Genomic DNA, 144179 nt, shown 5'->3' with positions numbered 1-144179 from the left:
TCGTAAAAATGTTAGTTTCGATAATCAGTCCTCAATTATGGATAGCACCTTATATAATGATAACATCAAATGATTGGTAATTCCTACACGAAGTAATGAATATCTGACATGTGTGCATTAAATTGGAGTATTTTGAGGATTTTAAGTGAAGAATGACATAAAATTTCGCATAGCTATAGCTCCCATATACATTTTCTTTCCATGTTATGTAAATGGTGCAAAAAAATCCCTTGGTTTCAGAGGCAATTTGTAATACTGTTTGTTTTTATACCCTTCACAACTATGTTGTCAGGGTATTATAGCTTGGTGCAGCCCCAAAAGTTGGTAACGCCGCGAAATATTGGTCCTAGACCCACCTTTAAGTATACCGATCATCATATCTCGACTGGCTGAGTCGATCTAGAAATGTGTGTCCGTCCGTCTGTCCATTATAATTTGAAAACACGCCACAGTTATGGACCCATCGTCGCGAAATTTTTCATGTAGCATGGGTTCTGGCCAAAGACGACCCATATTGTTTTTAGTAATGATCCGTTAATATTTAGGTGATGAAATGGACCAAAAACTTTATTTTTGACTGTTTTTCTGGTCGCTCTAGAGGTCACAATTATTACCCGAACATCACGAAATGCATGGAGAAGAGGATTAGACCAAAGAATAAGCATGGTTGTTTTGATAAAGATTTGTCAATATTTAGCGGGTCAAATGGGAACTGACTTTTGTGGTAAAATGACAAAAATTGCATTCTATGGCGTATACATATATTCTCCTAGTGGGCATAGACCGGAGAAGTTGTATTATTTAGTAACCCATTACCACACTACATGGCGGAAATATAGCATTTATTTGTCCATGAAGTTCCAGTTATGGTCAAGGCCGACGCCTATAACTTTCGTTGATAGTCAAATAATAAGTTTGGGATGAAATGGACCGAAAACTTAATTTTTGCGTGTTTTTTTAAGTCGCTCGATAGGTCACAATTATAAGCCGTATATCACAGAGGGAAAGGAATCTGCCCAACTAATTAGGATGGCTTTCAACCAACATATATCCCTGTAAAATTTAAAAAAATGCATTTTATGGTCTAAATGTTCACCCATGAAAACGGGATTTGCAAAGAGCTGTTGACCTCTAATCTGACAGGAGGGTGCAAATATCTCTAATTATTGCCTAGGATTGGAATAAAAATCCGTGGAAAGTTAGAGTTGTGTATCATATGGTCGGCCCCGTCTGACTATACTGCTTCGCTCACTGTTTTGTTTTTATGCATTTGGACAAGGAGTTTTACTGCAGCATATTGCTAGGTACACGCCAATTTTTGCTTCAAATGGATCCAGATTCTCAGGAGCATCTGTTGTGTATACAAAACGTGGTGAAGGGTATCATATAGTCGGCCACGTTCGACTTTTGAACCTTCCTTACTGGGTTGTGTATTACAACATATACTTAAAAAATGTTGAAAATCGATTTTATTTATGACTCTGCTATACGTCTTTATGACTATACTATAACTTTAAAGGTCCTCTTATCAATATTTCAACAACTTTCCTGAACTACTATATCTGGGACTATTGCCAGTTAACCAATACTGTACTGTCACTGATGCGTATGGTTGTTGACATAAATCATACGTTCTTATTCTAGATCCAATACTTCTTTATAATATTTATTTACAATTTCCCAACTGTAATAGTACACAATCTTGAACTGCAAAATGTTGTTACTAAACTTGAGTCGAATTTCTCATTTGAACTTATACTACATTTCATATTAAATATCTACCAAATTAGTCGTAATATTGGTCCCAATGTTCATTTCATATATATCACCTGTATCAGATATTTTGTTGCTAACAATATTTTCATATTTTCTTTCGATGGACATTGCTGCGTATGATTGTTGACAGAAATCATACGCCACTGTGATCCCTTGACCCTTGATGGGGGGTATATTAATTTTTTTTTCGTTTGTAACTCATCGAAATAATCATTTCCGAACCTATAAAGTATGTATATTCTTGATCAGCGTAAAATCCTATGACGATATAGCTCCCATATAAGGGTACCCCCAAATTTTCGGTATTTTGAGGTTCTTGAGCGCGATTTTCAACTGAATTCGCTGAAATTTGGTACATTGAGTTCTTATTAAGTAGCAAATCTCTCTACTAAAAATTATAAATATGAGTCCATATTTTCGGATAGTACCCCCAATTTTGCGGTATTTTAGGGGGTTTGGTCGCATTTTTCGACCGAATTCGCTGAAATTCGGTACTTTGAGTTTTTATTGGGTAGCAAATCTCTATACTAAAAATTATAAATATAGATCAATTTTTTCGGTTAGCCCCCATATAAGGGTACCTCCAATTTTCGGTATTTTAGGGTTCCTGAGCGCGGGTTTCAACCGAATTCGCTGAAATTTGGTACATTGAGTTTTTATTGGGTACCATATTTCTTAACTAAAAATTATAAATATAGGTCCACTTTTTCTGGTAGCCCAATATAAGGGTACCTTCCAATTTCCAGTTTTTGGTGGGTTTTGATCTGATTTTTTCACCGAATTGGCTGTAATTTAGTAATTTGAGTTCCTATTGGGTAGCTAATATCTCCACAAAAAATTATGAATATAGGTAAATTCTTTCGGGTACCCCCAATTTTCGATATTTTCAGGTTCTTGAGCGAGTTTTCAACCGAATTCGCTGAAATTTGGTATTTTGTAGTCGTTTATAGTAACAAATCTCCCCACCAAGGATTACTAATATTCACCCCTTTTTAGGGGTAGTCCTCATATAACCCCCTTTATTATATTAAAATAGTTATCCGTGTGTTGCGGTTGGGTAGTCGTTACGGGGAACAGTCAATTTTTAGCCTACAAAGACTATTTAGCCATCTGTTGTAAGCATTCCGCCTTCTAAAGATATTGTGATAAAAAACTCAAACATGACGACAATGAATTATATCGGCAGATATTAAGGCATCTCCTCAATATAGTGATACCTCCTGAAGGAAAGTATTGAGATAAACAATTAAAATATTGGGTTCAAAATTGGCATATACCGGTCATTAATTAGGCATAGTCCTCATATAATGATATCCCCAAATATTCACTATTTCCTACACTATATAATCAATATTGGTCCCCCTGTAGGTATAGCCTCATATAACTTTGTAATCTAAATTACAGTAGTTTGAGGATTTTATACTCTACCATGCGTTATCAGTATCAGTCCACTTTTTGGATCTTACAGATTTTAGGAAAAAACCCCATTGAAAATTGCTGAAGTTTGTTTTTGGTGTACATAATGGTTTACATAAATCGGTTTGTAGAATTATCGGTATATGCCCACTTTTTGGTATGTTCCCTATATTCTCTATATAACTATGGTGGAGGGTATCCCAAGTTCGGCCCGGCCGAACTTAACGATTTTTCAATTGTTGCGTATGAGTGTTGATATATGTCATACGTCCATGTGTTACCCCGTTTTGATCATTATTAGACAATATGATTTTGAAATTTGAACTATTTTCAAAGGGAACATATTAATTGGCAAATAATATAGATTTTCTACAACAATGGCACAAATCACACCTTTGCTAGGTGTTTTGAGGCTCGTACAATTATCTTGGTATTACTTGATTTATCTATTAGTTCCCTAACATCGTGTTTAATAATTGAATGGGGTCTTTTATAGTGCGAATTATAATCCATTTGACCCCTATTCCGCATTTTCTATATAAATATTAATATTCTTATTATAATTAATTATAATTTCTCATATAGCAGAATTAATTGAAGTGGAAATTAAACTAGTTACAAAACAAAGTACCTGCTGGATAATACAAAACTAAAAAGAAACCCAATTCTCTAATACTAAAACATTTTAAAATTATTCACAAGTGATTTCTTCAAATGAATTGAAAAAAAGTGTTCCCAAGAATAACAGAAAATAAAAACAAATAACAAAAAATACAATTTAACACACACACACACTCTACAAAAGCTCAATCCCCATCATATAAACCACAAATTGCAATTAAGTGCAAGTGTTGCTAACTTATTAATTAACCAAAAAAAAGAGAAAAAATAAAAAGAAACAAACTATCTTCATACTAACTCACACACACCCCAAACATTGTTAAGTTCAACAAGTTCGAACGAAAAAAAGAACGAAACAAGACAAAGACAATAAAACAAAAAAAAAAATTGGAAATATAAAAATTAAACTTTTTAATTCGAACTCACAAAGAAACCCCCAACATCTTTATTGTACCACTGGGAAGAAGATATTTTCATTCATCTGTTTCAAATTTAATGAAATTATTTAACACACCAACCAACAGCAGCAACAACAAATAATTTCCATATTTAATTTTCCTGCAATTCAAAGCACGAGTCCTTCAACTTAAACTACGTTGTTGACTATTGATGGCACACATACAATATTAATGGGTGTGTATGTGTGTTCCTGTGTACGTGTGTGAGTTTTGAATGTACACATGAGGACAATCTCTTAGAATTGTATTTACTGGACAATAAGCATAGAAACAACAACAATAGCAGCAACTACAACACCAGTAGCAACAAGAACTAAATGCGACAACGACGACGGCGATGATGACAACAAAAGCCACAATAGTATGCATATGGTAAGTACACGTGTTATTAAATATACATACATATACAACACACATTCACACTCAAAATGGATGTGTGCGTTTATGTACCCTGTCGTCAAATGAGTAGCTAACTACAAAAAAAACCAATTTAAAGTTAGCTGGTATAGACTGGCTACAAAGCCACTACTACACAATGCAAAAAAAATGTATGAAAATATCGGCGATCGGCCACCAACGCCGTTCAATTTAAACGGCGTAAATTTTAATGTACGCCTTGGAAGTGTAATTTTGTAAACAACAAATCCCGCGTTTAATTTGTCGATTGAAAGTCGTTTGTTTGTTTGTGAATAAAGTTTTGTGATTTTATCTAAAGTTTTACAGTGAGTTTTTAATTAAATGTAATAAATAATGTGGTTAAATGTAATGTGGTTTGAACACACAATTTTTTAATACAGAAGAAAAAAAAGAAACATGAGAAGTGCGAGTAAACGACATTTGAGGCGGAAAATAATCGTAACGACTATGTAAGTTTCCTAATAACATTTCTGATTTTGTTTATGTATCCATTAAATGATTTCTTTTTACTCCACAGATAAATACAATGAAAACAATATTGAGGGGACGTTTGCCCTCAATATAATAATTAATTTAATATTTTTAACAATTTTTTATTTAAAATACAAATGTGCAAACTAATTTTTTCCATTCCTAAGATTTTTAAAACCAAAAACTAATATTAATTTTATTTTTATTATTAAACCGCAAATGTTTAAATAATTTATAAAAATCTTTGTGATAAATGATGTGATCCTTGTTATGTTTTTTTATATTAATAAATTGTTGTTTTATAATAATGTAAATTTTTAAACCTCCTTTTATTTCAGCAAGATACAAATAGTGGCTTTTCACCTAACGTGCAAAAAACTAACTTTTCTCTGACTACAATTTGACTTACAAATAGTTAGTTTAAAACAAAATTAACTGAAAGCGTATTTAAACAAGTAGATATATAGCTAACTGCAAAAAGTTAACTATAAGTTAACTGCTGGATAACTGACTATAAAGTTAACTGAAAGTAGTGCAAATTCGGACAATTGACTACTTCGTAGGACATCACAATGTTAAAATAGTCAGTTGGTTACAGGTAAAAAAGTCGATTTATCAACCACTACTAATTGAAAAAAAGTTAGTTTTCAATTAGTTTAAAGTTAGTTGAATGTACGACAGGGTATTTTCTAATACATACACACACACACTCACTTTTTGTTCACAATAAGACATAATAACAATACACCATGTTTCGTAAAATCCTACAGTATCTGATTAAGTAATTAGGATGGATTCATTAATCAGGAAATGGTTTAAAAAGAAAATAAACCAGTAAGGAAAGCAGTAAAGTCGGACTGGGCCGACTATATGATACCCTTCACCAAGGTACATCCGCAAGTCTTTCTACAACCTATGATAAATTTAATTTCATTCGGGCAGATTTAAAGTCGACTTCGTACCACGGGACAAATTTATGAAAAACGACTAATAGCAAAATTAATACAAGCTATTCGGTCGCCGCACTGTTAAAATTTTGACACTAGAAAGACGGGCATTTTGTATATACCAATATTGCCTAAAATCGGTCAAAATGACCCCATTCTGAAAAAAATTGTATTGTGTAAAGAAATTTTTTTAACTATTTTTTACATTATTTACAATCATACAAAATGTTGTTATTTGTTTTCGGTGGTATGGCTCTCGAGTTTCCCCTTTTGAAAAATAAGAGCGCGGACAAAATGTTCCAAAAAGAGGAAGTCTTCACTCTAAGAGTGAAATCGACTGGAAACATAACATTTATTTTTCCCGATTTGTATGTTCGTTTGTGTTTCTAGAGTAGTAAACGGGTTTCGATGTTGTTGTACTGATCTGGTCATATAAGAAATTTACCTTATACAATAATAAAAGTAGTTTAATTATTTGATATTTCACAATAGGTGAAAATTACCGCTTTTAGGCAATATAGGTATAGCACATGTGAATACGGGGAATGAAAGAGGGGAGAAAGCAGCTACTATGATTAATAAACGTAGTTCTATGTGGTACAAAAAGTCACCAAATTTTAAAAAGCTGGGTCATAATATACACAATTGTTTTTGTACTTGAAATTGAAAAAACGGTCAAAATGACTGCCTTCGGCAATCTAGTGTTTATTTCATTCAGGCATCCATTCGAAATACATATGGAAGCTATGACAGAATCTACATCAATTAGACTTAATTCAGTACTCTATGCCAAATTTCGTGCAAATCGAATGATATATAGGGACTTTGGTTCCCCATTTACCTTAAATCGGACGAAAATATATATGGGAGCTATATCTAAATCTGAACCGATTTTTCCCAATTTCAATAGGGTTCGTTCTTGGGCCGAATAAGAGACTTGTGCCAAATTGCATCGAAATCGGATCATAAATGCGACCTGTACTTTGTTTACAATTTAACATCTACAGACGGATGGACGGACGGACATGCATAAATCGACTCAGAAAATGATTCTATGCGTTTCATTTTGACTGTTACAAACATATGCACAAAGACATAATACCCTGTACCACAGTGTGGCGAAGGGTATAAAAAGGCTACGGAATTTCAATAGGTAATTTCGGATATGGTTTAAAAATTTACAAATTAAACATCAGATATTTTTTGTAGATATCAGGGCGTATGACATATGACCACTATCATTCGCAACCATGGACATTTACAATAAATGATAAGGAACCATATAATGGCGTAGATGTTTTTCAATTATATATCAATGAGTCATCCATATGCGTGGTTTTGTAAAATAACACCATAGGCGAGGATTTTCTAAAAGAATATTTTTCCAAGGTGCATTCCTCCATAGATGTGGATTTTTTAAAGAATAAATTTTTCAATGAACCATCCCTCCATTGGCGTGGATTTTTTCAAAGAAAATATTTTTCAAGAAGCTATAGGCATGGATTTTTAAAAAGAAAAATTTTCAAGGAGCCATTCTTACATAGGCGTGAATTTTTTTCAAAGAAAATATTTGTCAAGGAGTCATCTATCCATAGGCGTGGATTTTTAAAAAGAAAAATTTTCAAGGAGCCATCATTCCATAGGCCTGGATTTTTTAAAAAAAAAATATTTGTCAAGGGCCATCTATCCACAGGCGTAAATTTTTTTTAAAGAAAATATTTGTCAAGGAGCCATCTATCCATAGGCGTGAATTTAAAAAAAAAAATGTTCAAGGAGCCATTCTTCCAAAGGGTGATTTTTTTAAAAACATTTAAAGTTTTTTTGCTTTTAGCCTCATTTTTATACTGATGGGGCAGGTATTTGGGATACCATATTTCGAAATAGGTAAATTGTAACTGTAACCCCTCAAGTTGCCGCCACATTTTAAAGGCTTTAGACGGGTTCTTGGAAGTTCAAAACATGTTTGCAGAACTTTTTAGGACCTATATAAAGTTCACGCCTCACTTTTAGTATTCTAAGATCGCAATTGACTGTCGGAAAAATGGTTGCAGGAAAATATTTATGTTGGTCCATAGATTTTTTGAGATAAATCGAATCGACTGTAATTTGGCATTCTTGGTTATTGGAGAGTAAACAACATTCAATAGTTGGAAATTTTCGATGTAGGCTCATTATCTGATGTAATTTCTATAGGCCCCGTCCCATTTTCGCTATTTTGAAGGATTGATCAGGCGAAGGGACTGAAATGTGATATTCCGGGCTCATGTAGGTCCAAGCTTTGTTATAGTCCTCATATATGGAGGTTTAACCACTGAAGTGGCTCGAATTTGTCTTTCCGGATTCACCCAGAAAGATCCCAACCAGATTTTTCAATCTACAGCACATGATGAAGTGTATAACAATTTCAGTCCGGCTTTTTTTACATAATATTTTTTTTCAGACCTCCTGCATTTCTTTACAATGTCTTGATCGAAAGCTTATAAGAAGACCTTCAGGATATCTGATATACTTAAAAGTCCTTCAGAAGGTCTACCGTATTTGGAACATATTTAAAATGACCTTCAGAAAGTATTGACATACATAGAAGCTCAGTAAAATAAATTGCAGGTCTTCCATATTAGGCCGACAGAATTTCATAAATAGTTAGATTACTTTCGAAGGGAGACCTTCAGGTGATCTACAGAAGGAAGAAGATCGTCGGTAGGTATTCTATGAGTTGAAAAATGTCAAGAGGTCTTCTAGGTATTATGTGGCGTTCGTATCGCGTTCGGTGGCTTTAAGAGAATTTTAATGCACACCACATGGTGGAGGTTACTCATAGTCCGGTTCTGTTTTTTATGAACTTCTATAGATAGATGATCTTCAAGAGGTCTTCTCAAGGATATCTTGAATATAAATTCTTCAGAGGGCAACATAATCCATTTAGGAGGTCTGTCATACATTGGAGCTCATCAGTATGTTTTATATTGGTAGCATAGATTTAAAGGGTATACCTTCAGGGGGTATTGTATACATAGAAGTTCATCGGAACACATTTAAAAGGAAGACATTCGGAAGAAATTTTGCAGAAAGAAGAACTTATATAGGTCTTCCACAGAGAGAATACCCTCAGGGGTTTCATCTACATATTAACCTGAAGTTATTCTATAATTGGAAGACTTTCAGGGGTTCTTGTACTAAAAGTAGAATTTAAAAAGACCGCTAGTCGAATTTTTTTTAGAGTTCATCAGTACATAGAAGACCCTCAGAAGGTCTTGTATGATCTAGGAGCCTTCAATAGATGGAACCCCATGGGAGGCCAGGTAGTCTGCAGTTTTAAGACATTTAGGATTTTTACAGAAACATAACTTAAGCTGTTCTTCTTCAAATACCATACCAAGGGAGTTCTATACATTGGAGACTATAGTCGCATGTAGATAGAATATATATATATATATATATATATATATATATAGAAGGATGAGGTCTCCTATAGAAAAAATGACTAAAGCATGTCTTCTACGAATGGAAAACGCTCAAGCTACTTTTATACCCTCCACCATAAGGATGGGTGTAAACCCCAATATTAGGTATTATGGGGATTTCGGACACGTTCAGATGTATTCTTGTTTATACATAGAATTCCTTTGAAAATATTGTATGCTTATGAGATAATCCGGATGTCTTCTATACATGGGATACCTTATAGGGATTTTTCTGGACATAGAATATTTAACAGAGTGTTTTCATTGAAGCATGACCTCAAGTAGAATGATTAAGGTGATCTCCTATACATAGAATAACAGCAAAAGGTCTTCTGTAGCTAGAAGGCAATCAAAAGTAAGGATATTTTCTTTAGAAAAAAATAGTTTATGCTGGGTTCCAAAGATAGGAGTTCTTTAAAAAGTCTTCAAAGAATATAATAGTTTAAAGAGTATTTCCATACCCCGGACATGTCCTTTAAACATATGAGACAATTTGGGGGTCCTCTATACATAGGAAACCCTAAAGAGAGCTTATAAAAATAGAATATTTAGAAAAAGTCTCCCATTGATGGATGAATTCCTGTAGAAAGACGAAGATATCTGAAATATGTGGAAGACCCTGTGGGTGTCTTCAGTAGGTCGAAGATTTTTACGGCCTTCTCTAAATAGAAGATGTTCTGGCCTTCTCTAAATAGAAGATTTGTAAGAAATTTCCAATACCTTCAAGTGGAAGACCAATGAAGGACATCTATATATGGAAAATCTTCTCATGGTCCTTCTATGGGCTTTCTTCATATGAATGACTTTCTAGAGGTATTTGATAATTGAAAGAAATATACTCCTACTTAAAACCCTGTAGGTAGTAGAAGGCCGATCACACACACTTATATATTTTAAAATTTATGAAAACTTCGTTTAGAGAAGACCTTCAATAGATGGATCCTTGAAGAGATCCTTCATGAATAGAAACTTACATTCTTTTATAGATTGAAGAATTTATTGGTTCTGCTACAGATAATAGGTTCTTTTAGGTCCAGGATACCTTCAAGAGGTATGGGATAGGTGAAATAAATTATTCTGTAGAGGGGAGGCCTTCAAGTGACCTTCTACTATGAATGACTTTCTAAAGGTCTTCCACATATATGAGGCATTGAAGGTTTTCTGTAGACAGGAGATTTGCTCGATCTCTTGCTCTTTGTCTATAATAAGACCTATAGATAGGCATTCATCTGCAAAAGATACCGTGAAGGCCTCCTTTCTAAAAAAGAGCTACCTCCTGGAGGTAGCTTGGACCAAAAATAGCCTTTACCTGCTTGTCCCCAAAGTAAATTTCAAGCCACATTTTGTTGTGCCCCCAGCATCTGCCTGATGGCTAATTATCCTATATCTACTACGAACATTGACAATAGTTGTCATTCAATGCCTGCTATTTAAGATCAAACACGTATTGTATTATTATCCTTTTGATTATTTGTAGTCATGAGACCACCTACCGAATTTAACTTGCTCCCCCTGCCTCCACTCCACTCCTCTCCCCTGCCCCTTCTCCTCGTCTGCCTCATTTCTTTTTCATTTCATTCTTTTACTTGTACACTTGACTCCGCCTGACTCATTTGTATCCTTTCATTGGATGCTGTTTGCAATGTTCGTTCGGTTTGGTGTCGACAGTGTCTGTCTGGCTGTGTAAACACAACACTGCGAGGTTGTGTGTGTGCGTATGTTTCTATTTGTATGTGTGTCAGTCGGTCTGTTGATTATTTACACAAAGACTGAAGTGTAGCAATGACATACAACTACTCTATTATACCATATATATGTATATAGTATATGTGTGTGTATGAGAGAGTAAATATACAAAGCGGGGGTCAAAGAGTAGTATATCAGTAAAAAAATATGTGTGTTTTCCCATTTTGTATGTATGTCAACTGGTATTCGTTGTTTTTTTGTTGGAATAAAGAAAGTAATGCAGCCTTTTAGTGCTATTAGGTCATTTCATTTTGGCTGCCTGCAAAAAAATAAAAAAGAAGGTGTTCGTTAGAAAAATTTGTTGAATTTCCTGTTGAATATCTACTCTAATTACGTTTCATGGAAATGTAATTAGGCGGAAAAACGAAGAGCAAGTGAAAAGGAGAGCTGAAGGGGTGAGGGCCACAAAGCGAAACTTAAAGATCTAGGTGGTGGTGTAATAAAGTTGTGTTTAATAGTGACGATGATGACGACCATGATGATGACGTCCATGATGATGAAAAGGATAATAATGTTGTTGGGAACTTTCAACTTTTATATGATGGGCTACATATGTGTGAGTATGTGTGTGGGAGATGGAGTTTAATGATTCTACTTCTAGTTGAGTTATAACCCAAAAAAAAAAAAAAACAAAGAATATGTATCATTTTTATTTTTGGGGCCATAAAGTGAACTGTGTTTAACTTATGTTGTACTGCAGGTTTATGGGTTAATATATTTCCCCCATTGGTACCTGTTTGTATTATTTGTGGCCTAATGTTGAACGAACTTCTTAATAACGAGGGCAATGAAAAAAGTTATAGTTCTTAGTGGTAATAATTACCGCCATGCCATATATGGTATATGGGATAATAAAATCTTTGCCAAAATGAGGCCAACAGGTCAGGGAAGTTATTTCAGTATCTAGTATTTCAGTATTATGGCTTTAAAAAATTTTGCAGGAGAAATTCACTGAAGATAGTTTTACAGAGAGTTATGGAAGGGACATAAAACACTTAAAAAGGGGAGGGAGAAGAAAATCTGCCAGTAAAAGATGCTACTAAGGAAGTAAACTATTTATACGACACTTTATAGGGAATACATACTTTATACTTTATACAAGGGAATACATTAAAGGGGACTCTGGTATTAACTATCATTAATAATTTCGCAAATTGAAGGACTTTCAGTTTTTTTTAATCTTATTTTCCCGACTTAAGGGAACCCCCCATTCTCTATTTTAATTTTTCAAGATTTTCAATGGGCTGGTAAATCAATACCAATGCTTGTTAAGGTTTGTAACTTTGCACATATATATTTGAAGATTTAAAAGAGAAGAAAAATAATTTACAAACAATTTTTTTATTGTTTTGTTGTCTGGCTCTCGTATGAGCTAGGATTATTGGCTTCACAAATTCACAAAATGGCGGACCTTTGAAAAAATATTTTTGGAAAATCGCCGATTTTTGACCAAAAACCAAGTTAAAAAATAAGGAAGATCTTCACCGATTGACTTTATCCTAGTTCATACGATAGCTATACACTCACAGAGTTAATCGACTGGGTTATTAGTTTTTGAGTTATCGTTCCCGCCATTCGTAAAAGAGAAAAACGCGTTTAAAGTTTAAGAAGTCCTTCAGCCGTCACTTGATGCTGACTCAATAAATCGGCTATATCTTCAAGAGATCTTGAGATTTTCACTTGAAATTTTGTAGGGACATTCTTGAATTAGTGTAGACTCTAATTAAATAAAAAACAATTTTGACCCCGAGAAAGGGGGGTCCCCTTAAATTAAAATAAAAACTATTTATTTTGAAATAAATTGTCTGGTAGTAGGTGGTTTATGCTCTGAGAAAATAAACTTCATAATTTGGATACTCAGGTTGGAAAATTGGCCTTGGAACCTAAAGTATTTTATTCTCCAGGAATCCGAAATGACAACCTCTTCGATAGGAAAATGTGGATAAAGCATTCAAAATACCGAACATCAAGCGAGACTTTTATATGCTTGCATATTCTCGATCAGGGTAAAATTCTAGGACGATCTAGTCATGTCGTTCCGTCCGTCCGTCTGTTGTAATCACGCTATCTTCTGAAGGAATTGAGATAGGGTGCTGAAATTTTGCATAGGATTGTCTTTTGCCTACGCAGGAAAATTGGGCAGACATAGCTCCCATATAAGGGTACCCTCCAATTTTCGGTATTTTGGGGTTCTTGAGCGCGTTTTTCAACCGAATTCGCTGAAATTTGGTACATTGGGTTCTTATTGGATACTAAATGTCTCCACAAAAAATTATAAATATGGGTCCAATTTTTCTGGTAGCCCCCATATAACGGTACCTCTTAATTTTCAGTATTTAGGGGTTTTTATCGCATTTTTACACCGAATTGTAATATAGTATTTTGAGTTCTTAATAGGTTCCAAATCTCTCCACAAAAATTATGAACATAGGTTAATTTTTTCGGGTAGCCCCCATATAAGGGTACCCCCTATTTTCGGTACTTTGGGGTTCTTGAGCGCGTAAAATTCTATGACGATATAACTATGTCCGTCTGTCTGTTGTACTCACTCTAGCCTCTAAACAAATTAAGATAGATCACCAAAATTTAGCATAGAGTCTTTTGTCTGCAGGTAGGCCAAGTTCGAAGATGGGCTTTCTGGGTCCTCGTTAAGGCATAGCTCCCATATTAGGATACCCCCAATTTTCGGTATTCTGCGCTTCTTGAGCGCATTTTTCAATCGAATTCTCTGAAATTTGTTACATTGGGTTCTTATTGGGTATCAAATATCTCTTCTACAATTATAAATATCGGTCCACTTTTTCTTGTAGCCCCGGTTCGTGATCGCGTTTTTTAACCGAATTCGCTGTAATTTGGTATTTTATAGTCGAGGTTCGATAATGAACTATAGCCCAACTTTAGGCCTAGCCCCTGTGTTGTACATACCAAAGGGAGTGGACTGATATTCCCCATCTTCGAACTTGAACTAAGTTTGGAAGAAATAGTAAGATAGGCAATGTTTTGATGAAATCAAAATTTTCTGGAACGGATTTGGTCCAAAGAAACATGGGTCTAGAACCAATATTTCGATGAGGCACATTTTCACTGTATCAAAGTGTATACACCCTCATTAGCCATAAGGCTGAGGGTATAAATATCCATTAAAATTTGCTGAAATTTGTATTTGGTGGTTTACATAATCAGTTTGTAAAAAGGTCACTTTTCCCTATATTTACATTTCAAGTACCTCTCAGTATATCTATGCTGGACGTTATACAAAGGGACTTAATTTTTTTCACTTGTTTAAAAATATTTTTTGGAGGTAGGTTTTGAAGGTCTATCCAGAGGCGTGGATTTTTTAAAAATATTTTTTTGGAGGTAGGTTTTGAAAATCTATCATGGGCGTGGATTTTTTAAAAATATTTTTTGGAGATAGGTTTTTAAGATCTATCCATAGGCGTGGATTTTTTAAAAATATTTTTTGGAGGTAGGTTTTGAAAATCTATCATGGGCGTGGATTTTTTAAAAATATTTTTTTGGAGGTAGGTTTTGAAAATCTATCATGGGCGTGGATTTTTTAAAAATATTTTTTGGAGATAGGTTTTTAAGATCTATCCATAGGCGTGGATTTTTTAAAAATATTTTTTGGAGGTAGGTTTTGAAGGCGTTGATTTTTTAAAAATTTTTTGGAGGTAGGTTTCGAAGATCTATCCACATGCGTGGAAGAACTAGAAGTTATTAAAAGATTAAAATAAAATCGTAAATCTGGGAAAAGTTTCGCTATAGGAGATTTAATAACAATGCGTACGTATATTAGAACATTTAGACTGAATAGCAATGCATATTTTTTACATATACACCATAATAAGCTAATGGTTTCACCAAGTATCATAAAAATTGCAATACTTCCTTGTTGGCCAGAACCTCTTCTCAGGGTAAAATTCTGCTCCCTAAATAAACGATCATTTTCAAAATTGTTATCGTGCGGATGTACCGGAAAATTTTGTGGTGCATAAAACGACTTTTTTTGGAAAATTATTAAAAGAAACCGTATGCAGGGCAAAGCCCCATGAAATCATAAAAAACATTAATTCCTGCCCTGATTCCATTTTGACCTAATGACCTCATTCCCTCTCTCTGTCTCTTTGTGACAATGCAAAATTTTCCATTGCTTTAAATTTTCTTAAATAAATAATTAATTTCAAGAAAAGCAACCTAAAGGGCACAACTAACGAACACTATCGATGATTATTTGATAACCAGAATTCCCTTGCCCTGATTACCGTTTTGACCTAATGAACTTGTTTTCTAAAGCCACAGTGCCATTGTTAAATTTGCAATGGGCTATATTTCCTTCACTAAATAATTAATTTAAAGAAATGCGGCATTAAAATCTACAATATTTGGCATTGTGTGCAACCAAAGGGCAAACCAACCAACACCATTACAGCTGCATTTGCAGTTGCTGCGGAAACTTAGTTGTAAATGCATAAACTAATTTGCATACAACATTTTGTGGCAATAATTTGTGAAGTTTTTTTGTCACTGTTATTTTCCTAGTATCCGGTATATGGCTAATTGTAGTTGTTGTGTTCTTCGTTTTTATTAAGGGCCACATTATTCGCACCTGTGAAATATTTAAGAATGTTCGCAGAATTATATTAACATACACATAAAATATTTTTTCCGAAATTTTGTTATAGAAGGCCTGCATAATATCCGCGAGTTATAAAAGACCCTTATAAGGTCTTCCTGCTATGTTTCAGGGTTGAAAGGGCACCCTCCAGGATGTCTGCAATTGTCGTTAGAAACTTATCCCCAACCAGCAGGACTACATAATCGGCATAGGCCTAAGATGATTGAATTTCAGAAGTATCTCATTCATCGCCAGAAGTCACAGAAGGGGAGATAGTAATCCTCCTTGTGGTGTGCCTGTGTTGACAGATTTCCTCACGGAACTCTCTCCTAAGAATGAATTGATAATTCTGCTTTCCAGCATTCTATCAATCCATTCCGTTAGGAGCGAGGGGATACCTGTGCTTACGATAGCAGAATGGATGGCTTCCAGCTCCACATTGTTGAAAGCTCCCTTAATGTCGAGGAATGCTGCCAAAGTGTAGCCAGAGGACTCCAAATTCTTCTCGATGCATCCAACCACCTCATGTAAGGCTGTATCCACTGATCTGCCTTTGATGTATGCAACATGGAAGTTGCTAAGTTTACTTTGTTCAATAGTGTTCCTAATTTCTGAGTCTAGTAACCTTTCTAAAGTCTTGAGTAGGAAGGAAGAGAGACTAATCGGTTTATAGTCTTTTGGTAGTAGTAGGACTCCAAATTCGTCTCGATCTGCCTTTGATGTATGCAACATGGGAGTTGCTATGTTTACTTTGGTCAATAGTGTTCCTAATTTCTGAGTCTAGTAACCTTTCTAAAGTCTTGAGTAGAAAGGAAGAGTGACTAATCGGTCTATAGTCTTTTGGTAGTATATGACTCGGCTTCCCGGCTTTCGGGATGAAGGTCACTGTTGCCTCTTTCCATAGACTAGGTATATACGACAGAAGTAAACAAGTCCTAAAAATGTCCTGCAGAGATGCTAATACTCGTTCATCTGTGTGTTGCAGCATGGCCGGTATTATACCATCTGGACCAGGAGACTTATAGGGTTGAAAACTATTTATCGCCCATACCAGTTTTGGGTAGCTTATAGTATTTTCTATCAACTTCTCCTCCTGCTTCGTTCGAACTATAGGCTGATGCGCACACAGCGTACTCTCCCTATAGCCCTTACAACCTGGAAAGTGGGTTGACGATAGAAGATCAAGAGTCTCACAGCCTGAGTTTTTCCACATTTCGTCACTTCGCTTAATACTACCTATAGATTTTGGATCTTCAGATAGTAATCTTCCTACGAACAATTATTTATGTTGGTACAAGGTTAGATATAGCTTCCCTTTAAAGTTCTCAAAAACAATTTTTAACCCCATTTTTAGTTTCTTCTTTTCATAAAAGTCGTTCTATAGAATTCCCATATTCAGAAGCTCTTTTATGGATCTTCTCAAATAAGACGAATTTTCTAACTACCTGTCTGTCTGCAATTCGAGAGGCCACTGTCGTCATCCTCCTCATCAAAAAAAAAAAAAAATGTTGTTGTTTTGTCTGCACATGTAGTGGTTGGTGTGTTGATTTATGGGATTTTTTTCTTATGCTTAAACTAAAAGAAAAACTTTTTTTTGGGGGGAAGGGGGAAATTTGGTCGTGATTTTTTTTTCTGCGTTTCCTTCTTTTTTGTTTTTATTTAGCATTACATCACTGCTCTGGGTATTCCGCACATGTAAACGTGTTTGCATTTATCTCGAGTCCCAAAGTATACATGTGTGTATACATACATACATTTCCATGTGTGTGTGGTGTACCCCTGCAAGCCTCGTTCTTGACAATGACGATGACTGCCTTTGTGCTGTTAGCTTCCTTGTAACAGAGGGGGCAGAAATACGATTTTGTAGAGGTTGGTTTTGAAAGTTTACAAGAAAACTATTTTATTTGATACTTTGAGATGAGAGGGATTTTTGTTGCACTTTCTTCTTTGTGTGTGTTACCCTTACAAAGAAAAAAATGAAAAAGTGAAAGGAATTGAGAGTTTTTTTCCTAAAGTGTCATATTAAGGTTATGAAGTGTGTCTTTTGTAAGTAACACAATATTTCCCCTTATACATATTTTAATAATTTAACGACATTTGTGTATTGGCGGGGGATGGTAACAATTAGGAAGTGTTAAAAAATATATTTTCCAAATTTCCAAATGATATCCGTTTTTATTGAAATATTTTGTGTGTTTTGAATAATAAACCAAAAAAAATCCTCTGTTGTTGAATTTAACGAATTGAAAACCCAAAAGAGAACGTAAATGGTTGGTCTCTCTTGGCTTTACAATTCGTAAAATCCATTCGCATTACTTTGTTATGTTCGGATGGTGGCGGAGGTGGGGGGTTGTGGCGCTGCTGCTGGTTATGGTGGAAATAAACGTTTATTGTCTGAAATTATGCACATTTCAATGACCTTGACATTCATGCAGAGCTGGATAACCGTGAAATAAATGCATCATAAATGTGTGTGCGCAAATGTATATATATACATACCCATTTATGTATATAAATATTTATTCACATGTTTTGTTGAATGCATTCATATTTATATGCTTATAAATATTTGACTTTGGAGTACAGTCGACTCTTAATAATTGCAATTATTTTAAGTGGAAATTTAATTCTTATTTTGAAAATATGAAAAATTATTTTGCAAGTAATTTAAATTCTGACTAATTTTCATTTAGAGAAAAAAATATAGATTTACAATTATGAGATTGGGCGGTCCCAAGAATTTGTAACGCCACGATTTCCATATCTCAGCTTGGTGAATCGGTTATAAAATATAATTTGTAATTAAATTACTGGACACAGGTATGGATCAATTGGCCCGGAATTTGGTTCGATTCTGCTCAAAGATGGAATTTCATCCTATTAATATTAATAGGATGAAATGGTCCCTCTATAGGCCACAATTACAATTCAAACATCATGAGGGGATTTGGTCATCGAATAAGCATGACTGATTTGATGATGATCGGATATTATTGGACCAAGACTTTTGTATAAAAAATTAATACATTTTTATACCCTTCACCACACTGTGGTACAGGGTATTATGTCTTTGTGCATATGTTTGTAACAGGCAAAATGAATGGAGATAGACCCATAGTTACTTTTGAGAATATGCATAGAATCACTTTCTGAGTCGATTTACGCCTGTCCGTCTGTCCGTCCGTCCATGTATTTTTGGGAACAAAGTACAGGTCGCATTTATGATCCGATTTGGATGAAATTTGGCACAGTTCACTTATTTAGCCCAGGGACGAACCCTATTGAAATTGAGAAAAATCGGTTCAGATTTAGATATAGCTCCCATATATATTTTCGTACGATTTAAGGTAAATTGTGCACCAAAGTCCCTATATGTCTTTCGATTTGCACGAAATTTGGCACAGCGTAATGAATTAAGCCTAGAATAATGTCTGCCAATTTTCGTAAAAATCGGTCCAGATTTAGATATAGCTCCCATATATAGTTTCGTCCGATTTTATGTAAATGGTGCACCAAAGTCCCTATATATCTTTCGATTGGCACGAAACATGGCACAGCGTAATGAATTAAGCCTAGAATGATGTCTGCCAAGTTTCCTGAAAATCGGTCCAGATTTAGATATAGCTCCCATATATATTTTCGTCCGATTTTATGTAAATGTAAATGGTTCGATTTGCACGAAATTTGGCATAACGTACTTAATAGAGCCTAGAGTGCTTTATGCCAAGTTTCCTGGAATGATGTGTGCTGAGTTTCGTGAAAATCGGTTCAGATTAAGATATATATATATATATATATATTTCCGTCAGATTTAATGTAAATAATGTACCAAAGTTCTAATATTGTATAGATCGATTGATTTTAAGTAATTGACACTCCAAGGAACCAATGTATGATTGAAAGAAAAAAACGTACTGAAATTAGTATAACCCAACATGTAAAAAGTTTCGTTGAAATCGGTTCAAATTTGGATATAGATTCCACATATATTTTCATCTAAGGTAATTGGTGCTTTTAAGACCTTATATATCTTTGCACGGAATTTGGCGTAGCGTGCTGAATTGCGTCTATAATAATATGTGCCAAGTTTCATGAAAATGGGTTCAGATGTATATGAAACTCCCATATATATGGGCAATATTGCCAATTTTTTAATATTCCATTTTCAAAAAATCATCTTTTTTGTTTTTGTGGCACATCAATGATTTTTGGTACACATATAGAGAAAAATGTTCTAACTCCGAAACCGTTCGCGATCAAATTTTTGGTTGATGCGCGCAAAAGTTATCGAGGTTTTAATTTTGGGCATAAGAAAAAAATCTTAAAATTACGCCGTTTATTATATTGACGAAAAAAGTTGATATATATCTTCCTCCGTAAAATAAGAATATGAATATATTATAATAAACACGATAAAGTTGCACATATTCGCGAAATATGAGCAAAGTAAAAATAATATAGCAGATTACATCAATATTTTCATTATATTAATGATATACACACACCTAAAAATTAATTTAAAAATATCTACATAATCTAAACACCATGATGAATCAAATGATATCAAAATCACACAAGTCCGTGTAGCGGTTTGTAAATCACAGCGACAACAAAACAAGATATTGAGGAAAAATATTTGTTTTTGGTTCGAAAAAATAATGTCATCATATTTATTTTTTTTAATTGTATACAAGAAATTTCAGAAAAAATTTTGGGGTTATTCTGCTATTTTACCCGAATTTCGCCGAAAAGTTTACATATATAATAATAATCACTTTTTGTGTATAAGTATACGCCTTGCGGATTATATCAAGACCCTTCCGATAAATCTTAGAATTCTATAAATAGGAATAAATCTTAAAATAAAATAATATTATGAAATATACATTTTAAATTGCGTGTAAATCGCGTAATTCTCAAAATCATTTGATGCGCATTCGGTTTCCAGGAAGTACTGAAGTTTATCTTCCAATCCATGTATATTTTGCGAAATTTCATTTGACGGCTAAGATGTGCCACAAGTTACATTGAAGTACCCAAAAAATCGTAAAACGCGAATAATTTCCGAAAACTCCATATGCCATTAACGCGCATCCGATTTCGGTGTGCACCCTAAAAAATACATCGATCTATACCGATTTCAATGTGGTCCATTAAGAACCATGGATGTGCCAGCTCACACTATTTTTGAGATAAATTGCGTCTAAATCGCGTAATTCTCAAAACCATTTGATGCGCATGCGGTTTCCAGGAAGTACTGAAGTTTATCTTCCAATCCATGTATATTTTGCGAAATTTTATTTGACGTCTAAGATGTGCGGCACGTTACATTGAAGTACCCAAAATTTCGTAAAACGCGAATAATTTCCGAAAACTCCATATGCCATTAACGCGCATCCGATTTCGGTGTGCACCCTAAAAAAATACATCGATCTATACCATTTCAATGTGGTCCATTAAGAACCATGGATGTGCCAGCCAAATCTATTTTTGAGATAAATTGCGTACATCTCTCTTTCGGCTGAAGTTTTAAAAGTTCTCTTTTCGAAAAAGATCAATATCCGTATGAGGTCATTTATTGAAGCGGAAATGATACACAGAGAACGCAAATAAATCCGCGATATTTTCAAAAACATTTTTTTGCCAAATTTCGTGTTTTTGGAAGGCCAGTTCCCGCCGTTCTAGTAGATGGATTTTCACGAAGAAGATTTTATATCATCCGAAACGTAAAAAACCTTATTGATCGCGGGTACCCATATCATTCAGTTGACAGATCTAAAAATTTGGCCCGAAAAATAGGTTTTTTAGAAATTTGATCGCACAAAATTCGCACCTTCGGATGAGTATTACTCTGAAGCTGTGCATACTACATACACAAAATACATATCAAATTACTCAGATTCGCGACTACAATAATCTTATAGTCGATTTTTATAAATTCCTGTTTGCGTATTAAAGCTAGAAGTAAAATTAAAAAAACACTCAAAATCGAGCTTCAAAATGTCAGCATCATTTAAAGGTAGATACAGTTAAAATTTTGAAAAATGATACATAAGGGGCGTAGTCCCCATTTTGTTGGCTTCTAGTTTTATTTTGACACGAAGACCGTGCAATGAGTGGGTTAGTCACAAATCGATAGAGAACATAAAAAAACTCGTTCGCCTCAACGTGTTTTTACACATTTTTTTACATTAAAGTAGACACAGCTTCCACCAAAATAAAGTTTGGAGGTCAATATCATGAACAGTTTGCAACGACAGATCAATTAACCCAAAACTATTCACTTTTTTCATATACTTAAGTAGTTCCCGAGTTATAAAGGGCTGAACCTCCGCTTCAGCTATGTTAAAAAATTGGCAATATTGCCCATATATATATATATATATATATAGTCGCCCGATTTTAGGTAAATGGTGCACCAAAGTCTTTGAAAATCATTCCATTTGCACGAAATTTGTCATAGCGTACTGAATTAAGTTTAGAATGATGTGAGCTAAATTTCGTGAAAATCGGTTCAGATTTAAATGTAGCTCCCATATATATTTTCGTCCGGTTTTATGTAATTGGTGCATCGATAGGATACATCTTAGGATACATCTGTTGAATATACCCAAAGTGGTGAAGGGTATCATATAGTCGGCCCCGTCCAACTTAACTACTTTCCTTACTGGTTTTACTCCAAAAAGGCATGACGGGAATGCGCAGGAAAGAAGGATGCATGACCGTTAATCTCCTATCAGTTATTTTAATGTAGGAGGACAAATATATATATATATATATATATAACCATGTATAAAGGGGTCTACATAATCTAATATATTTATACCCTACACAACTATGTTGTCAGGGTATTATAGCTTTGTGCAGCCCCAAGAGTTTGTAACGCCGCGAAATATTGGTCCTATACCCACCTTTAAGTATACCGATCGTCATATCTCGACTAGCTGAGTCTATCTAGACATGTGTGTCCGTCCGTCTGTCCATTATAATTTGTAAACACGATACAGGCCACAGTTATGGACCAATTTTCACGAAATTTTGCGTATAGGATGGGTTCTGGCCAATGAAGACCCCTATTGTTTTTGGGAAAGATCGGTTAATATTTAGGGGATTAAATGGACCAAATACTAATTTTTTCGTAATAATGACCCGAACTTCGTGAAATTTTGCATGGAGAAGGGGATCGGGCCAAAGAATAAGCATGCCTGTTTTGATAAAGATAGGTCAATATTTAGCGGGTCAAATGGACCCTGACTTTTGTGTGAAAAAGTACAAAATTTGTATTCTATAGCATATATATTTACCACTGAAGGACATAGACCCGAGAAGTTGATATTATATCCAAGAGGAGTATAAATTAAGACCAATTATATTGTTGTATGTGCTCGGATGTGGGAGTTACAACTAAATATTTACAGGTATCTCCGTATTCGTATATTATTTAGTAACCCATTATCACTCTAGAGAGCGGAACTATAACGCTGATCGCTTTGAAATGTTCCATGAGGTTCCGGGTATGGTCAAGAACAACGCCTATCATTTTCGGTAATGATCTGATAATAATTTTGGTATGAAGTGGACCGAAAACTTAATTTTTTTTTTGTTCTTTTCGAGTCGATCTATAGACCACAAATGAAAGCCGAACATCACAATGCAACCCACGGTGAAGGGAATCTGGACAATAGCTGTATTGAATACTCGTAATATTCGGAAAATATGTCAGTTTGAGGAAGAGGTGCTGTTTACCTCTAATCGGGCAAGAGGATGCCAATATCACGAAATATTGCCCAGGCTCGGAATAAACATCCGCAGAAAATTTGAGTTCCGTGGTAGTTGTGTAGGGTATCGTATGGTCGGCCCCGTCCGACTATACTGCTCCGCTCACTGGTTTAATATTACTATTAACACACTAAATCGATACTTTGCCTAGAAACTTTATAAATATCGCTCCATGTTTATACATACCGTATGTTATCCCAAATTTTTGTGAAAAGTATATTTAATTAGGAGTTCGATTTTAGATAAATAATGCATCAGAGGTCCCAAGTTTGACACGAAATTTTGATTAGAGTAACAGATTGTGCCTAAAATTATGTGCACAATTGTGTTCTCAAAATCTCTTGACATTTAGGTGTAGTTCGCATATATATTTTCAACCGAATTGATGTAAATGGAGTTCCTAAGTCCCTACATTTGTTTCGATTGATAGACATTTTGCACAGTACATTAAATTGAGCTGTGCTTACAGGATGTGTTTAAAGTTTCATTGAATAGATCCCATCTATATTAAAACAAGTAAAACCTTCGTTAAGTTCGGCCGGGCCAAATTTTTAAAACCTTTCACAACGTGAAATGCATTTAAAATTCCTTATGTCGATCGGGACATTTATATGGGGACTATGTTACGTAATAATTTGTTGTTCATGTTCAAAAAAAAAAAATGTTCCAAATTACAGACACTCTAGCAGGATAACTTAAACGGGACTTTTTATACCCTAAACAAAATGTTGTCAGGGTATTATAGCTTTGTGCAGCCCCAAGAGTTAGGGGCTAGGACGCCGCGAAATATTGGTCCTAGACCCTAGACATGTGTGTCCGTCCGCCTGTCTACCAATCTTCACGAAATGTAGGATGGATTCTGGCCAATGAAGACCCCTATTGTTTTTGGTGAAGATCGGGTTTTCTGGTCGCTCCAGTGTGAAAAAAGTCAAAATTTGTATTGTATAGCATATTTACCCCTGAAGGACATAGACCCGAGAAGTTGAGAGTGCATCCAAGAAGAGTGGTTGACTTTTAAATTGATACCAATTATATTGGTCAATTAAAGGTTCTTACGTATTCATATATTATTTAGTAACCCATTACCACATTAGAGCGAGGAAATATAGCGCTGATTGCTTTGAAAAATTTCATCATGTTCCAGTTATGGTTAAGGACAACGCCTTAATTTTTGGCGATGATCAGATTGTAATTTTGGGATGGAGTGGACCGAAAACGTAATTAGTTTGTGTTGTTTTTTTTTTTTTTTGAGTCGATCTGTAGGCCGAACATCACAACACAACCCACGGAGAAAGGAATATGTACAAGTAATTAAAAGGCATTATACTGAATATTAATAATTCTTGTTGACCTCTATTCGGTCAAGAGGGTGCAAATATCGCGAAGTATTGCCCAAGTTCAGAATTTATACCACAGAAAGTTAGATTTTCGTGTTGGAACGTGGGCCTATATTGATCATTTTTAGTAGGGACATTTTTCTACTCAATGAGAATCCAAAATGTAAAATTACAACTAATTTGGTTGTAGAATGAGTCCAAGCTCCACAAAATACTGAAATTAGGGATGTAGCGTTATATGGGGGATTTTCTAAAATCACATATTAAATTGCTCTTAAAATTGTTGAATCACATGCTCAAGCACCCCAAAATACTTTGGGGACTTTTCTAAAAGGTTGACCAATCAAAGTTTTAGTAAGTAGATTTACTACCTTAGCACAACCTAAAATAACAAACTGCAACCAATTATGTGCCCCAAACCATCAAAATACTGAATAATGGGGGTACCGTTATATGGGGACTCCCCCGAAATATAAGCCTATGTTGATATTTTTCTTATGAAGATCTAATAGCCAAATTGAATCCAAAATGCCAAATTACAGTTGATTCTGTTGAAACACAGAATAATAGGATGTACCGTTAGAGGGGCCTATCCCAAAAAATCGACCAATATTAATCATTTTCGATAGGACGATTTTATACCCAATGAGAACCAAACGAAGCCAATTTCAGAGATTCCAGTTGAAAAATGTATCAAAAATATGGGGGCTATACAAAAAGTGATTCGATATATCCCATTTGCAATACCAATCATCCTAGGAGTAACAGCAATGCCAGTGCAAAATTTCAAACATCTACGAGTATCCAAATATTGAGATCTCTATCGTGACTTTAAGAGAAAGACAGACATACGTCGACATACAATTTTATTCTAATCAAGAACATAGTTTGTGGGGTCTCCAGTGAATATTTTGAGGTGTTGCAAACGGAATGACAAATTTAATATACGCTCCACCTTATGCATATATAGCTCCCAGCACTAAACCATCCACGGATGTCCGATTGTCATGCTACTTCGCACAGCGTACCATATTAAGTATACATTGTGTATACATATTTTACCTGCTCTACTGTTACCCTTCTTGGGAGCATATGGCTTCTACAAAGCATCATCATATATATATCTTTGTATAAGGTTCGTTTATCCTTGCTTTGTTTACATTAATTTGTCCCATTGTACCCAAAGGACTCAAAATATAACCGAATGAAATTTAGCATAGGTTGCGGAAATGCATGTGTATGGATTGATGTTAGTCGGTTCACTTATAGATAAAGATCACATATTTAAACTCGTTCCGTCGAGGGAACGTTGACATGAATACATGTAGAATATACCCAAAGTGGGGTAGGGTATCATATAGTCGACCCAGCCCGACTTTACTACTTTCCTTACTGGTTATTGTTGTGAACTCAGCTCAACATTTTATGCGAAAAGTTAATGGGATGATATTCTTTGACAAAATTGAACAATCTTTCTACAAAAACTATAGACGGGCCAAATCCCTTTTAATCAAAACACCTGTCAATATTTAACCATGGTTTAAAATAAATCAATCAGCATAAATAATGCATATATAAATAATCGAAAAAAATCGAATATTAAATTAATTTAGGTCGTGGATATTTATTCTTCATAATTTATGAACAAACTTAGCCGATGTAAGATTTTATGTAAGTAAATTTTCGATAAACAATTTCAAAATTATTCATATTTTTTATTAATCATCATCATTCAAGATAAATCAATTATAAACTTTTCTCATACATTCCTAAACCGATTAATTTTTATTCTACGGAAAACTCTTACCTCTAATTTTGCATAGCACCTTTCCTACTCTCATATGTGTCATATTGAATTCGCAATAACTAAACTCCCTTGTTTTAATATTTTTTCCCACATCCTCCTTCATCTTCAATGTCTCCACAAATCTTTTCTGTTTTCTTTCTTAAATCACACATTTAACTTGCTAAACGGCAACACTTTTCTCTCTCATTTGGAGTCTCTATGCTAATGAATTTCGTTTTTACAACGCATTTGCCACAATCGTATTAAAAACTCATTGTGTGAAAAAGATGAAAAGAAGAAAAAAAACGAATAATAGGAAATGGCATTATGTCTTCACAGACATGTGTAAAAAGTTGCAATTGTGCGAAAATTCATCCCCACTCCCCACCACTTCCCTCCTTCTTTAAGAACAATATAACAATTTTGACAAACTCAGCGGAAGAAAATCTTCATAACTTATTATTATGATGATGGTTTATTTGAATACTGTTTAGGGAAAAAGCATTTCCGTGTTAAATTTTGAGAGCTTATGAAGCAAGACGATGGCGACGATGACGAAGGCACACAAACACAAACAAACAAGTGAGGAAATTGTAAAAACAACAACATCTGCTTTCTGAGGGAGGTAGGGAAGAGGGAATGGGACGACAACAGCACCATTGCCAATGTGAAGGCATCATGAAATAAACATGTCATAACCATTTAAATATTCCATCTAAATGGAATACGAATAATATCCGCACTCGTATACCTTTCATATAACAAAATAATAAAAATAATAACGAAAGACCGAGGACGCTATGTAAATATATAGTCAGGCAGGCAGTCAGTCAGTTTTCACATATGAATGAATCTTCCACATCCTTCTCCACCTTCTGCGCCATTTTTACCTGCTGCTCAAATGGAATTGAATTTTGAAGAAACAAATAAATTTTCTACATCAATTCCAATTTTATTATGGCGTATGAGTAATATCTAGAATATGGAATTTTTACGAAAGAATTTTTTTGACAGAAGGTAAACAAATCATCGACGATATTGTTGTTGTTGTTGTTATACTTTCGTATTTTTGTGAGTGTGTATTTTGCTTAGAAATGTCATATAAATGTGATGAACCTTAATATGAGTGCATATAATTAATAGAAGAAGAGTGGAAAAGAGTGAGAGAGGAGTAGATGAGAAAAAATAGGTTACATGAATACGATGTTTTATGTAAAGAACAGGGTTGCCAACATTGCTCCTTCCATCATAATATTTTAATATTTTAGTTTTGGGAAAAAAGAAATCCATTAGGCCGGTCGAAAATGTCGATACAATCGGAGAAATGATCGAACTTGACTGGCACGTTAGCAGTCGTAACATCCCCCAGGAGCTAAAAATCGACCCTAAAACTGTTTTAAACCATTTACACAAAGCTGGATTCAAAAAAAAGCTCGACGTTTGGTTGCCACACCAATTAAAAGAAACCAGTAAGGAAAGTAGTAAAGTCGGCGGGGCCGTCTATATGATACCCTTCACCACTTTGGGAATATTCAACAGATGGAATCCTAACAGACCTCGCATTTTTGAAGGACCATTAATATGAAATTAAACATGTCATTCTGCAACCTACACTAAATTTTGGGCAGATATAGAGTTGTTTCTTACAATGGGACAAAATTATGTACATAAATTTAAAGGAAAATATCGAAATCTAAACCGATTTCATCAAATCTTGTCACATATTAGGTTACACTTATTTCAGTATGTTTTTTGCATTCGGCCACATTTTGAGTTCTTCATTAATTTATAAATCCAAATTTCGTGCAAATCGAAGGATATATAGGGTCTCTGTTGCACCATTTACATAAAATCGGACGAAAATATATATGGGAGCTATATCTACATCTTAGCCGATTTTATTTAACACACATCTTTCTAGACTTAATTCAGTACGCTGTGCCAAATTTCGTGCAAATCGAATGATATATAGGGACTTTGGTACAACATTTATCTTAAATCGGACGAAGATATATACGGGAGCTGTATCTAAATCTGAACCGATTTTCACGAAACTTTGCACACATCATTCTAGGCTTTATTCATTACGCTGTGCCAAATTTCGTGCAAAACGAAAGATATATAGGGACTTTGATACACCATTTACCTTAAATCGGACGAAAATATATATGGGAGCTATATTTAAATCTGAACCGGTTTTTCCCAATTTCAATAGGGTTCGTCCTTGGGCCAAACAAATGAGCTGTGCCAAATTTCATACAATTTGGATCATAAATGTGGCCTGTACTTTTTTTACAATTTAACATGGACAGACGGACGGACGGACATGCATAAATCGACTCAGAAAGTGATTCTATGCATATTCTCAAAAGGAACCATGGGTCTATCTCGATTATTTTTGCCTGTTACAAACATATGCACAAATACATAATACCATGTACCACAGTGTGGTGAAGGGTATAGGAATTGGTATCTAGGGAGGATTGTGAAAATTGACTACTAGAGTTTTTTGCAGATAGACCGCAGGACTTCTATGAGAGAGGCATTATGAAGTTACCTTTTAAACGGTGCATTCGAACATTCCGAAGCATGTTATAATGGAATGGACGGACCGAACTTTTTATACCCTCCGCCACGTTGGGGTACATTCAAAATTCCCTAAGTCGATCGGTACATTTATATAGGGACTAAGTTAGAGTGTTTCAAATTACAAACACTGTAGTTGGAAAACTTAAACGGGACTTTTTATACCCTTCACCACACTATGGTACAGGGTATTATGTCTTTTTGCATATGTTTGTAACAGGCAAAAGGAGACGAGATAGGCACAAAGTTCCTTTTGAGAATATGCATAGAATCATTTTGTGAGTTGATTTATGTATGTCCGTCTGTCATGAGTTCTTGTAAACAAAGTATAGGTCACATTTATGATCAGAATAAGAGTAATTTTAGCACTACTTACTTGTTTGGCTCAAAAACGAATCCTATTGAAAGTGCAGAAAATCCGTTCAGATTTAGATATAACTATATTTTCGTCCGATTTTATGTAAATAGTACACCAAACTCCCAAGGAGGGTCCGATTGACACAAAATTTTTCACAACGTATTGGAGTCGCTACAACATAACGTGTGGCAAGTTTTGTTGAAATCGGTTCAGATGTAGATATAGCACCTATATATATAGCTTCGTACGATTTTAAGTAAATGGTTTGCCAAAGGCTCAATGTTAACTCGTTTGCCACACAATTTTGTATAACGTACTGAAATTAGTATAGCCTAACGTGTGTGAAGAGTTGTTGGAATCGGTTAACATTTAATATAGCTCCCATATATAATTTTGTATGATTTGAAGTAACTGGTGGACTAAAGACGCACGGTTAGGCCGATTAATACAACATTTTACAAAACGTACTGAAGTTAGTGTCGGTTCAGATTTGTCCGACTTTACTACTTTCCTTACTGGTTTATTATACCCTTCACCACACTGTGGTACATGGTATTATGTCTTTGTGCATATGTTTGTAACAGGCAAAAATAATCGAGGTAGACCCATGGTTCCTTTTGAGAATATACATAGAATCACTTTCTGAGTCGATTTAAGCATGTCCGTCCGTCTGTCCGTCCATGTATTTTTGTTAACAAAGTACAGGTCCCATTTATGATCCGATTTGGATGAAATTTGGCACAGGTCACTTAATAGGCCCATGGACGAACACTATTGAAATTGGAGAAAATCGGTTTAGATTTAGATATAGCTCCCATATAAATTTTCCTCCGATTTTAACTTATTGATGCACCAAACTCCCAATAGTGATCCGATTGAGACAAAATGTTGCACAGAGTGTTGAATTAGGTCTAGATAGTTATATGCCAAGTTTTGTTGAAATCGGTTCAGATATAGATTTAGCTCCGATTTATAGTTTCGTCCGATTTAATGTAAATAGTGCACCAAACTACCAATAGTGGACCGACTAAAGATAAAATGCGTATGCGAAATTTCTATATCTATGCCAAATTGCGAAATTGTGTATGCGAAAATTCTATATCTACAGGATATTGTAGATATTAACATGTCATGCATATACCCATAGTGGTGAAGGGTATCATATAGTCGCCCCCGTCCGACTTTTGAACTTTCCTTACTGGTTTTTATTTTATTTACAAGGAATCCGATTTCAAAAGAGTTTTTAAAAGACAGACGTAAATAAAAATTTATTCTGATCAAGAATGTATATTTGTTCTATTTGTTATTCTAAATAATTACCAATCGGGTTTGAGAAATATAAGTTTCGCGATGATAGGTCCATATTTGCGGTCTGAACTTTGTTATGCTATAATTGACAGACGAACGGACACATAGCTACTTCGATTAGGTCAGTTGAAATATCGATATTTCGTTATGTTACAGGCCACAACAACATATAATAGTCTAACAATATAGTTATGTGGGGTATACTAATTCTGATCACTTTTATTCGCCTTTAAAAACTTCCTAACCCTGGCAACAAAGACATCAACTCATAAATATAGAAAACTGCATTGATTTTACATTAAATCGCTGTATCCATATTTTGTAATCTGGAAACTATAATGGAATATAGTTTTGAGCCGGCAACCCTGTTACTTAGGTGTAACAGAAAAATGAATTTTTAATTTCAAGTACATAAATAAAATCACAAAGATCTCTTAACACAATACATACATGAAAATATATATAAAATATACATACAAACATAAAAATATATGTTAGCGTATATGTACATGAAAGGTTGAGTGTGTAGCGTATGTGTGCAAATTTTATGACAGTTTTTTTTTATTTTTTTTGAGGAAAAGACAGAAAACCTGAAGAAGGACACTTGTCAAAAGGGCATGTTTTCCGTTATGCAGACAAGTGCTTATTTCAATGTCAGGGTGGAGGGTTTTTTTCTGTTTTCTTTAAACGGCGTTTAGAGAGTGAGCGGTGGTTAGGTGGTTGGAATATAAAATATTATAAAGGGCAGGAAAATATTAAGACATTTTTTGGAAAATAAAAGGGGGCCATGTTTATTATTTTAAGTATTTCATTCTGATTTAAGTTCTCTTGAATGTATATAAATATAGAGGAGAAATTTCGAGAAATCGAAATCTTAAATTACAAGAACGTATGTTGCATAATACCACTGGATACAAACAAAACTTCTAAAAAACTTTATTGAAAAGTGTGTGCAAGGAGCTATTTTATCCTCTGAGATCGCTGAATCCCAATTACAGATCAGACAGTTATGTTGAGAAATGCGTTTAGGATCTTTAAAATATTTAAAAGCGGCGAGGGTACTTATAAGGGGCTATGTTAAAACATGGTCCAAAATTTAAAATTGTTTGCCCTTACGTTTCTGAGAAATGCTAAAATACATCTTGGGGTGATATGCCAGAACATGCTCCCCCATTTCGAATTTTTGTCTAAGAAATTCCAATACTACCACTTCGGTTGATCTAATCATGATTAGTAATGCTCTTAAGATCCGCCAATTTGAATGTTTATAAAATTTTGAAATCTGTCTGTCTTAGATTGTAGATTCGATTGTCTTATATTTCATTTTTCTTCCAAACCTGGAGATATTTTTTTTTCTAAAATTGTTAGGTAGGCAATGTAATAGGCATTGCAGATACAAATAATTTTTGATACAAATCTCTTCAGAATTTAAAAAATTTAATATTTGAAAAGCACAAACCTCTCCTATCCAGCCACCATTGTCCTGGGTTTCAATTTTTTTGAAACTGAAAAACGAAAAACAAATCGCATTCAAAATTCATTCGTAGGATTTGTTTGGAGATTTTCATTTTTGACAATTTGTTAATGTCCAGAACAAAAAAAAAAAAAAAAAAAAAAAAAAAAAACAACAACAACAACAACAAACAACAAAACCCAAAAAAAGTAGCAGTCACATACTATGGATGATGCAGATAACAAACAACAACAACAACAGCAGCAGTCGCAGCAAGCATTCAATGAATTTCTAATCGTTTGCTGAATATGCTTTTGGAGGTTTTGTTGTTATTTTGAACGTCCAGCGTACGAGTGGATTGTTATGGCTTTTGGTATACTCTCAACAGCTACGGCGACGACTACGACGACTACGACGATGAGGACGAGTGCCGATCCATCTAATCTTATGTAATCTGTTTTGCAAACACATGGCAATGATGGCTGCCAGGAAAGATGGGGTGGGAGGGTGTGTGGAGACAAGTCAGGGGGAAGCAAACAACATCCTTTTCTAACAAACAACCAAACATGCACACACTCACAGATCTACACATATCGATGTGTAGAAGATACAACAGCACCTAGTTATGTGTGTCTGTCGGTGTGTGTGTGTCAGTTTACTCTTTTTGTCTATGGAACATGAAACAGATGCATCTATGGCTCCCATGCACAGCAATAGCAGCAACAGCACAGTTGAAGGATGAAAATTCGATAATCGATTAATGAATGCATAGAACAGCTAACATAGAGCAACAACGGTAGCAGTAGTAGCCAACATATCCAAATGCACCCAACGCCCACTCCCATCCCCACTCATACACTGGCACCCCTTATTTCTTTTTAATAAATATCGGTGGTATGCCTGGCACTCTACGTAACGTTACCGTTCCTAGAATATGTTCCATGGACTTCGACAGCGACTACTCTCGATTACGAAAGGACTACACAAGTTGACTATGAATGCATCATTAATTTGCCACATGAATGGTTTTTTCGTAACAGCAACAACAACAGCAAAAAGTGGTTGTTTGTAATGCCATTCAGTGTGAGAGGAGAAAAAAAAACGAACCCGAAGGTCATCATCCAATGCTCGCGCTTTGCCTTCACTACTAAAAAAATGAACTTGAATATTTATGTTATCTTTCGCCTGACTAACAAAAAAGAGCGTTTGTTACTTATGTACATATGTATGTCAGCCAACTACTGAGCCAATGAGTGTGACATACAAATTATTATATTTTCGAATTTTGCTTCTGTTCGAATTCAGTGTTCTCGTTTTTTTTTTTTTTGAAATTTTATTTTGTTAATAAAATATGTATTTTGCATATGTAGATGCATGCAGTAGAGACTTAAGGCCAGGTCAGTTGAAATGTTTTGTTCAAGGATATTTTGAAATTATTAGGTTTCACAAAATTTCATTTTGTTCACTTTTGTTTTTAAGGAAGGGGTGTGGATTATCAACTAATATGAGAAAGAGAAAATATGCACGAGAAGTCCTGACAATGAAGAATAGAAAATAATTACCAAATTAGACCTGCATATTTTATTTTAGTAGCTAAAATAACCTTAGAGCTATTTTAAAAGTTAAAATGGAACCATGACTTTACTAGACCTGAAGAGACATACTAATATGATATTCCCTTTGTAACACCTCGACAGAAGACCCCATATACTGTTCATATTTTTGAACAGTCGATACATAACTACTGCTCCAAAGTTGTTTGCATAGAACGGCACCACCCACCCCATTATGTTGTTAAGGGTGTTATATGCGTGTGTGGCAACCAAAAGTTTGTGAAGTCTCGAAATATTGGTTCTAAACCTATAGAGTGTAAAATACTTATACAGTTTGCATTCCGTAGGTCCATGTTTTCACATAACTATCATTTAAAAATCTTGCCTTATTTTCCCGCAGATGTGTCTGTGATTTGGCATTATGTGTCATTGGTAATACAAGTCTTCTTTGAACAAAGTTTTCAATATAGGTCCATGTTTTGACATAGCTCCCATATAACTGTATCGCCTCAAATAGATATTTGAATGGTTTTGCTTAATTTTGTAAATTATTCCAAAAACCAGTGGATAATAAAATATATAGAAGCCGACCATATCTGAACCGATTTCACAACTTCCACGAAAACTTTAGTACTTTCAAAATTTGTGTCAATTTTGTGTAAAATGGGCAAAATATATATGTATATATTTCCACACTCTTGACCGATTTCAATGAGATATTACTAGTTTATTGTACAAAATTGTGTGGCAATCGGACAAACTTTGGGTCTTTTGTGCACAATTTACATAAAATCGGAAGAAAAATATATATAAGAGCTATATATAAATCTGAACTGATTTTCAGGAAACTTTACACACATCACTCCGGAATTATTTCAGATCATCACCAAATTTTGTAAATCAAGAACCTATATATATTTAAGTGTAACTCCCACATCCAAGATATATATGACCATATAATTGGTACCAATTTTCAGGTTTAACACACATCATCTTGAATATACTATTAACTTCTATGCCAAATTTCCTGCAAATCGAAAGATATATATACGACTTTGGTAAACAAATTTTGTAATTTTTCACACAAAATATATGGGTCCATATATCCACTAAATCTGAACCGATTTTAATTAAAACAGGCATGACATCTTTCTGGCCCTAAATCCCCTACTCCGTGTAAAATTTCACAATGTTCAGGCCATAATTGCGGCCTGTGTATTATTCACCAAAAAACCGACAAAAATATATATGAATGATGCATTTCATCCTCCTAATATTAGTCCAATTGGCACAAACATTTTTCACAGAGTACTGAAACCATCCTTCATGTGTGTAAATTTCGTGAAGAGTGGTCCATTTTGTGGCCTGTTTTATGTAAATGATGCAAACTCCCAATATTTGTCCAATTGGGACAAAATTTTGCACAGCGCACTGAATCAGGTCCATGCTTATGTGTGCGGAGTTTTGTTGGAATCGGTTTAGATTTAGATATAGCTCCCATATATAGTCGTCCCATTTTATGTGAATAATGCACCAAACTCTCAATATTTGTCTGATTGAGTAAAATTTTGCATGTCGAATGCTATATAAAAGTTGCGTGATAAGGTTTGTTAAATGTTTCAGATTTTTTGATATAGGTCATATATATAGTTTCCGATTTTATGTAAATGGTGGTTAAACGAAATTTGGCAGAGCTTATTAAATTGAATATATTGATTATTGAAAAACAAATGGTGTATGCAACCGTTACTCAATTAGGTCCATGTGTTTATATATAGCTCCCATACATAATTTGATTCACACAAATGGTACAGAGTGTTATGTTTTTGTGTATATGTTTGTAACAGGCAAAAGCAATCGTGATTTCTGAATGGTATATGTTTGGGTTTATGCATAGAATATTTATCCAGAAAGCACATGTACGTATGTCCGTCTGTTCGTCCGTCCGTCCACGTATTTTTGTTAACAAAGTACAGGTCGCATTTATGATCCGATTTGGATGAAATTTGGCACAATTCACTCATTTGGCCTAAGGATGAACCCTATTGAAATCGATGAAAATCGGTTCGGATTTAGATATGGCTCCCATATATATTTTCGTCCGATTTAATGTAAATGGTGCTCTAAAGTCCCTATATATCTTACGATTTGCACGAAATTCGGCATATCGTACTGAATTTAGTCTAGATAGATGTGTGTGCAAAGTTTCGTAAAAATCGGTTCAGATTTAGATAAAGCTCCCATATATTTTCGTCCGATTTTTTGGAAAATGATGAACCAAAGTCCCTACACATCTATCGATTTGTACGAAATTCAGTACACTGGAATTAAGTCTTGAACAATGTGTACTAAGTTTCGTGAAAATCGGTTCAGATTTTCATAAAGCTCCCATATATATATTTTTTTATGTAAATAGTGTACGAATGCCCCTAAAAATTTTTCGATTGACACGAAATTTGGCATAACATACTAAATTATGTCTAGAATGGTGTGTGTTAAGTTTTGGGAAAATCGGTTCAAATTTAGTTGTAGCTCCCATATATATCTTCGTCCGATTTTAGGTAAAAGGTGCACCAAAGTCCCTAGATATCTTTCGAATTGCACGAACTTTGGCATAGGGTACTCAATTAAGTCTAGAGTGATGTGTGCTAAGTTTCGTGGAAATCGGTTCAGATTTAGATATATTTTCGTCCGATTTAAGGTAAATGCTCGAAATTTAGCATAGCGTACTGAATTGAGCCTGTAGTTATGTGTGCCAAGTTTCGTGCAAATCGGTTCAGATTTAGATATAGCTCCAATATATATTTTCGTCCGATTTAATGTAAATGGTGCACCAAAGCCCCTATATATCATTCGATTTGCACAAAAGTTGGCATAGCCTACTGAATGAAGTCTAGAGTGATGTGTGTTAAGTTTCGTGAAAATCGGATCAGATTTTTGTTATAGCTCTCATATATATTTTCTTCCGATTTAGGGTAAGTGGTGGACAAAAGTCCCTCTTTTTCTTTGGATTTGCACGAAATTTGGAATAGCGTACTGAATTAAATCTAGAGTGATGTATGGTTTACAACAATCGCTTCGTAGAATTCTCAGTATAGTTTGATATGCTGTCTATATTTTCATTATTATTTTTTTGCACAGATGATTTTTCTTATGTAAAGTTTGGAGGTGTTCTGACCCGAAATTTTGTTACTGTTTGTGTTGTGTAGTGAAATTAATGTCGAGTTTGCTGGTGAGTAAGAAAATATGACAATGCCGCCAAACAGAGATTCTTAACAAATATAGGCTCGTTGGTAAGAGAAGCGAACCTGAGGTTCGGTGTGATAGCCGATGTTCCCAGTTGCCTCGGGAAGACGACTAGGAAATTCCGCATTTCTGTATCTTATGCAGATACCAAAAAACAGACGTCAACTGCAGTGTTGTTACTCTATTAACCTGATTAGCTTTGGACTCTGCAGTCATGTTTTTATATTCTGTAGGAAACTCCCTGCTTGCTCAATTTCTCCCCTATATGACAGTTTGATGATGTTGTCGAAGAACACTTTGAAATCGAGGAGACTGCGCCACTATACAGAATGTTCTTTCATAATGCGAAGGGTGTTGCATGACCTTCACAGCTCTTATATTGTCTGATGCCAGGTTAATTATCTCCCTGATTGTTTTACATATGCATATGTTTTACATACTTTTTGTAGATTTGGGTCTATTATAAGTTTTCAAGTCATCATTCTGTAAATAAATTCTGAAAAGTATTTTTCATGATACGAGAACACTCACAACTTCTGTATGTGCATGCATAACTCCTTTTTCAATCTCACCTATTCTTAAATCCATTTTCTTCATTAAATTTAGGGTGTCCAAAATATATCTCCATTCCCTGTAGTTGTGGTGATGGTGGTCGTTCGATGTTGTTGTGGCTTTTATTTAAGCTATTTTGTAAAACTAAATGCCGAACTGAATGAGGGAAAACTTCAAAACTTAAAATTCCATTCTTTCTATCATTCAACCTCTGACCTTTGGAATGCCATAATACAATTTCAAAAGGTTAGCTATGAAAGTAAGTTAAGTTAAATATCTATCAAATACACACACAAACACACATCAACAAACGAGGATATGTTGCTCAAAGTAATATAGAGACGGAGTTGAAGGATGCAACTTTTATAACATAGTAACAATATTTTGAAAATTCTTGAGAATGAATTAAAAAATTGTATATACTGTCGATCTATTTTTATAAATATAATTTTCCCTACAATGAATATATCTATATAATAAATTTCTAAAAATGCTCAGAATATCCTACGCTCTATAGCTCTATATTCTCTGTAGCGAAATTTTTACAAATCGATGGAAATTCATACGAATCGCCCATTTTTTGTCGCCTGAAACTATGCACTCGACACTTCGAGGTTCTCTGAGGTTGCCTAAAAGTATGCATCACACCTTCAAACAAACAGCTGATTTCTTCAAAACTGTCTTAGTATTGGAAATAAATAGAGTATATTATCTCAAAATACCCTCAACTCGTTTTGGTTTCATAGTTTTCATAAGTTGGATAGTATGAATTGAATGGAAGTGTGTGTTCTATGGATAAATACAAGCCTAGTAAGTTTGCCAAAAAATATGCATCACATATTCAAACAAACAGCTGATGTTTTTTTTCAAAAGCAGTTTGAATTTTGATTTTTGAAGCCCTCAATACATTCCGGATTCATATGTCCCTCATGTTGGATTTAGTTTGAATTGGATTGAAGTATATTTCATGTTTAGCCTAAAAGCATGCATCACACATTTAAATAAACAGCTGTTTAGATTCCAATTTGTTTGAATTTGGAAAAATAACATTTTATATCTGTCCAAGAAGGCCCCGCAACATGTTCAAACTGCAATTTAAAATCCTTCGCCACACTGCACTCCATCATTTATACATTGGTTCCTGCATTTTATTCACACCACAACGACATCAACCGCCATCCGTCACAACAGCCGTTGCAACAAACCCCAGCTCTTTTAGCTTCAACTTGAACGTGCTTTATTTACATTAAACATTTTAAATATTTTTTGGTTAAACAACAATTTTTCCGGAGGTTTCTGCAGAAAATAAAATCGGCGAAACGGGGTAACTTTAATAAAATATTATACATAGCTTTAGAAAACGCGAATGCTCATTTTTTTCCGCCATCCTCACGTTAGTTGGGTGTTGTGAATGTGGGTAGGTGGTTGGGTGTGTGTGTGTGCATTTTTCGCTTGAAGGTCATAAACTCGTGAATATCAAACCCAAGGGTTGAAAATCGTGAAAATAATAAAAGGGGTTTGCTGTGAATTGGCTTGTTATAGCGCAGTTTTTCATAGCTCTGCCCAGCTATTGTTATTATCTTCGTCCGAAATCTCAAAGGAAATGTTTATCTAGCATTTTATTTAATTTCATTTTTTTCTGCTGTGAACCAACAAAAAATTTGTGAATAAAACTATGCAAATATCTAAAATTGCAATTGGGGCATTTAGAGAAGAAGAACCAGGCAAATTACTTGCAACGAAATTCATTTTTTTGTTTGTTTAATATTTGTATGGCAAACAAAATATTAATGCAATGCTATAGCGTTCGGGTAAAATATTGGGGAAGGTATTTGATTTTTTTTTATTTTAATAGGCAACAGGGTTTGGGTTATATTAAACAAAACTACTCAGAATGTGCTTTTAAAAACTATATAGCATACAATGTTAGATAAATATATTATAAATATAAACCAGTAAGGAAAGTAGTAAAGTCGGGCGGTGCCGACTATATGATGCCCTTCACCACTTTGTATATATATATATATATATATATAAGCTATACCAAAATCAGATGCTACTTGCCAGAGATTAAGTTATATTAACTACAGTTCATTGTACAAAATTGTGTGGCAATCGGACAAAATGTGGGTCTTTAGTGCACAATTTACATAAAATCGGAAGAATAGATAGAGCAATATCTAAATCTGAACCGAGATAGGAGCTATATCTAAATCTGAACCGATATTCACGAAACTTAACACACATCATTACACACCTAATTCATTACGCTATGCAAAATTTCGTGCAAATCGAAAGATATATAGGGACTTTGGTACACCATTCACATTAAATCGGACAAAAATATATATGGGAGCTATATCTAAATCAGAACCGATTTTCACAAAATTTTACACATATCGTTCTAGACTTAATTCAGTACGATATGCCAAATTTCGTGCAGGATAGAAGGATATATAGGGACTTTGATGCACTATTTACCTAAAATCGGACGAAAATATATATGGGAGCTATATATAAATCAGAACCGATTTCCACAAAATTTTACACACATCGTTCTAGACTTAATTTAGTACGATATGCCAAATTTCGTGCAAATCGAAGGATATATAGGGACTTTGGTACACTATTTACCTAAAATCGGACGAAAATATATATGGGAGCTATATCTAAATCTGAACCGATTTTCACGAAATTTTACACAATAAAAACCAATATGGAAAGTATTATATGATACGCTTCACCACTTTGGGTATATTCTACATATGTATTCCAACACACGTCCTCTTTTCGAAGGAACAGTGATATGAAATTGCACGAAGTTAAATATGTGATCTTTATCTATATGTGATCCGATTAACATCAATCCATGCACATGTTGGAGAATGACTCCAACCTATGCTAATTCTTATTTGGGCAGATTTAGAGTCTTCATTATAATGGGAAAATTTTATGTAAATCGATTTAAAGCAAACATAACACACGCTATTCGGTAGGCTGCATTGTTAAAAATTTAATGTCATTCGGACATCCGTCCATATATATATATATATATATGGGATCTATATCTAAATATAAATGGAAGCTATATGTAAATCTGAACCGATTTTCACGAAACGTAACATTCATCACCCAAGACTCATGTCAGTACGCTGTGCCAAATTTCGTGCAAATCGAAAGATATATAGGGTCTTTGATGCACCATTCGCATCAAATCAGAAGAAACTATATATGGGAGCTATATCTACATCTACACCGATTTTCACGAAACTTAGCAAAAACCATTCTAGACTCATGTCACTACGCAAAAATCATTCTAGACTCAATTCAGTACTCTTTGTCAAATTTCGTGCAAATCAAAAAATATATAGGGACTTTGGTGTCCCATTTACATTAAATCGGACCATGATATATATGGGAGATATATCTAAATCTGAACCGATTTTCACGAAACTTAACACACTTTATTCTAGACTTACATTGTGCCAAATTTCGTCCAAATCAAAGGATATACAGGGACTTTGGTACACCATTTACATTAAATCGGACGAAAATAAATATGGGATCTATACCCAAATCTAAACCGATTTTCACGAAACGTAGCACACATCATTCTAGACTTAAATCAGTACGCTATACCAAATTTCGTGCAAATCGAAATATATGTAGGGACTTTGTTACACCATTTACATTAAATCAAAAGAAAATATATATGGAAGCTATATTTAAATCTGAACCAATTTTCACGAAACCTAACACACATCACTCTAGACTTAATTCAGTACGCTATGCCAAATTTCGTGCAAATGTAAATATATTTAGGGATTTGGAAAAGATTTACATTAAATCGGACAAAAATATATATGGGAGCTATGGTTAAATCTGAACCGATTTTTCCCAATTTCAATAAGGATCGTTCCGGGCCAAATAAATGATCTGTGCCAAATGTTATCCAATTTGGGATTTTAGGGTTCGTCTCTGGGCCAAATAAATGAGCTGTGCCAAATATTATCCAATTCGCATTATAAAAGCGACCTGTACTTTGTTTGCAATTTAACATGGATAGACGGACATGCATACATCGACTCAGAAAGTGATTCTATGCATATTATCAAAAGGAATCATGGGTCTATCTCGAGTCCTTTTGTCTGTTTCAAACATACAAAACATATGGAAGCTATGCCTAAACGTGAACCGATTAGCACATCTTCGAACTTGACCTGCCCTGCAGACAAAAGAGATGAGATCTATCTCAATTCGCTGGAGTGATTACAACAGACAGACAGACATGCTTAAATCGTCATAGATTTTTTGTGGCAGATGACTGTACTGATAGATTTCCCGTGAAGTATCGACCAAACAGTTGTAGATTTATGCTCGTTGGAAGGGCGATATTTCGCAATTTCTTTCTTTCAGGAATTTTTAATGTGAAAGATGCACCTCACACAGGTAAGCCGGTCGTCGAAAATGTCGATAAAATGATCGAAGTTGACCGGCATGTTAGCAGTCGTAACATCGCCCAGGAGCTAAAAATCGACCATAAAACTATTTTAAACCATTTACAATTGACCAGAAACGGTCAGAATTGGCCAATAGGAGAGGTGTCGTGTTCCACCAGGACAAATATAGGCCACACACATCTACAGTGACTCGCCAGAAACTTCGGGAAACTTTGTTGGAAAGTTTTAATGCATCCGCCATACAGTCCGGCACCAAGCGATTATCATCTTTTTCTTGCATTGCAAAATTTCTTTAATGAAAAAAATTGGTATCTAGGGAGGATTGTGAAAACCGACTACTAGAGTTTTTTGCAAATAGAAACCAGGATTTATATGATAGAGGCATGTTAGCAGTCGTAAAATCGCCCAGGTGCTAAAAATCGACCATAAAACTGTTTTAAACCATTTACAATTGATCAGAAACGGTCAGAATTGGCCAACAGGAGAGGTGTCGTGTTCCACCAGGACAACGATAGGCACCACACATCTACAGTAACTCGCCAGAAACTTCGGGAACTTTGTTATGCATCCGCCATACAGTCCGGCACCAAGCGATTATCATATTTTTCTTGCATTGCAAAATTTCTTTAATGATAAAAATTTGGTATCTAGGGAGTATTGTGAAAATCGACTACTTTTTTGCAAATAGAGACCAGGACTTCTATGAAAGAGGCATTATGAAGCTACCTTTAAAATGGCAACAAAACGGCTCATATTTGACCCAAATCGAGCATTCCGAAGCATGTTAAATAAAGTCCTGTAGTTCATATAAAAATAATGGATTCCTTTTTCCCCAAACTAATATATAATTTTTGATCGAGAATATATATACTTTATTGGGTCGGAAATTATTATTTCGATGAGTTACAAACTGAAAAACAAAATTAATATATCCTCCATGGTAGAGGGTATACAAATGTGACCTATGAGAATGCTCACTTTGAGGGTTTTTATGCCTACACCAAGTTTTGTGGCCTCAAATCACAACCTGACGTATTAAACTCCATTTTTATAGGATGAATAATAAACTGACTCCTTTGCCGAGTCTAAGCTCCTAATCAACCAATACCCATCCCCTTATACCTAACCTTACCTATACAAATAGTGTAGGAATTAGAGAAACAAAAAATATGAAATAAAATAAAAGAAGGGAAAACGATTCACAAAGTTTTACACTGTGAATGTTAAACAGTGAATAAATTTACTTTTCTAAATAAACATAAAAAATTTCGACTTCATTAAAATTCTAAAAACATTGCAAACAAAAGCAAATTAAATATATATTTTTTCTTTGTTCGAATTGTTGTTGCTGTTTTTGGTGATTGCTATTGTGTGTATCGAGAGAAAAACGCCTGATAATTTCTATTGTATATATTTTGCAATACAATAACAACAGTAACAAAAAAAGAGGAAAAAACTGTAAAAAATCAATAGGCACACACACACATACATACCAATACAACAGCCTATTGATATTGTGTCGGGTTCTTTTTTCTCGAACAGATTCCTGTTTAGTATTCTGTCTATTATCGAAATGTAAGATGTGTCGTTTGTTTTTTTTTTTGCTAAGCAACAACCTGGCGGCAAAATCGTTTAAAGGAAACTGAAAAAACAAACACACACACGTACATACATATACATACACACAACAAAAACTATAAACTTAAACAGGAAGGAAATGTTTGTCATATGTAGTAGTTGTTGTAGTAGTAGTAGTTGTTGTTGTGTTAAATGTACATATGTGGCTTGTATGCACAAGGAAACAAATCTGTTAGACACCTACACAGAACTTAGATGGTTTTACAACAGGGCCTATTGAAGTTTCTCTGCGATATTGAGAGGTATGGAGGGTATGAGAGTGAGTCACAACGAAAAAATAAACGAAATCAAAAATTCTTACACTATTTTCCTCTAGCATTATTGAAATGTATTGAAGCATAGAAAACGATTGCCAGAAACAAGTTTTTTTTTCGAGAATTACAAAAAAAGTTGAAAGAAAAAAAAAATCATTGAAAACATGTTTCTTTGCCTATGAGCCAAAAAAAAAATCTTTGAAAACAATATTTGACCCTGAAGCAAGATTTAAGCAAATTTTATAATATTATTAAAAATATACATAGATATGTTTTTTATGCAGAAACATAACCTAATTTAAATAAGCATATTATAAAATAACTACGACAACAATGAATTGTCAACAAATTTTTTAGTCACATGAGATTTCTTGTTTTTTATTTTATTATTATCTGACGTTGTCTTGTTTCCATGAAAAGTTTTCAAACTCTATGACAATAACATGTTTTTTGTATGTGTGTGCGTGTTTAATTTGCAATAGATGGTGATGATGATGAAATTGACATATACACACACAATGGAAATGGGAATATTGAAATGGGTAGTTTAAAAAATTCAATAAAATATTTGGATGTTAAGAAATTAATATCCCCACAGATATAACTCAGAAATACAGTATTGTACAAAGTCGTTGCATACTTTTAGGATAATAACAATAAGTGGTTTTTCAATAAGAGTCATTTGGCCATCAATAACAGTAAGGAAAGTTCATAAGTGGAACGGGCAATCAATAACAGTAATGAAAGTTCATAAGTGGAACGGGGCCGACTATATGACACTCGTTCACCATTTTCGGCACATACAAGAGATACTCATATGTACAATATCATATATATAAAACAGACATAGAATCTATGGTGGATCATCATGTCAAACGGGCAGACTTGGGTTCTTTGGTGCACCATTTATATAAATTCGGTCTATATCTGAACCGATTTCGACGAAACTTAGCGCACACCATTTTAGACTCAATTTAATACGCCATGCACAATTTCGTGTAAAACGTAAGAAATATAGGGACCTTGGTGCACCATTTACAAAAAATCAGAAAAACACATATATGGGAGCTATATCTATAAAAATCTGAACCGATTTCAACAAGGCTTAACACATATTGAAGTCTTATGCGTCATTTTTATAAATTCGAACAAAATTATGGGATATGGGATCTATATCTAAATCGGAATCGATTTTAACAGAACTTCACAGACATCAAACTGTACTTAATTCAGTACACTGTGCAAAATATTAGCTCAATTGGACATATCTTGGTTGTTTGGTGCACCAATTAGTTGAAATTGGACGAAAATACATCTAAATCTTAAGTTATTTTCTCCAACATCAATACTGCCTGTACTTTGTTTGTAATGTTTGCAACATAGGCAGACAGACAGTACGTCGGTCAATAGGGTTAGTCCTTGAACTAAATAAGTGATCTGTGCCAAATTTCATTTAATTCGAATCAATAATGCGACCTTTGTTCACAAGAATACATGGACATACAGAAAATAATTCTATGAATATTCTCACGGAATCGATCCACTTGGCTCTCGTCAACACAGGAATTCCATCTACTCTGTTGGATTGCACTGATGCAATGCTGGAAAAATCAATGCAAACATTGGGGATAGTTCTATGCGGAAATTTGTGATGAATTGAATTCTCGTGGAATTTAACCTACTTCGAATTATGGTTGTGGCCTATCCTTATGGTGTGGTCGTGTTGGATAATTTCTAGCCTCTTTCTCAGATATAATGCAAGGTAGACTATAGCTTCTGTTAAAGTGGCACCAAAAACAAGGATTGGGATAAACCCCATATAGACAGAATTAGTTTTGTTCACTAAGAAGCGAATGATTCCAATGTTCCCTCTACCAATATTGAATACAGTAGCTCTGAAACTCTCTCTGGAAGCTAAATAATTGAGAACAATCATTGATCACCATTCAATGTATCCTTGATTTATTGATCCATTCTCAAGTTGTCACAAGTGCAATAAGGTTAAAATAACCGCATTGTACAGGCACCGACTTATAGCCTTATAGGCGATGTAAAAGGGAATGAAATAGCTGACGAGCTTGCTCTAGGTGGCTCACAGTCGATCGACATCCCAATCGATGCTGCTGTTAAACCCATCGCCTACCAGAGGAAGCTGGAGCTAGGTGGGTGAGATACCTGGATGCCGAACATATACAACTTTTTGGATTGCTGAAATTTTGCATAGGGTTGCCTTTTGTCTGCAGGCAGGTCAAGTTCGAAGATGGGCTACATCGATCTACGTCAACCCATAGCTCCGATATAAGGTAGTTTCCGTAGTTTGTGGTTCTTAAGCGCTACATTGTGGGTTTCTTGAGCGCTTTCCAAAAATCGAAGTAATTAGGCACTTTGAGTTTTTATTGAGTACCAAATCTCTTCACTAAAACTTATTAATATGGGTCCACTTTTTCGGATAGTCCCATTCAACGGTACTCCGATTTTTCGGTTTTTTTTGGGGTTTTTGAGCGGGTATCCTCCTTGTAACGGTACCTTCAACATTTCAATATTTTAAAAGTTTTTCAACCGAATTCGCTGCAATTCGGTCGGTTCTCAGGTTCAAGAACCAACTATATCGGCCGAACCAAAGGTTCATATACCCTCCCAAAAATGTATCTACATTTAGGGATGTGTCAATCGATCGCATTGTAGATACACACCGTAACGATATATGAAGAAGACCTATTGGGCCTACATTGTGATAACGGAATCTTAAATGAATTCATCGCGCCTATATAGACGAGGGGAAGGCCAGGGTTCTTCCGTAGTTGAGCATAATCTGAGAGAGTACTTATAAACAATGAAACTTCAATAGACGAGCTGAAGTTCAAAGAGGTTTATTTTTAGTTGAACAAAAGAACAGTGCGTCTTTTAAGACGAACATAAGACTCGAACATAAGACGATCTGAAGCTCAGGAAGACTTTGGCAGCAAGGAATCTTAAGATGGCACCTTAAGAAGGAGCTGAAGACCGTGGATTCGGGTCATTTTACAGTTTTCTAAAGATAGCCAACCTTTTTACTGACTTCTTTATATAGAAGACCAACATGATAAATTAAATGCAGTTCTTTTTACAAATGCTGGTCTTCAAGGTACTAAAAATGGTTTTTATAAGGAAACTATAACGGAAATTTGCTTCGTGAGTGATTTTAATCACTACTGATTTGGGTCACTGACAATTTTGAATTCTGGATGTGATTTGTGTCGTGGTTTGTATATAAAAGTCGGGAGCTGTTGTTTGGCATGTTCGATTGACTCTTTTCTTCAGGGTAATAGTGTCCTTCACCGATGAGGATGATTTAAAATCACTCAAATTTTATTTTGGCGACTATTGTGACGGTATCCTCAAGGAACTTGAAATACTGAACATTTTAAATGTGTGGACCTATATTGACAGTATACTGAAGGAACAACAAACTGAACTTCAGGAAGTCTTTATAGACGAGAAGAAGTTGAAGGAGTCTTTACAGACTTGATGAAATGATACAGTAAATACCCTTTATCCGATGAAGATATGACCTCCAAATGAATAAAATAAAATTGAAAGAATTTTTAGTATCCATGTAATAAACCAGTAAGGAAAGTGGTAAAGTCGGACGGGGCCGACTATATGATACCCTTCACCACTATGGGTATATTAAACAGGACTATAACATAAAATTGGATGAAAAAAATGTGATATTTATCTAAATGTGAATCTATTTAGATCTATCCATAAAGTATGTCAATCGACTTCAAACAAATATAAATAGGTCATCCGTTGGGCTATGTCTGTACTTCTGAAAACGCAACTACGTAATTCTATGCTCAATTTTGTACGTTGTGCAAAATTTGATGTCAATCTGACTAACATGAGGAGTTTGATGCCCAATTTACTTGAAATCGGGTGAAAATATGTATGGAAGCTCTATCCAAATATTGAGCGATTTCGAACAAACTTGTCACAGGTTAGGTTATACTAATTTCAGATCGTTTTGTTCCTATTGGTTCCTTAGTACGTCAATTACTTAAAATCAATCTATAATAAAAGGGAGCTATATCTAAATCTGGACCGATTTTCACGAAACTTGGCAGACATCATTCTAGGCTCAATTAAGTACGTTATGCCAAATTTGGTGCAAATCTAAGGATATATAGGGACTTTGGTGCACCATTTACATGAAATCGGACGAAACTATATATGGGAGCTTGGCAGACATCATTCTAGACTCAATTCAGTACGTTATGCCAAAATTCGTGCTAATCGAAAGATATTTAGCGACTTTGGTGCACCATTTACATCAAATCGGACGAAACTATATATGGGAGCTATATTTAAATCTGGACCGATTTTCTCCAAACTTGGCAGACATCACTCTAGGCTTAATTCAGCACGTTATACCAAATTTCGTGCAAATCAAAAGATATATAGGGATATTGGGACACCATTTACATGAAATCGGACGAAACTATATATGGGAGCTATATCTAAATCTGGACCGATTTTCACGAAACTTGGCAGACATAATTCTAGACCAAAATGATTAGGCTGTACCAAATTTCGTGCAAATCGAAAGATATATAGGGACCGTTTACATTAAATCGGTTAAATATATATATATGGGAGCTATATCTAAATCTGAACCGATTTTTCCCAATTTCAATAGGGTTCGTCCTTGGGCCGAATAAGTGACCTATGCCAAATTTCATCCAATTCGGATCATAAATGCGACCTGTACTTTGTTTACAATTTAACATGGACAGACAGACAGACGGACGGACATGCATAAATCGGCTTAGAAAGTGATTCTATGCATATTCTCAAAAGGAACCATGTGTCTATCTCGTTTCCTTTTGCCTGTTACAAACATATGCACAAAGACATAATACCCTGTACCACAGTGTGGTGAAGGGTATAAATGTTTGACATATAATATTTTTTGACAATTTAATTTTTGTATATGTCATCTTTAATTCAATTGAAACTAGCAGATTTCTCCTTGATCTATTATTTATCCTTTTCCTTCCATTCAGAAAATATCAATATGCCTTTGGAGGTTTTAAATTTATTTTCATATTCGAAATATTGAATTTTCGGGACGAAAATTCACTTTAACACTTAAAAACTCTATTCCATTTATAATGCTACACTATAAGTCTATATAGACGATCTGAAGACCAACGCCTTTTTTAGGCGAGTTAGAATTGAAAGAGTTTTTGTAGACGCCTTTTTTAGGCGAGTTAGAATTCAAATAGTTTTTGTAGACCAACTGAGGGGGTGCTTATAAACAAGGTAGCTCAGGGAGTGTTCACATGAAGGGGTGCTGAATCTTAGGTAATCTGTATTTGTTTTTCCTCTATTGGACAAATATATAATTAAATTAAATATCTAATTTCTTTAAGATTTCAAATATTTTCAAATACCCACCCTAATATACGCCAACATCTTTTGTCACTTTGCGAAAAAAACTCTAATTCATTATTCAACATTGTACAAAAAAAGAAGAAAAAACACAAATTCTGACAAATCAAACATTGATGAACTAATGGAATTGCCAACATGTGTTAATCATTATTTTCATCAAATTCAATTAAAAAAGAAAACTTCAACAAACTTGCACAGCAACACATACACCCATACCCCCGTTGCGACTTTCCCATATACACATATTCAAACAGAGGAGAACTTTTTTTTGTCAAACAACAAAGTTTTTTGTTGTTCCTTTATTGTTGTTCATTTTGAGTTTTTTATGTTCTTGTCTTGTTGTATGACCGCTTTTTTGCAATAAAGGTTCTTTTTTAACTTTTTTACATCTTTTTCTCCTTTTAGATTAAATGCCGAACAAGGGGTTTGATATTGAAACAACAACCACAGCAAAAATAAAAAAACGACAACAACAAACAAACAAACGCTTTCTTCCATTCATTTCTCTCTCGATTGGGGGATATTTCGTCGGTGTGTCTGTGGCATTGAAATGCCAATGAATTCATTTGTGTGAGTGCAGTTGTTGTCAGTTCACAAGCCTTCACATAGCTGACAATGTCAATGATCAAAAAACAAAGTCGAACGATGACAACGCTGTCAATAACGCTGACAATGCTGCATGCTGCTGATGATGATATGTCGATGCAAATGATGTCTGCAACTACCTCAGAGTTGATGATGCCTAACGCCACCGCTCGCTTCTTCAGTCAATACTAACAATTTCCATGTAACACAAAGACAATTTCAATTCTACGCGAACAACAAAAAACCATTACAACAATAACAATTAAAAATATATCCTTTTTTCCTGGTGCAAAAAAAAAAAATATTTTCAAGGACTTGAACACTCGAATAAATTCCAATGAATTACAAAATAACAACAACAATTAAAAATAAATACAGTGAAATATTAAATGCATCCTGAAAACGACTTTTAATAAAAAAAAAAAAACATTTCAAAAAAATTTTCCCACAAGTTATTGTTAATATTTTTTAACTTATCTATATAACAAATCTATATAAAACTAAAAATAACAATAAAAGTGCACAAAATATCCAATCCATTGCCAACAACGTTATCGCATCGTCCCCAGCATCATCATGGACAAGAAGGGCTCTTCCGGTTCATCCAAATCGAAATCAAAAACGAAACAGAAAAAACTTAAGCCGAACAAAGAATCCAGTACCTGTCTGGATGTCGATTTATGGGAGGTAAGTTGCAAAACAAAAATAAATGAAAATATTGATATTTTTGGAAAAGAGAAATCGATATAAAATTAAAGATTAAAACAATTCATTGGAAATTTTTTCATCAAAACTATGTGAGATTGTGGTATTCATAGGCTATCTGGAGCTCAGAGAGTCCTGGAAATGAATTGAGTGTTTTTAGACAAGTCGAAAGTCAGTTGGTATTTACAGCTAGCTGTTCAGGAAGTCTTTATAGGACAGCTGGGGCTCAGGGAGTCTGTATAGAAGAGCTGAAGCCCAGGCAGTCTTTATAGGCAAGTTAAGGCTCAGGGAGTCTTTATAGGCGACTTAAGGCTCAGGGAGTCTTTAAAGGCGAGTTGAATCTCAGTGAGTCTTTTATAGTCAGGAAGTCTTTATAGGCCAGCTGGGGCTCAGGGAGTCTGTATAGAAGAGCTGAAGCCCAGGCAGTCTTTATAGGCAAGTTAAGGCTCAGGGAGTCTTTATAGGCTATTTAAGGCTCAGGGAGTCTTTAAAGGCGAGTTGAATCTCAGTGGTCTTTATAGACGAGCTGAAGCTGAGTGAGTCTTATATACGAACTGATGCTTAGAGAGTCTTATTAAAGCTTAGGGAATCCTTCATAGACAAGCTAAAAGGCGAGCAGAAAGCCCAGGGAGTCTTTCATAGACGAACTGAACCTCAGGTAGTCTTTCATAGACGAGCTGAAACTCAGGGAGCCTTTCATAGATGAGCTAAAAGTCGGAGAATCGTTGATAGACGAGCTGGAGTACACGGAGTCTTTATAGGCGAGCTAAAGCTCAGGGAATCTTTATAGGCTGGCTGGAGCTCAGGGAGTCTTTGTAGGCGAGCTGAAGCTGAGGGAATCTTTATAGGCTAGCTGAAGCTGAGGGAATCTTTATAGGCTAGCTGAAGCTCAGGGAGTCTTTATAGGCTAGCTGAAGCTACGGGAGTCTTTCATAGACGAACTGAAGCTCAGGGAGTCTTTATAGGCCAGCTGAAGCGCTGGGAATCTTTATAGACGAGTTGAAGTTCTGGGAGTCTTTGCTGGCAACTGAAGTTCGGGGAATCTTTATAAACGAGAAAGACCCAGAGTTTTTATTGCCGTTTTTAATGAAGATCTGTATGAATTTATTTTGTCGAGCTGGAGAATGGACGCATATCGAAAGATTTGAACCTATAAAGAAATATTTTTTCATAGCCTATTTATAGGCGTAGATTTTTTTTAAAAATATATTTTCGAGGCCTATTTATATGCGTCGGTTTTTTAATATTTTTAAAAACTTCACGCCTATTTATTATTTTTATACCCTTCACCACACTGTGGTACAGGGTATTATGTCTTTGTGCATATGTTTGTAACAGGCAAAAGGATACGAGATCGACACATGGTTTCTTTTGAGAATGTGCATAGAATCAGTTTCTAAGTCGATTTATGCATGTTCGTCCGTCTGTCCATTTTAAATTGTAAACAAAGTACATGTCGCATTTACGATTAGAATTGGATGAAATTTGGCACAGCTCATTTATTTGGCCCAAGGAGGAACCCTATTGAAATTGCGAAAACTCGGTTCAGATTTGGATACAGCTCCCATATATATGTTCGCCCGATTTAAGGTAAATGGTGCACCAAAGTCCCTAAATATCTTTCTATTTGCACAAAATTTGGCATAGCGTACTGAATTGAGCCTCAAATGATGTGTGCTATGTTTCGTAAAAATCGGTTCCGATTTAGATATAGCATCCATATATATTTTCGTCCGATTTTAGGTAAATAGTGCACCAAAGTCCCTACATATCCTTCGATTTGCACGAAATTTGGCATAGCGTACTGAAATAAATCTTGAACGATGTGTGTTAAATTTCGAGGAAATCGGTTCAGATTTAAATATAGATCCCATATATATTTTCGTCCGATTTAATGAAAATGGTGCACCAAAGTCCCTATTTGGGATAGCGTACTGAATTGAGTGTAGAATGATGGGTACTAAGTTCCATGAAAATCGGTTCAGATTTAGATATTTCTCATATATATATTTTCGTCCGATTTTATGTAAATGATGCACCAAAGCCCCTATATATCTAACTAAATTTGGCATAGCGTACTGAATTAGGTCCAGAATTATGTGTGCTAAGTTCCGTAAAAATCGGTTTAGATTTAGATATAGCTTCCATATATATATTCGTCCGATTTTAGGTAAATAGTGCACCAAAGTCTCTACATATCCTTCGATTTGCACGAAATTTGGCATAGCGTACTGAAATAAGTCTTGAACGATGTGTGTTAAATTTCGAGAAAATCGGTTCAGATTTAGATAAAGCTCCCATATATATTTTCGTCCGATTTAATGTAAATGGAGCACCAAAGTCCCTATATATCCTTCAATTTGCACGAAATTTAGCATAGCATACTGAATTGAGTATAGAATGATGTGTGCTAAGATTCGTGGAAACGGGTTCAGATTTAGATATAGCTCCCATATATATTTTCGTCCGATTTTGTTAAATAGTGCACCAAAGTCCCTATAAATCCTTCGAAATTTGGCAAAGCGTTCTGAAATAAAAATAGAACGATGTGTGTCAGATTTAGATATAGCTTCCATATGTATTTTCGTCCGATTTAATATAAATGGTACACCAAATTTCGATTTTACATAAATGGTGCACCAAGCTCCTAATGTTTGTCCGATTAACACGACGTTTTGCACAACGTATCAAATTGAGACTTGAATGACTTTATTGGATTTTGTTGAAATTGGTGCAAAAGCAGCTATAGCTTCAATATGTATTCAGTGCGGCGTACCGAATAGCCTGTATCAATTTAGCTATAAATCGTTTTCCATAAATTTGTCCCGTGGTACACAGACGACTCTAAATCTGCCCGAATGAAATTAAATTTTGCATAGGTTGCAGAAAGGCATGTGTATGTTCCTGTAAGGGAACAATTACATGCAATTGTAAGGATACATACATATGTACAATATACCCTGAGTGGTGAGGGGTATCATATAGTCGGCCCAGTCCGACATTACTACTTTCCTTACATGTTTCAAAATATATTTTAAAGTCTATCCATAGGCCTGTCCATAGAGGTAGATTTTGCAAATATTTTTCAAAGCCTATACATAGGCGTTTTGCATATTTTTTTCAAAGCCTGCATTTTTTGAAATTTTTCGAACGCCTATATATGGGCTTATATTTTCTAAAATATTTTTTTTAAATCTATACATAGGCGTGGATTTTTTAAAAAGTTTTGCCCAAGGCCTGTCAATAGACATCGATTTTTTAAAACATAGTTTTTCAAAGGCTATCGAAAGATTTGAATATTTAAAAAACAAAACATTTTTGAATAAGCGTGTTTTTTTTTTTGAAAATATTGTTAGGCCCTATATTTATAAAAATAAATATGTTATCAATGTCCATTTATAGGCTTGTTTTTTTTTAATATTTTTATTTATTATCGGCTTGGATTTTTTAAGCCTAACTTTCAAACGCGCGGACTTTAATAAAGTATTCTTTCAAAGCCTCAAAGAATAGTATAAAAGAGAATCTTTTTCATTACACCCTAATGTTCATTTACAAGTTGCATCCAACCCCCAAAATGTAACAAAAAAACAACTACGAATATACTGTCCTACAAGCAGATGTCGCAAATCTGTCATGGAACTTGAGTAACCTTGTACGAGAGGCTAAAATTTATTTGGAAATTGCCAACAATTGACGTTGACACTTTTTTTGTGTTTTGTTAGTTTATTTTCTCGGCTAGTTGAAGGGGACAACAACAAAAAACAAGGGGAAGGAAGGCGAAGAGGTGGAGAAGTGGGATGGCCAAATGGGTGTTATAATAAATGAAAAGACATGATGGTTGGAACATTTGGTTGTACTCATATTCTACTATACGACAACATTTTCATGACCACAGCAGAAGCGGCAGCAGCAGCAACAGCGATGAGCAGCAGCAACTGTTGTATGAGCAAATATTTTAGTAGACAAACACACACACAGCCAAATACAAACACATGGATACTTATGTTGATGTGTTTTCCATTATTTTCCGAACATGTATTTGTGTATGAATGAATGAATGGCCTTTGTGCCTTTTTGTGAGCGAGGATTGTAAATGGCTGGGCGATGGGGACAGCGATGATGAGGAGGAGGGGCGTCGGGACTAAATATAATACAAAGTATAGATGTAATAGTTTCCTTGTACCTCAGTTTGGTAGGAGGATGAGGCCATCTCAACTAAAAAATATTGTTTTTTATTTGTTGGCTAAGTTCGTTGTTTTTTTTTTTTCTTCCGAAATGAAATATCAACCACGTCAACAACAATTTGGCTAAGAGCCAATTTAAACATTTGATAGCTGGAATCTATGGCTGGACAAAATTTTCGTTTCGTATATTTTTTCTGTTCGTTAATTTTATTTGGTTCATGTTAGCTAGCATGTTTTGTGTATAAAGTAAGCCAGTAGATTGCCAGATATCTTAATAAATCCAATTGTTAGATAGTTAAAATAAACTATTTTATTTTTTCTGTTTCTTCTTCTTCTGTTCATACTAATCGTAAGGTCATATATACTATATGTGTGTATAAGTGGATAATGTGAAAAATATGTAAATTTCGGAAATGACTTATTGGCATATTTTAATCATTAATAACATCAGCCGGGCTGATCTCATATATTTGCCTGTCTATCGACGTAAATCATCAAATATGTTCTTGACAGATATTTTATGGAGGAGGAGGATGTGGGGAAACCCCATGATATATTAGGAAAATTGTTTGGTGATTTTATTTAATGGGATTTGATATTAGTCATATGTGGTCACAAGAAATATGGAGGAGGGGTATAGAAGACGGATTTGGATTGGATTTGTTATTCGATGACTGAAGCCGGGGGGTCTCTATACTAATAGCTGATTCATGGATTTTTATAGGAGAGCTGAAGATAGGGTGTCTTAATAGGGATCTGAAGCCCAGGGATTCTTAATAAATGACTCAGTGATATTTTATATGAGAGCCTTCCATAGAAGAGCTGACGCCCAGGAATTCTTTAAAAGAAGAAGGCAATGGAGGTAATCCTTGGATTTATTAAAGAGCTGAAAACTGGATGCCATTGGGTTTATTAGCACGGCGATCCTTAATAAGTGACCTGAAGCTCAGTGATTTTTTATATGAGAGCCTTCCATAGAAGAGCTGACGCCCAGGAAGTCTTTAAAAGAAGAGCTGAAGGTAAGACAATCCTTACAGAAGGATAACTGCGTGATACGCAGTCTTTATAGACGAACTGAAGGGAATATGAAGCTTAGAGAGTTTTTCATACCGGGCTGAAGCTCAGAGAGTATATACAGGAATCTTTATAGACGACTATGGAGTTTTTATAGCGAACTGAACAGCAGGGCGTCCTTATAGAGCTGATGGAAAATTTTAAAGACGATATGAAGTCCATGGAATCTTTAGAGAAGCCTTTATAGGTTATCTGAAAGGCAGGGTGTATTTAATGACGCGTCGAAGGAACATTTTGAAAACGAGGCAAATTTCCGATGAGCTGAAGAACGTATGAAGCTCAGGGAGTCTTTCATACCGAGCTGAAGCTCAGGGAATCTTTATAGACGTTCTATAGCTCAGGGAGTCTTTTAGGACGGGTCGAAGCTAAGAAGGCCAGGAAATCTTTAAATCAGCCTTTATAGCCTAGCTGAAGGCCAGGATGTATTTATTTAAAGACGAGGAGTACTTCTCGACGAGCTGAAGAAATTATAAAGCGCAGGAAGTCCTTCATACCGAGCTAAAACTCAGGAAATCTTTATAGACGTTCTAAAGCTCGGGGAGTCTTTACAGACGGGCTGAAGCTAAGAGCCATTTTAATCGAAGTGAAGCCAAGTGTAGTATTTATAGCCAGCAGAAGGGCAGGTCGTCCTTGTATAGCCGAGGAATTTTTTTAAAGACGATACGAAGGGCAAGGAGTCTTCAAAGAAATCTTTAGAGCCTAGTTGAAGGGTAGGGTGTCGGCTTGTATAGCCGAGGAATTTTTTTAAAGACGATACGAAGGGCAAGGAGTCTTCAAAGAAATCTTTAGAGCCTAGTTGAAGGGTAGGGTGTCTATATAGAACAGAAGTCTTTACAGCGTGACAAATCTCTGGGAGTCTGTACATTTATAGCCAGCAGAAGGGCAGGTCGTCCTTGTATAGCCGAGGAAATTTTTTAAAGACGATACGAAGGGCAAGGAGTCTTCAAAGAAATCTTTAGAGCCTAGTTGAAGGGTAGGGTGTCTATATAGAACAGAAGTCTTTACAGCGTGACAAATCTCTGGGAGTCTGTACAGACGGGCTGAAGCTAAGATACATTTTAAACGAACTGAAGGCTAGGGAGTCTTTAAGGAAGTCTTTTTAGCCTAGCTGAAGAGCAGAGTGTCCTTATAGAGCTGAGGGTAAATTATTAGGACGATATAAAGAGCAAGGAGTATTTAAAGAGGGGAAATTTTAAAGACGAGGAGTCCTAACAGACGACCTGAAGGAAGTACGAAGCTCAGGGAGTCGTTCATATACGAGACATTTTAATCGAACTGAAGGCAAGGGATTCTTTGAGAAAGTCTTTATAGCCAAGCTGAAGGGCGGGGCGTCCTTATATAGCTGAGGAAACATTTTAAAGACAATACGAAGGGGAAGGAGGCTTCATATAAGTCTTTAGAGCCTAGCTGAAGTGTTGGGCGTATATATAGACCAACCGAGGGGACATTTTAAAGACGAGGTGTCTTTACAGACGAGCTGTAGGAAGTAGGAAGGCCAGGGTGTCGTTCATAGATGATTTGAAACATAGGGGTCTTTACAGCGTGATAAATCTCAGGGAGTCTTTATTGACGTTCTGAGGTGGTGGTCTTCATAGATGGTCTGAATTTAAGAAAGTCTTTGTAACAAAACTGTGACCCGAGGTGTGTTTTATAGCATAGCCGATTTTTTGTAATACGCCCATATATATTTTCGACCGATCTCTTGTTAATAGTTTGTGCGGTTGACAAGTTAGATTTTATATTAAGATATATATCCCATGAAAAATTTCTTGATATTGGGTGTGCATCCCATAACTTCGGTAATCCGATTGAAGTAAAATTTTGCCCAGGTCAAAAATGAACTCAAAATCGGTTCAGATTTAGATATCGGACTTCGATTTCATAAAAATAGCTCTCAGAGGCACAATGTTTTTTTTTTCAATAGTCAGGAAATCTTGCACCGGCTACTGTCGACATTTTGCATAGGCGTCAAAAACAATATGATTCTTATAGCACCACTTGAAAGTTAAGTGGTGTAGAGCATCATATAGTCGGGCCTGTCTGACTTTGGTCTTTCCTCACAAATTACTTCATATGGTATGCCAAGATATGCACACACGAAGTCTTTCATTATTTTCCACAAATTACCCCATTAATCACCATCCATTAAAATAAAAATTAATTTACCTGTTCAAAAGTTCTGAATGAAAAATCAAATTATTTTTCGCTCAACTTCCTCATAACATTCAACACTCACATCTATTTTTATCGACCATTCAATATTTTCGTTCTTTTTTGAGTTGTTTATTATTTTGATTAGACCAAGCGGAAATTTTCAAATAATTTGTTTTGATTTTGGATTTCATTCAAATTGACTGCAATCATGCTGATGCCGATGATGATGATTTGTTTTCTTTTGTTTTCGCATTTCGTTGCAGGAAAATGAAGATCGTTTCTCTTCCATTGAATTGCCTCCGGGCCAAAAAATGCCATACAATAATGCACCTGCCCCAATACCGGCACCACCCACACCCAAACCTGCCAAAGTGGATAAACAAACGGTGGCGTCTAAAGGACAGCCTGCGGCCGCAGCAGCAACGCCAGCCGCTACCATAACATCAGTTCCGACAGTAGCAACACTACGAGATGTCGACTCACATGCTGCCCTGCTCACGTTGGATGTTACAGCCCAGACTGAGACCAATGAACCGGAAAGAGGCAATTGGACGGGACGATTTGATTTTTTGTTATCGTTATTGGGCTATTCTGTCGGTCTGGGTAATGTTTGGCGTTTCCCATATCTATGCTATAATAATGGAGGAGGTAAGTACGAGTGCAGGAGGTTTTATGTGTTGCGATATACAAATATTAGGCTTAATTGATAGTAGTTTTTTTTAATTATTGAGATATAAAATCTAATAATAGTTTGGTATTATAGCTTAATTTCTACGAATTGTTTGATCTTTCATTTTGGTGATTTTTATTGTGTGACCATACATATTTACCCTAAAGTTTTTGGAAAATTGAATAAATTTATAGCAAGGGATTTCAGAATTATTTGTGCAGGCTCCAATATCTACTTTGTACGATAACATAATTATAAAAGTGGGTTCACTGAGGAAATAATTTTTTAAATATATAGGTCAACATTATTGATGGATAAGTGGTTAATATTCAGTGATCATAGATTACACTTCGATAGTGGAGAATTTTTTTTTAAATATATATATATATGCAAAAGAAATGGTTCGGATTCTTTATGTGGAGGCTATGTGAAAACATGGATCTATATTAATCATTATGTATCTGTAAATATATATGTCAGCCTTCATGAACCCTTTATACCAATTACAACCAAATGCAGGAATATTTTACACCCCATGAGAACCTGCACAATCAATTTTAAGGCAATTCGGTTAAAAAATGTGCCTGGTCGAGTCAGCCAAAAATATGCTTCGTCGATGATAACGATTTGCCATGAAATTCATCATCTTGGCCAAAGCCCAATCGGATGACGTTATTGATCAGGGCAAAATTCTGAATCGATTTAATCGTGTCCTCCTTTCTGTTGTAATCACACTAACTTCCGAAGATAATCAATATACAAGGTTAACATTTTTTACAAACGAGAAGATGAATGAAGTATGTATATGGGTCCACGTTTTGGTGTAGTCCCCATATAACCAGTCTTTGGAGGATTTCAGACACGCTTTTTAAGTGGGCTATGTCTGTACTTCTAGAAAACGCAACCACGTAATTCTATGTTCAATTTTGAACGTTGGGAAAAATTTGATGTCAATCTGACTAACATGAGGAGTTTGATGTCCAATTTACTTAAAATCGGGCGAAAATATATATGGAAGTTATATCCAAATAAGAACCGATTTCAACGAAACTTGTCACAGGTTAGGTTATACTAATTTCAGTACGTTTTGTTCCTATCAGTCAAATGCAAAATTTCGTGCAAATCGAAATATATATAGGGACTTTAGTGCACCATTTACATGAAATCGGACGAAACTATATATTTGGGAGCTATATCTAAATCTGGACCGATTTTTACGAAACTTGGCAGACGTCATTCTAGGCTCAATTCAGTACGATATGCCAAATTTCGTGCAAATCGAAAGATATATAGGGACTTTGGTGCACCATTTACATGAAATCGGACGAAACTATATATGGGACCTATATCTAAATCTGGACCGATTTTCTCTAAACTTGGCAGACATCACTCTAGGCTCAATTCAGTACGTTATGCCAAATTTCGTGCAAATCGAAAGATATATGTGGACTATGGTGCACCCTTTACATTAAATCGGACGAAACTATATATGGGAGCTATATCTAAATCTGGACCGATTTTCACGAAACTTGGCAGACGTCATTCTAGGCTCAATTCAGTACGATATGCCAAATTTCGTGCAAATCGAAAGATATATAGGGACTTTGGTGCACCATTTAGTGCACCATTTACCTTAAATCGGACGAATCTATATATGGGAGCTATATCTAAATCTGAACCGATTTTTCCCAATTGCAATAGGGTTCGTTCTTGGGCCAAATGAATGAGCTGTGCCAAATTTCATCCAATTCGAATAATAAATGCGACCAATACTTTGTTTACAATTTAACATGGATGGACGGACAGAGATTCGGTCATGCGTAAATCGATTTAGAAAGTGATTCTAAGCATATTTTCAAAAGGAACCATGGGTCTATCTCGATTCCTTTTTGCCTGTTACAAACATATGCACAAAGACATAATACCCTGTATCACAGTGGGGTGAAGCGTATAATGAAGATATGTGCGGCCGGGCCAAAATATTTATACCTTCACCCATGAGTTGGATATTCCAAATATCTAAGATCGATCGAGATGCCCAGGAGAATGCGAAATTGTGTGAAATCCTAAATATACCAGTGTCTCTAACAAAACGGGAACCTTCATTTATCATTTTTTGTAGTGAGATTTGACACCAAATGGAAATTCAAAATATTAAATTAACGATAAAACTGAAATTTTGGGGGGTACCGTTATATGAGGGCTACTTTGAAATGTTTAGCAATATTGATAGTTTTTGGAAGATAGATTTTCTAAAAAAAAAATTGAGCGGAGCACTATGTTGGACGTACCGACCATATGTTACCCTCCACAACTACCACGAAAATCTAACTATTTGCGGTTCTATATTCTGAGCTTGGGCTATATATAGCGATATTTCCACCCTTTTGACCGATCAGGTCAATAGCTCCACTTTCCAACCCTGACATATTTTCCTAATTTGGTTTTCCCGAATATTTGGAGTATTTACGCAATAAAATAGAAATGTTGTCACTTTAGGTTTTGGCTGATTTGACCCTCGGAATATTGACCGATCATCATCTAAACAGCCATTCTAAGTATTTGGTCAGATTCCCTTCTCGGTGTAAAATACGCGATGCTCTGCATATAATAATTACCTCTAGAGGGGTTTGGAAAATCTGGAGAAATAAATGTTTTCGTTTCATTGGATCCCTAAATATCATCTCAATATCGTCGAAAATTATATAAAATTTCAAAGTGATCAGCGCGAAACTCACGCTTTCTAGTGAGGTAATAGTAATACTAAACAATATCATAAAACATAAATACCTTTCAATATTTACGTATTCCTCCGGCATCCGAGTACATACAACAATATAAGTGGTATAAATTGATAGTATATCCTCTTGGATAAACTATCAACTTCGGGTCATTCAGGTGTAAATATATACGCCCACAAGAAAAATGTGGTAATTTTTCACTCAAACCCCTGGTTCTATTTTACCTGCTAAATACTGACCGATCTTCATGAAAACAGTCATGCTGATTTCATGTCTTCCTGGTGTAAAATTCCGTGGTATTCTTATTATAATTGTGGTCGATAGAGCAATCAGAACAACAGACAAAATAAAGATTTTGGTCCAATACATCCCCTAAATATTAACGGAACATTACCAAAAACAATAGGGGTCTTCTTTGGCCAGAACCATCCTACATGCAAAATTTCGTGTTTACAAATTATAATAGACAGACGGACGTACACACATCTCTAGATCGGCCCAGTTAGTCGAGATATGACGATAGGTATACTTGAAGGTGCGTCTAGGGCCAATATTTTGCGACATTACACACTATTTTCACCCTGACAATGACATATGAATGGTACCTCTCAAATTTCGGTATTTTAAGCAATGTGAACCAATTTAGCAGTAGCGATCAATATTATCTTAAATATTCGGGGTAGACCCCATATAACTTCCCAAAAACGTTAGCTTGAGTACGTTTTTTAACTGAATTGCCTATATTTGATATTTTAGTTTTCTTATGGGTGTTAAACCTTCCTACCAAATATTTACAATGACATAGACCACCTTATGGTGGAGGGCATGTTTTTTATGCCGAATTGTTCTTGTTTTGTACAGCTTTTCAAAAAGTAATGGCTTGCAATTTTTGAATAGGAATTTGACAACCCTAGTTGGAGGTTTGTCAATCAAAGTCGAACAAGTACTTCGATATGCTGAGAAATATTCGCATTGTCATTTTTAGAACAGAAATATATAGTAGTCCTCGTATTAGAATTATAACTTAAAAAATTTAAAGAAAAAGTTCTAGGCACTCCAAAATTTGAGTGCCATTGTGTACAGTTTTTACCAGGCCTGTAGAGTTTACGTATCTCTACACGTTTTTATACCCTTCACCACACTGTGGTACAGGGTATTATGTCTTTGTGCATATGTTTGTAACAGGCAAAAGGAAGCGAGATAGACACATGTTTCCTTTTGAGAATATGCATAGAATCACTTTCTGAGTCGATTTATGCATGTCCGTCCGTCCGTCTGTCGATGTTAAATTGTAAACAAAGTACAGGTCGCATTTATAATCCGAATTGAATGAAATTTGGCATAGGGCACTTATTTGGCTCAAGGACGAACCCTATTGAAATTGGGAGAAATCGGTTCAGATTTAGATATAGCTCCCATATATATTTTCGTCCGATTTAATGTAAACGGCCCCTATATATCTTTCGATTTGCACGAAATTTGGTACAGCGTAATGAATTAGATTTAGAATGATGTGCGTTAAATTTCCTGAAAATCGGTCCAGATTTAGGTATAGCTCCCATATATATATGCGTCCGATTTTATGTAAATGGTGTATCAAAGTCCCTATATATCTTTCGATTTGCACGAAATTTGGCGTAGCGTAATGAATGAGGTTTAGAATGACGTGTGTCAAGTTTCCTGAAAATTGGTTCAAATTTAGATATTGCTCCTATATATATTTTCGTCCGATTTGAGGTAAATGGTACACCAAAGTCCCTATATATCTTTCAATTTGCACGAAATTTGGCATAGTGTACTGAATTAGGTCAATAATGATGTGTGTTAAGTTTCCTGAATATCGGTTCAGATTCAGATATAGCTCTAGTATATATTTTCGTCCGATTTAATGTAAATAGTACACCAAAGTCCCTATATATCTTTCGATTTGCACGAAATTTGGCATAGCGTACTGAATAAAGTCTAGAATGATGTGTGCTAAGGTGGGACACCAAAGTCCCGATATAACTTTCGATTTGCACGAAGTTTGACATACTGTACTGAATTAGGTCTTAAATGATGTGTGTTAAGTTTCCTGAAAATTGGTCAAGATTTAGATATAGTTCCTATATTTTTTCGTCCGATTTTACACAACATTGACACAAAATTTTGCACAACTTTAGTACCTCGAAATTAGATATAAATTCTGCACCGAATTCCCCAGGTGGGTCCGATTGGCACAAAATTTTGTACAACGTAGGGAAGATAATATAACATAAAGTGTGACAAGTTTTGTTGAAATCGGTTCAGATTTAGATATAGCACCTAGATATAGTTTCGTCCGATTTTAAGTAAAAGGTTCACAAAAGACCCAAAGTTAGGCCGTTTGATACAAAATTTAGCACAACGTACTGAAATTAATATTACCTAACGTTTGCCAAGTTTTGTAGGAATCGGTTCCAATTTAGATATAGCTCCCATTTATAGTTTCGTCCGATTTTAGTTAAATGATAGACCCAACATTAGGCCGATTGACACAAAATTTTGCACAACGTAATGAAGTTAATGTAACTTAGCATGTGGAAGTTGTTGCTGAAATCAGTTCAAATTTGGATAGAGCTACCATATCCCGATTTAAGTAAATGATGCGTAAAGAACTCAAAACCCGTGACAAGTTTCGATGAAATCGGTTTAGATTTCGATATAGCTTTTATATATTTTTTCGCCCGATTTTAAATAAATGGTTCACCAAACTCCTCATGTTTATCAGATATTTATTTAAATAATCAAAGGGCGTCCGTAATTTTATCCCATTGTAAGAAGCAACTCTATATCTGACCAAATGAAAAATTTAGTATACATTGAAAAGTCGTAGATTTAAAGAAATATTTTTTTTTAAACCAGCAACATGGATTGAATGACATTTAGCTTATATTTAACATAATTCAATGTCAGTGTTCCTTTAGACATTTTCGCCACGATTTTAAGCTATTAGATGATTGATTTGTTATTTTATAAGAAAAGTATTTCAAATTTTAATACTCAATGCACAAACGTGTCAACTCCATTAGGCCACAAAACATATGAGCTCTGAATATTAAAAAAATAGACCATGAATCATTGGAATGATTGATAGGACATTTTTTAGCTGCCTCTTTGATTGATAACTCCTTTTGGGCAAAAAATAACGCATTTTTCTTTATAATTTCCAGTGACCGTTGATAATTTTAATTTATAAAAAAAAATTTTTGATTATTATGTGATTTTCATGTCTTCTAATCATTCATTATTTGTATTCTCTCATTTTTCTCTTTTTTTTCTTCTTCCAGGCGCCTTTCTTATACCCTTCACCATTATGTTAATTATTGCCGGCCTTCCGCTCATGTTCATGGAATTGTCATTCGGTCAATATGCCGCCCTGGGACCGGTGGCTATCTATCAACGGTTTTGCCCGCTGCTTTGTGGTTTGGGTACGGGCATGATTATTGTATCGGCCATTGTTATGTTGTACTATAATCTAATTATTGCCTGGACTATATTCTATATGTTTGCATCGTTTCGCACCAAGTTGCCGTGGCAGAATTGTGAACCCGAATGGAGTACAGAGAGTAAGTAAACTAAAAAAGATATACATTTTTTTTAAATTTAATTTTGTTAAAAGGAGATGTGGGTGGGGTAGAATAAGAGGTACATAAATGGTTTGGGGCGATTGGAGAACAAAAACCACTTACCTTCGTAGAAGAAAACGAAAAAATAACCTTTCGAAGGTAACCACAAATTTTTAATGGTTTTGTTTTTCAATATTTAATCATGTTTGCCGATTGCTGGGGACAATAAGGAAATGAAAAAAAAAATGGAAAATCTAATGGCCTCTAAACCACAAGGAGTGTATTTAAATGGTTTACGGATAAGGCTTTCAAAAATTGTCTTTAGAAAAATAAAATTTTATTTTTTTGGGGAACGACGGAGGGAGTTTTGATGTCATTGATGTATGTAGGTGAAAATTTTTCCAACATCCTGAAACTGAAGCGCTCTTCTTTAGCTTTTCACACAATAATCGCATTTTAAATGGCCCCCAGATATGATTTTAAGAAAATTATCTTTACCAAATATTTTCATAGACACTTTAAAACTTTCATTTTTGGGAGGTCACTATCCAACACCATTGATTATTTATGCCTCCATCCATCATGGAAACCGCCACTTGTAGTGGAAGTTTTTTTGTTGTTGTTTTTCATTCTTTTGTGGTTTATGTGGTGTCCAAGTACAATTTGTGGCTTTTATTCCCATAATGGAAAAACAAAAAATCTGAAGGAAATGATTTGTGTGTGTTTGTATCTTTTTTAGCATTTCAATTTGACTAATATTGATACACATTGAAAGTGAGTACAAAACAAATAACCTCCATGACTTCAAAAACAACAATAAAATTTATTAAAGTTCATGAAATGTCATTAATATCTAGACAGGCATTGTCCAATGTAATAAAGTTGTCTCGACATTTTTGGGCGGGGTATGGGACGGAAATGGAATTGTCCAATTTCAAAGTTTATTGATATATACATTTTTTATTTTTATTTTATATTTATGTATTTATTTCTTTATTCAATCTATTGAATCATTGACATTTTATGATACCGCTACCTGGTATGAAGAATATGCGCCTTAAACATATCAATCCATTAAAATCTCATTTTATGTTTAGTCGTATTTACGATTTTATGTGAAACGAAAACGGGTATTGGTGTTAGGGGGAATATAAAAAAATATGTAACATAAATATTTTTTTAAATGTTGTTTTTATATTTGTCATAAAATATTTTTTTTAAAAAAAGTTTGGTAGAAGGGTTTTACAACTTTCCTCATTTCAATAAATGTTTAATATAGTTTAAATGATGATGAAATACAATGTGTATGTTTTGATTACAAGGGGGATGGGGTACATGAATAGAATATCCTTTTAAGGTAACATATTCAACTAATTCCAATTATAGGAGGACTGTTTATAAAATTGGCAGACATATTAGAAATATATCCTCTAATAGGTATAAAAATTAATTGAAAATTGATACAAAATCCTTTTTTTGAAATAAAGGATTTACATTTGTATGTATGTGCCGACTATTAGGCATAGAAAAGCCTTTGTCGTGAGAGAAAATAGAGTTCAAAGTTCTCAAAAAATATATATGAAGGATTTCTAGTCGAGCCAGTGACTACCTACTCGTTCATTGCTTTAAAACTTAATGCTGCGACGACCGCACTATGGGTCAGGATGTCCATTTCAGGTAGAGATGAAAATATTTTGCTCACGTTTTTCAAATGACATGATGTCACGTTTTTCAAATGACATGATGTCAAAGTCGAAATTTCATATTTTTGTGAACATAATTTATATTTGAAATGACGGTCAATTAAACAACTGGTGATTATAATGAAGGTGGAAATAATTGGAATGATCGTCCCTGAAACCTGTATATGTGATATGTATTTATTTCATAAACCCACTGCTCTAATATGGCCAAATAATTAGATCTGTGGCCCATAGTGGGCCGCTTCAAATTATCTTGAATATCAATTTCTTTTATACAGATGGTGCTGTCCTTCTTGTGGACCATTCGGCACTTTTTTAGAGCTCTATATCTCAGTACTTATTTAACAGATATAACCAGTAAGGAAAGTAGTAAAGTCGGACTGGGCCGACTATATAATACCTTACACCAGTTTGGGTATATTCTACATATGTCTCCTAACAGACTCCGCTTTTTCGAAAGAACATTGACATGAAATTAAACGAACTTTAATATGTGATTTTTATACTTTTCTGGAAGCTATGCTAAATTTCATTTCATTTAACCGTTTTTCACGGACGAAGTATATATGAGAGCTATATCTAAATCTAGAAAGATTTTCACGAATCTTATCGCACATCATTCTACGCTATGCCAAATTTTCGTGCAAATCGAAAGATATGCATGGACTTCGGTGCACCATTTACATAAAATCGGACGAAAATATATATGGGAGCTATATCTAAATCTGAACCGATTTTCACGTAACTTTGAACACATAATTCTAGACTCAATTCAGTACGCTATGCCAAATTTCGTGAAAATCGAATGATATATAGGGACATTGCTGCACCATTTACATAAAATAGTACGAAAATATATATGGGGGCTATATCTAAATCTGAACCGATTTTCATAAAACTTAGCACACATCATTCTAGGCTTAAGTCAGTACGCTGTGCCACATTTCTTGCAAATTGAAAAATATTTAGGGACGTTAGTGTATCATTTACCTTAAATCGGACGAAAAGATATATGGGAGCTATATCTAAATCTGAACCGATTTTCACGAAACTTGGCACACATCATTCTTGGTTAATTTCAGTACGTTGTGCCAAATTTCGTGCAAATCGAAAGATATATAGGGACATTGGAGCACCATTTACATTAAATCGAACGAAAATATATATGGGAGCTATATCTAAATCTGAACCGATGTTTACTAATTTCAATAGGGTTTGTCCTTGGGCGAAATAAATGAGCTGAACCAAATGTCATCCAAATCGGATTATAAATGCGACCTGTACATTGTTTACAATTTAACATCAACAGACGGACTGACGACATGCATATATAGGCTCAGAAAGTGATTCTATGCATATTCTCTAAAGGAGCCATGGGTCTATCTCTATTCGATTTGCCTGTTACTAACATATGCACAAAGACATAATACCCAGTACGACAGTGTGGTGAATGGTATAACAAATAAGTGTTTGGAAATTCGAATTTATGTGTACGAATAGTACTAAATGGACTAAATTCCGAACAATTTAGATTTGAATAACGAATTTGAATAAAAAATTTGGAATAATCATTACTGTTGGAAGGTAGAACTGAGATATTGGGGGTAGTTTTTAACCCTGCGGTCAATAACCGGGTACATTTGTAACTTTTTTCGAATAAAAATGCTGTAAAACTTTTAATAATGGAGATATTTGGATCGAATTTTGAGGAATCATTCTTGAGGTATTTTCACACATAATCGAAGAAAAAAATTATAAATATTTTCCATATATATAATTTTTACAATTTTTTAAAGTTATTGCCTACGCAGATCAATAACCGTGGTACATTTGTACCCATCCAAAGATAGCTCTGTAACTCATTAAAAAATTGGACTATCGTGAGGTTTTTTGTTTTAAATTAGTCTATGCGAAAGTGATCTAGATGTAGGAACTCAAAATTATACATACATTAAAATAATATATATTTAAATCCATGCTGTATACCAAAGGAAAACCAAGGTAGTTTCTGATTTCCACGAGTCGCCCTGATGGCCCATGTTGTCTAGGGCCACAAAAATTTGCAGAGGGGTTGAGGAACACCTAAATAATATCCTAATAAAAAAAAAATAACTAAAAAAGCTTAACCCATTTAAATAGATTATCATTTAAGCATGGATTTAAATATACATTATTTTAATGTATATATAATTTTGAGTTCCTACATCTAGATCAGATCCGTATAGACTAATTTAAAACAAAAAACCTCACAATAGATCAGATCCGTAAAGACTAAGTTAAAACAAAAAACCTCACGATAGTCCAATTTTTTAATGAGTTACAGAGCTATCTTTGGTTGGGTACAAATTTACCACGGTTATTGATCTACGTATACTTTTTTGGATGTTGACCGTAGGGTTAAAATTCGTACTTATGTGAAATAAACGGTACTAAATTTGGCACAATTTATAATTGTGTGAACGGACAGAGCTGGGCTCCTGAATTTTGGAATAACAATTACTTTTGGAGTGTATGATTGAAGTGGTTTTGGAAAGTAGTAGTTATGAATACATTAAGTACTAAAAGCTGGATATAGGTGTACAGATAGAGCTGGAATCTTGAAATTGTGAATATAAATAAAATGACTGTGAATTGTAGGATTGACGTAGTTTAGGAAATTTGTACTTGTAGGTACTAAGTGATACTAAATTTAGAACCATTTGCATTTTGTTATATTTGTTCGAAATCTGTATAGTGGAAATAAGAAAGAGATTCGGAAAGAATTCACGATTTCCATATAGAAAATTATTTATTTGTTTTGTACTCTCTTTCCGCAAACGAAGTAGCGGGCACTTTCCCAGTACACAATATAATCTCCAAAGCCCTAGTTGGGGGTTTCCTGATTGCTCTGGACATTATGTAATGCGTTTCTTTTTTTCTGCATACTAATTTAGGATTTTTTATTAAGGACTATATAGCACAGGCTACAATCGGATCATCAATCGAATACCTGAAACAAGAGTAGCCACATTATGTGAAACTATAATACCGGAAAGGGACTCATGGGATTGTGGAACACTAGCACAAATGATAAATGGCCGGTCTAGATTGAATCCTAAATATTTTTAACATGTGCTGACAAATATAGTAGAGGCTACAATCGGATCCTCTTTGATTAGTTTTGATTCAGACCGAATAATTGAAAGAAGAGTATTCACATCGTATGAGAAACTATGATACCGGACAGAGGATAGCGGAACAATAGCAGCAGAGATTGAAACAATGACGTAAGTCATATGATATATACCCTTATTAGTGGTAAGGTTGTGGGTACACAAACAATGTTTACACTTTCTGTTTCGTATTGTCTCCATATTATAGTAGCGTGTATAATTTGATCATACTACTTTAATAATGTGAATGACATCGTATACGTGTTGGCAACACTTATATGTACCGATGTTCCTCAAACGATGTAAATAAATCTTTTTTTAAAAAAATTAACACATTGTGGAAGATATAATGAACTGATATGTCCCATATTCAGACTTAATCTTGGATTAATGAACGGATATTTCTATATACCCTTATTAGTAGTAAGGCTGAGGGTATAGCAACTATAAAACAATTTTCACATTTTCTGTTTCTTATAGTCTCCGTATTATAGTAGAGTTTATAATTTGATCAAAACCCTTTAACATTATATCCAATTCGACAATAAAATATGATGTTTTCCAGAAAATTAGGACGTAAGCATGGCCGAATCCACTGAATCTACGACAAATTCTCACCATCTAATTATTCTCAATTCTCACCATCGAATTATTCTTCTTAGGTACTATTTTTAGAACACTTTGTGCTGTCATGGAAACATCTATGGGCCTTACAGAAAATCTCTAATTTAATCTTTAAATTTAAATCCTACCAATGAAACGCCACACCAACATTACCACAGATTTTCCCCCTACATACCGAAAAAAAATTCTTAAAATATATCGCCCTCTCGAAAATTTTACTTATTATCAAAATCACTACTGTCAGTAACTGCCAACGCAGCTGCCTGTTTTCCTTCCGTCCCTTCATTGTCCCTACCAAACATAATTTAATATAAAATTGTTGAACATTATTCAATGGAATGGCAGCAACGCCTTATGGCCTTTGTTGGAAATATTTTATTTTTTCATTTTTCAACAAAAAGGGAGGAGCAATTAACAACAGCACAGAAGAGTATGACCCAATTAATTCATATGTTAAAACCACTTTAAAAAAATAATTGCTGTGGCAAATGTGGTAAGCGTCTATGATGGATGAGAGATCGAGGCAATGACAATAGGCCTACACATACAAACACATATATTGGAGAGGCAGAATAAGTATGTAGTGGATGAGGTTGATGATAATGGCAAGGCCATAAACAACAAGTTGTAGAAGGAAGGGGAGGAGAAGTACACGAATCTGAAAAATTGTTTGGGGAATGTATATTTAATTTTTGAAGACATTTAAATATGTTACAAGGATGTCATATGACACGCACGTGTATGTAGCTAACATTTGGGGGTGGAGGAGGTAAGGAGGGTTTTGTTGTTGCTGTTGTGGTTGTAATGAAATTATTTAGAAACAAATAGAATATCATTATGAACAATTATGTGAGAATGTACACGTTAAATGCTATTGTCAGCAGACAATTTCAGATAATTTCATCAGTTCTTAGTATTCTAATCAAAAACAGATGAAACAATTGAAACATGTTTTTCAGTGGGACAAAGAGAACGACATTGAAAAGTTTAGAACGTTTAGGCGTATTAGTGTTATGTCGTTATGTATACGCTCCACAGACACATATGAAGTACCAATAAAAGACGGTATAAACTGAAATATTAGGTGTATGGTGTTTAAAGCATACCTACAATGTTCTTTGAAACGGTAGCAACTAAAATATGAAATAAATCACAAAATTCAATTTGATTACGGTAGATTATGAGGCTTTGACAGGCCAAAAATAGATATTTTGTAAATAAATGTGTTTGCAGCTTTTCGACGTAGAGTTTCCGTGTTACATTAGATCGCATCTTTGCTGCTACATTAAGACGGGTTCGAACGTTGGATGCCACATGTTAATGGTCCGAATCAATATGCGATGTTCTGCATATAATAATGAATAGAAAATCCTGCAAAAATATGGTTTTCAGTTCATTGCACTACCAAAATAGCATTTCGTCGTCCTTGAACTTAGTGAGAGTAATAGAAATATTAAACAATATCATAACACATAGTCACCTTTAAATATTTACGTATAACTCCCATATTTGAGTACATACAACAACAATTTAAAGGTCAACAATTCCTCTTGGATATACTATCTACATTATTCACACAAAAGCCTGTGTATATTTGACCCGCTATATATTGACCGATCTTCATCAAAACAACAAGAAAGTTGTAAAGTCGGACGGGCCGCTTACCAATATGGGCATATTAAACAGATGCATCCTAGCAGACCTTGGACCATTATTATGACAGTGGATGAACTAAAATGTGTGATCCGTATCTAAATGTGAACCGACTTAGATCCATCCATATACATGCCATTCGTTTGTTACAATGAGACAAAAGTATGTAAATCGATTTCAAAAAATATCAATCGGACATTCGTTGGATTTTGTCTGTAATTCTACAAAACACAACGACGTTATTCTATGCAAAATTTCGAGCAAATCGAAAGATATATAGGGACTTTGGTGGGTCATTTACATAAAATTTGACGAAACTATATATGGGAGCTATATCTAAATCTGTACCGATTTTCACGAAACTTGGCACACATCATTCTAGACTCAATAAGTGAGCTGTGCCAAATTTCGTGCAAATCGAATGTCATATAGGAACTTTGGTGCACCATTTACATTAAATCGGACGAAACTATATTTGGGAACTATATCTAAATCTGAACCGATTTTTCCCAATTTCAATAGGGTTCGTCCTTGGGCCAAATAAATGAGCTGTGCAAAATTTCATCCAATTCGGATTATAAATGCGACCTGTACTTTGTTTACAATTTAACACCAACAGACGGACGGACAGGCATAAATCGACTCAAAAAATGATTCTATGCAGTTTTTGGTGCATTTTATCCCCTAACTATTAACCGAACATTACCAAAAACAGTAGGGGTATTTTCTGATCCGACCGAACCACATGCATTTGGTGACGATTGGACCATCACTGTGTTGTGTTTAAAATGAACGATGCTACCATTGAAGGGATAAAAATCGCATCGAAATAGGGACAGAACAATATCGCAATAATGTACAAATATAAATAAATTAATAATAATCTGACTGCGGTCGTATTCGTGTTGACAGCACTCATACGCACTGATACTCATTACACAAAATAAATCAAATTTTATGGACAGTTCAGGGATAACTACAACTTCAAAGCATGTTAGAAAGAAAACTAGCATACCTGTATACTTCGGAGAAGGTTTTGTGAAGATATTTCTCATGGAAAATATGGAAAGTACTCTTATGCCCTCTAGAAAGGAAGTAAAGTTAGAAGATCATATAAATTATGTATTATTTTTTAAGTGAACTATTTTTCGCATTTTAAAAATTTCATAATAATCTCTTATACCTACAAGAAAATTTTTTCGTCAAGGATAAAGATTAAAAACTGCAACTTTGAATATCTTATGATTATATGCGCGAAAAAAAATACTATTACACCTCCATGAAACGGCCTTAACAACGCCCTATCTTTTACCTTTTCACAGCAATGTGACTTCGAAATAAAACAATTTATATAAATTTAGTTTCGTTCGTTATAAGGACATTTCAAAAAGAAGTAAAAGGAATTATTTTATGCGTTGGCTGTCTACTTTCAACATTCAACAAAATGTGAAAAAAGGTGGAACCAAAACACTAAAATGGGCGGTTAAACAGTCACGACACAGTCAATGGAAGTTAAGCTTAGAGACAATTTCTTTTTATAATAAAATGTGTGTGTGAGCTCGCTGCAGTAACTGCTAACCGAGCGGAAACCAAAAAAAAAAAAAAAATCACCCATTCCATTTTATTCCTCCAACTCAACCACAAGCCACTTTTACTACCAGCATGCTGTGTGTGAACGAATCACAAAAAAACAAATATAAATTTCACGGTAGAAAAAACTACCTCCTCTTGTTCTTCATGCTAAGAATGCCATAAATCTTCTATGAAAATATTAACATCGTCATAGTCATACTTTGTCGTCGTCTTCGTCGTCGCTGTTGTAACCATCATGCAGACAGCACACACACACAGTCACACATATACATATTTTCTTAACTTGTTCTTAGATCTCTGCTAGTGAAAGTTTTGCTGCGTAAGTGTTTTGTAGGTATTTCGATAAGTTGTTTTTTTTTTTGTTCCAACGTTTAAGGCGTATTCACGTAGGCTTGTGCTTTTTTAAGAGTATACCACCTCCATAGCTATCCTCCTTGATTTTCATTGTCACAATAAACGGCATAAGGATAAAAATATTTTTAGCTTAGTATTTTTACAAAAATTATTTTTTTCCATTTATTTAATATAAACACAGCTATGTATTCTAAGAGTTAGGGGGAGTTTTAATCTCTCAACCAATCTGTAGGATAAAATAAAGGGTTACCGTTTGAAATCCATTATTTCTTAATGATTCGGAAGTTTTGAAAATATTTATTCTTATGTTTTATATTCGGGGTAGGGTATAAAAGGATTTGGTGGCGTATACACATTGACAGCAGTCATAGGCCCATGTGTTCCCCCAGAAATGTAGTTTCGTTTGTAAAAAGCGTAACGAAAATATAGTTGTTACAGTAATGAAAGACAATTCCGCGAAAAAAAAGAAACATAAACTACTGAAAGTAAAAGCATCAACCGTAAAAAATATATCGTACTCAAAGATATATATGAATCTTTGAATATGTATATGATTCAGTCTGTGAATGTTGTTTAAGGTTACTTGTAACATAAAAGGATTTTTTTTTTAAATTCTGAAAAGCTTTTATGTAAATTGTAGTTAAATAAATTAAGAATATTACTTTAAACGTAGATTTTCTTATTTTGGAAGGAATCCTGGAACAAAGATTTCAAATGTTTATGTGTTTCATTTGAAGGCCAGGGCGATCATACCTAATCAAACATATATTTGCTGAGCTGGCAATTTTCTTACCCCACACAACTATGGTGTCAAAATATTAAAGCTTTGTGTGGCCCCATGAGCTTGTAAAGCTGCGAAATAGACCAAAATCGTAGACGTTTCTTTAGTATACCGATTGTCATTTCTCAACTGGCTGAGTTTAACTAGACATGTGTGTCCTTCCGCCCATCAGTCCATTATAATTTGTAAACACGAGCCACAGTTATGGACCAATCGTCATGAAAATTTGCACGTTGGGTGGGTTCTGACCAAAGAAAGCCCCTATTGTTTTTGGCAATGATCCGTTAAAATGAAATCGGGGGATGAAATAGACCAAAAATATTAATATTTTTGCCTGTCTGTTCTGGTCGCTCTAGAGACCACTATTATGACCCGAACATCTCGAAATTGTACATAGTGAAAGGGGTCTGAGTAAGCATGACTGTTTTGACGAAGATCAGTCAATATTTAGCGGTTCAAATGTACCCAGACATTTGTGTGAAAAATTAAAAAAAAAAAGTATTTTATGGCATTTATGTTTTCTGCTAAAGAAAGTAGAACCGATTAATGTGGTTTACCTTTAAATTGATACCAATTATATTGGTGTATGTCCTCAGATGTGGGAGTTATAGGTAAATACTTACAGGACTTTACCTATTTTGATATTGTTTAGTATTAGCACTACCACATTAGAGTCATAATTTCGAGGTGATAGCTAGGAAATTTTGTATTAGATTCTGTTTATGTTCAAGAATGACGCCTATAATTTTCAATGATCATCAGGTGATATTTCGGCTGAAACCAGTAAGGAAAGTAGTAAAGTCAGACTGACTATATGATACGAGTCAACACGTCGCCTTTTCAAAGGAACATTGGCATGAAATTGAACGAACTTAAATATCTGATACTTATCTATATGTGAACCGATTAACATCAATCCGTACATATGCCATTCTAAAACCTATGCTAAATTTCTGTTCATTCGGGTAGATTTAAAGTCGTATGTGTACAATGGGACAAAATTATTTAAATCGCTTTAAAACAAACTTGATACACGTTATTCGTTACGACGCACTGTTCAAAATTGAATCTCATCAGATAATTGTTCGAAATATATAGGGAAGCTATGTCTGCAATTTCAACAAAACGCAATAACGTCTTTATAGTCTCAATATAATACGTTGTTCAAAATGTCGTTTCAATCGGACAAACATAAGGAGTTTGGTGCACCATTTACCTAAAATCGAACGAAAACATATATGGGAGCTATATCTAAGTCTGAACCGATTTTCACGAAATTTAGAACACATAATTCTAGACCTCGTCAGCTGAACATATCGCAATATTCCATTCGGCAAATATTCAAAAATAAGCTCGGGGTAAAGCCATTGAAATTCCAAAAAGTTCAAGAACTTACACCGCAACAGAAAGAAAATAGACTCAAAAGAGCTAAAGAGTTGCTTCGTTTGGACGAAAGTGGTGAACTGCCGAATTTGGTTTTCTCCGATGAGAAAACATTCGTTGTCCAGTAGTTTGTAAACAAACAAAATAATCGTGTTTACTTGCCAAAGAGGTCAGCTGAAAATGTGCACCTTCGGTTAGCCACCAGAATTTAAGCGCCGGCCATAGTGATGGTGTGGGCCGCCATAACAGCCGATGGTCGCTCTCCGCTCGTATTAATCGACCGTGGTATCAGAATAAATGCCGAATATTATCGCGAAAATATTCTGGAGGGTGTATTAAAGCCTTGGGCACGCAAACATTTTGGCCGCAGACCTTGGACATTCCAACAGGACTCAGCACCACCGCACTCAGCACGCGTCACCCAAGAATAGTTATAAAATGATGTTCTTCGCTTCATTTCCAGCGCACAATGGCCACCAAAATCTCCGGAAGGTTGGCACTAAAAAATACTAAAGTGTCGATCACCTCAAGCAAGCGCTTCGCCGGGAATGGGCCAAAATACCACAGAGCAACATTCGGGCAGCGTTGGCCGTTTGAAGGTCATAATTCGGGCCAAGGTTGACCAATTCGAACAAATCTAAACTAATTCTAAAATTTGATGCTATTTCGGACAGTTTTTGCTTTCATTCAACAATTTTTTTATACCCTTCACCACACTGTGGTACAGGGAATTATGTGTTTTTGAATATGTTTGTAACAGGCAAAAGGAAACGAGATAGACACATGGTTCCTTTTGAATATATGCATAGAATCACTTTCTGAGTCGATTTACGCATGTCCGTCTGTCCGTCCATGAATTATTGTGAACAAAGTACAGGTCGCATTTGTGATCCGATTTGGATGAAACCCTATTGAAATTGGGAAAAATCGGTTCAGATTTAGATATAGCTCCCATATATATTTTCGTCCGATTTTAGGTAAATAGTGCACCAAAGTTCCTATATATCCTTCGATTTGCACGAAATTTGGCACAGCGTACTGTATTAATTTTAGAATGATGTGTGTTAAATTTCGTGAAAATTGGTTTAAATTTATATATAGCTTCCATATATATTTTCGTCCGATTTTAGGTAAATAGTGGACCAAAGTCCCTATATATCCTTCGATTTGCACGAATTTTGGCATAGCATTCTGAATTAAGCCTAGAACGATGTGTGTTAAATTTCCTGAAAATCGGTTCATATATAGCTCCCATATATATTTTCGTCCGATTTTGATTTGCACGAAATTTGCATTTATAAGTAAATGAAGAACTCAAAATATGTCCGAATGCAAAAAACATACTGAAATAAGTGTAACTTAACATGTGACAAGTTTCGATGAAATCGGTTTAGATTTCGATATTTTGCTTAAAATTTATTTACATAATTTTGTGTTCTATGTATGACCAACATTTAGTATAGGTTGCGGAATGAAATGTTTAATTTAATGTTAATGGTCCTTCAAAATGCGACTGAAATCTGTTGAATATACCCAAAGTGGTGAAGGGTATCATATATAGATATAGCTCCCATATATATTTTCGTCCGATTTTAGGTAAATAGTGCACCAAAGTTCCTATATATCCTTCGATTTGCACGAAATTTGGCACAGCGTTTATTAATTTTAGAATGATGTGTGTTAAATTTCGTGAAAATTGGTTTAAATTTATATATAGCTTCCATATATATTTTCGTCCGATTTAGGTAAATAGTGCACCAAAGTCCCTACATATCTTTCGATTTGCACGAAATTTTGGCATAGCATTCTGAATTAAGCCTAGAACGATGTGTGTTAAATTTCCTGAAAATCGGTTCATATATAGCTCCCATATATATTTTCGTCCGATTTTGATTTGCACGAAATTTGGATTTATAAGTAAATGAAGAACTCAAAATATGGCAGAATGCAAAAAACATACTGAAATAAGTGTAACTTAACATGTGACAAGTTTCGATGAAATCGGTTTAGATTTCGATATTTTGCTTAAAATTTATTTACATAATTTTGTCCCATTGTAAGGAGCAACTCTATGTCTGACCAACATTTAGTATAGGTTGCGGAATGAAATGTTTAATTTAATGTTAATGGTCCTTCAAAATGCGACGTCTGTTAGGACTCCATCTGTTGAATATACCCAAAGTGGTGAAGGGTATCATATAGTCGGCCCCGTCCGACTTTACTACTTTCCTAACTGGTTTATCATTAAAGAAATTTGTCAATGCAATAAGAAGATGGCAATCGCGTGGTGCACTGTATGGCGGTGCATTAAAATTTCCCAACCAAGCTCCCGAAGTTTCTGGCGAGTCACTGTAGATGTGAGTGGATTAGCTTTGTCCTGGTGGAAGACTACACCTCTCTTGTTGGCCAATTTTGGCCGTTTCTGGCCAATTGCTATTTTCAAACGGTCCAGTTGTTGGCAGTAGAGATCAGAATTTATTGTTCGGTCATATGGAAGCAACTCAATAATCCCCCTTACAGTACCACAAATGCATAGCAGGACCTTCCTGGCCGTTAGTTCTGATTTGGCCTCCGTTTTAGCTGCTCGCAGCTCTTTGACCACGATCGTTTTCGCACAATGTTATCGATTTCTCATCTCCAGTCACCTTCCGTCTATGAAATGGGTTATATCTCATTCCGTTTGGTCAAGGCTTCGCAGATGGAAATTCAATCCATCCTATTTTGTTCTGTTAATTGGTGTGGCACCCAAATATCGAGGTTCTTTTTGAATCTAGCTTTGTGTAAATGGTTTAAAGTTGTTTATGGTCGATTTTTAGGTCTTGGGCGATGTTACGACTGCTAAAATGGCGATAAACTTCGATAATTTCTCCGATTTTACCGACAATGGATTTCTTTTTCACCAACCTAATATTTTGACAGGTTCTGATCGCTTATTAGAACGTATGCCCTGGTTGTTTTGTGGCATAACGGGTTGATGTTGTGGTATACGTGGTGTCAGCAATCATACGCATTGGGGTCCAGTTAAAACATTTAAAGAATACTGAACATCAAGGCTTCTTCATGAATTCTTTAATCCACTTAGTAGAATCATAAAACAATGTTTTTATTAGACTTCAGGAATATTAAGGTGACAATTTTTATAAAAATAATGGATGTCTCCGCTATATATTTTTCTCTCATGAGAAACATAGTACTTCTATATTTCTTCAAAACTAATCAATATTCTTAAGAGGATTCTTATAATAATACCAACAATAAATAAATTTGTCTATCAAGTTATAGATTTATTTGTATTTAAAATATATTTCCTAAATGCCCCAAATATTGTGTCACGTGTATACCATCACCTAAAGTACTTTCCATTACCTCTCACCTTCTCCACCCACAGCCCACCCCACACAAAATAATTCATCTTCTACACATATGACGTGGTGTGTATGTATCGATGTAATAGTTAAAGATGTCATAAAAAAGGAAATCTGAAATCGCAAAATAAAACGCCTTTGTGGGTTGGGCGAATAACGCCGGCGAACAGGACAGTCAACGTTAACATGGCGGATATGTTTATGATTTAATACAGCATTTATTTTATATATATTTTTATATCAATATTGTTAAGCTTCCGGTTTTTTGTAAACGGAAACAACATGACTTCAATAAGGAACGTTGTTGTTGTTTTATTCTATAAATGACAGCGGAAGCAACAACAAAAGTGAAAGTCATAAAAGCAAGCATTTTCAATAATGTGGGGAGACCAAAAGCAAGAAAAATTTTAAAATCCACAAAAAAGGTGTCTGTGATGACTTGAAGTATTGTACTAGGCCATACCAATCTGAGTGATATGGTGGTGGTATGGAGAAGGAAGATAAATCTGCTCCACTTCGGTGAGGCAACATCAACGTGACATCATATATATAAAATATGTACAATTTACAAATAGCAATTAATAATCGAAAACAGGCTACCGACTGCTATCAAATTTTGTAAGTCATGTTTTGTTTTGCGGAGGCGAAGGTACCTGCCATTATTTTGATAACTTCCGAACATGGCATATTTGTTGTTGTTGTCGGGTTTTCGCATATATTTCATTTTTCACTGCGGAACCTCGGTTCGTCATAAATAACATGGGTTGACATAAGAATTTTTCTAAGGCCCCGTACCAATTTTTTATTTTTTGTAATAAATTGTTTTTTTCTTCTTCTTCTTCAGACCATAATTAAAAACATGATAGCTCACTTTTCCGAAATACGGGGGTGGGGGTGAAACGAGAAGAGCAAGAGCGAAAATTAAAAATCAAATACCTGTTTTGGACAGCCGAGCCTTTTAGAAAAATTAAATTCTAACGTAGCATAAAATTGCGGTAAACCCAGAAATGATTTGCAAGAAAATCTTCGGAAAAAATAGCTATGAAATTTGGGTTCAATATTTTGAAAAATCTAAATTGTGACGCGTTGCAATTTTGTGAGGGATATTTTAGAAGTGGAATATTGGAAAATATTTGTCTACCCATGTCATGTGACGTCATGCTCTAATGGGTTAAATTGTAGACATATTTCTAGATTTGTACATGTAATGACTGGCGAAAAATGTGCTGGGTAAAGGATAATCTCACCTTATGTTACATAGTATATGAACGGATTACTAGGACTATTAAATGTTAAATACAAATTACAATTTTATAAGTCCCCATTTGCTAAATGGTGCATGAAAGACCCAATGTGTTTTCCCTTGACATATTTCAATAATTTTAATCGGATTTCCTCACAAAACTTGGCATTCTGGAATTTGAGACATCACATAGGCTCAACTTTTTAAGTCTTTTGAAAATCTTCCAACTTTTTTTTTATCGAAGTGAATTACATACTTACTTACTTAGCTGGCGTATGACAGAACAGTTGTCCATAAGCCGAGCTTAAAAAATATTTCCAAGCGCGTCGGTCTTATGCAATTCTCATCCAATTTGAAATACCATTTTGTTGTCTTCTACTTGTTCTTTCTATCTAATTTGTGGCCTTCCCTTCTGCCTGAACCATCACTTGGCTTGCTTTTATATGCCTTTTGAGCTGGGACATCCTCATCCATTCGCACAACATGGCCTACCCAACGTAGTCTGATTCTGTCGATGTCCGAAAATAGATGGTATAGCTCATGGTTCATTCGACGCCTATATTCACAGAATGGCCCTTAAATCTTTCAGAGAATTTTTCCTCTCAAACACTGCAAGAGCTGCCTCAACTGCTTGTGCAATTACCATTGCTTCAGATCCATTGAACAGCACGGGTAGAATCAGCGTCTTGTGAGTTTGGTCTGGCGAGAGTTGGCCTTGCTTACTTAGACCATAGTAGCATCGAATTTCAAAACAGATGTCATTAGTTTTATTTATGGCGGTACAGGGGTATATAAAATCTTTGACTACCTCAAATCTGTAGTTCTCAAGTTCCACAGAAGGTTACTGGACGTCTTGGGCGTTGATACCAACAGCTTGGTCTTCTCGCCATTTACTTCCAGTCCCATTTTGGCAGACACATTCTCAATTCGTTCAAAGCTGGCTGTTACCGCTAGCAATGTTCAACCCATTATGTCGATGTCGTCGGCGTAGGCGAGTAACATGTGTACAGAGTGCCATTTCTGTTCACCTTTGCGTCTCGGATGACCTTTTCCAGCAGGATGTTAAAAATATCACACGATAAACTGTCACATTGTCTGAATCCTCGTTCGGTATTAAAGGGCTCCGAGAGATCCTTTCCGACATTGCCTGCTGACCTTGTGCCAGTTAAAGATATCCTGCATAGCCGTATTAATTTTGCAGAAATGCCGAACGCAGGCATGGCTTTATAGTTGACGAATAGTTGAAATGTGTCGATGTGTTTTTCTTGAGTCTTTTCCAGGATGTGGCGCAGAGTGAAAATCTCGTCAATGGTGGATTTGGCAATGGTCCAATAATATCATTGACCATTGGCTTCAGTCATTCACACAGTACGCTGTATATCACTGCTGGATGGTCCTATAATTGGTACATATCCTCTTGTCTCCGTTTTTGCACACGAGCACAGGATGCTGAGGTTCCTCTAGCCAAATTGAACCAATCAGATGACGCATGCTCCTGATTAGCATCTGAGAAACGGTATTGAATAGTTCGGCTTGTAACCCATCGGCACCTGCTGCGTTTTCTTCAGTCGATTGATTGCTATTCTGACCTCATGTTGGCTATGTGGTATACACTATATCTATACCGTCATATTTTAATGGTTTTGGGTAACTTTTTCACCGCCACTATTTGATATCATAATGCTCCTTCCAGATACTCAGCATGCTATCTGTAGCTAGCATCAAGTTTACTTCTCTTTTCTACAGGAGGATGTGCCTTCACCAAAGCCTTCGGTTTTATATTTTACTTGTTGCTAACATTTCCGGACTTTATTCTGACTTCTGTACAGCTCGATTTGCTCACGCTCACGCTTTTCTTGTTCTTCTTTGTTTTGAAAATACGTTTCTCCTCTCACCACTTCTCCCCATAATTCTCTCTCACATTAGGTGTTGCTACTGTCTGCAGGGTTGTCCTATACGCTGCGTTTTCCACCTCAGTAGCATTACGACACTCTTTGTGTTACTTTTTGGTGGTCTTTAATACAGAATTGTTGCTTTTTTGCACAATGTTTGCCCTTGTGATTTTATATTATTATCGAATTTATTAAAGGAGTTCTCACTTAAAGCACTTAGGTAAATTGAGCGGATTAGGCTTCTGCAATCTGCAGTGTTTGTAGCTTTTTGAAGTCGATTTTCCGTGTTGTGTTAGATTGCACCTTTGCTGCTGCATTAGGTCGAGTTTGAACCGTGGATGCTACAAGGTAATGGAACGATTCGATATTCGATCCTCGGATCAATCGAACGTCTAAAACACTGGATGAATGACTTGCATTTATCACAACATTATTAATTTGATTTCTCGTTGTTTTAATCAGGAGAAAGCCAGGTGGCCTTATATATATCGAGATGCTTGAATCTGGTAGGGGAGACTGGGGCACCTTCGGCAATCGGGTTTTCGATATGAAGCTCTCACCGTACATCACTAGTATCGATACATAGGTATCGAATATCGAAATAAATAACTGACACAAAGTTTGAAATTTCTAGCTAATAAGCTTATTTAGATACATAGGTTTTTGTATTTTTATAGATATTTCTGTAATATTTCAATTCCATTTCGTAAGTATTTCGTGCATAAAACTTTTTAAATTTTTAAGACAATATTATTAAAAAGTGGTTAACTACGATATGTATTTTTATAAAAATATTTAAAAATATAATGTTTTTACAAAACTGATCAAAAAAAAAAAAAAAATGAAAAAGACTATAAAAAGTATATTCGGGGTACATTCGGCATTTTAAAGTGGGGCACATTCGGCCATATACAGATTGTGCAATATTATTTCCTTAAAATGATTTTGAGTTTGTCTTTAAAACTAATCCTTTAATATGGCTCGAAATTGCATATATAAGATCAAACGTGCTTGTATTGACTAAAATGCGATAGAAAACCCCTATTTCTGATGGTGTGTGCGACCTTGAGATGTAAACGTCCGCCGCTAGAAAATAAAGCCCTATAATTCAAACATTGTGTGGCGTATTAAAACCAAATAGAGCTTTTATAGGATCAGAATTTCTGATAGCGATGAAAATTACACGGCTATGACTATGGTGCCGAATGTGCCTCATCGAATGCCGAAGCTACCCCGGGTTGGGGCACATTGGGCGAATTTGACTTTTTTTACAAAACTGTAAATTTTTGCAACTAATACTTTTTTATAACTTTTTGGTACTATTTTTATAAATAAGTGTCAGAGGACAACAATCAGCCATAAAGTTGTTATATATGTTGAATAAGTACTGAGATATAGAGCTCTAAAAAAAAAGTGCCGAAGGTGCCCCAGTCTCCCCTACTGCTATCTACCATGTCAATCAACCTCATGTCGTTGTCAGATTTTTCTTCATCGAGTCTGAATTTTCCGACGGTGGGGCCAAATATATTTTTTCCCTTACATTTTTTTTTTCAAACTTCTAGCAGAATTTAAATGTCATGGTCAGGACAGCGGTCATATGCCGTTTCTCGTAGAATATTACTTTGGTCTGCTCATCTTTGTCTTCGGTCAGAGCATGGGCGCAAATGAGACTGATGTAGAAGAACTTGGCTTTGATATGAATTATTGAAATTCGCTCATCCAATGAAGTGAATCTGGAGACGATTTTCTTTATTCTCCGGTTGACCATAAATCCGCAGTCAAATGTATGTCTCGTTTCATTTACTTACGCCTGTCTGCCCGAACTTCGTCAAGAAATTTTTAATGTACACCATCCAGAATAGACTCTTTGGATCAATTCCCAAATTGGCCGAGATTCAACGAAAACAAACCTTTTTGGCGTCCAGGTTGTCATGTAATACCGAAGGTATACTAGTGGATTAACCATTCTCAAATCAACCATTTAACCAACCAAACAAGGGATTTATTCCCTAATTATTTGTGAATAATAGATATTTGGATATTTCTTAAGTACCTTTTTGATGATAAGGATAATATTATGTTTTCTTAATTTCCCGTCAATAAATAATATACGACTCGAACATTAGGTCGTATAAATAACAACAAAAAGTATACACCCCAGACATCCTTGCATTACTAATTATTGGTTTATTGAAGCGTATAATTGCTGTCAAAACGTATACGCTCACGTTAACCCTCATATACCATTTTAACATTACAAATCCCATAATTAGCTCATTAGTTCGTAAAATTTGTTTCTACAAATCTTCTGGGAGAAAAGCATTCACAATTCGAATCGTTGCATTATCACATTGCTATATATCTACAAATTGAATAAAACATATAATATATGAGGATATGTGATGTTATGTCATAAAGCGACTTCATTGCTAATCCACTTAACAAATAGTTCAGGAGCAGCAGCCCGAAACGTTTGCCAACATTTTGTTACGACAAACAATGGAAATATCTGACAGGCACTTTACGTCCCTGGAGAATCGTCATCATCAGCAGCAGCATCATCGTTTTGGCATTATGTTCTACATACTTGTAAATGTTATCTCTCCAATGACACCTTAACATTTAACAGGCAATTGGATGTGTGAATGAATGTATGTTGCCGGTGTTGTTGGTGGCGATGTTATCAAATACATAAATAACTCCAAGGATTTGTAGACATATCATAGCCTGAAGAGAGAGAGAGAGAAACGAAAAATCTCAAAGGTGCTAAAGATTTGTAAGGTACCATCAATCAAAACCCAAAAAAAAAACACGAAATGGAAAGCTAGTAGCAGAAATCTTTAATTCACACTTGCAATTAGCAGGCCGACACATACGAACGTGATGGCAACCTTTGCCGTACACACACACACTCACACTCACTTGTACATGAAAACAAATGTAATGAATATCATTTATGTCAGATGAAATCTTTTTGAATGACAGGAGATACGACTACTGCATGAATGTGTGTAACAAGCGTATCGTATTTTGAGAGTTGGTGGGGGGTTGGGGGTGGAGTTGTCTTAAATAAATTTCTTTTGTCAGTGTTGCTTTTATTGTAATAAATTACAAGGTAGATTAGACGGACAGACAGTGGGGTGGGGTGGGTTTGGGCAAATATTCACTTATGCAAGCTAATGTCAAGTTGAAGTAAATTAAATTTCTTGTAATGAATTATTTCGTAACGGAAATTTGTTGTTTTGAATTTAGTAGCGATTGCTGATAAGTGTGACAATGTGGAGGAAGGTTTGGATGTGAATAAGTCTATTATTTGCTGTGGAGTGATTGTTTTGTTGATATACCAAAACAAACGATGATGTTGTTCGATTGGATATAGAACATTTAGAGACAGGAGATCTTTCAATGAAATAATTCTGAACGGGAACAAATATATCTCCAGCATATGTATTAAGGTAAGTTCGACCGGACTGAATCATTCAGCAAATATATAAATACTGACATTACCTTGCAATGAAGTTTCTAATTGGTTTACCTATTAAGTTTCCGAAATACAAATTACAACCACTTCGTAATGCTAAAATATAGTCACCTCGGTTGACAAATTCACATAGCACCCTCATAAGTTTTCGTAGAATGTTTTACCATCTAACTCAAAATATCACACTTTCGTGGTACAATATAACGTATTAAAATGTCTTTTGTGCATAACGAGATAGACACATGTTTCCTTTTGAGAATATGCATAGAATCACTTTCTAAGTCGATTTATGCATGTCCGTCCGTCTGTCTGTCTAACCATGTTAAATTGTAAACAAAGTACAGGTCGCATTTATGATCCGAATTAGATGACATTTGGCACAGGTCACTTATTCGGCCCAATGACGAACCCTATTGAAATTGGGAAAAATCGGTTGAGATTTAGATATAGCTCCCATATGTTCTTTTCGTCCGATTTAATGTAAACGTTCCCTATATATCTTTCGATTTGAACGAAATTTGGTGCAGCCTAATCATTTAGGTATAGAATGATGTCTGCCAAATTTCGTGAAAATCGGTCCAGATTTAGATATAGCTCCCATATATAGTTTCGTCCGATTTCATGTAAATGGTACCCCAAAGTCCCTATATATCTTTCGACTTGCACGAAATTTGGCATAAAGTATTGAATTAAGCCTAGAGTGATGTCTGCCAAGTTTCGAGAAAATCGGTCCCGATTTAGATATAGCTCCCATATATAGTTTCGTCCGATTTCATGTAAATGGTGCACCAAAGTCCCTATATATCCTTCGATTTGCACGAAATTTGGCATAACGTACTGAATTAAGCCTAGAGTGATGTCTGTCAAGTTTCGAGAAAATCGGTCCTGATTTAGATATAGCTCCCATACATAGTTTCGTCCGATTTAATGTAAACGGTCCCTATATATCTTTCAATTTGCACGAAATTTGGCATAACTTACTGAATTGAGCCTAGAGTGATGTCTGGCAAGTTTCGAGAAAATCGGTCCTTATTTAGATATAGCTCCCATATATAGTTTCGTCCGATTTTATGTAAATGGTGCACCAAAGTCCCTATATATCCTTCGATTTGCACGAAATTTTGGCAAAACGTACTGAATTGAGCCTAGAGTGATGTCTGCCTTGTTTCGTGAAAATCGGTCCAGATTTAGATATAGCTCCCTTTTAATATAGATTGATTTAAAGTAATTGACGCACCAAGGAACCAACAGGCTGATAGGAACAAAACGTTCTGAAATTAGTATAACCTAACCTGTGACAAGTTTGTTTGAAATCGCTTAATATTTGGATAGACCTTCCATATATATTTTCGCCCGATATCAAGTAAATTGGGCATCAAACTCCTCATGTTAGTCAGGTTGACATCAAATGTTGCACAACGTACAAAATTGAGCATAGAATTACGTAGTTGCGTTTTCTTGAAGTACAGACGTAGCCCAACGGATGACCTATTTATATTTGTGTGAAGTCGATTTACATAATATTGTCCATTGTATCAAACGAATGACATGTTTATGGATAGATCTAGGTAGATTCACATTTAGATAAATATCACATGTTTTATTTCATCGAATTTCATGTTAATAGTCCTGTTTAATATACCCCTAGTGGTGAAGGGTATCATATAGTCGGCCCCGTCCGATTTTACTACTTTCCTTACTGGTTTTATATGACAATGAATATGGCTGGTCTAACATTTTATAACCCCCAGCATAAGGTGGGCATTGATTGTTCTGACACCTTCAAAATATCAAAACATGCACGTGACCTTTATAGGTAGAAATGTAGAAAAGTGCTCTTATACTGAAAATATTCTGGGAAGAATTTTTTTGCCTATTAAGGTTTCGAAGTACAAATTACAGTCACTTCGTAATGCTAAAATATAGTCAACTCGGTTGGCAAATTCACAAACTCCCTCATAATTTTTGGTAGAATGTTTTACAACCTAACTCAAAAGAAAGAGCCATGTCGGTGAAAAAATAAGTCTGAAATCCTCAATATAACGAAAATCTGTGGATAAGTGTAATATGGGGGCTATACCATAACATGGATCTATAATACAGAATGTTTTTATACCGTTTGGTACCAAAAGCCGTGCTTAAAAAAGATTTTCAAGTGCCTCGGTCTTGTGCGCATCTCCTCCTATCTGAAAGACCACATTCCAAGATGTGGTTTTCTACTTGTCTTTCCATCTAATTCGTGGCCTTCCCCTTCTACGGGAACCATCAGTAGGCTCGCTTTTATAAGCCTTTTGAGCTGGGGCATTCTCATTCATTCACACAACATGGCCTAGCCACCGTTGTCGCTGCAGCTCAATACAAATGACTATGTCGATGTCCGCTTATAAATTGTAAAGCTCATGGTTAATTCGACGCCGATATTCACCGTTGACGCAGATAGGCCCGTAGATCTTTCGGAGAATTTCAAACACCCCAAGAGCTGCCTCATCTGCTTGCGCATGTACCCATGCTTCAGATCCATATAACAGCACGGGTAGTATCAGCGTCTTGTAAAGTGTGAGTTTGATCTGGCGGGAGGTGGCCTTGTTTCTAAACTGCTTACATAGACCATAGTAGCATCTGTTGGCCATCACAATCCTTCTTCGAATTTCAAAACTGATGTCATTCGTTTTATTTATGACGGTATAAAGGTATAGGAAATCTTTAACTGCCTCGAAGCTGTATTTCTGAAGTTCCACAGTTGGTCCGAGTCTACTGGATGTCTTGCGCGTTGATACCATCAGCTTGGACTTCTCGCCGTTTACTGACAGACTTCTTCTCAATTTGTTCAAAGGTGGCTGTTGCCGCTCGCAATGTTCGACCCATTATATCGATGTTATCGGCGTAGGCGAGTAACATGTTTTGTTTGGTGTACAGAGTGCCATTTCTGTTCACTTTTGCGTCTCGTATGACCTTTTCCAGCAGGATGTTAAAGAGATCACACGACAAATTGTCACCTTGTATGAATCCTCGTTAGGTATTGAAGAGCTCCGATAGGTCCTTTTCGACTTTAACTGGTGATATTTTGCCACGCAGACATGGCTTTAAATACCTCTGTACGAATAGGGCTGTCGAATATAGTCGACGAATAGGTAGAGTGTGTCGGTGTGTTTTTCGTGGGTTTTTCCAGCATCTGGCACAGAGTGAATATTTGGTCAATTGTAGATTTGCCAGGTCTGGATAACACTTTATATGCGATGGAAAGGAGACTTACTCCTCTATAGTTGGCACACATCGTGTTGTCTTCTTTTTTGTGCACGGGACACAGGATTCTGAGGTTCCAATGGTTGGACATGCATTCCTCTAGCTGGTGGTGTATGCTAATGACCAGTATCTGACCACCGGTCTTGAATAGTTCGGCTGGTAATCCGTCGGCACCTGCTGCTTTATTATTCCTCAGCCAATTAATTGCTACTCTGACCTCATCTTGACTAGGTGGTATACACTCTATACCGTCATCTCTTATTGGTTCTGGAACATCTTCTACACCGTCACTATTTGATACCAGAAGCTTTTCAAAATCCTCCTTCCAGATCCCCAACACTCTATCTTTATCTGTCACCAGGTTTCTTTCTTCATCTTTCTCTACTCGTTAGTAAAATGTCCGGACTTTATTCTGACTCCTGTACATCTCAATTTGCTCACGTTGACGTTTCCTTTGTTCTTTCTTCTATTTTCTGAAAATACGTTTCTCCTCCTTCCTTTTCTCCCGATAATTTTCCATCGCATTATGCCCTATATGCTACGTGTTTCGCCTCAGCACTAAGTGGTACTTCTGATAGTACCACGTACCTTGGCTGCCACAAAGTAATGGTTCGAATCGATATTCGCTCCTCGCATCGATCGAAGGTCTAAAATACTGGATGAATGCCTTTAATCTATCAAAACAGGACCAATGTGATTTCTCGTTGCTTGATCAAAAAAAATCGGGTGACTTTGTGTATATCGATATGCTTGAATCTGGTGCTACTAACTACCATGTTTTTGCTACCGTGAAGTCAATCAACCTCATGCTGTTGTAGGATGTTTCTTCATGGAGGCTGAATTTTCCGACGGTGGGACCAAAAATATTTTCCCTTTCCGATTTTTGCATTAAAAGCGCCTAGCAGAATTTTAATGTCATGGCCAGGGCAGCGCTTATATGCAGTTTCTAGGCGCTCGTAAAATATGTCTTTGATCAGTTTATCATTGTCTTCGGTCGGTGCATGGACGCAAATAAGACTGATTTAGAAGAACTTCGCTTTTATACGGATTATATTAATCCCTCATCTACTGGAGTGAATCTGGAGAGGAGGTCTTTTATTATCCTAAAATACCATACCATAAATCCGCAGCCAAATTCATGGCAGCTATAATACAGGGCGTAATCATCTGATTTACTTACGCCATTCCCGTTCCATCGCATTTCCTGTAAGGCAATAACATCGACACTGTACTTTGTAGCTGAGTACATCCGCCAACGCGAAAACTGCGCCAGTTCCTTTCAACGTTCGCATATTTCATGAGCAGATTTGCAGATCGTGGTGTTTTATACGTTTGCGGGGGTCGTCAACATTGAGGGATTGGTCTTCTTTTTCGATGCTTTTTCATAGTTAGAGGGGTTTTCCAAGTGTGGGCAACCAACCCAACGCCTCAACCCATGTTTGTATAGTACTTATGGGTGTACTCGCGGCACATATAAGCACACTATTTCAACGGATGATGAAAATATCTATCCCAGGTGGTACCGCGGGATGTGATGAAAGAGGGACCAAGATACGACTGGTATTCGCCATGTTAAAGCCATCTATCATATATCATCTATATCTATTGAGATCTTTGAGGTCTTCAGTAGTTAAATAACCTTATAATGATTGTCTATACAGTTCAATATAGGCCCTTTTAAAAACATCAAATAGTTTTATCTTTTTCCTGACCTTTTTCTATTCATTTTCTCAATTGACATTCCATATCTTTAAGAATATTGATATGTATAACCGCCCCCCTCTAACACTGTCACTTTCTTTAAGCCACTTTAATCTGCCCGATATGAAGAAAAAACCCTATTGATATTCAATGAACCCTCTCTCCCCTCTTCACACGACAAATAACATTCCATCAGTCGTCGTCGTCCTCGTCGTTGTTGTAATACAACGAAAATGAATAGGATAGATATTCATAAGATAGAAAAAAACGAAGGATTGCTAGACATTTGTTATCCTTTTATAAATTCATGACTAGAAAATTGTTATAACACCACTACACAGATAACATTCTTAGGCTCTTATAGTAATTGTCTATGGGTATTTCATTTTTTTTTCATCCTGGAAGTATATCTGTCTGGCCTTGTTTTATTGGGATAGTGTTATTTTGTTGTTGTTGTTATTATACAAGTACGAAAACAACAACATCACCACAACTTCATTAACTAAAGTTTAATGTGAAAATGAAAAAAGAGGAAAAAAACAACAACAAAAAGCAAACTATGAAACGAGAAGGGAATTTAGTAAACCGGAAAACCGTAAAGTGAAGCAGAACAAAGACTCTATTATGATGTTGATTGATATAAATACATATGAATGGATGCGTGTGTGTGCGACCACATATTCTCAATTAAACACAGACATGTATAGAAACTCATATCGTATGTGTGTAATTCTGTGTTACGATAGTATTTCCCACATATATGTTTATATGGGACATGGTGTCGTATCGACCATAACCATGTGCTTGAAATTTACCCTGTCATATATAAATGTGTTTATATATACAGACATATGCATTTATGTGTGTTTGAGTGTCATTACTTTATTCGCTTATAGGACAGCTGAGTCAAGTTCTTTTGTTTGTGAATATATATGAGTGAGTGTGTGTGTGTGTTTGTGTGCGTATTAGAATAATGGTTACATGAGAATGCCATTGAAATGTCTAATCATTTGACATTGTACACTAAATGTAAAACTACAATGGCTGCTGCTGGATATACTTTGACTATAGCTTATCTTTTTTCCGTTCGCTATCTCTCTGCATCTCCAGTGGAAACGAAGAAGAGGAAAAAAACGTGTGGAATGAGTCGGCGAATTAAGGAAAGTGTTTATGCTGACATTCATATTTTTGTGATATAAATATGTTAGTATTAAACTAACAATTTGTATTATGTTGACTGTAAGAGGGGACAATATTTTTGTTTAAGTAATCCGGCAAACTCTTACATATGTATTGGATAGGAAATTATTGGCATAAAGAAAGTAATACTGATATGGAATATTTGTCTTTTGAAAATATTTACTTCAAAGAAGAGGATTTTTTTTTTAATAATTTCTCTTTCGAGATGAGCTACATGATCGGAGTTGCAATGAAAAGAAAAGCCAGAGAGATACTACATTCCCACCACTATGCGACGCTTTTCGCCGTTGGTTAAGCGGCTCATCAGGCATATTGGGCAATGTGGCTTACAAATGATTTTACTTGATAAGTTGTATTTATGTCGACTATTGATGCGAAATTGCATCTACGAATTAAATTCAACCGTGTCAAGGTTCGGACATTTGGCATCACACCGGAACATTCCTTTTCAGAGCAGATTTTTCTTGTAGTGACGGACCTTTTTTCCGTACAGACTACAATATTTTTCTTCAATGGTATGCAACTGCATATTGGGACCCCTTAGGAAGATAAGGAGGTGGCTTTGAACGCTAAGGCTGAATTTTTGAGTTTTGTTTTTATGCCTTTTTAGGGCGAAGGATCATTCATGTAAATGTTTTTTTATTAATTTCTCTTTCGAGATGAATTTTGCCATAATAAAATACCCGTGGCATTTTTATATTCCGATGAACTATAGTAAAAAAATTAAACATAGAAAGAAAACTGTATTTACAGTTTGGTTTGGATTGTAAAAAAATGTCACAGGAGGAAATAATGAAGAGACAATTAGGAATAAAATTTTTTGAGAGATAGCATTCTATTACCATTACTTTAATTATATATTTTAAATTTCGTCACATCTTTCGGCATAGCTATGTGTTATATGGTATATGACTTACACTTAAAAAGTTTCAGCCGTTGTTGCCGAAAGATATACACCATTTGCCTATGTCATATACAGCCTACACTCATCCTGAATTGTTACGTTTTTTTTTTTTTTTTTTTTTTTGGTTTGCGGAGGTCTACTGGTTGTCTATCACTGTCTAATTTATAGGTGCTGCAATTACACTGTGATCCAAAATCAAGCTCATGGTCTGAGGATGGAAAAAATTCTTATCGGAAAATCCTTGACGAGAAGATCCAGTTCATTATTAAGCAGACAATGTATTCCATTAATTTGCAATGTTGTTAGCTTTGAAATGATATGAATAAAGGTTAAATTGGTTGACTAACCGGTACAAAAATCGGGTTTATCTGAAAATCCGGTTGAAACAATTCACGATCCGGATATGCCTTATAAGTGTTTGTAGATATAATGTTTTCTGGGCAATGGTGGGGTAAAACTGGTAAAGGGCCATGCGAACCATTCGAATATCGATTTCTTGTGTTTGGAGCCCCAACCTAAAATCTTATGAGCGCCACTTGTAGGTCAAAACCTGTAAGGAAAGTAGGAAGGAAATGACACCCTTCACCACTTTGGGTATATTGTTCATATGTATCCTAATAATTTCATGTCTATGTTTCGTCGAAGGAACATACACATGCCTTTCTGCAATCTATGCTAAATTTAAAATCATTCAGCAGATTTAGAGTCGTTTGCTTACAATGGGACAAATTTATGGAAATCGATTTATAGCAAACTTGATACACGGTATTCAAAAATTTCGTGTCAATCGGACAAACATTTGGAGTTTGGTGTACCATTTAACAAAAATCGGACGAAAATATATATGTGGGAGCTATATCTAAATCCAAATTGAGAATTTTCTAAACCTGGACCTATTTTTACGAAACATAGCAAACATCATTTTAGACTTAATTCAGCACACCATTTCAAATTCCAGGCAAATCGAAAGATATATAGGGGCTTAGGTACACCATTTATATTAAATTGGGCGAAAATATAAACGGAAGCTATATCTAAATCTGAACCGATTTTCAAGAAACTTTACACACATCATTCTAGACCTAATTCATTACGCTGTGCTAAATTTCGTGTAAATCCAAAGATATATAGGGGCATTCATGCACCATTTCTATTAAATCGGACGAAAATATATATGGGAGCTATATCTAAATCTGATCCGATATTCACGTAATTAAGCACATATCATTCTAGACTCAATTCAGTACACTATGACAAAATTCGTGCAAATCGATGAATAAATATATAGGGTCTTGGTGCACAATTTACCTTAAATAGGACGAAAATATATGTGGGAGCTATATCTAAATCTGAACCGACTTTCACGAAACTTAGCACACATCATTCTATGCTTATTCAGTACGCTGTGCCAAATTTCGTGCAAATTTAGCTTATATCGGACGAAAATATATGTGGGAGCTATATCTAAGTCTGATCCGATTTTTCCGAAACTTAGCACACATCATTCTTAGTTTTTTCATTACACAGTGCAAAATTTCGTGCAAATCGAAGAATATTTAGGGACTTTGGTGCATCATCGGACGAAAATATATGTGGGAGCTATGCATGTGCGTAAGCATAATTAAAAAACGAGAGGTACTGTTGTATTGGAGCTATGCCAAACATGGACAGGTATTCATATTTTTTAGTGAGAAGATTGGTGGTGAGATCATAACCCAAAATATAAATTTACTGTCAATTGGGCTGAAAAAGTGGCTGAAAGTCCTTAAAATACCGAATAATGAGGGGTCGCTCTATGGGGTCTAACCCGAAGAAGATTTTCTACCAGTGGGAATCTATAATATAAAATTGAAGCCAATTCAGTTGAAAAACTTGTCCCATGGGGGTACCGTTATATTGAGGCTATCTGAAAAGTGGCCCAATACGAATAATTTTTAGTAGGTAGATTTACTACCCAATGCACAGTCAAAGTACGAAATTGCAGAAAATTTTTGTTAAAAAACGTACCCAAATTTCTTAAAAAACGAAATACTTTGAGGTACTGTTATATGGGGGATATCCTAAAAAGTGGACCAATATTGATCACTTTCATTAGGAAGATTTAATACACAATGAAAACTAAAACTACCCAATTATAGACAATGTATAACAAAATCTTAAATGTTCCGAGCTCTATCATGATTTCAACAGACAGACGGATAAGCATAAATCGATATATGGGTCACCGGTGAATATTTCCAGGTGTTGGAAATTAAATATACACTCCACTTTTGGTGGCTTTTCCTTTAGGGAACGACCAAAAATAAATATACCAAGGGGTCCCAACTTCGTCTTGTTTAAATCAGCGATCCACTCCTTCTCGTTCGTCCTCCAAAAAGTGTCAACATTCCTTCTGGCAAGTATATGGGGATTCCAGAAGAGCAAATTTGCCATAAGGTTGGAGGCATATTATGATATGCTAAGTTTGAATAAAAATTAGATAATCCATTCGATTGATATTGGATTACTAGAAGGAACGCACCGATGCAACCTTCGGTCTTGATCTAGGTCTGGAAAAATGAGCCAGGGCCTTTACATGGGAGCAGTAAAAGTCCTGGTAGATTTAAATGTTTTAAATGCGTACAACATGTAGTTGGGGTATCAGAAATTCGTTCCATGATTGTCTGTATTTATACACTATTCCAGAAACTTCAATCGACTACATATAGAAATCCAAAACTTCCATGTATTTTTTTAAACAAAATGCAGATTGCATTTATTATCCGAATGAGATGAAATTCGACACAGCTTATTTGACCCAATGACTAACTCTATTTCAATGGTGAACAACAGTCTAACTTCTGCAAAGCATTACGAACTGTGTTTAAAATACCGCTTGTTAAGTTTTGTTGAATCGACTGACACGAAATTTTGCTGAATTCGCAAAAACGCCAAAAAATTATATTTTCAAAACTCCAGGTGCCTCGTATCTTGGCATCGATTTTTTGGAAACGCAATGCGATTTACCACCTCTTGTAAATCTAGAAAGTTTTGTAGGGTATTATATAGTCGACATGTTCGAATTTCCTCTTTTCCTTACTGGTTATACCTTTTCAGCGAAATGCCAATGTAGACATTTTTAGTAGCACACAGTGTAAAGTAACAGATTTTTTTATGTGAACTGATTTCTTTCATCATTAACTAGGTCAGGGACCTAATTGGATTTTTTTTAAAATAAGGGTTGCATTTATATTTCTACGCCAATAGTTAAGCTATGAGGCAATTTAAATCCGTTAATATATTTTTTCACAACCCATAATACCATATAATTCCTCAACTCCAGTTCGTTTTTTGTCAGTTAACTAAGCCTTTAAGAAGATTTTCTTCGTACCGAAAAAAATGACTGGAAACGAAAACATTCCATCATGGTCGACCTATTGATTGCTCGTTTTAGATAAGCTCCCCAACCACCACAAACCGGCCCCATTTCAGCTCCCCGCTCCCCCAAAATAATAATGCGAATAAAACGAAATCCGGTTAATGTTGAAAAATCTATGCAATTTATTAAAGTCTTTGCGACAACTTGATTAGAAAGTGTAACTTTCAATTTTCATTGAGACCTTTTAACCCTCAGTGCGATGTTGTGATGTTCTTGGGTATGCGTGTGAGTGTGTGTGACAAGCAATTCTCAGAAGTATGTTTATCATATTCTGTAGTTCGCTTTTGTCTTCTTCTTGTTGGTCTCAAACGAAGATGGTTTTCTTGTCATTTGTTGTTTTTCTCTTTTTAAGTTCTCTTCTTCGTCTTTAAAACTAAAAGCTTTATTGTGTTATCATCTTAAGATATAAATGTAGCTGTATGTGTGTTTGTGTGTGTGTGACTTTATTTGTGTGACCTCTTGTTTTAAATTCCCATGTGTATGTAGGTGTGTACGTTTGAGTTGGTGTCATTATCCAGTTCTGTTTGTATCATTTAAAGTAGAAAGGCCGAGATCTAAGACTTTTGTGTATATAACTGGTATATGTATGTCGGTTATATTTGTGTATATTTTAAAACATAATATGGAGGATATACAAAAATTTGTCATTCCGGTTTTAGGGCCTTGAAATGTTCGTGGGGGAGCCCCAATCGCATTTTAAAGCCCAAGAGATTTTATTTAATTTCTTAATATGGGGCCCTGTTATGACACAACTCCTTCATAACAGGACTTCAGTATACTAATTCTTAATAAATTAATATGAGGTATTAAAACACTAAAGAAATACTAACTTAGCTGTCTCTAGACAGAATATTTGTTCGAAAAGCAGAGCTTAGAAAATATTTCCAGGCGAGTCGAACTTTTGCGCAGTTTATCCAATTTGGCAGACCATCTTTCGATCTTTAGTTATCTTCCACTTGATCTTTCCATCTTATTCTTGGCCTTCCCCTTCTGCGTGAACCATCTGTAGGTTCGCTTTTATATGCCTTTGGAGCTTGGTGTCCTCATGCATTCGCACAACATGGCACCGAAGTCGCTGCAGCTCAATACGTCTGATATCCGTATATTGAAGGTGTAGCTCGTGGTTCATTCGACGGCGATATTCACGGTCGACGCAGATCGGCCTATAGATTTTTCGGAGAATTTTTCTCTCAAACACTCCAAGAGCCGCCTCCTCCGGTGGGGCCAAAGAGCTAACTCATCTGCTAGCGCACGAATCCATTATTCAGATCCATACAACAGTACGGGTAGTCTCAGTGTCTTGTAGAGTGTGAGTTTGGTCTGGCGAGAGGTGGCCTTTTTTCTAAACTGCTTAATTAGACCATAGTAGCTTCTGTTCGCCAACACTATCCTTCTCCGAATCTCTAAACTGATATCATTATTTGTATTTATGGCGGTATCGAGGTATATAAAATCTATGACTACCTCGAATCTGTAGTTTTCAAGTTCCAGAGCTGTTCCTACTGTACGTCTTGCGCGTTAATACCATCAGCTTGGACTTCTCCTCATTTACTGCCAGACTCACTTTGGTAGACTCCTTCTCAATTTGTTCAAAGCTGGCTCGCAATGTTCGACCCATTATGTCGATTATGTAATCGGCGTAGGCGAATAACATGTGTGGTATGGTGTACAGAGTGGCATTTCTGTTGCATCTCGTTTGACCTTTTTCAGCAGGATATTAAACAGGTTACACGACAAACTGTAATTTTTTCGGAGCCCTTCAATATTGAGGTCCTTTCCACCTTAACCGGTTGACCTTGTGCCAGTTAAAGTTATCTTGCATAGCCGTATTAATTTTGCACGAATGCCGAACGCAGACATGGCTTTTAATCTCTCTGAGCGGATAGGGCTGTCGAATGCGGCTTTATAGTCGACAAATATGTGGAATTTGTCGATGTATTTTTCGAAGGTTATTCCAGGCTTTGGTACAGTGTAAAAATTTGAACTATGGTGGATTTTATAGGTCTGATGCCGCATTTGTATGGTCCAATAATGATTCCTTCCTTCCTGATTCCTCTATAGTTGGTACATATGTCTTGTACACGGGACACAGGATGTTGATGATCCAATCATTAAGCATGCATTCCTCTAGACAAATTGTACTAATTAACTCGTACATGCTCCTGATCAGCATCTTACCACCGGTCTTGAAAAGTTTGGCTTGTAACCCATCGGCATCTGCTGCTTTATGATTCTTCAGCCGATTGATTGCAATCTACTTCTAATTTTTTCTGGGGTATCTTCTCCACCGCCACTATATGATACCAGAAGCTTTTCAAAGTTCTCCTTCCAGATCCTCAGCACGTTATTTTTGTTCTGTCACCAAGTTTCCTTCTTCATCTCTACATTATGATGTGTCTGTTCCGACGCTATCTTTGTTCTGTCACCAGGTTTCCTTCTTTATCCCTGCAGGAGGATGTGTATGTTCCAAAGCCTTCACTTCGGTCTTCATTCTGACTCCTGTACATCTCGATTTGCTCCCACACACTTTTTTCTTGTCTTGTCCGTTGTTGAAAGATAGGAGACCTTGTGTACATCGAGATGCTTGAATCTGATCCTGTTAACTACCATATTTTTGGGATATTCAAGTCCCTTGGAAGTTAATCTTTAAAAAATCCGCGCCTTGGGATATTCAAGTCCCTTGGAAGTTAATCTTTAAAAAATCCACGCCTTGGGATATTCAAGTCCCTTAGAAGTTAATCTTTAAAAAGTCAACGCCTTGGGGTACTCAAGTCCCTTGGAAGTTAATCTTTAAAAAATTCACGCCTTGGGATATTCAAGTCCCTTAGAAGATAATCTTTAAAAAGTCAACGCCTTAGCGTACCCAAGTCCTTTAAAAATTAATATTTAATAAGTCTACGCCTTTGGATATTCAAGTTCCTTAGAAGTTAATCTTTAAAAAGACTAAGCTTTGGGGTACTCAAGTCCTTTAAAAATTAATCTTTAAGAAATCCACGCCCTTGGATATTCAAGTCCTTTAGAAGTTAATCTTTAAAAAAATCCGTGCCTTGTGGTATTCAAGTCCCTTAGAAATTCATTTTTAATAATCCAAGCCTTGGGGTATTCAAATCTTCCAACCAAAATTTGTTATGGCATAGCCCGCCATATTTAAAGTCCCGAACGATTGACCCGGCCGAACACTTAAGGACTTATGGGTGGTACATTTATGTACCCTTTAAGTACAAATATTCGTCTTCGTTTCTCTATATTCTCCAAGATGGTACAATATTTAGTACTATTTGAGTCATTGAGTAGTAACCTTTTCCGTGCCCCCATTGATGAGTTGGGAAAGGTGACAAAATTTTTTAAACGCCAGGGCTCATAACTGACAACTTTCGCTTCCCAGATTTAATTGCAACACATTTACCTATGCCAACAATAATCCTTGTATAGAAATGTATATGTATGTGTGAGTGTGCAAATAATTCTTTACACAATCTTTGCCTTTGAGGCGATTTGTATTGCTTTGTAATTGTAGTTGTTTGCTGGTGTTTAAACATTGCTTTGCTTGAGTTCTATGATGAGGACCTCAGAGGCGGCGACAATCATAAAGGCAAACGTACGAAGGGAACGAAATTGTAGACGTGCCATTTGAACCTTTCGAAACACTTTTCTGCATCATCTTCATCTTTTTAAACATTTGTCCACGGGTTAAAGACTGTCACTGAAGCTGTCAGTTTTGTTGTTTTTGTTGTTCAAAGCCTGAAACGTTCCTTCATTCGTTCATTTCCCTTAAACCCCCAACAACAACAATTATATATTTGTTGTAGTTGTTGTTTTTGTTTGAGCCTTTGCTTGTTATTGTTGTTGTTATTATGGTGTGTTATGTGGTGGTATGTTTGTTGGGTTGTCTTAGTTGTAACAGTTGTTCTTGTTCTTGTTGCTGTCTTTGTACATGAGGTCTGCGGAGGAGGATGTGAATTCCATAGACACATGGGGGAGTGAGAGTCATGCTTTTATGTACGGGTTATTGCTTTTGTACAAGTCGTTTGGGCCATCTTCATTTTTATGGTAGTTCCTTTATGGCCAAGCAGGCTAGAATGAAGGGAATGTTTGTCTGCCTGCTTGTTTTCCTTTCTTTGCAGTTTTTTGTTGTTCTTGTTTTGTCTTCTATTTTGTTTTCTTCAATTGTTGTTTGTTCTGTTCCCTTCCCCCCTCATCAAACGCACACACACGCCAATTTCGTGCTTCTTTTTTGTTTCGACGGAAGGAGGTATTTAAGTTTATTTGGGTTATCATCTTTCTTCAAAACGACACACACACAACGACAACGACAACAAAAACAAACAGATGTTAATCAAAAACAATTTTTATTCCCTTTCATTTGTGCCTAAATCCCAATTAGACACTTGCACGCGCCAAAACATACATGCCAACACACACACACATCCGTAGTTGTATACATAGAAAATTTCACGGATATGTGTGCGTGTGTGTATGTTAGTATGTTCAATGAAGACATACCAGTAATCATGTAAATAGTATCTTAAGGTATATATTAGGGTGTCTAATTATCTTAAAGCCAAATTTCAGAATCCCTAACAAATTTGGCTCAATGATTGTTTCGTGAATAAAACCAAAAAAAACAAGAAAAAAATAATTAAAAAGCAAACATTCATTAATTGTAATAGGTGGGGTTGTGCGGGTATAGTTGGCAGGCGTGTGCTGCACGACCTTTTGCGACAATTTGTTGCAATTAACATCGATTAGTTCGAATTCGATTTAAAGGACGAATTCGGACCGCATTTAGCATGCCGTAAACTAACTATACATATTAAATTGAAATCTGTTAATTTAATTGAACATAATATTAGTTTCAGTACATTTTGAATACTAATAGATAGACAGGTACTTGAAATGAAAAAGTGAACCTATTCCGAAATTTCTACAAACCGATTTGAGTAAACCATAATGTTTACCAAATCCAAATTTCAGCAATTGTTAATGGAGATTTTTCCTAAAAACGCCAAAAAGTGGTAGATTCCCCAAAATACTGCAATTTAGAGGGCACATTTATATGAGGCCATCACCAACGTACACAGGTTTTATTTCGGGGGGTTGGGGGGAAGCTGCTGGTTCAATATACATAAAGCGGAATCACCGAACATTTGTAGTTATCATTATATGAGTTGCTATGATTAATTGTGAACTGATATAGCTCAATTTCGAAACTAACATTTTTGCATCACAATAATTTTCTTTACGCTAAATATTAAAAATACTGAAAATCGGAGGTATCGTTATATGGGGGCTAGACCTAATTGCAGGTTGATATATTTCTTTGTCGAACCTTACGTTCTAGTTTTTTATCTCGATATCCTTCGCAGGTAGAATGATTACAACTGAGTCCAAAACCCAAAATGCGGAACACATCAGACAACTATTTCACTATAAATATGGGGACTACCCCTAAAAGGGAGAGAATATTAATAATTTTTAGGAGAGAGAGAGAGAGAGAGATTTGTTTCCATTTACGACTGCAAAAAAAACAAATTACAGAGAATTCGCTTGAAAAACGAGCTCAAGAACCCCAAAATTCCGAAAATTCGGGGGTACTTTTATATGGAGGCTACCTGAAAAATGAACCTTTATTTATAAGTTTTAGTAGAAGTATTTTGGTATCCAATAAAAACCCAATGTACTATATTTGGGGAATTCGAAAAACGCGCTCAATAACCGCAAAATACTGAAAATTGGGGGTACCCTTAATTGTGGGCTACCGAAAAAATTGTCCTATGTTTATATTTTTTAATGGAGACATTTGCTACCCACATAGACCGCATATATAGGACTCGCCTCATTTCAAATATTTTGTATATATCAGACCGCATTTTTTAACGAGATTAACTGTAATTTGGCATTCTGGGTTCCTGATAGGTAATAGAGGATATTTAGGGACCCGCCGTTGTTTATTTCTATTAAGTATGAGTCAAAAGATGTTTGCATATTGATATCGCTGTATATAATAGCAACTGAGAATATGCGTTTCTTATTTCAGCACCTTTCCCCAATGTATATTTATTTTAAAAAAGCCACATAATTTATTCCAGAAACCAATAAATGTGTTTTATTCCACTCCACCCTGATGTTCACATTTACGTTCTGGACCATATTATATAATTGTATTATTGTTATTGACATAATATAATAAAAAATATGGTATTCAACTCATTTGTAAGCAAATATTATTTTGGTTGATTTCCCAATTCAGATTTGTGGGTAAGATGTTTGGTTGGATGGTTGGCTTTGCTAGGCAAATATTTATTCACATTTTCTTTAGGGTATTTTACTTAAATAAGGAAACCTTAATAATAATATTGCTCCATTTTTATGAGTTTTACAGTCTTGGTGAAAGATATTCTTCAAGAATTCTGGGATATATTTCTGCTGGATTCATTTGGAATGTGCGATAATAAATCTATGTTGAAATTACATTTTCTATTACTAATGTGTATACCCTTCCCCATAAGGCAGAGAGAATATTAAATTTCTCATCACGTTTACAACACCTCCAAATATTCATCGGAGACCCCACTAAGTATATACATATATTCTTGATCAAATTAAATTCTATGTCGATATATACATGTCCGTCTGTTGAAATCACGATAAAGATAGCAATATTTAAGATAGAGCTCAGAAAATTTGCACTCACATTGCAGGATGTTAGGTGTTGCAAATGGGATATATCGGTTTACTTTTTGGTGTATAACATCAATACTTCATATTTTGAGGATTTCGGATACATTTTTCAACCGAATAGGCTGTAATTTGGTATTTGGGTTTATCATATAGCACATCTCCGTATCAAAAATGAGTAATATTGACTATAGTTTCCCCTATATAATGGTACCCCCAAAGTAGATCGGTACGTACTACATATGTATTCATGTCAACGTTCCTTCGAAGGAAGATTGACATGAAATTGAACGAATTTAAATATGTGATCTTTATCTATAAGTGAACCGAAAAACATCAAACCATACACATGCCTTTCTACAACTTATGCTAAATTTCATTTTATTTATACAATTCGGTCTATTTATACAATTCGGTCTATGTCTTGATCTGCACCAATTAAAACCAGTAAGGAAAGTAGTAAAATCGGACTGGGCCAACTATATGATACCCTTCACCACTTTGGGTATATTGTACATATGTATCCTTACAATTTTATACCGATGTTCCCTCGATGGTACATACTCATGTCTTTTTGCAAGCTATGATAAATTTAATTTCATGCGGACAGATTTAGAGTCGTCTACGAACCATGTGACAAATTTATAGCAAAATTGATACAGACTATTCGGTACGCCACACTGTTAAAAACTTCATTCCAATCAGACACCCGTTCGAAATACATATGGAAGCTATTGCTGCATCTGCACAAATTTAAAAAAAACCAATAACGTCATTCAAGTCTCAATTTGATACGTTGTTCAAAATTTCGTGTTAATCGGACAAACATTAGGAATTTGGTGGAGCAGTTATGTAAAATCGGATGAAAATATATATGGGAGCTATATCGGATCTTCAGAAACTTAGCACACACCTTTCTAGACTCAATTCAGTATGCTGCGCTAAATTTCGTGCAATACCATAAATCCGACGAAAATATATATATGGCAGTTATATCTACATATGAACCGATTTCCACGAAACTTAACATACATCATTCTAGGCTTCATTTAGTACGTTGTGCTAAATTTCGTGCAAATCGAAAGATATTTAGGGACTTTGGTGCACCATTTAACTTAAATCGGACGAAAATATATATGGGAGCTATATCTAAATGTGACACACATCATTCACGGCTTTATTCAGTACGCTATGCCAAATTTCGTCCAAATCGAAAGATATACAGGGACTTTATTACACCATTTACATAAAATCGGACGAAAATATATATGGGAGCTATATCTAAATCTTAACCGATTTTCACGAAACTTAACACACATCATTTTAAGCTTTATTTAGTACTCTATGCCAAATTTCGTAAATCGAAAGGTATATAGGGACTTTGGTACACCGTTAATCTTAAATCTGATGAAAATATATATGGGAGCTATATCTAAATCTTAAACAATTTTAAGGAAACTTACAACACATCATTCTAGACTTAATTCAGGACTTTGGTACACCATTTATATTAACCCTACGGTCAATAACCAAAAAAGTATACGTAGATCAATAACCGTGGTACATTTGTACCCATCCAAAGATAACTCTGTAACTCATTAAAAAATTGGACTATCGTGAGGTTTTTTGTTTTAAATTAGTCAATGCGGATCTGATCTAGATGTAGGAACTCAAAATTATATGTACTTTAAAATAATATATATTTAAATCCATGCTTAAATGATAATCTATCTAAAACAATCATAGTAAATTCGTTATAGCTTTCGAATGGGTTAAGCTTTTTTAGTTATTTTTTATTGGGATCTTATTTAGGTGTTCCCCAACCCCTCTGCAAATTTGTGTGGCCCTAGACAACATGGGGCCATCAGGGCGACTCGTGGAAGTCAGAAACTACTCTGGTATTCCCCTGGTATACAGGGACTAAAACAACTATTATTGCCAATTATTCACATTTTATGAGTTTAGAGATTGTGATTGGCGTATTTTTAACATTATTTAATACTTTAAAACATTATTTAATGATAGTTTATATATGTACGCCAATTTAGGATTATAATAAATCAGACTAATTCGATTATAGAAAAAGTTTCAGGCCCAATGTGAGGAATAATTGGATAATTACGGACAATAATCATTGTTTTTGTCCCTGTATACCAAGGGAAAACCAGGGTAGTTTCTGATTTTTACGAGTCGCCCTGATGGCCCCATGTTGTCTAGGGCCACACAAATTTGTAGAGGGGTTGAGGAACACCTAAATAAGATCCCAATAAAAAATAACTAAAAAAGCTTAACCCATTCGAAAGCTATAACGAATTTACTATGATTGTTTTAGATAGATTATCATTTAAGCATGGATTTAAATATATATTATTTTAATGTATATATAATTTTGAGTTCCTACATCTAGACGAAATCCGCATTGACTAACTTAAAACAAAAAACCCCACAATAGTCCAATTTTTTAATGAGTTACAGAGCTATCTTTGGATGGGTACAAATGTACCACGGTTATTGATCTACGTAGGTAATAACTTCAAAAATTGTAAAAATTATATATATGAAAAATATTTATAATTTTTTTCTTCGATTATGTGTGAAAATGCCTCAAGAATGATTCCTCAAAATTTAATCCAAATATCTCCATTATTAAAAATATTACAGCATTTTTATTAAAAAAAAAGGTACAAATGTACCCGGTTATTGACCATGACGTGAATATATATGGGACGTGAATATATATGGGAGCTATGTCTAAATCTGGACCAATTTTCACGATACATTTTAGGCTTTACTAGAATTTCGTGCAAATCGACTTTTGTACACCATTTACATTAAATCGGACGAACATATATATGGGAGCTATATCTAAATCTGAACCGATTTTTTCCCAATTTCAATAGGGTTTGTCCTTGGGCCAATTAAGTGACCAATGCCAAATTTCATCCAAGTCGGATCATAAATGTGACCTGTACATTGTTTACAATTTGATACAGACAGACGGAGGGACGGACATGCATAAATTGACTTAGAAAGTGATTCTCTGCATATTTTCAAAAGAAACCATGTGTCTATATCGTTCCCTTTTGCATCTTACAAACATATGCACAAAGACATAATACCCTGTACCACAGTGTGGTGAAGGGTATAATAATATAACGTCACACCCTATAAAAAGAGAAAGTCGGCCCATTTTTGGTACTGTAAAGTGGTGTAATCTGGCATTTCGGTTTCTTGATGAATAAAAAAACTTTATCCCAAAATGTTTTCAACATAGGTTCAGCATTTTTACATCGTTATCGTGAAAAGGTTCATACTAATTTTCGGTACATTGATGTTCCTTGCCCAAATTAAGTGTCTGTAATTTGGTTTTTCATTTTTTCAAATAATAGCAATAGCCAACAATTTACAATGACAAAGTCACCATCTAAAGTTCCAGACCTTTTTAAGAAATTTCTAATGCACAGGGTAAAGATGGATATAATAAATAGATTCAGATTTTTTATTGGTCAAATATGTAATTTCGTTCTATCGAAATAAAATTTTGTCTATGAAACTGTACAACATTTTTCGGATTTTTTTGTCAAATGAGTTTTTGTCCCTGATTCTTCCTTATGATGGAGGTTATCTATCGTTTAACATGTCTCAAAATTTAACGTAACATCCATCAGTATCATATCAAAAATTTGTTTTTCGATCGGACTAAATTTTATATGAGAACGATATAAAATCCAAATTCTTCCATTGATGCAATTTTCGAAAATGTGTTTAATATCGGTGTGACACAGAATGCGACCTGCTGTAATCTATTAACGCTATAAAACCGATCTAGCAAACATAGTAATCATGACTTTACTATCCTAAGATACCAAGAAATTATTAAGAAATAATCTTCCCCATATCCTCTCAAAGGATAACACAATAAAATATATCACCTGGCAACAATTACCACTTCACAAATACTTTGTATATTATATGCATTCCCCTTTTTATGACAAATAAAACGGAATTTTTTCCACTTTCACTTTTGACCTTCAATAAAATGAAATTCCTTCCTGTTACTGCTGGTTGATTGTCTCCCTCCCCAGTCCACACGCTTTTTGCTGATGATGATGTGTGTGTGTGGGGGGATTGAAACTATTATTTAAATGCTTTCATAATCCTTTTGATTTAACGCAACTTTTACTATCATCACAGTAATCATTCAATTTCATATCCTTTGACTTCCTGGATGCCAGCCAATGAAGGGAGAAAAAGTTGTTATGAAAGACACATCAATAAGCAGCAGCAACAACGACGACAACAACAACAAAAAGCATTTAGCGAAAGGGAAGAAAAGTTCTGCTGATGCCTTGGCGTTTGTCTCTGGTTGTGTTGCGTGCGTGCTTAACGTAACAATACCTTCCTCCCTCCCACCCTTCCTGTGAAGCAATTCAATCATCAGTCCTTAAAGCGTTATGGATATTTGACCCAATCACCCACATAACCCAAATGCCCACCCACACCACTTCACATTAAATTTCTGATGAAAATCCACAAATGTTAAGAAAATATCCTAGCAACCATTCCAGCGAACACCCAAAAACCCAGCTGGATAGAAATAATAAATGAAAGGGTTAAACTACTGAGAAACAAGCAAAAAATGAATGAAAAACAAACGAAAGAAACAATGAATTGACGAAAGCAAAAGATAAAGAAGAGGGAGAAAAAGTGGAGAAGAAAATGAAGAATTTTGTTTCAAATGTTTCACCAACACCTCCTACACCTACACTCTCCCAACTCAACTGAAGAATAAAGAAAACAACAATAGCAAATGGCAAATTAATGTATAAAAGGATGAAAAGGATGCGCACATACATACGCATACACAGATATATACATGCACACTTTAACAATATTTCAAAGTATTTAAGAAATGACAGTGGCCGTAATGAGAATGGTTGGCTGGCAAACTGACTGACTGACGACGACAATGAGTTCCCATTTGGCCTTAACATAGAAGAACAACAATTACAACAATGACTAAGTAGATGGATAATGACGACGAGAACGATGATAGTATATCAAATGATGCTTCATTTCATATTTTTTTTTTGTCTTTAGTGTTTTTTTTTTTTTGGCTTTAGGAATTCCATCCCGCTATATTGCAGGGTTAATGAAAAATCTCATTAAATGTGTTATATTTTTTTTGGGTTTATTTTTATGAAATAGAAAACCCTTAAAAAATTCATACACAATTTGTGAGTTTTTTAAAAATGGAGGTCTTTTTGGGCGAAGAAATTTTTTTCGTACTAAAAGTGCTATTTAAATTTGTATAAAGTATTTAAATTTTAATTACGTTAAAGATTATACTGTAATTAATTTAATTGGCACCGAGACAGATATATAAATAGGGTAATAGGATAAGAATTTCGCCACATTTGTCAATTATTGCTCCCAGGAGGTGCCTTATAAATTTTTTTGTAATTATATGTACGCCGAACATATATTGTTATGTATAAACCTCCTCTATAATTGTCTTAACAATGGCTGGCGTATTGCCTATGTAAAGGTATAGATCGTTGGTATTTAACACTAGATTGCCGAAGGCAGTCATTATGACTGTTTTTCAATTTCAAGTACAAAAACAATTGTGTATATTATGACCAAGCTTTTTTAAATTTGGTGACTTTTTGTACCACATAGAACTACGTTTATTAATCATAGTAGCTGCTTCCTCCCCTCTTTCATTTCCCGTATTCACATGTGCTATACCTATATTGCCTAAAAGCGGTCATTTTGACCTTTTTGAAATATTAAATAATCAAACTGCTTTTATTATTGTATAAAGTAAATTTCTTATATGACCAGATCGGTACAACAACATCGAAACCCGTTTGCTACTCTAGAAACACAAACGAACACACAAATCGGGAAAAATAAATTTTATATTTCCAGTCGATTTCACACTTAGAGTAAAGACTTCCTCTTTTTCGAACATTTTGTCCGGACGTTTATTTTTCGAAAAGGGAAACTCGAGGGCCCTCCCACCGAAAACAAATTATAACAACGTTTTGTATGATTGTAAATAATGTAAAAAATATTAAAAAATAAGTTAAAAAAAATTTCGTTACACAATAAAAATTCTTTCAGAATGAGGTCATTTTGACCGATTTTAGGCAATATAGGTATATACAAAATTCCCGTCTTTCTAGTGTTAAATAATCCAAAAGTGTCTGGTCCCTTTTGTTTGTGTTAGTACTACCCCACGCAATGTGTTGTGAGTTACCATCGCCACCAATCAGTATTTTGTTACTTGTTTCTTATGATTTCCTCACCAGTCGCTGTAGCTCCGCCGTTGATGATGGTATCGTGGAACGAAAGTTAGATGTTAACAACTTTGGAGAGGAAAGCTGTAGCCTCTAAATGGGGTTTCGATCCAAAGATTATACACTGGTCCGTTATTATACCGATTTTAACATAGTCTGGAGGACAGCATTGGACAAAAAATTTAATTTACAATCATTACAAAAAGTTATATGCAGGGCAATGCGGGCAACTTTAACTAGGGCTTTGGAGACTATATTGTATATAAATCCAATTGATATCCAACAATTATATATCCAATAAATCCAATTGATATCAACAAATTTTTATACCTTTCACCATGGGGATGACAATCGAAATATCTTAAATTAATGGGGGTCTCCTAGGAGAAAACTCATGTTATGATAGAACCTTGAACATACCGAAAAATACTTGAGAAAAATGTGATTAAGTAGATATAATAAAACAGAGATCAATACTGATATATTTTGGGAGTGAAGTTTGGAAATAAGGATAGTAGTAAAGTCGGACGGGACCGACTATATGATACCCTTCACCACAACTGAACCGATTTCACGGAAACTTGTCACAGATTAGGTTATACTAATTTCAGTACGTTTTGTTCCTATCAGCCATAAAATGGTTCCTTGGTGCTTGAATTACTTAAAATCAATCTGTAATATAAGGTAGCTATATCTAAATCTCAACAGATTTTCACGAAACTTGACACACATCATTCTGACTTAAATTCAGTACGCTATGCAACATAAAAACTTTGTACGCTATGCCAAATTTCGTGCAAATTGAAAGATATATGTGGACTTTGGTGCACCATTTACATGAAATCGGACGAAACTATATATGGGAGCTATATCTAAATCTGGACCGATTTTCACGAAACTTCTCAGACATCACTCTAGGCTCAGTTCAGTAAGTTATGCCAAATTTCGTGCAAATCGAAAGGTATGTAGGGATTTTGGTGCACCAATTACATGAAATCGGACGAAACTATATATGGGAGCTCTATCTAAATCTGGACCGATTTCCATGAAACTTGACAGATATCACTCTAGGCTCTGTTCAGTACGTTATGCCAAATTTCGTGCAAATCGAAGTATATATAGGGACTTTGGTGCACCATTTACATGAAATCGCACGAAAATATATATGGGAGCTATATCTAAATCTGAACCGATTTTTCCCAATTTCAATAGGGTTCGTCCTTGGGCCAAACAAGTGACCTATGTTAATTTTCATCCAATTCGGACCTGTACTTTGTTTACAATTTAACATGGACAGACGGACGGACATGTATAAATCGACTTAGAAAGTGATTCTATGCAAATTCTCAAAAGGAACCATGTATCTATCTCGTTTCCTTTTGCCTGTTACAAACATATGCACAAAGACATAATATCCTGTACCACAGTGTGGTGAAGGGTATAAGTACCAAATTTCAGTCAATTCGGTTGTAAAACGTGTCCACAATTTTTGATATGGACAATGAGAAACAAAAATACTCAGTTGAAAAACGTGTCCAAAATCCCCCCTATATGCCGAGTATTGACCTTTATATAGGGGCTACTTCAAAACGTGGACCGATATATCACATTTGTAATACCAAACATGCTAGGAGTACTTGCAATGTCTGTGCAAAAGTTCAGAGCTCTATCTTAAATATTGCGATCTCTACGTAGTTTCAACAGATGGACATGTGTAAATCGACATATAATTTTATTCTGATCATGATTATACATGCTTTGTGGGTTCTACCCACTATAGACGTGAATAATGCCAAAACTTTTTGCGCAACACGTCTAGGTATGAGGTCATGGGCCCAAACAGGACAGGACATTTCAGCCTGTACTAAACGACCTAAGATGTGTGATTGAAAAGACTGAAGGACTTCAATAAGAACACAGAATTCCTACAAGTCTTAAAATTCCAATTTTGAGTTTCTTTCTTCAAACTTTGTTTCCTTTCTAGAGCGCACAACAGATCTTTCCTGGCTTTGCCCGTGTGTATATTACCTTGGAATATTTTTTCTATCACTCCTATGGAGCTTTATCTGGATATCCTCAATTAATTGCCCGCCAATGAAATATTTTCTTGGCATCGGTCATCTTCTCCCCAGCCCCTACACTTTTGTTGCTAAGTGTTTTTCACTCGCTGATAACTGAGGCTTCCTCCTTTCCAATCCTTGCCCTCCCAATTTTAATGTATACATCGTTGGACGTGTAGAGCGTGTACTAATACCCTTAGTCAGACATCCAATTGAAGACTTGTGCAAGCTTACCACAAACAGAGTCTCGTCTACGTTCTTTTACCTGTGGAAGACTTCCCATCACTAGCAGTGCATTATTCTGCAGGACTTCGATCATGTTTTCTGTCGTAAACTCGCTGACCCAACATTTCACGAAGAATGTTTCCTATTTAGTTGGGAAATGTTCGCCAGTCTTGTCCCAATTTTGAAAAAGCCGTTGTCTTAAGCACATTTGCCGTTGAAGAACTCTTCAAGCCTAACACACGAACTCGCCGGTCCAATCACTGAAGTAGACCGTCTCCTTGTGTAACAGAGAGCTTCAATTTAATTGTCCAGCTTTAGTTGTTATTAAAAGAAATGCCTCAGGGCTTTGATACTTTTTGAGAACTCAAATTTAAGCATTAAGTAATCCGCCTCGCTGTTGTGTAGATCGATGGGGGGTTCCCTCCTTGTAGCAGGTGTTCCATGATCTTATTATTGACAGCATCCATTATCTACTTATGGGTCACATTTTTAGTACACCGGAAGTACTATTTTCGTCGATCAAGCATAGCACACTGCTTCCCTATAGGGTCTCCTGAACCTGAAACAGTGCCCAAGATAACTGCTTTTTCTATGCAGTCACCACGACCTTTTCAGACCCTTCACACCTTCGGCATTCTAAAATGGTTACAATCACATGTTGGCTGCGTGGTTGTAGCGGTACCCTTCGGTATCTGTCGTGGGGAAGGTACCATCTTCAGATTTGATCTAGGCTTGGTAGTGATAATAGGTTGTGGAAAGTTTGGTTCAAATTGAACATTCCTTTCGCCTAACATTGGATTTATTAATACTGAAAATGTTGGCTCTTTATGGGGGAGGTAGCAGAAGAAGTGCATCTTCAGACTTGATCTAGGCCTGATAAAGACAACAGGTTGTGCAATGTTTGGTTCAAATCGGAGATTCCATTTGCCTGATATTGGATTTATAAATATTGAAAATTGTGACCATTTTTTGGGAGGTACCAGAAGGGGTAGACCAATAGGTCCCATCTTTGAACTTGATCTAGACTTGGTAATGATAATTGGTTGTACAAACTTTTGTTCAAATCGGATAGTCCGTCCGCATTTCGCATATCAAAACAAATACCATGTATTATAGTGTGGCCTCGCCTTTGACTATGCTATATACAACCTTGTAGGTACTTTTTGAATATTTTCAGACATTTAGATTATATTATTACTAAAGGTAGTACCATCCATCCCATGTATATATGTTAGCCTAAATCTTCCAAATTCACTTTATACAAATATGGACAATTTCTTCTTCATTCCATAAAAGAAAACTGTCCATCTGCCAACTATTAAATATTAAAAATCTAATCTTTTCGAATTTCTGCACACCATTTACTGGCAAAGCCATCAAATTTTACCTACAATCATCGGCAAGCACGTGCCGTACAAATGTTCCAGTTAATTGAACTTTTAAATATGGAAATGCTAAAGTTGAAGATGCTTAGGTTGGTTAATGCAAAAGTAGGCCATTAGAGGCAAAAATTACAGAGTATCGCCACAGCCACCCTCCTTCATTACATAATTTACACCACCTCCAACAAGAACAACAACATCAACAACAACAAATTGTATCTTATAATTATAATCACAAGAATATATATTGAATATCAGTTCATTATTATTGTGTTAATAATATTTGCCATCATTAACGCCAATATTTCGAAAAGGGCATCAGAACACAATACATGTACATAAATAAATATGTATGTATATATTTTGTTTGGTATTGGAGGTGAGAGATGGATGTTACGTTACGTACTTGAGAAACTTGATAAGCATTATTATTAGTTAATGTGAAAAACTTGACGATAATCGGATAAGACGTTCGTTCGTTCGTCCGTTTCATTGTTATCGCAAAATCTTTTGGGTTAGCAATTAATGAATGGCCTTTTTAGCATAACTTTAAGTGGTTGTGTGAAGGGATATTCTTATCAGAAATCTATTGAGGGGGATTTCAAAAAGGAGGATTATATTTCATTTTAAGATTGGTATTGAGAGGAGAATGGGTTAATTGATTTTAAGATATAATTAAAAACAAGTAAAAAAAAGTGTCAGTCGGTGTTGCCGACAGATATATACCCTCAGTCTATGGTTTGCGAAGGTCTTCGGTGTTACACAGTGGCTTTTTTATTCGTTTTATATGAGGTATATGTTTTAAAGAGGTTTCCGATTTAATGTTGATCAAATCGGACAGCAAATTCGCCTACTATTGGCTTTGTAAATTTTGACCATTTTTGGGGCAGGTACCAGAAGGAGTGAAACAATGGGCCACATCATCGGACTTGATCTAGGCTTGGTAAAGATAATAGATTGTGCAAAGTTTGGTTCAAATCGGACTTTCCATTCACCTGATATTGGATTTATAAATATTGAAAATTTTGACACTACGAGGTGGAGGTACAAGAAGGAGTGGACAATGATTTCCATATTTGAACTTGATCTGGACTTGGTAACATTTTCTTTATTTTGTAAGAGAGAGAGAGAGAGAGAGAGAGAGAGAGAGAGATTTGATGCAATGATAGTGATTCAATTTACATCGTCAACAACCATTGATCATAGATGGTAGAAAATCAAACTAAAGCTGAAGGTATTCGTTGAAGGCTAAAAGTTGTAAAGTACGAACAAGTAAAAAAGGCCAAATATAACATCCTCCACAAAGAGGCTTACATTCAAAATAACTAAAATTAATGGGGACTCCTAGGAAAATACTTATGTTATGATAGAACCTTGAACATACCGAAAACACACGCTAAAATCCCCAAAATAACGAATATTGGGGTGGGTAACATTATATGGGGGCTACACGAAAACGTGGACCTTATTAACTCATTTGCAATGCCAAATATCCTGGTTGCACTCACAATGTCTATGCAAAGTTTCAGCACGGTCTTAAATAATGAACAGACACAGAATTTTATTCTGATCAAAATATATATACTTTGTGGGGTCTCTGGTAAATATTTCGAATTGTTTTGAAAGCTCTATCGTATTTTCAACAGACGGACATAGCTAAATCGATGAAATATTGTGTTCTGATCAAGAATATAGGGTATACAAATAAGATCGTGGTGATTCAGAAGACGTTTATAAGATCATCACAGGTGACTTATCACTGATCTATGGGGAAAAATAATGTCATTATTTTTATATGAACTATAGGACTTTATTTAGCATGATTCGGAATGTCCGTTTCGGGCCAAATATGCACCGTTTGGTTATATGATTTGTTGCGATTTTAAAGGTAACTTCATAATGTCTGTCTCATAGAAGTCCTGCTCTCTATCTATAAAAAAAAACTCTAGTAGTCGATTTTCACAATCATCCCGAGATACGAATTTTTATCATTAAATAAATTTTGCAATGCAACAAAAAGATGATAATTGCTAGGTGCCAAGTCCAGACTGTATGGCGGATGCACTAAAACTTTCCAAGTTTCTGGCGAATCACTGTAGATGTGCGTTGACCTGGTGGAAAACGGCACCTCTCCTGTTGGCCAATTATGGCTGTTTCTGGCCAATTGCTATATTCAATCGGTCCAGTTGTTGACAGTAGAGATCAGAATTTAGCGTTTGGCCATATGAAAGCAACTCATAATAAATAATCCCCTTCCAGTCCCACCAAATGCATAGCAGAACTTTCCTGACCGTCAGTCCTGGTTTGGCCATCGTTTGAGGTGTTTCACCTCTCATTGACCACCATTCATCATCCGTTTAAGACATGGGTCTATCTCATTCTCATTCCGTTTGGCCAAGGATTCGCAGATGGGAATTCGATCTATCCTATTATTATACCCTAGACCACACTGTGGTAAAGGATATTATGTCTTTATGCATATGTTTGTAACAGGCAAAAGGAAACGAGATAGATACATGGTTCCTTTTGAGAATATGCATAGAATCCCTTTCTAAGTCGATTTATGCATGTCCGTCCATCCGCCCGTCTGTCCATGTTAAATTGTAAATAACGTACTGGTTGCCTTTATGATCCGAATTAGATGAGCACAGCTCATCTGTTTGGTCCAAGGACGAACCCTATTGAAATTGCGAAAAATCAGTTCAGATTTAGATATAGCTTCCATACATATTTTAGTCCGATTTAATGTAAATGGTAAACCAAATTCCTTATATATCTTGCGATTTGCACGAAATGTTGACTGAAGTAGGTCTAAAATTATGTGTTTAAGGTTTCGTGAAAATCGGTTGATATTTAGATATAGCCCCCTATATATTTGTGCCGATTTAAGGTAAATGGTGCCTCAAAGTCCCTATATATCTTTCGATTTGATCGAAATTTTGCACAGCGTACTGAATTAAGTGTAGAATGATGTGTGTTAAATTTCGTGAATATCGGTTCAGATTTAGATATAGCTCCCATATATACTTTCGCCCGATTTTAGGTAAATGGGCACCAAAGTCCCTGAAATTAAGTCTAGAATGACGTGCTGCTAGGCGATGTTACGACTGCTAACGTGCCGGTAAACTTCGATCATTTCTCCAATGTTTTCGACATTTTCGACGATCCATCCTAATGGATCTCACAAAAAATTGTGATATATATCCATGCTTCGACAATGTGTCCATATGAGGGTCGCCCACTTTCGGTATGTTGAGAATACTAACAACCTTAGTCTGTAATTTGATATTTGTTTACTCAGACTATAAAAAATACTGTCGGTAACAATTTACAATGATCTAGCCTAATCATAAACGTTCCACCGTATTTTAGGTGTTTTGAAAGCACATTTTATAGTGGAGAGTACAAAAAGTTCGACGTAATGAATTTAAAATACGAATTTACAACTTTGGAAAATAAAGAGTGGATGCGGATTGGGCTCTCAAAATAATAAAATGGATAGGGCCACGTATATGGGGATCTATTTCAAGGTATGAGCATATATTGACAATTTTCTGTCAGACACAATTTTCTGTCAGACAATGTCATAAGACATTCTTTCGAGATATATTCCAAATATTTCATCAGTAACTCAGTAGTAACTTACACAAACTTTATTATAAATGGTGGCGTATACGTGTTGATAGTAATCATACTCGTTGGTTTCAACTTCATAATCATAAAGTCATAAAGGTGAAGCAGGTCAACACCTTCGTGGTCTTAGTCCAACATCTCCTGGGTAATTCCAACTTCCTGCTTTTTGGTTAATATTGAATAATTTCAATCCAAAGGACCACTCATGGAAACAACTCCCAACAATCAACAATAGAACATACTTCACAACGAAAACCTCTGCCTAAGAATGCGACAGTAATTTTTACAATTGATTTTCTTTTATGGATATAAATTTTCTGCGGTTTCAAAATTTAGTTCCATTATGACTTATACATTCTGTCATAGACTCATCAGCCCTTATATGCCCTTTCCTATCTGTACAGCTTCAGTAAAGAATCACTGTTTATCCACAAATTTTTAATTATCTTGGAAATTTGGTTTGGTGTACACAAAACTGCTCACCTGTCAGTAAAAATATACCTTAACATTTACTAACAACTTATTAAGTTTCAAAATTTTAAAATTTCATTTATTTACTTCATTAAAAATTCATCCTTTAAATTTCAATTTCAAAAACAACCCCCTGACCACAATTCCCATTATCCCTCCTGCAAGGCAATTTTTGGAGAAAAATTCCTAACCATTTTAGTAATTTATTGAAATTGTTTTGCCATTATTATGTCAAAATTTTCAATAGAAGTGAAACTTTTCCATTGTTGTTTTAGTTTTTTCTTACATTAAAAAACCAGCCAGTTCTACTACCCTGATTATAATTTTCTGATGAATGTTTGGTAATTTTTACCAAAAAAACCTTTATTTCCCTAAAATTATGGCGTGTGTTTGTTTTCATTTTCTTGTTTCATCTTTAGTTTTTTTTTTTTTTTTTGGAAAATGGCTTGTTTGTGGTTTGCCCTTTTTTCCAAATATTTTGTTTGAAATCTAAAATGTAAAATTAACCACAATACAAACAAACCATAACATATGGTCAAAAGGTCAAAATAAAGGATATTTTTGCTTAAAAAACGGGTATTGCCATAAAAGTTGTTAGTTCTGGGGGATATTTGTAAAGAGTTTGTTGGAAACATTGTTGGTGTTAGATGTAGAAGAAGGAAGTGATTTATGGTTACAATGTTTTGTAAAATTTAATTTTCTAAAATGGAGTGAACAGATTTAATAGTAATTAAAAGATAATTTGCTTTAAAAGGCATCTGACACAAATTCTATATAAAAATTTTGATAAGAATCGTGAAAAAATAATCACAGATAAAGGTTTCCCTAAGTCTGAACCAATTCAAAGTCATTTTGACATATGCTACAGCTGTGTAAAATTACATGGTAATCGGGTATACGTTGGAGTTTCTATATCCTTCACCACTCTGTGGTACAGGCAAAGGAAACGAGATAGACCCATGGTTCCTTTTGAGAATATGCATAGAATCATTTTCTGAGTCGATTATGCATGTCCGTCTGTTGATGTTAAATTGTAAACACACTACAAGTCGCATTTATGATCCGATTTGGATGAAATTTGGCACAAGGACGAACACTTTTGAAATTGGAAAAAAATCGGTTCAAATCTAGATATAGCACCCATATATAATTTTGCCCGATTTTAAGTAAATGGTGCACCAAACTTCCAATATTTGTCCGATTCAGGCAAAATTTTGCACAGCGTACGGAACTTAATCCGGTTTGATGTCTGTGATGTTTTGTTGAAATCGGTTCAGAGTTTGATAAAACTCCCATATATAGTTTCGTCCGATTTTATGTAAAAACTCCCAATATTTGTTCGATTTAGATAAAATTTTGCACAGCGTACTGAATTAAGCCCAATTTGATGTCTGTGATTTTTTGTTGAAGTCGATTCAGATTTAGATATATCTCCCATACATAATTTTGCTGGATTTCATATAAATGTTAACACCGAAAACTCCAAGTCTGCCCAATCGACATGCAACTCTTCATAGATTTTAAAATGGTATATGAATAGTATTTTATTGGTTCAAATATCTATGTAGATCACAGATTTTTTCGCCCGATTAAATTTCAATGGTCTTCCAGAGATGCTATGTCTCGTCTATCTTTTGTGCAATATATCTCCATGTATTCAAAAATGTAAAATATTAAAAAAATTAATTATAACCTCCCATTCTTAACTTTCAGATTGCTTCTCCTACGAAGTTGCCGATAAATGCGATTCTATAAATGGAACTTTTTACTTGAGGGAATGTTATAATGCCACATATGCTGAGGAGCATAATATCACCGAATTGGCGCTGCATGCTCTAAAGAAGCCACCAGCAGAGGAGTATTTCACGTAAGTTGCAATTTAATAAATTTAAAATCCTTCATAACTCCCATTCCTTTTCTTCATAGGAATTACGTATTGGGTCTTTCGTCGGGTATTGAAGAAACTGGTGCCATAAAAATATCCCTGGCCGCGTGTCTGTTCTGTGCCTGGACCATTGTGTTCTTGTGTCTGTGTAAAGGTGTACAATCTTCGGGTAAAGTCGTCTATTTTACCGCTCTATTTCCGTATGTGGTGTTGGTTATATTATTTTTCCGTGGTGTGACGTTGCCGGGTGCCGGAACGGGTATACTGTTTTATTTGACACCAGATTTTAATCAATTAGCAAATGCCCAGGTGAAATATGGAAATGTAAGAATTGTTACTTTTTATAAAGGATTGTTTTGTAATACTCTTTTCAGGTTTGGGGCGATGCTGCAGTACAAATCTTCTTTGCCTTAAGTCCAGCTTGGGGTGGCCTAATTACCTTGTCATCGTATAATAAATTTTCGAATAATTGTTACAAGTAAGTATGAGGGGATAGGTGGGGACATGGAATTCGAAGTCTATACGAGAATGATATGGATTTTGATTCTAAATATTTAAGATATGGAATGAAAGTAGATCAAATCAGATTTAAAATTTAGTGGCCATAGAATGTAAAGTCAATCAATGAAATTTTAATATCTGTTCGAAAATTTTGTTGATCTCATTCCATATTTTCACAGCAAAATAAAATCACCACCTTAGCCCATTTTATTACCTATTTACTTACTTAGCTGGCTCGAGATTGAACATTAGTTCCATAAGCCGAGCTTAAGAATGATTTCCAGTCACGTCAGTCCTGAGCACAGTATTTCCAATCTGAAAGACCATGTTTTGACATATTATCTTCCACGGGATCTTTCCATCGAAGTCGTGACTTTCCCCTTCTGCGTATTGTTATATATTTTTATCAGATTTTTTTTTACATTTATATTCTCTTGTTGTTTTCTTCCCTAGGGATTCTCTCATTGTGGCCTTTTGTAATATAGCCACCTCATTCTTTGCTGGCTTAGTTATATTTTCAATTATTGGATTTTTGGCTCACGAATTGGATGTGGAAGTCGAAAAGGTAGTGGATCAAGGTGCTGGCTTGGCTTTTATAGTGTATCCAGAAGTGGTTACCCGGTTACCAATATCTCCCGTTTGGTCGGTATTATTTTTTGTCATGCTTCTGACATTGGGTTTGGACTCACAGGTAAGATCCATACTCCCTCTATTCCCTTTTGGATTTATTTATTCCATATTCTTTTTTCTTCAAGTTCGCCTTAATGGAAACTGTTACAACTGCCATTTTGGATAAATTTCCAAATTTAAGACAATACAAAACATGGGTTGTACTATTTGTCGGAATATTTGGTTATGTTGGCGGCTTGGGCTTTACCACAAATGTAAGTCGGGGTGTGAATTTTTACAAATACAAGTTGTCTTAATGTACTTTTTATTTTCTTCTTCTAGAGCGGCATGTATTGGCTGCAGTTGATGGACAAATATGCAGCCAATTGGTCTGTCTTATTGATAGCCATATCTGAATGTGTTCTCATTGCCTGGATATATGGTTCACAGAATTTCTTAAATGATATCCAAGGTATGATTGGTAAACGTTCGAAAATGTGGAACTATTTTTGGTCCGGTATGTGGCGTTTTGTGACACCAGCAACGTTATTGGTAAGTAAGAGAAAATATACATATTGTCCAGGAAATACCTTTGACCTCTTAAATAACAATTCCCCTAGATGTTGTACCAAAAATAAACTAATCTGCCAAGCCAGGCGAATATTTTCAAGAGTTACACTTAATATAAATTGTTAAAATTTGAAGCGGAATTTGCTTCAGTTTGCTCTGTTCTATTGTAAAGTTTTGGGAACTCCTTTGTCATGTTGGATTTTTCGAAGAAAATGAAATTTTTTGTAAAACTTTACATTTCAGTGTTTATGTATTCTTTAACTAGTCCTCCGAACTTCGAGAAATGAATCCCGATATACTGCAGAATTCTCTTGTTGTCTTTATTAACCCCGTCTTTGTAGTGTTTTTATTTTTATTTATTGTAAGCCGAAGGCCTCCAAAATGTGTTCTGTTGTTAATTCGCTATTCAATCCGCTTACAAATACAGTTCCATCCTGTAACCGTGGAAAGTCTTCCTTCCTCACAAGCTTAGATCAATTCTCACACGAGGAAGTACTGCTTGCTTCTAGTTGTATGTGAATTTCAATCGTCCTCGACCCGAAGACCTTTTATCCTCGCCGCATCTGATAAAGTGGTTTCCCTTAGGACCAACAGAAAACTGACTTGAGACCGAACATTTGTCCCATAAGTCATGACCTAGCCACCGTAGTCTCTGGAGCTCGATACGCCTGACTATATCGATGCCCTAGAATACGCTGTACAACTCATGGTTCATTCGACAGCGATATTTACCGTCGAGGCAGATCGGCCCAAAGATCTTTCGGAGAATTTTTCTCTCAAACACTCCAAGAGCTGCCTCAACTGGTTGCGCAACTACCCATGCTTTAGATCCATACACCAGCTACTACCCGTGCTGATGTATTGATCTGAAGCAGCGTCTTGTAGAGTATGACTTGGGTCAGCGAGTAGTGGCTTTGTTTTTGAATTGCTTACTCAGACCATAGTAACATCTGTTGGCCAACACTATACTTCTCCGGATTTTAAAACGGATGTCATTAGTTTTATTAAAGGCGGTAGCGAAGTATATAAAATCCTTGACTACCTCGAAGCTGTAGTTCCCAAGTTACGCAGTTGATCCGAGTCTACTGGACGTCTTGCACGTTGATATCATCAGCTTGGTCTTTTAGCCGTTTACTGCCAGTCCGGCTTTGGCAGTCTCATTCTCAATTCATTCAAAGGGGGCTGTTACCGCTCGTAATCTTCGACCCATTATATCGATGTAATCGGCGTATGCGAGTAAAAGGTGCTGTTTGGTGTGCAGAGTGTCATTTATGTTTACCTTGGCATCTCGTTTGACCTTTTCCAGCATGATGTTAAATGGATGTCACACGACAAACTCCTGAATCTGAATCCTTTTTCGGTATTGACGGCCTTCAAGAGGTCCTTTCCGACTTCAACTGCTGACCTTGTGCCAGTTGAAGTTATCCTGTATAGCCGTATTAATTTTGCAAGAAGGTAGAACGCTTTTATAGTGGATTTACCAGGTCTGAAAGCGCATTCAGTCGTTCACACAGCGCCCTGCTTAACACTTTATATTCGATGGGAAGGAGGCTAATTCCTCTATAGTTGCCACATATAGTCTTATCTCATTTTTATACCCTTCACCACACTGTGGTACAGGGTATTAAGTCTTTGTGCATATGTTTGTAACAGGCAAAAATAATCGAGATAGACCCATGGTTCCTTTTGAGAATATGCATATAATCACTTTCTGAGTCGACTTATGCATGCCAGTCTGTCTGTCCGTCCGTCCATGTATTTTTGTTAACAAAGTACAGGTCGCATTTATGATCCGATTTGGATGAAATTTGGCACAGGTCACTTAATTGGCCCAAGAACGAACCCTATTGGAGAAAATCGGTTCAGATTTAGATATAGCTCCCATATATATTTTCGTCCGATTTTAACTTATTGATGCACCAAACTCCCAATAGTAATCTGATTGAGACAAAATTTTGCACAGAGTATTGAATTAGGTCTAGATAGTTATATGCCAAGGTTTGTTGAAATCGCTTCAGATTTAGATATAGCTCCGATGTATAGTTTCGTCCGATTTAATGTAAATAGTGCACCAAACTCCCAATAGTGGTCCGACTGAAGCAACATTTTGTTGGAATCGGTTCAGATATATATCTAAATATGCTTTATATAGTTTCGTCCGATTTTATGTAAATGGAGCAACATACTGCCAATATTTATCCGATGTATCTACAGGATATTGTAGATATTAACATGTCTTGCATGTACCCATAGTGGTGAAGGGTATCATATAGTCGGTCCCGTCCGACTTTTGAACTTTCCTTACTGGTATGTGTATGGGACACAGGATTCTGAGGTACCAACCATTGGGCATGCATTCCTCAAGCCATATTGTACTAAACAGTTGGTTCATCCTCATGATCAGCGTCAGACCACCGGCTTTGAATAGTGCGGCTGGTAATCCATCGGCACCTGCTGCTTTATTATTCTTCATTTGATTAATTGATATGCTGATCTCATCTTGGCTAGGTAGTATACACTCAATGGGGTATTATTCGGTTCTGTGTTTTACTCCTTGATAAAATTTTCGGACTTCATTCTGACTACAGTACATCTCGATTTGTTCACGGTCACGTTTTTCTTTTTCTTTCTTCTTTTTCTCCCGATAATTCTCTCTGGCATTGTGTGCTGCTGCCATTTACTCGTTGTCTTCATATTACCCGGAAGTGCCTATTACGATTTTCAGGCTATAACGAAGATTATGTGCTCGTGCTGTTGTCGTGCCTTGTCGGCCTCAAATAATGTATTCTTGGGACAGTCGTCTTTGACTTTGGAGCGGGAAGATCTTCACATTCTGTTTTTCCGGGGCATTCTCGCCATTGCGTTTGAAGAAGTGGAGTTAAGGTCAAAATGTTCTTTAGGAACACCCATCTATTATAAGTTTCTAAATTTCCGGTTAATTCTGGAGAATTTTAGCCGTTGATTCCAGATAGCAGTTTCTTTGTTTTCTTGCGGGCATAGTCCTTGCTCACTTCACTAGGCTTACTTTTGGTAAAATCGCGGCTTCGGACGAGTGTTTGCTGCATATTACCCGGATATTCCTATTACCTACATTTCCAGGCTATGTCGATGATTCTGTGACTGACCTCGTGTTCTTTGTACTTCTGCCAACCTTGTCGCCCTCTGTTGATGGATTCTCGGCACAGCCTTCTTTGACTTCGGAGCGGGAAGATAGTCACAGGTTTAGCTGATTGCTTCTCGTGGACCATTCTTGCTGCTGCGTCTAAGGAAGTGGAGTTGAGGACCCGATTTTCTTTAGGGGCACCCAACTATTGTAACTTTCTATTTTCCGGTTCATTCTGGATAATTGTAGCTTCTTAATCTTTTTGTGGGCATAGTCCTTGTACACTTCTTCTACAATATTGGTCGCCAGGTTTACTTATTGTATCATATAAGTATTGCCATCATCGTATTTACCGCCCTATAAGAAATTGGCAATACCCTACAAAATACTACTATATTGACTTCTTAATATATTTTTACCCTCATTAAACAACATTTTATAATTTTATCATCCTCCGTTTTCCAGTTCATCCTATTCTTCAATTGGGTTGAATATAAGCCAGCCTCATATGGTCAATACGTCTACCCATTGTGGGCTGATGCTGTTGGCTGGGTTATTGGTCTCCTACCAGTGTTGGTCATATTTTTGGTGGCATTTAAACAAATCTACAATGGACCCGAACATTTGGGTATCAAAGATCGTATTGTGTTCTTGTTAAAGCCAACAGAGGAATGGGGTCCTGCTGGACGACCCTGCTTATATCCAGATCGTTATCAAAATGAAAATACAGCCAGTCTGATGGAAGGGGCCATGCCAGAGGTGTTACCCTTTGAAGATAATGGTACCACATTTGGTGCTGGCAGTAGTCGTGGAGCTGGTGGTGATGGTACTAGCATTGGTATTGGTAGTCAGAAAGAAGCAATGCAGCTCTGAGAGCGAGCTATGGCATCAACTTCAACATTTGCCCCCAAGCAAATGACTGATGCCGGTACTATTACTATGACCACGGCGACATCGAGTGTCAATGGCAAAAATGAACGAAGCAAGGAGGCAAATGGAAGTGTAAGTGATATTCTAATGGATTTTATTAAATATCTAATGTATTTTTGTTTTAGAAACCGGATACCGGTCCCATGGTGGCCATTAAAACCGCCCCAGCCAACACCTGTCAACCAGGACCCAGCATATTAAAATCAAAGTCAGCTAAAGCCTCGGATAGCGGAGGTGCTGGTGGTGGCGGTAAACCACCACCTGAAATAAGTCCCAGCAAACAGCCTTTAATACAGGCTGAATTACGGGCCAACGACAGTGTGGTGTCTTTCCTCAATGAAAAGACCACACCGCTGGCCACCGAAACGATTAGCGATAAAATAACCAAAGTAACTGCCACAATAGTATTGCCCACAACGGCGGCAACATCGATAACAACACAATCGAAAATCTTAATACCAACAACAACAACGAGCACTGCAGCCAAACTGGTGGTAGCCGGCACAGCTGATAGTGGTCGCGAGCTTAAGACCTTAACCACATTTGCCACAACAACTGCCAAGCCAACGATAACCGATATCGTTAATACAAAATCGTCTACTGGTGGCAGTACAACAACAACAACGATGGTCACACATGTGATCAATGGTGGTATGGTGGCCACGCCAACCACATCCTTTGCTGTGACCATGGTGCCCACGGTGACAACAACAACCACAAAACCAGTGGCCTCTATCGGCATTGCCACAACCAGCGTGACAACAACTGCAGCTAAACCAATAACTTCGGCGGCTGCAACGATAACAAAGCCGACAGTGGTTAAAACCGATCCCGGTGGTGGTAGCAAAATTCAAACTCAGGTTGTATCGACAACCGATCTAAGCCTTACAACGACTACAAAATCAGCGGCTGTGGCTAATTGTGTAACCAAACCCCTGCAAACGGCCGTTGTCGGGGGCAAACCTAGTGATCCAACTAATAAAAGTGCTGCCATTAAAACTTCCACCACCACAACCACTACACCAACTACAATACCAGCTACATTAGCTACAAGCCAGCAACAGGTGACGACAGGTGGTGTTGGGGTGAGTAATAATAAGTTAGTGACAAATGCAGCAACGCCAAAGGTCACATTAGGTCAGGATGTTACATCATCGGCCACAGCATTAAAATCAACAATGGTAGTATCCACTAGCGGTGGTCGGCCTACTACATTAGTTGACTCTACGAAAACACCGGTCCCCTTGGCATCATCTTCAACTGCAAGTAAAGTTGTAACCCCCACAACTTCGTCAAAAACGGCGACTGGAAAAAGTCCATCAACAAATGTGGAAACTGGAAAATCATCCTCTACCTTATCCACAACTACAGCAGCGACATCTACAAAAGTTGTTTCTACATTAGCAAGTAAAACAACTACTTCCTCCACCACCACCACTAGCCAAGGTAAGACAGCAACTACCCCAACCACAGCTAATGCTACAAAATCATCAGCGTCAGTAGGTGCTACCACAAAACCACAAACAGTCACATCAACGCCATCTGTCACCAAAACATCGCAAGCAACCACAACAACATCGTCCGTTTCTTCCACAACCCCGGCAACATCCAGTAGCAAGGCCAGTTCCTCCGTTACCGTTTCGCAGACACAACCAGCAACACAAAAATCCGCTAGCACAGTTTCGGATAAAATATCATCCACCAAGCCAATAGCTGCCACAACTACAACACCACAAACTTCAGCAAAAGCAACGATATCTCAAGCGACCACAGCCAGCATCACCACTCAAGTTAATGCAGCTGCTGTTACCAAGACAGCACCTACGAAAATTGCCAAAACATCTGTGGTAACATCCAATGATAAACCCATTTCCACAACCACAATACAAAAGCCAACAACATTTTCTACAACCCTAACAAAAGCAACAACCACAAATGTTACCACCACCACAGCGGCAAGTGGTGGCATATCTACAACACCTGCCACAACTGCAATAACCAAAACGACATCAGCGGCAACTGTTCCCAAAACGACAACAACACCCAAAGCGACATCTGCAACTACAACTCCGTCACAGTCAGCTGCAACCACTACCACAAAATCTCAAACCACAGCAAAGACACCAACTACAAATGCCACAACAACAGCTAAAACAACAACCACAAGTTCCACAACAGCGCCAAAATCAACTACCACAAGCTCTGCATCAACCACATCAGCAAAGCCATCAACCACCACCAGCACTACAGCAGCGACAACCAAAACTTCAACTACAAATAGCGCCACAGCCACAAGTGTTGCCACCTCGGCAGCCAAATCTACCAAGTAGTGTTAAGTATAATGTTCTACCCCCCTAAAATTCCCCATAAAAATAGTGTTCTGTAAAAATCAAATTATTTAATTCGAATTGAATGGTGTCTACTCAAGTTATCACAACAAAATAAGTGCTGTCATGGAACAAAGAGGATTAGGAGGAGGTAGTGTTATTTAGCTTGCATACACAATTTTTGGGGATTTTTTAAAGACTTATTGAAATCTAGCGAAGTGTAATCGGAACTAGTTTCTGGGCTTTTTCAACTAAGGCTTCATACCCTATGGGACATTATTACAAGTTATAGATAATTAAGGGAGAATATCATCCCTCGTAATATTCACCTATGGCTAATTATTACAAGATATAGTTAATAAAAGGAGGATATCATCCGTCGGTTTCGGTTAAGAGTTGTTTTGTTGTTGTTGGATCATTTCGAATCAATCGAGATTTTTCAGAGAATGATAAATTTGAAACCCAATCCTTGGATATACCGATGTTGTCAACTGTTTTTATGAAGATAATGATTCAGTATTTCATCTACCATAGAGTCCGGATCGATTTTAAAATAAGTTTCCGTACAGGAACGCTTTTTTCTTGCAGCAATATATAGAGACAATGGCTAATTCTTCAGAATCAGAGAAAATTATCATATTTATTGGTCGGCGAACTTTTCCTGGAGCAATAAGAACGTTTTCATGAGGTACACTTTTGACAGTTCTACTTTCAAGTACCAGGATTAATATTCTCTATTAATAAGTGTAATGCTGTGTTCCATAGTTGTTCTTTCTCGGAATGGATTCTGGCGTCTATGAGCATGTTCCGCGGTATTCACGTGTTCCTTCTTCACATAATATATCATATAATAATAGATTATGTGTATATATCTGGCTATGATACTGATGTAATTTTTTTCTGTAAAAATTCGTAAATGCTATATTACACATCTGTCTCTGCTATTTTATCTTCTCGCAGAGGAACAAGAAACCAAGCGAGAATTTTACCAGAAAGCATTGTGAACAAGAGCCGATTGACAGAACCTATTCCCGCCGCAGAGTTGTTAAGTTCAATTGAACGATTCTCTTAAAAGAGCTGTGTATGAAGTTCATTTTATTAACTGAACGAAGTATTTAACAAAGTGTACAAAGTCAATGTAAAGTGATTGTCAGTTTGGATTTCGAAAAGGCAGAAACCCATCTATGTTACTAGCAGGTTTAACAGATAGAACTAGAAGATAAGATTTTAAAATGACTTGTACATGTGGTGGGAGAATTGGTGTATTCCTTACACTTATGCTGATATCGTGCAATTACTATTTTCAGGTGATTATAGATCCATCAATCTATTGTAATTAAAAATTGTACTTCCTGACTTCACGTAAACCCGTCTAAAACTACAGCAATGATGTTTTCTAGTTCAATCGATAGGAATATACCCAATCTGCATTTAAAGTATAAAGAAGTGAATATATCATTTGTACATAATATGGAGTGTTTGGGAGTAATATTGGATGACAAGTTTTCTCTTGATTTACACATTGATATGGTAGCTGCTGATACGAACTATGCCTTAAGGCAATATAAAATACAGACTTATTTTTACCCTACCATGAAAAGAAGAGACTTATACATGCCCTAATTATGTCATTGTTATATTGTTTAGAAGTAATTTTTCAGGCACACATGCAAGGCAACATGATGTTGTCAATGCAGTTCCTTCCTGAGTGCTTTCGACGGAATCATCCCTCCTAGATAATCAGGCCTACCAAGCATACATGAACGGTATTCTTTTAGAAGCAATAATCCAGTCCTTTCACGAAGGCTGATTCCCCATAAGGTGGAGTGCATATTTAATTTGAATTCTTTATTAGAATAAAATTTTAGGACAATTTACGCATGTCTGTTCGTCTGTTATCAGAAATTATCAATATTTGTCCTCCGAAATTTCGGTATTTTCAGAAGTTTGTTAGCTTTAATTTAGTATTTTTTAGAGCTGTGTTGTACCGGGACAAGCGTTGCCAAGGAAACTATTCCGTATCAGAAACGATCGGTACTAGGTTAATTTTTTTTTTTTTTTTTTGTTCATCTGGCAACTTTTGACTCAATCGTTCATCTAACAGTTGAACTAAAAGGAACTATAGAACTGAATGAATGACCTACTTCCTTTTGCGTTGCGAACCGAAAAATAAAGTAAAGCGTTAGTAATTAGGAAGCCCAACTCTATATTTTGGTTTCCCATTTGGTAGAATATAATAACATTGGGTAGAATAATAGCATACTAAAAATTGACACAGGATACGGGAAGCTCCATATTATTGCACCCTTATTGTTCGATATTTTAGAGACTTTGGAAACGATTGGGGGTTTCATTGTTTATCAAATCTACCAAAAATTTGACATGGTATGGCATGGACTTGTGGAGTGTATAAAGCGTACTTCCCAAATTATTATGTACAAGCTTAATAACCGACCTCCCCAATCCCTCTAGATTCCTTGAAGCACTAAGTTTTTAACAATAAATTTAAAATAAGTTTAAGTATAAATAAGATTTAGTTTAAAATGTCAAATTAATAATTTTTATATACAAAGTGTTTATAAAAAAACTAAAACAACATTACCTAATATGCAACTATGTTACTTAAAATAGAATAGATATGGCAACTCAGTTTAACCTAAAACAAATTACAAAAAGAATCGGACATGGGATTGTGCTAAGAAGAGCGGTACACTAAAATTTCTAATAGATTGTTAAAACACGTTTTTTAGAGAATACAAATTTTTAGAAAATATTTATAAAATCAATTTTGAGAAATTTTATGATGAGTAATAAAATAAATACACATTTTTAACTCAAATAAAAAAATAGTAGTAAGATTAAAATTTTTATAAAATAGGAAGATAATTGTGACACTTGGTTGGAAATACTGAGAGCTTCCTTTGTATAAGAGGAGGAGAGAAAATGTGGGACGACTGTGAATAAATTAAAAGAAAATAATTCCTGTTGCAAAATTTCGAAACTATTCCGCACAGTTTATAAACAAAAACACTTAATACTTGTGACTTGACTTCCTTGGAAATGAAGACTACACGTTTTTTACTATTTTTTATAACCTAACTGTTTTGTACCGCCAAAGGTTTGGAATTGGAAATCAAATACCGAAATATATAGTTACAACAAAAAACCGGCAACAATATACGAGAAGTCAGGGATTGAGAGAATAATGTTAACAATTATTTTTGTTACCACAAACAATATTTTTTGTTATTATTATTATTAAAATAAAAATAACACATAATATTATTAAATTATATTTACAATAGCTAAGAAAAATGCATAGTTAAAGAATATCGAAAAATGAAAAAGTAAAACTAATACACAAAACCTAGTAAATCAAAAGTACCTAGAAAGTATAAACAAAGAAGAAACCAAACAAAAAAATGTTTCTGCAAAATAGAATAAACACAAAAAGAAATTCTATAACGAAACAAAGGCTAGATAAACTTCCATAATAACCTTTAGAGAATATAAGGAGAATATAATAATTAAAAAAAATATGTTAAGTTTGAAAACAAAAAATATATTAACAAATTGGCCGGTCCTCCAAAGGTTAACGAAGAATTTCGTTTACCATCATGCGACTGGCCGTTAAATCAAATTATAGAAAACAGTATTAAAAGGAAATTAAATAAAAGTATTATTTTTATAAGTGTAATACATTCTATGATGCCAAAATTATCCCAGATTAATAATAATATAAACAAAAAATAATAATTGATAAAAAAATAAATAATATTAAAATAATAAATCAAATATATGATATAAATATATATATATATATGTTTTATATGTGTTGTAGTTATAGTTAGTGCCATAGTATAAAAAAAAATAAAATAAAACCTAGATATAAATAAATAATAACTATATACATTTGTTTTCCCCAACTCCTTGTTAAAGGAATACTAATTTTTAAACGTATTGTGATATTTTGTTCAATTGTTTAATGAAAATCTTTACCATTTGTTTGTTATTAATAATATGAAATTATCGTATGTATGTATTTTGCATGATTTGTAGAATGTGTTTGTTGATTAGTTATGTATAAAAGAAAATTATTAACTATAAAAAATTAATGTGGAAAGTGTGCTGAACTATTCTAGAAATTAAGTTACTATTGATCTAATGCAATCTTTTGAAATTATTTAAGCTCAATCGGAAAATTTTTATATTCTTCAGGAGTTTCCCACTACATATACCAGAGTTATTTTATAATTCTATCGCTACCTGGTTCTATGTGATATTTTGATTGGAAGTTCGAAATTTTTCAACATAACCTTTCTCAGTATATTGTGACACACGACCATAAAACATGTTTTGCAAAAATGTATTAACTCTTTGTAATAGTGCTATAATTTTTCACATTTTTCGATATGGATTATCACGACAAGAGTTCACCAAGAACTTATGGCGATGAAGCCCCATTCTATATCACCATAAAAAGCTTGTGGACACTCGTCACCCAAAAACGGCTGTTGTGTCACAGAACATTGATACCGTCATGTGACATGCCGTGAGTTGGAGGCATCCTCTTTCCCATGGGGTATTTTTTGCTACTAAATTTCTTTTCTACGAAAACTTGTTTAAGGGAACCCCCTCCATTCTCGATTTTAATTTTTCAAGATTTTCAATTGGCTGGTAAATGAATACAAGTGCTTGTTAAGGTTTGTAACTTTGCACATATATAATTGAAGATTTAAAAGAGAAGAAAAATAATTTACAAAAAATTTTTGTTATTATTTTGTTGTTGTTTTTTGTAATTAAAGAAAAGTCCTCATTTTTGATGGCGGGCATGATAACTCCTCACTGGAACATCGGAATCCGAAAATTCCAACGGTGTTAGAAAGAGTACATGTCTGGCTCTCGTATGAACTAGGATTATTGACTTCGCTCTAAAATTAACAAAATGGCGGACCTTTGAAAAAATATTTTTGGAAAATTGCCGATTTTTTACCAAAAATCAAGTTAAAAAATAAGGAAGATCTTCACCGATTGGCTTTATCCTAGTTCATACGAGAGCTATGCACTCCCAGAGAAACGTTGCAAAATTTGGAACCGATTGGATTATTAGTTTTTGAGTTATCGTGCCCGCCATTCGCAAAAAAATGTTTAGAGAAAAACGCGTTTAAAGTTTGAGAAGCCCTTCAGCCGTCACTTGATGCTGACACAATAAATCGGCTATATCTTCAAGAGTTCTTGAGATTTTCACTTGAAATTTTGTAGAGACGTTTTTTAATCAGTGTAGATTCGAATTATATCAACAAAAATTTTGACCCCGAGAATGGGGGGGGGGGTCCCCTTAAACAAAAATAACCCGAAATTCGGCTATAAACCTAGAAAATTTAAATTAACCTACATTGTAGTTTGATTCTATATCAAAAATTATCTAAGAAATCGTTTTTCACCCTTTCAGAATTATTACGGCTTCAACTTACGAAATAACGAAAATGGGACGTGGACTTTAATGTGAGGCCTATATTAAACATGTACTTATACATAACATGTTAAATAAATACGCCTACTAATTTTAAAATATTGAAATAAAATATCGAAAATGCGTCTACCCATCCTACAACATACCGAATAATGTACGATCACTATTGTGATTTCAACAGATGGACATGTCTAAATCGACATATAAGGTTATTTTGATAAAGAATATACATATGTATAAAGTTTATGGGATTGAGAGTATGAAATATGGATATGGTTAATAAATGCGATATCGGTGTTTGAAAGTTGATCGTGAAAAAAACATGGAATTGGTGAGTCGATCGTACATCCCAGACTTTACAGCCCATGTTTGGGGCTAAAATTAGAATAGGAGTGGAAATAGAAAAGATAATTCTGAAAGTAATAAACCATTTGTGATAATAAATATTGGCATTTTTATTACTATCCCTGAAATATACAGGGGTATCCATTTCGTGGTTTAAAATGTATACATAAATAAAACACATATACAATATTTTTTTCGTTATATATTTACACACTTCTCACTCTGTGGTAGAGATTATTATTTCTTTGTGCATATGTTTGTAACAGCCAAATGGAATTGATATAGAGTCGATTTATGCATGTCCGTCCGTCCATGTATTTTTGTGAGCAATGGACAGGTCGCTTTTAAGATACGAATTGGATGAAATTTGCCACAGGTCACTTGTTTGGCACAGAGATGAACCATATTGAAATTTGAAAATCGGTTCAGATGTAGATATAGCTCTCATATATATTTTCGTCCATTTTATGTAAATGGTGAGACAAATGGAGACAAAATTTTAAAATTAATATGTAAAGTTATGGTGAAATCTGTCCAGATTCAGATATAGCTCCCACAGGGACGTACGCAGGGGGGCGGCCCGGGGGGGCGGGCTCCCCCCGAAATGATTTTTTTTCACAGTAAATTTTTGTTTGCAACAGCGAATTTTTTCATTTTGTACTACCGGTCCCCCATCCCCCCCCCCCCCCCCCCCCCCCTGAAATGAAATCCTGTGTACGTTGCTGAGCTCCCATATGTATTTTCGTTCGGTTTTATGTAAATTGAGCACCAATTTGACCACTTGAGACACAATTTTACAAAAAGTCTATAATTATATTATGATAATGTGATACGATTGTGTACATGGTGCCCCAATCCAAAAGGTTTGGCCGATTAAGACGAAATACTGCATAGAATACCAAATTGAGCTTAAAGTTTCAGTAAAATCGTGAACTTTTGTCTTGGTAGAAATTGTCAGTTAGAATAGGTCGTACATATAACAAACTAACATGATGATGCCATGATGACATCCATAATGATATCCAAGTAAATGTGAAAATGGTGTATATCTTATTACTCCGGGACCTACATATTACTTCGAGGACCTATGGAGCCCTATACCAAATTATACCAATAGTTCTTTTCATTATGATCGGTTAAGGCTTCAAATCCCAGTTTAGATACAGTTTTCACAAATATATCCGAAAATAATAAAAAGACAAGATTGATTTTTATTTGTCTGTCTGTCCATGTATATTCAGGTCGAAATTATGGTACAATTGATAGATATTTGCAGAGCTTATTCAATTTTGATTAAATCTGTTTAGATTAACACGAAACTTTGCATAGTGTAAGGTATTGAGTTTAGATTTACGAGTACGAAGGGGACTCCACATTTTCGGTTTCCAAAAGCAGAATTTTCTAATTCGAACCTAAAAAAATCGATGATGTTCCCTTAAATTTTCAAGAGAAAATCTCAACAACTTTTGAAAATATAGTCGATTTATTGTGTCAGCATCAAACAGAAGTAATTCTCAAACTATAAACGTATTTTTCTCGAAACAGTGTTTTTACAAACGGCGGATAACTCAAAAATTAATAATCTAATTGATTTAAAAATTTAACACGTTATTCTGGACTACATAGCTATCGTATGAGCTAGTATAAATGCTATCGGTCAAGCTCATCCTTATTCTTACTCGATTTGTAGTCAAAAATAAGTAATTTTTCAAAAATTAAATTTCATAGGTCCGCATAGTTAATTTTTGTGCGTCGTGATAATCCTAGTTCATACCAGAGCCAGATTCTTTCGAATGGCGTTGATATGAAAAATTATGGACTTTTCGTTAATGGTCATCGCCTTTAAGACTTTAAATACATATATGGAAAGTTACAAGTCTTCAATATAATGCAACTTTTTTGCCAGCCGTTTGAAAATTGCCAAAATTTCAAATCGAGAATGTGATTTTTATACCTAGACACCATAATCCCTGATCTCATAGAGCCTACAACTTATCTACAGAAATATTAGGATCTTATAGTACGTTTACATTTAACCGGATTTCGTTAACCCAGTGGGTTTCAATTGTCATTTCCTTTGCTTATATGTCAAATAAATCCTCATAAAGTAGGTTAACCCGGTAAAAAGTTCTAATGTACAAGAAGTTTTAAGGAGGAAACACACAAGAGGAAACAACAAGAGGACCTTCAGGCATGGCATGTTAATGCCATGTACAGACGAGCGTTGTTCGCTCTCTCATTCGTTGTTCGACCCTTAATTATGAAGTAATTACTTAGTTCCCCATACAAAATTGTCTGAGCGAACACCGACTTTTGTACGTTGTTCAATTCGAATCACTCTCTGAATCACCAAGAAATTTGTCCCATCCCTAACAACTGAGAGCATTTATCGAAAAAAAATAAATTTTGACAGCTTGAAAATATTTATAAAATTTTCAAACTTTTTTAGTAATATTGAAAATGATGAATGAAAAGTAAAAAATTGTCTAGTTTTTATATATGCAGCAGGATGTAAATTTTGTTATCTACATAATGCAATGTGAATTTCTTTCCCCATGGTTCTAATTAGCGTACAAAACAAGAAACAAATTTGGGGACACTCAAACAAAAAATTCTCCAAATTTTTATATGTGACATTTGAATTTAGAAAATATAAAAATGTATGAAAACAACAATATTTTCAGAAAAAATGGAAAACATGAATTAAAAGTAAATAGATATGGGTTCATACTATAGTCAGGAGAAAGATAATTAATTTTTCTGTTTAGATCCATATGTGATTCATGTAAATATGTTAGAATTTTGCCGTAAAATAAGAAACAAAAAGTTTGAAATAAAAAACTCTGATGACATAAATTAGGAATAGTGTTGTATGAACGGGTTAATTCATGTACGTAATTCTGAGAGCGAACTACGTTGTTCGAATGCCCGTCAGAACATGGCATAAGTTGGCTTTGTTTAATGTAAAAGAATAAAGGAGAGCGGCGTCCAAAATCGAGTTTGACTCTGTTATTCCTTTATAAATTGACATTTTATATGTGTTTTCCTTTTAGAGCTTTGAAATTTGCACATAAATTATTACTACTTCTAGGATCTTGGTATTGAAAATAGAAAACATTTGTCTACGTTTTGGAGTTTTTGGTACGTTTTACAATCGAATTGATTGTAATTTGGCACTTTGAGTTTTCACTAGGAAGCAAATCTCCCATCAAAAATTACCTATATTGGCTTTATTTTTGGGATTGCCCAAATTTTTGGGTTTTTCATATAGCCAATTTGGCCATACAAATTATCAATAGTGGTCTACTCTTTAAGGTAGCCCCTCCCACCTATAACGGTTCGGCTAAACTCCATGTTTAAATTCATTAACCGATGAAAATATCAGTGAAAATTCGATTTTTGTTTACAACTGGCCCTAGATTTCTGTTAATCACTTTCCACATTGAATATTGTTGAGGTGCATATGAAGCTAAAAATTATTAATTATTTATAAAAAATAAATATAAAACCAATTAAGCGAGGAAATCATATAAATGTGATGAATGTTGTCTTTTATTAATGTTTAGTCCTAGATACGTACCTATACTATACAAAAACTACATATATATTTACAACAACACTACTACAACCACCACCACCCAACACAATAACAAACTACAACAAAATATACCAGAAAAGAGAAAAATAATATTTATTTATAACAATGAAAAAAAATATACAAAATAAAACAATGAAATGAAATCAAACATATATATTTATTAACCTACCTAGACAAAATATTGTGTTGAAATCTGTAACCCATCAAAAGAAACCAAAAAATCAACTTCCTCAAGAAACCCTTAAACTACATATATACCAAAGAAGAAAAACAAACTATGAACCTGTAGTGAATAAATTTTTAGGCCAAATAAAAAAGAAATAATAAAATTATATATTTAGAGTATAAACTAATAAATCTACAACAACAAAATAAAAACTGTGTACCTTTGATGTTATATGTATGTGTAGATGATGATAAAAATATTAAAAAATAGAATTATTGACATATAAATAATATAGAATATTTTGTTTTATATAATTTGTAAATTGTTTTTTTTTATTTTTTACAGCTTTTGTTTTTTATTTATATTATTATGAGAAAAAATTAATGTGGCTGTTAAAAAAAATAATAAAAAATAAAAAAGAGATAATATAATTATAATAGTTATACATGTATATGTAAGTAGCATAACAAATGTTTTGGGTAATTTATTTTTTTAATGAAAAAATTTTCTAACCAACATTTATTTTTTTTTTAATTTTTTATTTAAAAAATATTCTCTACTGCTATGGCGACTACATAAAAACACGGTAATTTATAAAATTTAAATTGTTGCCAAAAGTGTTAATTTCAAAATTATTATTTTCAAGGACAAATTTAGAGTTGTTGTCATTCTGGGTATTTTATATAATTTTGCTTTGATTCTAAAAAAATATTGAAATCTTTGGACATTTTTATTAAATGTTGAAAAATTCTTATTTTATAAAAACTATGCGATTTTAAAATTTTTTAAATTGGAAATATTTGACTCATAGTCCAAAATTTCGATAGAGATTCAAGGGAACCTACTTTGACGACATATAAACAACTTTTATTCAAAGTCAATTCTATCTCTAATATAAAATAAACTATTTCGTTATATTTTTTATTTCTTTTATATTTTATTATTTTTTTTTTATTTTCTTTAAAACTATACCAGCACGAGCTTGTCTCTCTTAGTATTAACCAAGTAGATGTTATTTTTTATAAAAATAAATTTTATAATAATAATGGATATATACCCATATAACTAAGAGAAACCTATACTAATACGAAACTGTTATTCATATCTATAAAATGTATATGATGAAATTATAGCCAAAAATGAAATGAAACTTGTAACCTATTCACTACTTTTTGTGAACTCTATAGTCTTAACCCACCTTTTATATTTACTAGAAAAGAAACTACAACAAAAATAATAATATTTATTTACTACAACTATTCTTATCTACCCAATTCAATATTTTTTATATATAAAGCAAAATACGCATAAACAAAATATATTCGGTGGCGATTAGTAATTTCAATAATTTAATATTTTCTAGAAATTTAAATGTTTATACCCTTCACCACACTGTGGTACAGGGTATTATGTCTTTGTGCATATGTTTGTAACAGGCAAAAGGAAACGATATAGACACATGTTTCCTTTTGAGAATATGCATAGAATCACTTTCTGAGTCGATTTATGCATGTCCGTCCGTCTGTAGATGTTAAATTGTAAACAAAGTACAGGTCGCATTTATGATCCGATTTAGATGAAATTTGGCACAGTTCACTTATTTGGCTCAAGGACGAACCCTATTGAAATTGGGGAAAATCGGTTCAGATTTAGATATAGCTCCCATATATATTTTCGTCCGATTTAAAGTAAATGGGGCACCAAAGTCCCCCTATAGCTTTCGATTTGCATGAAACTTGGCATAGAGTACTGAATTAGGTGCAGAACGATGTGTGCCAAAAAAAAAGTGAATATATTTTCTACTTTATATGTCTTGCCTGGTACTACATAAACCTAATTTTATGCCCTCTGGTACCAGGTTTTTAACATGATACCATGATAACATTCCAACGCCGAAAGAATTGAGATAGTGACCACTGTTTCTTAGCAGGTAGTCCCTACTAGAAATTATCAATATTGGTTAACTTTTTGTTAAATCGTCCATTATAATATTCCCAGTTTTCGGAATTTTGGGGATTTTAAACCGTATTTTCACCATAATTTGATACTTCGGGTCCCAAAAAAGCCCCTATATTTTTTCGATTTTTACGAAATTTTGCGTAACGTACTGAATTTATTCTAGATTGATGTGTCCGAAGTTGAGTTGAAATTGGCTCAGATTTAGATATAGCTCCCACCAGGGACGTACGCAGGGGGGCGGCCCGGGGGGCCCGGGCCCCCCCCCCCCCCCCCCCCCCCCCGAAATGAATTTTTTTCCACAGTAAATTTATGTTTGCACAGCGAATTTTTCCATTTTGTACTATCGCTTGTTGCCCGGTCTATATGGCGAATGCATTAAAACTTCCCAACCAAGCTCTCGAAGTTTCTGACGAGTCACTGTAGATGTGTGTGGCATAGCGTTGTCGTGGTGGAACACGACACCTCTCCTGTTGGCCAATTCAGGCCGTTTCTAGTAAATTGCTATCTTGAACGGTTCAGTTGTTGACAGTAGAGATCAGAATTTAGCGTTTGGCCATATGGAAGCAACTCATAATAAATAATCCCCTTTCAGTCCCACCAAATGCATAGCAGAACCTTCCTGGCCATTAGTACTGTTTTGGCCACCGCTCTTTGACCACGATTGTTTTCTCACAGGGTTATCGTATGTGATCCATTTCTCATCTCCAATCACCATCCGTTTAAGAAATGGGTCTATCTCATTCCGTTTGGCCAAGACTTAACAGACGGAAATTCGATCCATCCTATTTATACCCTTCACCACACTGTGGTACAGGGTATTGCGTCTTTGTGCATATGTTTATAACAGACAAAAATAATCGAGATAGACCCATGGTTCCTTTTGAGAATATGCATAGAATCAATTTCTAAGTCGATTTATGCATGTCCGTCCATGTATTTTTGTGAACAAAGTACAGGTCGCATTTATGATCCGCTTTGGATGAAATTTGGCACATGTCACTTATTTGGCCCAAGGACGAACCCTATTGAAATTGGAGAAAATCAGTTCAGATTTTATGCAAATGGTGCACCAAACTCACAATATTGGATCGATTCAAACATAAATTTACACATCGTATTGAAATAAGTTCTTATTGATGTATACGAAGTTTTGTTGAAATCGGTTTAGATATAGATAGCTCCCATATATAGTTTCGTGTAAATGGTGTAACAAAGTCCCAATATTGGTCAAACTGAGCCAACATTTTGCATAGGGTACTGAAGTAGGTCCAGATTGAAGTATGCGAAGTTTCGTTAAAGCGGTTCATATTTAGATATAGCTAATATATAGTGTCGTCCGATTTTATGTAAATGGAGCATGAATTTTGCACAGAGTACTGAATTAGGTCGAGATTGATGTATGCGATTTTTTTGGAATTGGTTTTGATTATAGCTCTCATATATAGTTTCGTCCGATTATTTTTCGTTTAATTGCACATCAAAAATTGCACAAATTTTTGTTCAATTAACCGAGGAACCAATTATCCGAACCCGCTTAATTGAATAGTTTGTTCAATTACAGTAATCACGTATAATTGGAACTACTAATGATTTAAAAAAATCCAATGTCAAATACAAATTACGCTTTCTCGCAGTTTTTCCTTAGCAATGAACATATGTTTTGAATTAGTAGAGATGTCACCTAGTTTTTTTCAAAAATTGTGTCAAATATATATGAAAAAATGCCAGATTGTTTTTCAATTATTATTTTGCAATTAACCGATGAAAAGTAAAAATTTATTTCTGATTACATGAAGTTTGAACCAATTAAGCGGAAAATCAATTAACAGGGTTTAATTATCCGAGAAAATTTACATGTATTTTCCTATGCAAAATTTATTTGCCCCATCATGTGGTTCAATTAAGTGTGGAAACCAATTAACCGTAGGGTCAATTAACCGAAAAATACTGTAAATGGTGCACAAAAAAAATTGATCCGATTGAGACAACATTTTGCACAGAGTTCTGAATTAGGCCCAGATTGATGTATGCGAAAATTTTCTGGAATAGTTTCATATATAGATATAGCTCCCATATATTGTTTCGTCCGATTTTATGTAAATGGAGCACTTTACAGTCAATATTTTCCGATTGAAGTTACTACAGGTTGGTATGTGTTTTAATTTAGTTCAAATATCTTCATAACTACGTGAAGATTTCGTCCGATTCCATTTCAATGATGCTCCAAGGATGCCATGTATATTCTATCTAATCTTTTTCTGTTAATTGGTGTGGCACCCAAACATCGAGCTTCTTTTTGAATCCAGCTTTGTGTAAATGGTTAAAAACAGTTTTATTGTCGATTTTTAGCTCCTGGGCGATGTTACGGCTGCTAACATGTCGGTCGATTTCGATCATTTCTCCGATTTAATCGACATTTTCGACGACCGGCCTTAACAAAATCTACGAAACCAAAATTGCACATAATCGGAACCATAAACACCATTCACAATTTTAGCCGCTTGGCAAGCATTTTCGCCTTGTCAAATAAAAACTGTAAAATGTACCGAATTATCTCTTTGTTCACTTCCATTTTGACACCCTGTACTCGTAAGACAACTGAATGCACCAAACCCTTCCAACGATCATAAATCTGAAATTGTTTGATCGATACTTTACGAGAAATCTATCAGTACAGCCATCTGCCGAATAACTAATGGATTTCTTTTTCCCCATTCTAATTTAAAGTTTTTTATGGACGTTACTTTATTGTCGAATATTGCATTTCCATTATGGACTTAAGTCCTATGAATCGAAGACATTGATTTGGTCCTATTGCTTCATTTTTACATTGATTGATTTTTATCGCTTGACGTTCATTCAATATTTTCATATTTAACCTCAAAATGTATATTCTAGTATTTATTTTGAAATTTCGAATAAAGAATTCCTAATCGCCCACCTAATATACAACATTTCAATTTTCTGTACAATATTTGTTTTTAATTAAAACTTGATCCCACTAACTACTATTAACAATAAAACTTATACTACAATTGCAACAAAAACACATACATATACTTAGTTAAACAAATAATACTCCCCTTAGTGTTCTGTGTTTTTTATTTAGAGGAAAAAGTAAAAAAAAGAAAAATAACAAATTGTGGAAAATGATTTTAAATGAAAACAAAAATATTTATACAACAAATATATATTTATATTTACAAAAGAAAAAAAATAATAATTAACAAAACAGTATTAAAAAACTAAACGATAAAAAAATTAAGGAAACCCCTAAAAATAAATCATAAAAAATTTCCGTTAAGCAATATGTTGTGTTATTTTGTTTTAAAAAATTTAATATAATGTTACTATAAACTATAAAAAAAAAAAACACTAAATTAATTATAAACAATTAATTTAAAGGAAGAGAAAAAAGAAAAATTAAAAATTATAAAAATAAATGAAAAATAATTACTTTTAGCAAAACAAATGAAAGTGGCCAAAAAATGAAATATCTATCAAAAGAAAAGAAAAATATAAATGCAAATGTGTTGAAAAATTTTGTTGTTCTAATACAAAAAAATAGTTATTTTGAAATCAAATTACAAAATGAAAATGAAATAAATAAGAAAAATTATATACAAACCAACCCAAAAGAAATACAACAAGCATAAGCTAGTGAAAAATTATTATATGTTTAGGAAATAATAATAATGATAACAACAAAACAACAAAGATGACATATTAACATACAGACACATAAACATAGTAGTATATAAATATATTATATACCTATGTATATGTATTTACTTTACAACCATAAGATGATAATGATGATGAATATGTATTAACAAAACAGAAAAAAAGAAGTATTAAAAAAATCAACAACATAAATAAGTATTATATTATAAGTATTAGAAATATTAAAATGAAAAAAAAAAAAACAAATGGAATGAATGAAAAAAATTAAATATATATTTATGAGTTTTAAACAAAATGTTATTGATTGATGTTTTATTTAAAGGTGAATTAATGGGTGGGGGTAAATTTTTATATATATGAACGGATTTCAATTTTGGACTGATAGACGGGCGGTTGGCCATGCAAAGAGATTGTAGGAAGGCCAACTATTTAAGATCCTACTCCATGAAAATCGTACCCTTAGGGTCGAACAAGCTAATCATCTATTGAACATTATGCATGTGAGTATAAATCTTATAAGCCCCAATGTTGCACGCAAGCAAAAAACTTTATATACATTTTTTGAGGATTTGATATGTTAAGGCCCAATGACTACTATGCGCAAATTGCAGACATTCGGTTTGGAAAACTGGGCTAAAAAAATTCAATATATGAAAATTAAGTTGTGTGAATGCTATATTAAAACATGGACCTATACGATGAAGGATGGTATATTTATACCCTTTACCACACTGTGGTACAGGGTATTATGTCTTTGTGCATATGTTTGTAACAGGCAAAAGGAAACGAGATAGACACATGGTTCATTTTGAGAATATGCATAGAATCACTCTTTAAGTGGATTTATTCATGTCCGTCCGTCAATGTATTTTTTTTTTAACAAAGTACAGGTCGCATTTGTGATCCGATTTGGATGAAATTTGGCACAGTTCACTTATTTGGACCAAGGACGCACCCTATTGAAAAATCGGTTCAGATTTAGATATAGCTCCCATATATATTTTCGTCTGATTTTAGGTAAATAGTGCACCAAAAGTCCCTATATATCCTTCAATTTGCACGAAATTTGGCATAACGTACTGAATTAAGTCTAGAAAGATGTGTGTAAAATTTCGTGAAAATCGGTTCTGAATTAGATATAGCTCCCATATATATTTTCGTCCGATTTTAGGTAAATAGTGCACCAAAGTCCATATATTTCCTTTCGA

At 35.1% G+C, this 144179-nt stretch overlaps 1 protein-coding gene across 1 annotated transcript; it reads left to right on the top strand.

Annotated features, from left to right (window-relative positions):
* The first annotated feature begins 50825 nt into the window (after positions 1–50825).
* LOC133330087 (mucin-2-like) lies at positions 50826–127749 on the top strand. Its single transcript, XM_061538555.1, has 12 exons — positions 50826–50949; positions 58643–59027; positions 65099–65377; positions 119535–119688; positions 119748–120015; positions 120081–120184; positions 120661–120898; positions 120963–121091; positions 121159–121368; positions 124955–125347; positions 125402–125491; positions 125545–127749. Exons 1-12 carry the CDS (start codon positions 50839–50841, stop codon positions 127747–127749), a joined length of 4566 nt encoding a protein of 1521 aa, XP_061394539.1. The 5' UTR covers positions 50826–50838.
* The last annotated feature ends 16430 nt before the right edge of the window (positions 127750–144179 follow it).

The sequence above is a fragment of the Musca vetustissima genome, unplaced genomic scaffold (genome assembly GCF_032173495.1).
Source record: "Musca vetustissima isolate MV318-11 ecotype Yass unplaced genomic scaffold, APGP_CSIRO_Mvet_v1 utg9686, whole genome shotgun sequence".
In the NCBI taxonomy this organism is placed as follows: domain Eukaryota; kingdom Metazoa; phylum Arthropoda; class Insecta; order Diptera; family Muscidae; genus Musca; species Musca vetustissima.
The sequence above is the reverse complement of the archived record's forward strand: the minus strand, read 5'-3'. Positions and strand labels throughout refer to the sequence as shown.

Bases quoted from the DNA above. Each gene is read 5' to 3' on its own strand.
- LOC133330087 (XM_061538555.1), top strand. From the start codon at position 50,839: ATGGACAAGAAGGGCTCTTCCGGTTCATCCAAATCGAAATCAAAAACG. The intron at 120,185-120,660 runs GTAAGTATGAGG...TTTCTTCCCTAG, and splicing joins TTTTCGAATAATTGTTACAA to GGATTCTCTCATTGTGGCCT. The intron at 120,899-120,962 runs GTAAGATCCATA...TTTTTCTTCAAG, and splicing joins CATTGGGTTTGGACTCACAG to TTCGCCTTAATGGAAACTGT.